General features: G+C 41.9%; 9 protein-coding genes and 2 non-coding genes across 14 annotated transcripts; 4 read left to right on the top strand and 7 right to left on the bottom strand.

Moving 5' to 3' along the window:
- Positions 1–6,809: 6,809 nt before the first annotated feature.
- LOC121979193 lies at positions 6,810–13,663 on the bottom strand. The gene is made up of 10 exons (XM_042531125.1): positions 13,447–13,663; positions 12,734–12,810; positions 12,572–12,649; positions 11,581–11,693; positions 11,431–11,496; positions 10,117–10,218; positions 9,499–10,042; positions 7,667–7,872; positions 7,428–7,591; positions 6,810–7,162 (listed from the first exon to the last, which is right to left on the bottom strand). Exons 1-10 carry the CDS (start codon positions 13,584–13,586, stop codon positions 7,009–7,011), a joined length of 1,644 nt encoding a protein of 547 aa, XP_042387059.1. The 5' UTR covers positions 13,587–13,663; the 3' UTR covers positions 6,810–7,008.
- A 1,037-nt stretch (positions 13,664–14,700) lies between these two features.
- LOC121979190 (nuclear pore complex protein NUP85-like) lies at positions 14,701–24,051 on the bottom strand. Of its 2 annotated transcripts, XR_006111329.1 has the most exons (20): positions 23,554–24,051; positions 22,827–22,929; positions 22,575–22,685; positions 22,412–22,495; positions 21,264–21,335; positions 21,102–21,158; positions 20,538–20,657; positions 20,270–20,470; positions 19,468–19,578; positions 19,347–19,384; positions 19,078–19,234; positions 18,021–18,122; positions 17,359–17,415; positions 17,121–17,267; positions 16,965–17,035; positions 16,752–16,839; positions 15,846–15,902; positions 15,228–15,449; positions 14,952–15,049; positions 14,701–14,789 (listed from the first exon to the last, which is right to left on the bottom strand). XR_006111329.1 is itself a non-coding variant. In XM_042531121.1 (19 exons), the coding sequence occupies exons 1-18, from the start codon at positions 23,931–23,933 to the stop codon at positions 15,252–15,254; spliced, it is 2,154 nt and encodes a 717-aa protein (XP_042387055.1). In that variant the 5' UTR covers positions 23,934–24,051; the 3' UTR covers positions 14,830–15,049; positions 15,228–15,251. The 2 variants fall into 2 exon arrangements, 1 of the variants encoding a protein (XP_042387055.1); XM_042531121.1 differs by lacking the exon at positions 14,701–14,789 and having other exon boundaries at positions 14,830–15,049.
- A 1,044-nt stretch (positions 24,052–25,095) lies between these two features.
- On the bottom strand, positions 25,096–25,624 carry LOC121979192. The gene has a single exon (XM_042531124.1). The coding sequence runs from the start codon at positions 25,533–25,535 to the stop codon at positions 25,233–25,235; it is 303 nt and encodes a 100-aa protein (XP_042387058.1). The 5' UTR covers positions 25,536–25,624; the 3' UTR covers positions 25,096–25,232.
- Positions 25,625–25,720: 96 nt separating this feature from the next.
- LOC121979191 (protein CONTINUOUS VASCULAR RING 1-like) lies at positions 25,721–30,433 on the top strand. The gene is made up of 7 exons (XM_042531122.1): positions 25,721–25,977; positions 26,773–26,825; positions 28,161–28,270; positions 28,714–28,881; positions 28,953–29,050; positions 29,926–30,052; positions 30,151–30,433. The coding sequence occupies exons 1-7, from the start codon at positions 25,798–25,800 to the stop codon at positions 30,219–30,221; spliced, it is 807 nt and encodes a 268-aa protein (XP_042387056.1). The 5' UTR covers positions 25,721–25,797; the 3' UTR covers positions 30,222–30,433.
- A 15,667-nt stretch (positions 30,434–46,100) lies between these two features.
- On the bottom strand, positions 46,101–49,518 carry LOC121979189 (glycine cleavage system H protein 2, mitochondrial-like). Its single transcript, XM_042531120.1, has 4 exons — positions 49,360–49,518; positions 48,382–48,470; positions 47,578–47,748; positions 46,101–46,371 (listed from the first exon to the last, which is right to left on the bottom strand). The coding sequence occupies exons 1-4, from the start codon at positions 49,436–49,438 to the stop codon at positions 46,243–46,245; spliced, it is 468 nt and encodes a 155-aa protein (XP_042387054.1). The 5' UTR covers positions 49,439–49,518; the 3' UTR covers positions 46,101–46,242.
- Positions 49,519–49,621: 103 nt separating this feature from the next.
- Positions 49,622–49,693, top strand: TRNAQ-UUG. Its single transcript has one exon. It is a non-coding gene; the product is annotated as a tRNA-Gln (tRNA).
- Positions 49,694–50,946: 1,253 nt separating this feature from the next.
- LOC121979188 (serine carboxypeptidase-like 50) lies at positions 50,947–52,667 on the bottom strand. The gene has a single exon (XM_042531119.1). The coding sequence runs from the start codon at positions 52,590–52,592 to the stop codon at positions 51,120–51,122; it is 1,473 nt and encodes a 490-aa protein (XP_042387053.1). The 5' UTR covers positions 52,593–52,667; the 3' UTR covers positions 50,947–51,119.
- A 23,015-nt stretch (positions 52,668–75,682) lies between these two features.
- TRNAQ-UUG lies at positions 75,683–75,754 on the top strand. The gene has a single exon. It is a non-coding gene; the product is annotated as a tRNA-Gln (tRNA).
- A 317-nt stretch (positions 75,755–76,071) lies between these two features.
- LOC121979187 (serine carboxypeptidase-like 50) lies at positions 76,072–77,548 on the bottom strand. Its single transcript, XM_042531118.1, has one exon. It carries the CDS (start codon positions 77,496–77,498, stop codon positions 76,155–76,157), a length of 1,344 nt encoding a protein of 447 aa, XP_042387052.1. The 5' UTR covers positions 77,499–77,548; the 3' UTR covers positions 76,072–76,154.
- A 2,424-nt stretch (positions 77,549–79,972) lies between these two features.
- Positions 79,973–81,588, bottom strand: LOC121979186 (epoxide hydrolase 4-like). The gene is made up of 5 exons (XM_042531117.1): positions 81,188–81,588; positions 80,663–81,118; positions 80,491–80,580; positions 80,354–80,421; positions 79,973–80,283 (listed from the first exon to the last, which is right to left on the bottom strand). Exons 1-5 carry the CDS (start codon positions 81,449–81,451, stop codon positions 80,136–80,138), a joined length of 1,026 nt encoding a protein of 341 aa, XP_042387051.1. The 5' UTR covers positions 81,452–81,588; the 3' UTR covers positions 79,973–80,135.
- Positions 81,589–84,533: 2,945 nt separating this feature from the next.
- Positions 84,534–100,017, top strand: LOC121979185. 3 transcript variants are annotated; one of them, XM_042531115.1, is made up of 8 exons: positions 84,534–84,763; positions 84,997–86,163; positions 86,246–86,350; positions 86,429–86,509; positions 87,127–87,190; positions 98,535–98,605; positions 99,406–99,569; positions 99,732–100,017. In XM_042531115.1, exons 2-7 carry the CDS (start codon positions 86,155–86,157, stop codon positions 99,418–99,420), a joined length of 345 nt encoding a protein of 114 aa, XP_042387049.1. In that variant the 5' UTR covers positions 84,534–84,763; positions 84,997–86,154; the 3' UTR covers positions 99,421–99,569; positions 99,732–100,017. The 3 variants fall into 3 exon arrangements, 2 of the variants coding, with proteins under 2 accessions (XP_042387049.1, XP_042387048.1); XM_042531114.1 differs by having other exon boundaries at positions 98,535–98,610; XR_006111328.1 differs by lacking the exons at positions 98,535–98,605; positions 99,406–99,569; positions 99,732–100,017 and having other exon boundaries at positions 86,424–86,509; positions 87,127–87,189.
- Positions 100,018–143,772: the final 43,755 nt, after the last annotated feature.

Below are 143,772 nucleotides of genomic sequence, written 5' to 3'. Positions count from 1 at the left end.
CTGGGGGAAGAGGGATCGAAGAAAGGCGCCGGATAGCGTCAAAGGGCAGAAGCGAGATCGCCGGAGCTCCAGAGCGCAGAAAGCAACAGTAGAGGTGACGGAGGCGTGTGAAGGTGAGGAGGAAATGAAGAATTTATAGGGTGAGGGCCGGGCGGCCTCCACCGTCGGATCCAGGTCACGGGAATCAATGCATACATCTAGCCGTTTATTTCGAATTGCTTCGGTCACATCAAAATATCATGCAACCGCCTCCGTACTCTGATGGCATTGCTCCACGTGGCAGTCAATCATTCGGAGCATTTAATGAAGGTATGATCGACATTGATGTCAAAGATTGGCGCAGAACGCGAGGAGATCCGGCGAAAGCCATCATTGATTCATTCAAGGATATCTCTGCCGCTGACCGGGCGGAGAGTATTAGCATAGAGGAGCCGTTCGGCTAGACTCACAGTCCAGTCAGTCGGACTATGCGCCTCCTTCGACTAGACTTGAAGGGAAGGCAAGTGATCCGGTAGTAAGAGCGGCCCCCCCCCCCTTTTCTTGCAAAGTCAACGCCAAGTGGAAGTCACCGGAACAGCCGCCCACCCCAGAGGAGAGTGTGGTCCGACCGGACGGACGGCCGTAGACGGCCGGTCCGACTGGACTGCTGGCCGGCCGATGGAATCGAGTACCCGGAGGGGTCCGGCCGGCTCGCACTTATAGTTGGGAGGCACCCTGTCAAATCGGGGTTCCGACGCTCAGTTAAAAAGGTCATGGACCGAGCTGACCTTTTGACCGACCACAGTCATAAAGCACCCCTGTTTGTTAGTCTCCACAAAGCACAAGTAAACCATTGCGGATGTCCGGTCGGATGTTTAGGTATCCGTCCGCTCGGACTACAAGTTTGGAGCAAAGGAAAAGGCCAGAGGATTTCTTTCTTTGACAACCTGTAGGTTTCACGTGTGTGCCATGCTCCAAATCTTGTGACAGGGGATTCTGCTGTCCCATCGAGGGCATGCTTTGACTGTAGCGATATGGGTCAGGTAAACTTTCTGACAGCCGCGTACCTAGGAAAGGACAGAGGACACTTATGCACTTCGGGATTCCGCTGTCCCATCGAGGGCATGCTCTGACTGTAGCGATAGGGGTCAGGTAAGCTTTCTGACAGCCGCATACCTAGGAAAGGACAGAGGACACTTATGCACTTCGGTACGCGTGCCCAAACTTGACACCGCTCTATATAAAGAACCTCAGGTTTCACCGGCAAGAGGATTCTGGTACGTACTCTGAGACTTCTGGAGCCACCTTGTTCATCGTGATTTACCTGACTTGAGCGTCGGAGGGTCGTCGCTGGGAATCCCCTTCCCGGCTCGACTTCTGTGCAGGATAGCCGGAGCATCTCGACACTAGTTGGAGATCTACATCAGCGAGCCTTGGAGCGCCACGTGCCCAGCGTCTGTTAACTTCTGGTTCGGACAGGATCATCTATAATAACAGAGGTGTTGTTCTTTTACGTAGTTAGTACAAATAGAATAACCTCAAACGGGCATGCTCAATACACACATAGTGTATTAGTATAATTTTATAGTCAAGATAGATTAATACCAAATTATACTACAACCATTCCAATGGTTTGTCCCAATCCATCTTGGTTGTGAGCTACTATTTATAATTTATAAGGAACCGATAACATGATCTTCTGTGTGGCACCACACACCATGTTATCTACAATATAAATTAAATTGACAACTGCATTGACATATATATAAATATAAAATGCAGACATTTGACCAAGGTGATTCTCATTTCAAAATATTTCAAAACAGATGTTCATACAAAAGCTAGGCTTATAGTATACATCCTAACAATCTCCCACTTATACTAAAAGACTATGCTGCCATAAATGCTGTCATACATTTGATTCTCATCCCCTCAACATGCCTATCAAAAGCTCTCGTCGGAATGACCTTAGTGAAAGGATCTATCAGGTTATCTGCTAATGTAATCTTGGTGACAACAATCTCTCCTCGTTTTACGATGTCTCGTATCAGGTGGTACTTGCGCTCAATGTGTTTACTTGCTTTCAATGTGTTTACTTGCTTTATGAGCTCGTGGTTTCTTCGAGTTTGCTACTGCACCACTGTTATCACAATAAATTGTGATAAATTTGGGCAAACCAAGAATCACATCTAAGCCCATCAAGAAATTTCTGAGCCATACAACTTCTTTGGCTGCCTCAGAGGCTGCCACATACTCAGCTTCCATGGTGGAGTCTGAAACGCATTTCTGCTTAACACTCCTCCATGCTATGGCTCCACCTCCTAAAGTAAACACATACCCCAAGGTTGATTTACTGCTATCCCTATCTGATTGAGAATCCGTATTCGTGTAGCGCACAGGGAGCAAATCATCTGCCCGGTAAAGCAGCATATAATCTCTAGTCCTTTTCAGATATTTTAATATATACTTTACGACAGTCCAATATCCCAGTCCTGGGTTACTTTGATATATGTTAGCCATGCCCACGACAAAACAGATATCCGGTCTCGTACATAGCATCGTATACATTAGTCTTCCTACAGCTGAAGCATAAGGAACTACCTTCATCTCCTCTATTTCCTTTGATGTTTTAGGACATATCTCTTTAGATAAAGGTACTCCATGCCAAAAAGGTAGAAAACTTTTCTTGGAATTTTGCATGCTGAAACGAGTTAGGATAGTATCAATGTATGAAGCTTGGGATAAGCACAACATCTTTTTCTTGCGATCCCTTATTGCTTTGATCCCAAGAATATGCCCACATTCTTCCAAGTCCTTCATATCAAACTACTTGGACAACTATACCCTTACGTCTGGCAACACTTTGCCATTGTTGCTAATGAGCAAAATGTCATGTACAAGAAATACCACCATATTTCCGTCACTTTTCTTGTATACACAAGACTCATCCAAACACTGAATGAATCTATAAGACTGGATCACTTCATCAAACCGGATGTTCCAAGATCTCGAAGTTTGCTTCAGTCCATAAATCGAGGACTTCTTTCTCATGTCTGGAGTCCATTGTTCTGGGTCTAGTGGGTTTCCGGAGTTGTAGATCGACACCTTGTAGCCTCTTGTGACACTGAACCATGGATCAAAATCGGTCTTCAGGTAGACCTCCATCCGCTTCTTCCAGTATGGAAAATCGTCCCCGTTGAATAGGGGGGACGTACTGTGCTGAAGCTTTCAATTTGAGACATATTTATCATGCACACACAAACAAAAGCAAGAAATCCCAAGACTTTGTCTTGGATTAGTAGTGCGGTATTAAGAAAAATATGTAAAACTGAATTGGTGTTGCACCAATTCAGATTGATTGCGACGAGAAGATTTCTAAAAAGGTAACGATACCAGTTTGAAATATAACGAAAAATTGAAAATCGAAAAAGAAAATGAAAAAGAATTTCACCCCCTGTCTGATTGGTGGTTGCACCAAATCAGAGCGGTACTTGCTCTGATACCACTTGTTGGATCGTATAATTCGATAGAGGGGGGGGGGGGGGGGGAATATCAATTTAAAATTTAAGCGAGTAAGCAGCGGAAAACATGAAAACAGAACAATGCTAACACAAGTAATTTTTTACTTGGTTCGGAGCCTATGTCGACTCATACTCCAAAGCCCGCACTCGTTGAGTGCTTTCGTTGGGCAATCCACTAGCAATTCAAAATATTACAAAAATAAAGTATAGAATTGTTTTTAAGGAAAAAGAAATACCGACAATAAAGAGTAAAAAGAAAAACAGCACTTTGTCGGTCGCAACGCCGTAGGAGCACAGTACAGCAAGCAATGGAAGATTTTGTGTTGTCAGTTGTCTTTGCTCCAACCTTCACCCTCCTTATATAGGAGGCTCCGGGCGCTCGGATCCCTTCCGGGCGCCTGGAATGTGACGTAGCCTAGCCAATCACGAAGCTCCACGTGTCGACGTGCATTGGAGGATAAAACTTGCCTCCGGGCACCCGGACCCTTGTTTTCCAGCAATCTCCTTCTTGCAAGAAAATGTTAGTCCGAAGGCAAATATAAATTATATATACTGCAAAACAGAGTGTTAGCACAGTTTATAATTAAACAGAATAGTAATTAGATTCTGTCTCACCGAGACCGGAATCTAGTCAAGATCTCAACTTAGAGTTTCAAAATGGTTCTAAGTTTGATCGACGCCTAAGTTCCCTTCTCAGGAACACGTCCTCACAGTCACTCACCTCTAGTGACTTACCTCCACTTACCTGCTAGACGTCCGGTCAGCCCTTCGACCCGTCTGGACTTCGTGCCAGCTATCAGGTCAGCCCATCGACCTAGCTGGATTTTGTGCCAGACGTCAGGTCAGCCCGTCGACCCATCTGGACTTCGTGCCAGCTATCAGGCCAGCCCATCGACCTAGTTGGACTTTTTGCCAAACATCAGGTCAGCCCGTCGACCCGTCTGGACTTCTCCTGCACATTTCGTAGAAGTGTTAGATCAATATGAAACTAATTTAACCTACTTTGTCATTCATCAAAACTTGAGTTAGACCGTTAGCGTGACCGCACCAACACTGGAAATCCTATCCGTAGCTTGAGAGCGCCTCCCAGGGACTTGGAGGGCGCCTCCAGCGAGACGCCAAAGGATAAAACTTTATCCTTTGGCAACGGCTAGAAATCTGGTCAAGGGTGCCCCCCATAAGCATGGAGGGCGCCTTCCATGCTTATGGAGGGCGCCCTCCATGCTTATTGCAGGGCGCCTTCCGTCTAAAGGTGGGGGAGGCGCGGGCGCGCCTCGGAGGCATCTTCAACCCTTGTTGAGGGCACCTCCAGCAGTCTTTACAGCCTCTCTGCTCTACTGCTGCTCTGATCTCCTGGGTGATTGTGGCCAACCGAAATAAAGCTCACCCGAACCCAATTTTTGGCCTTCTCCTCGGGCAGGCTTCTGCTCCGGCTTCTCATCCCTCGAACGCTGAGTACGTTCTTCTCGTCCACCAGTGTAATCTTCCGCAGCACTTCGTCCCTCGGATGCATCGAGCCCGTCGGCTCCCTTCCTGTGTCATCCTTCTCGCTAGTTGTGTCTTCCGCTCGACTTCCTGTGCTCCTAAGCTTCTCCACACTTAAACACAGGGATCAAAACAAAACATGACCTAACTTTAACTTGATTGATCACACACGGGTAGGGCTGTAAATGAACCAAACGTTCGTAAACAAGCTTGGTGTTCGACTTGGTAAGAACTTGTTTATGTTCATTCAATATACATAAGATTAATTAAACAAACAAGTTTGAACATCTCGTTAAGCTAAACAAACAAGCTTGAATACATATGTGTTCAACTCGTTAATGTTCGTGAACAACGTTCATGAACAATGTTCGTAAACAATATTCATGAACCATATTCATTAATAAAATTCTTTTCAATGTGCTAAATAAATAATAAAATAAAATAAAATAAATAAATTTAAATTATCAAGCTCAATAATCAATCAAACAACTATAAGTTTCAAACAATCAAACAAGTTTAAATTGAGAGCTTGATAACATCTAACGAACCAAGCTTGAACCAAGGTCAAGACAAGCTTGAATTGAGACCTTGATAATACCTAAATGAACCAAGCTTCAAACAAGCTCAAGCTCATAAAAAATAAACCATGTCAAGTTTGAACACTCATTTCAAAAGCTTGGTTCATTTTAAGCTCGGCTTGGTTATCTTATCAAACAAGCTTCAACACCTCAAAGCTCGGCTCGGCTCGGTTTATTTACAGCCCTACACACGGAGGGTCCAACACAACACACATAATAATTGATGTTCAACTAAAATTTCATATACTAAGTAATTTTATATATATATATATATACTCTAATTAAGCATGTTTATTATCTTTGAATATACTAAGATATCTAATAAAACATATAAATAAACGATAATTATAAGTAATCAATCTTTGGAATGATTCTTAATTAGCTTATAACCAGTAAACTTTAAATTATTCACGATAAAAATTAAATATTTCCATTATATTATTTCATAACAGCACATAATCTGAATAATTTAATATTATTTAATTAATGATTAAAACTTTTTAATTTGACCATTTTAATAACTAACAAATTATATGTGTTTAAATTTTAATTTTATATCATACTCATAAAAATCTAAATATAATCAACCTCAAAGGAGAGGAAAACATTTATAACTCGCATATTAAGTAAATATGTGATGATCACTTAGCATATGATGATCATAATTATTTATTTTAATAAATGAATATATTAGAAAGTATATAAAGATCTAATCAAACATAAATAAATGTAACATATTTAATATAATAGATCTATTAGTAAGTTGAGATGTCAATAAAAGCATAAACAAAAGTTGGCACAATTAATACTAAGTTAACTTTTAATGGGTGTAAAAATATCTCATTGTATTTGTTGTAATATATCTTGAAGTTAACTATAAATAGGTGCAAAAATATCTCGTTGGATGTCTTGTAATATATCTTGAAGTTAACTATAAATAGGTGCAAAAATATCTCGTTGGATGTCTGATTTCCTCTATACAAAGGATCACTGCACTAGAGTAAATAACTTAACCATCAAATTCATTAAAACACAGGTAAAATACACAAAAAAAGATCATGATCATGCCTTGGGAGTTCAACAATTAGTTTACTCTTAGGCAGTTCTCATTAAACCAACTAGTCCAGCTTTGCAACCCCTATTCCAAATCTTAAACGATTCAACATGATCGCTAACAGAAAACTAGGATCAACAATAAGGGAAAAAAATCATTATGGACAAATTGCATGGTCAATCAGCTAGGAAATGAACAGAATAGAAGAAATATAATAATAAAAACAACAAAATACAACTCAAACATGCGCAAACTGCAAACTCAAATACTTGATGAGCTTGGCATACATAGGTTTGTCCTTGTGTACAAGTGTCGTGAGCGGAGAAAGAACCCAAGCAACATGTTTACCAAACTTCACTACTTTTTTATTCTATACCAAAGTTAGGATGGTTCACTTTCTTTTATCACCTCTAGGTGTGTCGTCTACAACTGATGCGCTACGAATTCCCCAAAATGACTTCGGAAGTAGATTCTTTTTTGTAGCAGTAAATTGCCAGCCAATATTTGAAGAGCAAGAACCACAGTTTGCGATGGACCAAGCATACCTGCATCAAATAGGCATGTAATGATTGTTCATATGTGTATATGAAAACATGTATGGTAGTGTAGATATTTCCACTGCTTTGGAATGACTAATCATGCTAAATGGGTGCGCAGCATTCAAGATAACCAGAATAACTTATTACAGAAGAAACTTGTCCAAGAAGGAATCAAGATGATCAGTTTTTAGGACAATATAATTCAATAATAAGAATATAAAAACCATCTCATGATCAAAAGAGTAGGCTTAGCAGAGTAATATTTTCATACCCTGGAAACCAGCTGTGCTCTTTTACAGGTGGACCACGGATTGCAAGTCCACTGGCATTGTAAACAGTTATGGTTTCATGAATATATCCATGTGGATTCACATAAGCATTGAGAGGACCATCACTGGACATTACCAACATGTCACTCCGCTTGGCAATTAATGTCTGCCACAGAATGAAAATCATCAAATATAGTATTGAAGGTCTGAAGAAGATACTGAAAATCTACACTTAGCTTACCTGACATATCTTGCAACGTATAAGGTTAAACCCATTAAGTAATTCGATTTCTCTTTGTAACCTATAGGAAATTCCATCAATCTCTAGCAGCTCCTGCCTTGTAGCTTCTGACATGGGAAGTTTGCTGGCAATATAAAATGACAGAACATCTGGTTTTCTTGCATACTCATCCAAGCTTGGTTTCCCAATTACCTTTCCCCAAAGATCTGCACCACATGCAAAATCACCTTAGAGAAGCACAAAGATGCTTGCATCGAGGGTGGAACACTACAGTAGAGAGCCCATCACCAACACAATACATTGAGATAACTGTATTGAACAACAATACAGCTCTATTAATCAGACTAATCTTTCTTCTAAATTGTATTTTAATTTGGAAAGGAGGATCAATGCACAGAGTACAAAAAAATCTCATCCATAAATACAAGCACAAATAAAAAAGTATCGTGAATATATTAGCAGTGATATTCAAGTATTCCGATGAGAACCTAGTTCAAATATGAAGGATTATATCAACAAACAAATAAAGAACATAGTAGTTCAGGAAAAAGTCAAAAATCAACTTGACAACCTTAATTCATTTCTATTCAATCCTGAACTTTTGAATCTTGGCACAAAATTATAACTTACCTACATCAATCAAACACTTCAGATTGATGAAATAGCCCAATCATTCAAAAAAGAAGTAACAAAGTTGTCATGGAATATTCTCTTGCTCTCTATAAACACACTATTCGTATTATTAAAAAAAAATCAGGTTTTTAATTTCGTTTCTAGCCAGTATGCATGAATGAAGCTTTTCAGTCAGCCTGCCAACCGGAACATAACAAGCCTTGAAACTCACAAAATTCTCAGTATGTAGCCAAGACCTAGCAAATAACTTCCAACAAACACCGTTGCAGGTGCCACCTCCTCAACCTCTCACTGCTAATCTCTATCAATCTCCACCTCAAATCTCACTGCCAATCTCTGTCATCCTCTGCCTTAATTGTCTCTGTCAATCATTGTCAATCTTTACCTTAGCAGCACCTCCCTCCCATCTCCTCTGCCTCAACACTGCCCACCTACACTGTTCTGCCCATCCACAAAGGCACAAGGCTCAATCTCCATCTCATAGCTCAGCAACCTCACTTGAGTCCACTTGTTCATGAGGATAAAAGGTTTGAATTCCAGATACACTTCTTTCCTTTTATTCCTCTTTCATTGTTCCCTCTTCCTCTTTGCTGGCCGACACCATGTGTAGACTCTGAAGACAAGGTACCAATACAATTTCATTTCATCCGGAGGCCCGGACCAGCTCGGAACAAAATTTCAAACCTTGAAACAAACCTTATATATAGAGATCCAATGACCCCAATTCTTTGAAGTATAAGAGAAGAAAAAGAAAGCATAAGGCATTAACCTTCACCAAACCCAACTTCACGTATTGTGCTAACAAGCCTTATATTTATACAAAGAATCAACATGAAAGAGAGAAACTTGACAAGATATTTTTGAGATATTTTATTAAAAAAAACTGTCTAAATTATCATGGCAGGACTGCAAAATGCTAGCAAGGTTCCTTGAATATATAGGATTGTAGTTCATCATGTATAAACACTAAACTAGAACAGATGCGCCAACTCAGGTACCATACTAACGTGTAAGACAATACTCACTTCTCAGCAAAATTCATGCCATATGGCATCTGAAGAGAATCATAAAATAGTATGAAAGAAACACAATCAAATAAATGGGAAAAAGTACCACAATATCCAGGCTAAAATCAGTAACGAATTTAATCTTTTCATGCTGTATAGTGCATATTATTCTAATTGTGACCATATATTTACCTGCCGCTCTATGAGCAAGAGAATATGAGTCGTACATTTGGTAAATCCAGAAAGGTAGAAAGGATAATGGGGCAGGAGATTGCCATTTTGATTTGTTGACTACCAAGTTTGTTTCCCATTTTTCACAATCATCAGATATCTTTTCTGGAGAATGCTCAGATCCAAATTTCCGAGATTTGGCTAGTCCACCCAATATTTTTGAAAGGGATTTCTTCATCTTTCTATCTTGCCCATGCATGAACTCCTCATCACTCGATGGTTCATCAAATCTGTCATAAAGACCTAAAGAATCACCAGAATCACTTGTAGAAACCAATAATTTCATGTCAGTTGAATGATCACTAGTGATGCTTCCATAAGATCCACAGTCCCAGCTGTTTTCTACCCCATCAAATCCTTGGCGTTTGGCAGGAGAGATACGTGAAGGTGTAACACATGTAAAACTGCTTCTATGAAAGTTACTAATTGAAGCTACTTGGGCAAATGCTACATTTGGTGTTCTAAGAGGAGCATCTTCCTCAACAATTTGGACCTCTCCACATGCCTGCCAAAGGAATAATCTAACATCAGTCATCTATAAACCACAGCTAAATTGCAATGAATGTAACTGAAACTCACTGCTCCATCATCATCTATCCATTGTCGCCTCAACCGAAAACGTTGTTGACCACGAGCAACTACATTCAATGAACCATTGTCTAATCTGCGGTATTGTCTTATCTAGAAAATCATATAAACAGTGTATGTGATATTATTAAATTGTGGGCAACTTCAATGCAGAGGTATTCCGGGAACAAATCAAATTTAACCAAAGGGACTAATCAATTAAGTAAAATATGAACGACACTTGATATTTAATTTAGAATGAAATGGAAAGGGACAATTATAAAATTTAAAACTGCCAATTAAGATCTAAGAGGAGCAGCAAGGCAAACTAAAAGTTTGCAGGCAAACTGCGACATTACCTTTGAAGTTCTAACTTCAAGCGCCAACATGAATATGTTATTCAACAAACTAGGGGAAAAGGATTCATATGACCTAGATTGCAAGCAAAAACATTTGGCACTAACTGTTAGACAACCTGACATAGTTCAACATTAATGAGTTTAAACAAATTTTATTATGGAGAGATATAAGAAATTTGACCTCTTCAGTGATTAGATTTTAAATAACCATAAAGTTGGGTACCCATGATGCACATGCATGTAAAGCATCCTCAAAGGTTCAATACATAATTACTCAAACCAATCCATCATGTTCAAGGAAATATATCGATGTGGGCCACATATCACTAGTATGCTAAAAATTATCATCGTGCTAGGAAATACCCAAGAAGTAACCATAAATTATTCAAACAATAGAGAAGAAAGGAAATTTTCCTGAAGATCAATCTCTCTCGTCTTCCCTTCTGCAGTCAAACTCCTTCATGTACTATATTCCCGCCTCTTCCAAACTTCTTAACACAATCATAATTTTCAACCAAACAGGGATGAAGCAGTGACTCGAAACAAATCTAATTCAGATGAATAGCCTTAACAGACATCTTTCTCAAGATAAGCAACCTTCAACCAGTTTAAATAACTAAAAATAACAAAACTAGTTTAAAATATGGGTATATCCCTAGATCCATCAAATACAGAATGTTCCCATGAGTTGGTGATTTGGCCTCATAGGGGTAATTCCAAAAACTAATCAAGAATCAAACCAATATTTACAGCTCGTTTAAGTTGTTATACATTGAGATCAAATAATTGGGCTTAAGTTGCATTCTGTTTTTTTTCCCAATGAGTGTTTGACCCAATCATCAGATATGTTCTCAAGGCATAAATGAATCTGGATATTAAAATTAGCTGGAAAAATGTAGTGTTGCATAAATAGTCCAGAAGGAAATGTGAGAATACATTGTATTTGCAGCCATAATTAAATATGCACCTCGGCTGTAGTGCCAGTTGAAGCAAAGACAAGTTTCCCATCTTCTGGATGCACATGAACTCTAACCTGAAAACAAGTGCTACATACCCATTACTCAATGCCTGAGAGAACAGTATAAGTAAAAAAGGGGGAAAAGAGGAATTAACATACCACACCTATTGTGCATGGTGCATTAGATTGTGTAAGAGCCCTTTCCACAGAAGCTATAAATCGCCGTTCAAGGACTCTAAGAGGAATTGTTGCTTCAGGAAACAAAACAACTCCTGATGGATCAAAATTTTGTTAAAATATAATTCAATATAGCATAACTTACTCTATGCTCAGTAAAAGTCCAACCTAGAGCAAAAAGGACATTTTAGAAAGGAAAAAAGTGAACTCTAAGAAAGACTTCAGCCTAATCATTCTTGAGCTGCCATCATCAAAGGGCATCAAATACATTGACAGGGAGCAAAATACAACTGTAAAATTTTTAATTTCTGAAAACCTGTTAGCACACAGTGTTCTATTGCCAGTCATGTAGTGTCAAGCATGGAAAATTCTATATTTTGAAAGAATTAACTTGCCAACAAGATAATACTTAGACCAAATTTTCACAATTTTTCTCTCACAAATGATGAAGCAAGAATTACAGAATAAAAGATTAACTTGGCACTTTCTACGAAATTCTGCCAAGTTGTTACATAGTGCTTCCAATTCTGATCTGTGAACTAAATTCAAAGAGAAGATTTGGGAATAAAATGATTATTCTCCATGGCTTTAAATTTTCCAGTACACTATTACCAGATCCACACCGGCATTTTTTCACAGGTAATCTGAACTCAATCAGTTAATCAACTATACTCTAGAGATTGGCCGGAATCAGTTGATCAACAGATGCATTGACTGCTTGGTCAATTTTTAGACTTCAATTAAGAAGTGAAATGGAGAAAGAATAACAAATAACAAAGAAGAGTGAGGCATTTTTTTAAGAAAAGTGGAGTTGACAAAGCAAGTACTTAAATGTAAGACAGAAACAATGGCAATAACTTTCAACTTCAACTTGGAAACAAAACAAACAAACAAGAAACAAATCTTAAGCAGGCAATTTTAGGATGGTGAAGGATTCCAGCAAAACTATAATTCTATTAGTAACTGTACCCACCTTCAGTATAGAACATTGGAAGGTTCAAGACTGTGCCACCGTCCAAAAATGATAGTCGAGCATGAGTACTGTCAACCTCTGTCACAGATAAGGACAAAAGAAGCTTTAAACTAGTAAAGCCCAGAGACAATTTGTAAGGAAAATCAGTAAAGAATATATTACCGCCAAGATATGAATGCAATGAAGCCAAACATGTATTGTAGGTGAATCCACCAAGCGAACTAGCGCCTCCGCCACCACTGACACCAAACCAAAAGCAAAGACCACATCGTTAGATGACTGTTTGATATATCAGCTGACAGCCTCATGTCGGACTGGACAGATGATTTATTCAATTGATTTTTGACCACTTGTCCATCGTATGAACAAAAAAGAATAAACTTCCATGCTTATTCAACGCAGACAAGTATCAGAAACTAGAGAATATAACTGGAAAGGCAAATGAAGGCCAAAGTCGTATATTTTGACTATCTGAAGCACGAAAGAGCTTAAATAAGCAGGAAAAGCGAGTCAAATGTTATAGTTTAGTCACTACAGATGTTAGTTGAATAAGTTCGCCTTTGCCAATCGAGGTTTAACTTCGCTGAAATTCGTAAAATCTGGTATCCAGAACATCCTACGACCCACAAAACTTTGTCGTAGTCGCGGGTAAAGCTTCTCTTACTCATAACAATTTAAATTCAAAAATAACTCGAAAAAGTTGTCCATAGCAATCAAATTAGGGTTGCTTTTCTCCGGTTCACGTGAGCCGCGATTCGAACAGCAATAACTCAAGAAGCGAGGAAATCCCTAATCCCGACAACATTTTGCATCATGCACCCGTAACCATCATCGAAACCCCAGATCGAGGTTGCAAGCCGAAAATCAAACCCAACCTGATTAAGCGGGGGTCATCGTCGTCATCGGAGGAGTTGCCATCGACCTCCTCGACCCGGAGCTCCTCCATATCGAGCTGCCTTATCTGTTCCATTTGGAGCCTCTCGTGCTCGAGGATCCGCTCGTCCATTCCACTCATTCGTTTGTCTCCTCTCTCTTTCGTTCTCACAGTTCGACCTTTCCCTCTTCTCGAGAAGGCTCCTTTCGCTGCGCATATATAGACATTGTTTTCTCGATTGGCGCCTGCGCATCACGTGACGCAAAAGCGGCTGCGGCAGCGATCGGCAATGCTTTTCTACGGGCCAACCCCAAGAATCGACCCACGTTAGAGATACGATAAACTCGTGGAACCCACAACACGGAAGCGATGGATTGGATCCCTCGTTTGCAGTCCGTTGTGGTGCGTCAGGTACAACCGGAGTATTTTGGACGAGGGGAGAGCGACCGCACTAACTAAAACGCCTGTCTCGACCAAAACAGGGAACTGTACAACCAGCGAAAAATCCACGGACATGCAGCAGCAGATGTGGGTCCCACATATATTTCTTGCTACCGGGTGACTCGGTCGACACGTCATAATAATTACTTATAAATGTTATGAGAAAAATATGAAGAAAATTTCACTGATCCTTGTCATTAGTTGGAAAGACAGGCAAGTTGACATAAACCATCAAAAAGATTAGTCAATTTGAATGCCAACTCGAACTAGATATTTGTTCAAAATGATCCAGGCTTTTATGAATCCATTTAATAAGAGATTGTGAAAGACCGGAAATAATGAAATAAAATAAAAGAATGTCCCGTTTACTTGTAAAAAATAATTTGCTCAGTCTCAGAATTTAAATCTTCTGTTATGTAATTCCTGATGATCCTTTTCATAATTTGCATGTTAGATCATAATCAAAATCTGATCAAAATTAACTATAATCTTTTCTGAATTCATCTTTCTATCTAAATTATAGTTTCTATCTAAATTATAGTTTGAATCGAGATAGACGATCGAAAACTGTTGATAAATCTCCCCTAAATTCATCTTCCGATCTAGGCTGCAGTTTGAATCGAGATAGACGATCAAAGATTGCTGGTAAATCTCCCCTGAATTCATCTTACTATCTAAATTATAATTTGAATTATGATCGAAGATGGCTGGGAGACGGCTGGTAAATTACGTAATGATAACATGATAACTTACATCCGGAGAGGACGATATCACGTTTACTCGTGTTCCACATCCGGAGAGGACGATATCACGTTTACTCCTGTTCCACTGATGGGGACGGATGGGCAAACAGCCTAATGGCAAACCGACCGGAAGATGCTCCAGCTTCGCATGCCAAAGTACCTAGACATGTTTTTTGTTTAATTAAGAATCATAATAAATATAATCGAATGCGGCGCCTTTTCAGATTATCCAGAACTGGTTGGTCTACCTTCTGACTTTTAAATTAATTTTCCAAATCAAATTTGGTCAAGCTAATTAATGATTGCATTGAACAAACCATACTTGACATTGCTTAAGAACAAAGCCGTCGTAGATAGACGCACGAGCTTCAAATGATCACTAATTTGGCACCGTTGAAACTTTTGCAATGAGTTGTCCTCCTGCCAATGAAAGGAATTTAGTTAGAAAACAATTTCAGCAACTAGATTGGATTTACTAATTATTCGAACAAAAACTTCAAAAAAAAAATAGAAATAATCCAAAATGGCATGCGGTGAGGATGCAAATCTCTGAAAAGAGGGGTGCAACTCGCACTCGGCAGGAATGCAAACATCTCACCTTGTTGTGGTGCGTCGAAAAGCATCAGCATTCTTCAAGAATAGCACGCCCGAGATTCTTGGCCAGGGCTAATCTGACAGAACTAAGAGCATGAGACGGCAAGTTGGAATCGACAAAACCAGGGCACATCTTTGCCATGGAGAGATCTTGCAACTTATTCAGCAACAGATTCGTTTCTGAGACCCTCAACAGTGGTTGGGCCTTCCAGTTTAACAGGCAAACCTGCATTTCAATCAGAAATCAATTGATTGATTCATTCAAATCTGCATTTGGAACATGGGCGAACTGCCATCAAAGATGGTCCTCTCACAATCTCGAATCAGTTTAAATAAGTATTCTGAGTTTGTAACCTACATTAAATGGTTTGCATAAAAGGTTGTCATTTTAACATTTATATTTCTATAAATACATTTCCCTGATAGAGTTCACGTGGAAACACTGTTTTCGATAATCCTACATCGCAATGTTTAATACCATACCGACCAATATGTCAAACATGATTCCAAATTCAAAAGGAATATAAAACATTCTGATTGACAAGTCATAATACTTGCAATAGTCTAGTCTAATACGATAACTATTAGTGATTGCGTAGCAGGTTTATGGACATGGACATACCGAATCGTACAAAAGGGGAAGCCAGAATTGTTGCGGAGTGGATGGACTTTTCATCAGCTGCACAAGAGTAAAGTGAACATGGTGAATAAGAAGTTAAAGCAGTAAATTTCCAGTCCACTGTCGTGACAATGATGAGCAACCATATAATATGTTTAATCAGATGTCGATTACACAACTAGAATACTTAGAATGGACAGTTAACCATTGCAACCATGTGAAACTAAAGCTGTATGATTTCACATTTGCTCAAAATCTACTTAGAATAGACAAAAAGATAGCGTCTGTACACAATATTGCTTGGAATAACAGTGCTGCTGTGTCCATGTTTATACCAAGGGTGGAATATGATAGATACTGAAATCCATATTCCAGATTTGACATCTGAGCTAGTATGTAGGAAGTTAAAAGATATCCATTTTTAAATCCTATTTTTGGAGGTTTAATGATTTTACAATTTGTAATGTAGTGCTACGAGTCTCATTTAGCATTTGGTGGGGAGAATTGGTGCTAAACAGCAAAAAAGTAGCATATTAAGTTGAGACATGAATTTTCGGGAAGACATGATTAATCAACATCCAACATTGCAATATATTCCACTTGACAAAAAAGAAATATTCAAATCTCACTGTTACTTTTTCATTCATATATAATTAGGCACTAAAATTTAGTTAAGCTAGGGAATAAATTGCAGGGAAAAATAATCCAATATCCGCTATAGCATTTAGCTGTCACAAACTGCAGTTATAGTCATTCCAAAAAATACATTTTGCCGATTCATTTTTATTTTAAGTTTCTCTATATCACATGTCAAAAATGTGATGATTATCAAGCCAATAACCTTTCCGTAGTTCCTCAACAGAGTTATGTAAAATCATATTTGTAAAAATTATAATAATGTAAAAGCACCTGTACAAGTGATTCAGCAGCAAGCCGAGCAGCCTTCACTGCTCTTCCATCTTCCACCTGCTTAAGTAATCTCTTCAAGTCCCGATATCTATTGTGCAAAAAGATTTTTAAAAGAGAAAATAGAAATTGTTCAATAGGTAATCTATAATACTGGTCATCATCAAGCATAGACTACAATACGATTACTATAGTTGTATAAATTAGAAGTGATACTTATGAAGAAACTCCAGCCCTCCTGAACTTCCTACTCGTGTGCCTAGCAGTTCGATTAATCCCTCCCATTGCTGTTAGCAAGAAAGTCAAATCATTTACCCAATTAGGTCATTTGATAGGTAAACATGCTATTTTGTGTATATAGTCAAGGAAAACCTGGAAGCTATCATCAGACAGTGACCTCCCAATGAATTCAAAAAGCTGTTGAGCAATTCTGTTGAGACGAACTTCATCACGGGCTAGTTGAAGCCAGTAAATTCCAAATCCTTTCCTCCCATGCTTCCAATGGTGCATACCAGCAATCTTTCAAGCAAAAGAGGAATTAATAAAATGGAATACCATATCAGTTAACCCAATGACATAAAGCGTCAATACAGTCAAAGGCTACAAGTACCTTCATAATACTCGCACTGATGTTATCAAGATCATAGGAACGACTCAGATCAAGATTCTGGTCAGAAGTACAAACAGTTCATTAGAGTCACGAGAAAAATTGAGAGGAAATATTAGAGTGATATAGGAATTAAAACTATATATTGGAACAATCTTAACTAAAACTGAAATATAGATTTCAATCATGCTCAATTTGGCCTACAAAGTAAAAAAACTGAGTTCAACTAAGAGGTTTAGCGAAGACTTCTAATCTGTTCATCCAAAGAAGCATGATGTGCTGATCTTCAAGACATAGCATCCCTAATGAACCCAATTTCTTTAATACATTCAAGGAACAATGGATTACATTGCAACATAAATAGAAATTAAATTTTAACAATGCATGTCTACTGGTTAACTTGTAAATGTTAGATCATCTGTAGAAGTCTCCATTCACATCTCATAAGCAGTGCTTGTCAAGGCTCTATATTTTGCTTCATAACTCCAGCGACTATAAGGCTACGACTTACTCTTTCTTGTCACTGAATTACCAGCAATATAATTTACTCTTTTATGTCACAATCAACAAAAGACCCAAGCATAACAATGAATAAATAAATATAAAACTAAAACTATTAATTCTAAGCATTAGAAAAGAAATAAAACATAGGAGAGAATAATTACTTTAAAAATCCCTTGATGGTGCTGAAGAGGCTGCTTATACAATAAAAACTCTAACAGCCCTAATCCTTGCTTTGGGCATTGTGCTAGATATGTGGATGCAATCTGCCATAGAAAGACTCAAGGTAACGGAGACTAACATGTTAAACAAAAGAAGTTAAAGCTACTGGCAAGAACAATAACAATCTGCATAAAAAGATTGTTGATCATGGAATATAAACAGACAAATAAGACAAATCACATAGCCAAGCTGGTTATCAGACCAAGGACAATATTGCATTTAGAAAGGTACCATTGCAACGTATGATATTATTCTAATTATACAGGATCAAAACAAGTGGGTCCGTATCAATAATTTGGTAGCAATGATTTATAGTTTGCCTCTGTTTTCCAAGCCATGGTAGCATGAAACTAGTCATTTTGGTGCTAACTGATTGGTCAATGCCCGGAAACAAAATGGTAGGATGACATCATGTGAGTACCTCTTCTTTCAGTGCATCATTCAGAAGTGAAATTCAAAATGAGGAAAACTTAAATATGTGACACAGCTTTAGATTCAAAGCAAGCTAATAAAACCACAGAGATTTGATACCTTCATCTCTTTCAGATGTCATAAAAGGACTTAAATCTGGCTTCACAAATTTCCAGCTCAGATAATGACCATAGATAAATTTGTAACTGATGCACTTAATATAAAATGTTCATGATCTTTATAAGCTGCTAAAAAGAAGAGTATTCTTAACTCTATGAACTACAAACAAACTTTAGGATTGCACTACCTATTTCCATCTTATTTCTGAAGAAGCATTTTACTTTAGGGGAAATCATATGTACATTCCTATTGCATGCAACCTCATTTTTTTCAACAACAATATAATAAAAATAATAATCACCATTTCAGTTCATCATATGGCTTACTTAACCTCATTTAATATAAATTAAAAGTGTAAATATAATTACCCTTATAGTTATCATCGTTACACCCTTAATCATTGTTATACTAAATCAAGTGGGTGAACAGCTGGGATCGTCTCAAAATGGAAAGAAATTCTGAACTCACTTGCCAAGTCAAGGGATGAGACGAAAGGACTTGGGCATATACAAGCCAATGGAGTTCCTCAATGCTGATACTTCCCAGGTTGTATCTCTCTTCATGCAATTGTATGTCAGCATAATCACTGCCAGCTGCCAACAACTCTGTTCCATGGGCAACCATCCTGTCAAGAGATTCATGTTTCATTTATAAAAATAAGCATCTTCAATTTAGCTGTCAAGAAGAATATGTGAAAGAAAAACACTCCAGCATCTTTCAAATCTAATGCAGCTTACCAAGGACCATATGTTCTGGAGCATTCTGCTAACACAGCCTTCAAGGACAAGAAAAAGGAGAAATAATTGTAATTTGTTCATGTTGCAAATTAAAAAAGAAGGTTCCAAGAATTAACTTCACCTCGGGGCTCTCTTGAAGGATACCCATCAGAAGACTCATAAGACCATTATACTCAGCAGTAGGCTTCAACTGCTGACATTTTTGAGCCAAGTTGTTCAGCCCTTCTAAACCCTGAGCAATGTAAATAAATTCCCAGGATGTCCAGATAAAACAGTAGGGGCTTGAAAGAAAAATCACAACATATGAATAGACAAGCAACAAAGAGATTTCCATGAGGTTCATCAACTGACTAGTCGCCTGCTAGACATTTTCCACTAGCCAAACAATAAACAACAATTGAGTTTATACTTAGAGCTTGCAAATGTGATTAAAGATTTTGATTACATGGTCATTAACATCTTGCAAACTAGTGACTATCTTTACTATCATTAAACCTAAACAAAAATGGCAAGTTCAAAAAATGTGTCCAACTGAATATATGACGACAAAGAACTTTACAACTCCACTGACATGAGAAGTTAAAATGCAGCCTAGCTAAACTAGCATCAAAAAGTTGTCCATGCTGATTTGTAACATTCATTTTTGGAATGAAAACTAAATCAAAGCAGGTGAAAAAAGGACAAAGCATCAGAAATATATATATATAAGGGGAGCCTTAGCGTAACGATAAAATTGTTGTCATGTGACTAAAAGGTCACGGGTTCGAATCCTGGAAACAACCCCTTGCAAAAAGCAAGGTAAGACTGCGTACAATGGATCCTTCCCCGGGACCCCGCATGGCGGGAGCTTCATGCACCGGGCTGTCCTTTTTTTTTATATAGGTAGATAGATAGATAGATAGATAGATAGAATATGAGCTGACCATTATGAATGGTCTTGTATAAAGTAAATGAGAGATAAGAAGCTCCATCCAGTGACAAGTTGCAGATGTAAGATTGCTTATGTTGCCCAGCAAAATCTTTAACAACTTCTGGAGGCCTTCCCGAGTTTGATGATGGCTACACTGTACCCAATATGCACTCCGTTCTAGTTTACTGACCTGGCCGCGCCATTTTTCCCAAGCCTGCACTGAAATTGAATTAAAAGTTCTTAAAATAAGGCAAACTAATAGACAAAACTAACTCCCATACCTTGATAAAATCTGGTTTAGTATCATAGCATTGACCTATCTTTTCAGAAGATAAGTCAGGGCACAAGCGTGGCATTGTTAAGATGAGAACAGCAACAGCCTCTACTAACCCATTTTCAGTCTGGTCATCAGAAAAGTCACAAATGATACCTTGATATCTCAAAATGATATCAAATGAGCATAATTATGTAAAAGTTCCTATATTAAATTGGTGAAAGACAACATAAAAAATTACAACATCATCATCTTATTGCATGGCAATAATAAGATAGAATAACATTCTTAGAACAATGTGGCAGTGTTTCTTTTTCAAAAAATGAGAATGCCTAATCCCCTTGATCTTTTGGTGCTCCTGTACAGTTTACAACAATGGTCCATGAAAGCAGACTAATGGAGCTATCTAACAGATTATCCACAGCCTTGGCAAACAGATTTTGCTCACCAAATACTGTGCATAAAAAGTCAATTCCAAGTAGAACAAAATACAAGGACTAACATAATATTTTAGGAGAAAAGGTTCACATTAAAAGGAATATTAAATTTTTTTGATGGGATGTTCACCAACCTCACGGTCATCAAGCTGATCCAATTGGTAAGAGCCATGCAGTCTCAGTAATTTTGCCTGCAAAACAAGAAAGTTACCTCTCTACACGATTAAGCAATTCAATGGCATGCAATGATATCCCTAAACGACAAAAACAATTGCAGTGAGACTTTAGAAATTTACCACAGTATCAAGCCAACCAACTGCAAGGGCTGATGACACTGCTTCCCAATAATCAGGGTTATCTTCAATAACCTGAGTAGCATTGAAACAATATATGGGTGAAACATAACTTTAAAATAGCATCCTAAAGTTAACATAAGAATCATATGGGTGAGGAATTACAGTACATTATGTTCAAAATAATACACCACAAATGAAGACTGAATGGCGCAGGTGCATGTTAATCGTGGAAATAAAAACCGTGTGCAAAAAACTGCTGTGAGCTATACAGATAATGGGAACACACAGAAAGACAATTCAGCAATAAATTATAAAGTTTATTTCAGAAGAACAATGAGAGCACAAAATTTTCTAGAATAATGAACTAATTAATGCCATGATGATGAGGTGATGAAACTATCAAAGCAAAAGAAGGGTGATGCAGATAAATTAGATCCCTCAATATAAAAATTAGTTAAGGTCTGAAATAGGCCATATCTCTTTATTCTACAGATGCATGCAGTAATACAGTTTTAAGTTTATATTAGGGGCACAGTACCAGATACCAAGGGTGAGAATAGCTCCTCTTAGACACAGAGGATTCAGGATCTTGGGCATTGCTTCAATAAGCACCTTGATCTTATTGAAATAAGGTAAGAGATAAACAAAGGTTTGATTAAGCTAGCTTAAACGCTCAATATTATTGCTGTAAGAAGATCATTATGTACACAGACAGAGTTCAAAATCTTGTCAACTCCTGATAAATCTGATCTAAATCATAGAAACTAGGCAAACAAGGCTTCCACCTAGTCCATTCTCTTCCCTGTAAAATAAACTCAGTTTAGGACCTTGGTACATCGCAAACCAACTTCTCATATTAAAATCAATTACAATATGACATGCTGACTTCTTCAAGCAAAATCCTGAATACAACTATAAAAATTATAAATCATAAATTTTTAAAAATAATGATATTCAGATGCAAATTTTGTTCAACATGAACCATACAAATTTTATTTATATCTTAATATGGTTACATGTTTAATCATCAATGGAAACAAATTCCAACCATACGTCTAAAAAAATGCATATCAAATCATTCAAATATGTTTATAATATAAGTGCAGAATCATTGAAATTAAGGGTGAAACTATTTTCACAAATCAAACCTTGAAATCAACAAGTTTCTTTTGCATAGCCACTAGCTTTGAATAAACTGTGAGGTCAGTCCTGGTCACAAGGCTATCATACTCCTAGGTAAAGAAAAGCGAGAAGTGTTACAAATAATGTTAGATTCACAAGACAGAAGAGTGGTGAAAGAAGTCTATCTACCTCTAACCAATCCACAAGGCGCTCTGGAAGCCATGATAATGATTGTTTATCAATAAAAAATATCTCCATCAGTTCCCAAGCAGCTCTCAAACTGGAGGTCTCCTTAAGAAGCTGAAAGGAAACAACTTCCATCTAGTGAACTCACTAGAATGTAGAGTAGTTAATGGGGAGACAGACTATCCGGAATATTCTGTCAGGTTATCAGTCAAAAACAGATGAGGATGAGGCTAAGAAATAGCAATAGCAAATCACCTTCACAATTATCCTTGGATCCTCGATCACATTGTCGGGAGGAATCTGATGAGTTTTGAGAAGCTCATTTACTTTTCTACTGTACTCTAAAATATACTGCCACCTGAGTTAAACATTAAGAACATGACAAAAAACTTATCTTCCATAGCATTCCAACTCATGTAGGTACCAAAAGAAAACAAGACAAGAAAACTATATCTTCCTTGCTCAAATAACAAAGTCCTTGTGAAACTTATTCCACACTGTGTGATGGCCTTAACACTTCAAAAAAGCAATACCCCTTGCTAATTTCCATCAGGTAAGTGTTACTTTACTAATTTCCATCAATAGTGAAATAAATCCAGATCATTCACTTCTCTTATTCTATCTTAATCACTTACTTCTCCATTCCTTTCTTCTCTTATGGCGTATCCGTAGTCTAGAAGCAAATAAATTCTCCAGGCAACATCATATACTTTTTTATGATTGAAAGTTTAAGTCAAAAAGATGCACCTCCAATTTAACAAAGTAATCGACTTTAGATAAAAAGTAGTGTTGCATTAGACATTATAAGCTTTTGAATAATGCAGAATCAAATAGCTAAATTTTGCGTGAAACTTGAGCAATTACCTTAATATGAACAACACAAAGAACACTAATTTAGTTCAGGCTTCTATACTTGCACCAGACAATCTGACCGCTATAAGTCTACTCGATTAAGAAGAATTACTTTCAGGAAAACGCTTACTTTTCCGTGCGGAACGAAGAGGATGACATCATGGACAGAGCAGCGAGCGAATTCTTCCAGCTCTGGAGCTCCACAAAGGGAGGGACGGAACCGTACGCGATCCTTCGCATCTGAGCCTCACTGATTCCGCCATCGCCCGTTCCAAGCCTCACCTCCACCACTTTCCCACCTTCCTCCTCATCGTCTCCAGCGCCGTCAGGTTCCAGAGAAGGCGGGCGGAGACAGGCTACATGGAGAAGACTGCCACGGGACCAAGAAATGTAGACGCGGAATACCGGGGCGGAAACACCGTGACGTAGGGACAGCACAACCGGCTGTCGGGACTCCAGCGATATCGGCACTATTGCGTCTGCTCCCGGATCCGACAGCCGCCCGGGCATCTCCGGTAGGGGTCCGGCTGTAGCAGCTCTATTACGACAAGGGGTTTTAGGGTTTGAGGAGCAGTGCCGAAGGCGAGGAACGTGTTTATGTTCCGGTGAGGAACGCTGGTGTCTGAAGTAAATAAATGGGCGCATACGTGCCAGAGTTTAACATTTTACCATTAAAATTTAAAATCCTTATGAATAAATAAATTTTAAAAATGATCTATTAATTTACAAATTAAAGATTTGAAACATATTCGGATTTTTTTCTCTTAAATTTTTTTTTGATAAAATAATTTTGTAAATTGCTTTATAAATCAATTCACCATCAACAAACTATTTTTTCATACAAACTTAATTTTCTCTTAAATCCTGGTGTCAGAAAAAATTTATTCTCATTTTCTCATATTTTTTTTTTAACTATTTACATAATTACTTTTATATTTTTTTAATATAAAAGTCTAAACTAAAAGTATTATTTCTCTATCGGAGTGGAAATAAACGGGATTATTTATTAGGATATCGTGCAAAATGACTGAAATAACAAGTCACATGTCGGACCAACCCAACACTTAGATTAAGGTGACTGAGATACTGGGTCACATGTCAGGCACAACCCAAGTGTGTGAATTAAGGCCGGAGCATAAAAAAATGTTTCTATCTTAAGTTGTACCTTCAAATACCTATACTAATGACACTAATAACTAGTAATAATTTATCTAAAAATAGATTAGACAAACAAATCATCCATTGCCACGTATTTCCACCATTGTTATATCTATTTATTTAAAAATGCATATCTATTTTTTAAAAAAAAATTACAATATTTTTCTCATAGAAAAATCAAGTTTATTCCACGCGAAAAATATTTGTGTGTGTGATGGATAATAAATATTTCGTGCCTTCGTTTGATATATGTAAACCAGAAACAAAAATGTGGAAACAATTTCCCCAAATCAAAGATAAAAAACAATTAAAAACAGTTAAACTTCTTGGAACCCCTTTCTAGAACAATGGATTTATTTGTTTATTTTTCGATTTCTATGTGCGAACATCGTGATGTCCGAATGTATGCGCTCCAATCGAGAAAACTAGGTTGCTTCACACTCTAATCAACTCAAATCTTGCATTTGCAATACCAGATCCAGCATTGATCATGCCCACACTGACATCCGCAAGATCAACAAACACTCAAGCGGCGATCTTTTGATGAACGAAGAAATTTTACACAACAAAGATTCGATTTATACTCAACGATAAGGCAGATCGATCGGAGTACCGTAGGTGGAGATTGAAATGGAAGGATGAAGCGGATCATCAGGAACTGGGGGCCTCGCAGGAGAAGATCTGGCCGGGGAGGCGCCAGGCCTCGGCGGATACGAAGCACATGTCGTCGAGGGCGTCGCTGCGGCACCACCGGCACCACTCCGACTTCCCGAGGCACTCGGCCCTCGACGCCATCGCGCGGCAGTCCACCCCAGTCGCGCCGCGGACCGCGCGCTTCCTGGACGGAACGTAGGCGTGGAGGCCGCGGCGGCCACCATCGGCAGAGGCAGAGGCCGCGAGGAGGAGGAGGAGGAGGAGAGCGAGCAGCAGCGAAGTGAAGGCCCGAGCAGCCATCCGCGCGGCGACGGGATCGGAGTCGACGCCGCGAAACCCTACCGCTACGAAGCAGATCGATCGATGGAGTGAGCGAGATGGAAACGGGAAAGGGTGAAGAACGGCGGTGGGATTTATTATTTATGAAGTTTTTTTTTTCTCTATAAAAAAATTAGAAATAAAAAGATTTTTTTTTCTCCCCTCGTAACGGCCGAAACGTTACGTTCATCGCGATAACACTGCCAAATCTTCAAACCGTCTGAGGAAGGGAGATTCGCAGGTGATGGTCGACGACAAGTCGGCGAGCTTGATGGCGAGCAGAGACAGAGATCGCGAGCTTCTCATCCCCGTTGCCGAGCGACCAGTGGAATCCGAAGACGATCACGATGGCAAGGCTTCCTCGTCCGCCGCTGCCGCCTCTTCCTCCTCGGCCTCCGCCGACGTCCCTAGCTCAAGTAGAAAGGTCAGTCCCTCCTCCGTTTCCTGATTTAGGTATGTTATTTCCGTTGGTCATTCCCCTCCTTCACAGTTCGTATGCCTCCTCCTCCTCCCCTTCCCAATTTAGGTTTTTTATTTTGGTCGATCTAATACTGTTATTTTATCGATCATTTTCTAGCACGGCTGCTTATATCCCTGGCGGTTTGTTATACGGACTCTTCGGATCCATCTTGTTTTTTGGACTGGTTTGTCTTCCTGGAGTTACTTTTTCATTAAGTGTTTAATCGAATTAGAATAAGCTATGAAAAAAACGCTCCTTCAGATTTAATGGAGCTAATTATGTTCAGATAGGAAACGTCGAGTCAATTAAATGCGACCTAGAATCCTTGTCCGTTCCAGTTTTGCAAAAATCCGTTAATTTGGTGTTGAATCTTATCGAGAACATGTAACTTGATTACTCAGATTGCGTTTCTCGTCATATCAAAATCAATTTCCTTAGACTTGTGTAAACTCGTATATATGTTTTTATTCTCGGTATCATTGATTTTCACATCGAAATCAGACTATTAGATCCTGTACCTGCAGTAAAATCCGTGCCTGCGGTTGTAATCTCTGTGATATCAGCAACTGCTTATTATCTTGAATTATCGGAAGATGGTTTTAAGAATCAGAAACAAAACATTGGTAGACCTTTTATTATTACTATTATTTATGCATGTTTTTTTTTTCCATGAGAGATCACCAAAACCTCCACAATCCTTTTACTTCTTGACACTGGTATTAAGGAAACAAACTTGAGTAATTTGACTTGTGTTTGTAGGCATTTTATAAAGTAATCCGAAGTTGGGCCTCAAAGAAGTTCATTACTGGATGGTAAGCTTGTGTATGTTATCTTAATTTTTTGTGGCTCTTTGCAAGTAACTGATTACTTATCCTCTACTTTCTGCATGATCGTCTGGATTTATATTTTGGTTTTTTTCTTACATTGTCTTAGTTTGATCAATTGAAACAATCTGACATATCATGAACTCATCGTGTCACTAAAAAAAGTCTGACCTCACAACTCAGGAAACATCTTAGAAAGACGGAAATATTATTAAGCTAAAGATACCCCAATATACATAGGATCCTAACCCCTTCTATAGATTTTAAATAAGACTCCTCCCTCATAATTAGAGAGCCTTTTATTTAAAATAACAGAAATAAAATAAAATCCTAAACAACATCAAACTACTACTAGTGTAAATTGAGGAATTATTTATTGCATGACAAGCATCAACAAGCTATCAGATCAATCTCTCATGATGGCTGTCTAGATTCTTCATATTTTGTGTTTCTTGCTTTCTTATACTTTGTGATTTATATGCTGGCAATGCACTAAATTTGAAAGGTTAGTATTGTTAGGATGAATATATTGAAATTGGTATTTATTTTCTACTTTCTAGAAATTTGAGAGAGTGGAATCTTCTCTCCCTCCCAGGAGTCATGTTTCTATAGTTCCAAAAGATGCTCCCTCCCTTGATGACATAATAGTGACACTTGTTCACAACTGTTTATGGATCTTAGTTTAATAATTGGATTTAGTTTCTGGCTAAGTCCACAAGTCCTTAGTCATTTGGGTACAATCTTTCTTATCTATTTAAGCTTTGTACCCGTTCAGATATTCTTAAAATCTGAACGAAATTACTTTGTGGCTGCTCCTAGGGGCGCTATGTTTTTTGTGAAAAAGGTCAAGTTTCAAATTGACTTACCGAAAAGCTGGAACATAACCTGTTCAAGAATTTATGCTTACTTATAATTTCAATTTCATAAATGTATAAGGATGTAGGATGTTTGTTCTTGAGTGAGATAACACAATTTGGTTCAATTTCAACTCACACGTTGAAGAACTGTGTCCTCTGCCACTGCATGTCCTGTGCCACAGTCTCTGATGATGCTTAATTTTTTTACAATAGGTTTTAAATAATCATGTATAACCATTTATGCTTGAAAAATGCACTAAGTGGAGCCAAAGTTTTTTTTGTATCAACAATTTATTGTTCATAACTTTGATATATGAATGAAATTGATCTCATTTTAAACCTCTGATCTGGATATAAGTCATGCATACGGTTAGTTTGCTATGTGTTTTATTGAAACTGGATCTTTCAAGTTCATTTAGATGAAGTCTTAATTCCTGAACTATAATTATAATTGTTCATTTTGCAGTGTCATCCTGTTTCCTATTGCAATCACCTTCTACATCACCTGGTGGTTTATTCATTTTGTTGATGGTTTTTTTTCACCAATCTATGCTCAACTCGGGATTAACATATTCGGTATGAAAATTGTTTTTATTAGAGAATTTTTTGCTTATCTTCTAGAATATTCCTTTCCTGTATCCATTATCAAAAAAACATGCAAGATGCATCTATCAGCACATTTTATCGTTGCTTTTTATTTACCAATAAATGTTCTACTCAGGATTACATCTTTGGCATGAGAATTGATTTTCTCAGAGGATCTTTTGCTTTATCTTCCAAGAATGTTGGCCTACTTGTATGTCAAATATAGTGTATCAAGGTACCATTGAACATGTGATTAGCCATTATCAAGATTCAAGAATGATTTTTCTTTGTACATCATATAACCGAACAACATTTCAGAGCACCTTGGATGAAGATTGTGCTGCAATGATTATCTGTTAACTTTAAAGATCTTACTTGTGTTGTCTTAATTCATCATTTGGTCGGACCTTGAATCATTTTTTTTCCCAATATAGGGCTTGGTTTTGTGACTTCAATAACATTCATCTTCCTTGTTGGACTATTCATGTCATCATGGTTGGGGGCATCTGTCCTCAGCTTGGGAGAGTGGTTTATCAAGCGCATGCCATTCATTCGACATATTTATAATGCCTCAAAGCAAATTAGTTCTGCTGTATCACCTGGTAAATTTTTTTTTATGGGTTCTCTATCAATGGTTGTCTGTGCATGCATAGCTCATGTTCTCTCATTGCAGACCAGAATAAGCAAGCCTTTAAGGAAGTGGTCATTATTAGGCATCCTCGAGTTGGTGAACATGCCTTTGGATTTATCACTTCAACGGTTCTTCTTCAGGTTCATTGCAATTATTAAATTCTTTTTTATATAAATTTGTTTTAGATAGTCCATGCAAATGCTCACCTGGGCCTTTTTTTGTGCTTTGTTTTTTGCTGCATGCATTGATCTAGCATGGTTTTCAACTTCTTAGGAGCTTTACCATATAACTCTTCATCCTCCGGTCATTTTGATTTGACACTATATCTCGAGACATTTGACTTCTAGAAATAATTTATGAAAAACGAATTGATGTCTCAATAATTTGAAAATGGCAGAATTCTAGTCACCCCGTTTATTATAGCCAACCCCTGATAACTGGGATAAATAACTTGTTTCAGGTGATGCTAACACCTATTGTTCTTCAACATGTGCATATGGAGGTCATCATCACATATTTGTTTCTTTGCTGATTGACTTTTGGTCAAATCAGATATTGCTAAATTAGATTTCTGCTATTTCGTCTAAAGGTCAGATCATTTTTGGTCTATTTATCAGTGATAGCACTATAAATCAGATGGCATTGATGAAAATCTATCATAGTTGAGACTCATCATTCTCACTGATTTATTGTCTTATAAAAAAAGAGTAAGAAAAGTAGATTGGAAAAAATGAGGTTGAATGCGTGAACATAGATGGTAGGAGTAGAGGCACGGGATGAAAGTGGAATAAGACTGCACATCCACTAAGCGGAATGTCGCCGTTCTATTCGTGGAAAGATAGGAGTGCTTTGTTTATGAACAGACTCTCAACTTGTAGTTTTGTCAGTTTGAAATACCTTAGATGTTGCTTCAGAATCATGTGAAAACTTTTTCATGTTTCAAGAATCTTATGAATCTCCCATTACCATTCATAAATTTCTCTTCGACATCACCTCAGTTGCTTAATTGTACCAGACTTACAATGGCGAAGAGGAACTCTATTGTGTCTATGTTCCGACAAACCATTTGTACATCGGCGATGTTTTTCTAGTCAATTCGAAAGATGTCATACGACTGAATCTCTCAGTGAGCGAAGGAATTGGTATGCTACATCTCTCCGTTTTCGCCTGGTCTTCCATTATTATTCTCTATGTAAGAACTCGGAACTCATCCCTATTAATCTTCGATGCATAATTGCAGAGATTGTGGTATCCGGTGGCATGTCGATGCCGCAAATACTCACGACACTTGATGAAAGCTCGATACCCTGATGGAAGTAGAGCTAGCAGCTGCCACACTGAAGTAAACCTTTTCTTAGTCTCACAGTGCCTGGCTTAGATTGGTAGATCTATCTCAAGACAGATGTGCACTATTTGTTTCTCACAGAACAATGTTGTATATTATAATTTGTTTAAACTTATTTTTTTATTAGTAAGGAAAAATCTCCAATCAAATTATAATCAATCTCAATTAAAATCTTAAATAGAATCCCATTCCAATTAGGAATTGATATCTCAGACAGAATCGAACTTCTATTAGGAATTGAATTGATTTTGTCTATTTACACAGGCCTGTCTTCGAGGTACATCACTGATCATCCTATTAAGACTGCTGATTCTTTTGGTAGAGGAGGAGGGGACCCAGGGATGCCGGCGAGAGACCGCCGCCCCTTAAACCTGCCCCCATGCGCCGCCTCCGGCCATAGTAAGATAAATTTGTTATTGATTAAGATTTTTTTATTATTTCTTTTTGTGAAATAAATAAATAACTTTTATAAAATCAAACTAATTATCAGCAAATCAACTGCTGGAAAAAAAAATCGATCTAATTCTCTATTAATTTATATTTCAATTAATAGATTCATTGACCAGTTTGTTTCTAAAAAAACCTCAACTAATTATCTAGTAATTTATATTTCAATTAATAGATTCATTAACCAGTTTGTTTCTAAAAAATCTCAACGAATTATAACGATAAAAACTCCAGCCAAATTTTGAATATAAATAGAAGGTCACTGTGCGATGTCTTTGCACATCACGCGCCTCTCTTCGTCTTCGCTTCGATGGAGCGTACACTGGTCTCGCCTTCGGGTGTTGCAGTTCGACTGGAAACCGGCATGGAGCACGACGTGGCTACGGCGACGCACTTGTCGGTGCACTTCACGATGGCTCCTGCACCGGCTGCCGCTCCCGGTGACGACTACAACTTTTACTTCAGCACGCCCTTCTCCGGCATTCTGCACGAATCTAGATGGGAGCGAGAGCGCGAGGTTGAACGCATGATGATTCGTGTCGCCGGCAACCTCGTCCATCCTCACGACCTCCACTTCCTCATCAGTACCTTCTGCGATTACAGTCAGGACGCGCTTCAAAGCTTCTACCAGCAAGGCGGTAGCAGCGGTGATCTCTTGTCCATATATGTATCGGTCCACATCCCTCACGCAGTCGTGGAGTCGCAGCTGCAATTTCATCCTTCTGACATTGCCATCGATCCATACAATCTCCCCAACGCCACCATTGCCGGAGGCCCCTACAACCCTCCGCTGCCGCCTCATCTTCCTCACGCAGGCGTCGGTCTGTCCGATGAACCGTCACTACAGCAACCTCATCTCTCCGACATTGCCATCGATCCATACGGTCTTTGGGTGCAAGTATTTCTCGCCGTTGCCACCGCCATCAATGCTGGCGGTCCCCACAATCCTCCGCCACAACCTCATGACGAGCCATCGCAACCACAACCTCATCTTCCCGACATTGCCATCGATCTGCACGATCCTCTGATGCAAGTGCCCTTCCCCGATGTTATTTTGTTGCCACTTAATTGGGTCGACCAAGGTGTAGCAGAGCATTTTGGGAACAATCCACCGTCGGCCTCAGTAGTGCAGCAGCTCGAAAGAGTCGTCTTCGGGGAGGCGGCCAACGGCCGTTGCCGAGAAACTTCCTGTGCCATCTGCATCGACGATTTCGAGGCCACCTCATTGCTATCGGTGACGCCGTGCGGCCACAGCTTCCACTCTGCTTGCCTCGACGAATGGCTCGTGCGAAGCAATTCGTGCCCTCTCTGCCGGTTTTCCCTTCCCGCCGTCAACTAAACTTGCGCCGTTCGCCATTGTTAACTTGATTTAGTGAGCTTCCAGTAATGTTCATCATGCAATGCAATTTGGAACATGTATAGATGTAAACAGTGATTGAGAAACTAGTTGACAAGTTTTTGCTCAAAATGTTATATAGGAATTTTCTCTCAGGCCTTACCTATGCAAAAGGAGAATTGAAACTGTAAATATTATTCTAAACACAATCTCTTAAAATTAAAACAACAATTTGTAAGATATGATAACTTCAAAAAAACATATGAAACTCTAAAATTAATCAAGACTCTAAAATTGATTTTTTTAATCTAGAGTATTATCTTATGAATAAAATCCATTTAGCTTTTCTATATGTTCTGCATATTTATTTTGGAAGTGACTAAACGGGGTCAAGAAAGTTTAGTCATGCACCTGTCGTTTTTTATTTGTTTTCTTTTCCGGGATAATTTGGTACTAAGCTTTGATTTTGATAGGTTGTGTTCTTACCTCCTTGACACCTATTTTGAGTGCGTACCATAGTGAATTTCGGTTACTTATCTTTTCTCTGAGATTTGAAAGTCCGGTGATGATTTCTTTAATTCTCGAGTGCAGATGCGCAACTGTTTCGTCTTCTTCAAGTCGCGGGTTGGTGAGCTGGTTGCGAAGTAAATCCCGTCTTGCGAGCTTGGCTTCGAACGTCCCTTCATACAGCTCAAGGAACTTTTCCCACAGTTCCTTTGCTGAGTCGTAGTTGCCGATCCGGTTGACTTCTTGTGGCGGAAGGACGCTCAGCAGATGAAATTCTACTTTGTCGTTTGCCACGTAGTCGGCCTTCTCCTTTTTTGTCCACTAGTATTTTTCATTATCTTCTGGTGCTGTAAAATCGAACTTCATTATTAGTAATAAATCAAAATCGGTTTTAAAAAATATTTGCATTCGCTTTTTCCAACTAGAGAATTTCCCTTCGAATTTCGACGGGTAGATGCTTGGTCCGGTCATTAATTCGGTGCTTCGTTCGGCGGTTAGTCTTCCTGAAGCGTCCTGACTCTGATACCACTTGATAGACCGCGTTGGAGGCCGGCTATAGGGGGGGTTGAATAGCCTGCACAAAAAGAAAACTACCATTCTCGAACTTTCAAAATGAGACTTGCATAAATAAAGTAAACAAATAAAACTGAAAGAAGAGACAAAGGGATTTTTACTTGGTTACAACCGATGAGGTTATTAATCCAAGGAATGAGTCGCACTAAAATCTCCTTCAGGCGGAGAAGCCTCTTACAGCAATGGCATATAAACAAATAGAAGCTAAACTACTAAAAGTAAGTGCACAAGTGTAGAGTACACAATTCTTGAATCAATGAAAAGCTTCTGGACCAAGGTTGTATTTAGCCTTGGTCGGGGTGCTTCGAAGGGGATAAATTTTATCTCCTTTGCAACGGATCGCGTTTGACCGCGATCCGGTCAAAATTGAATTTCGAGCGCTCAGAATGGCTCCGGGCGCCCGGACCACTATAGTCAACAAAGTTGACTTTTGGTTCGGGCCCTCTGCTCCGGTGCTGCTTGCCTCGGTCCGGGTCTTCCGCTCCAGCTCCGCTCGCTTAGATGATTTCAGCCAACCGAAATAAGGCTCACTCGAACCCAATTTTGGCCTTCTCGAGCAATCTTCTGCTCCGACTTCTCGTCCCTCGGAAACGCCGCGCGCCTCCTTCTCGTCCGCCCGGGTACTCTTCCACAGCACCTCGTCCCTTGGATACACTGAGCCCATCGGCTCTCTCCCATGCCGTCCTTCTTGCTAGCTGCGTATTTTACTCGACTCCCTGTGCTCCTAAGCTCCTGCACACTTAGACACAAGGTTAAAATATCACAGGACCTAACTTAACTTGTTAATCACATCAAAACAACTCTAGGGTTCTAACAGTTTCAAATTTGGATAGAGATGACTTATATCAAGAACTGAAGTTCATACAACATATTCTACCAAAGGAAACAACAACAGCAAGTGAAATACTAATTTTTTTTGCAAAGAATGAACTGTTTCCCGAATTCATTCATTACATACAGGATATTATTAAGTATTCTGGTGACTGTCGCATTTGCAGAAAGAAGTTTTTTCTAAATTGAAGTTGTTGAAATCTTGTTTGAGATCAACCATGACCCAAATAAGATTGAATCCATTAGCTATGATTTCGATTGAGAGTGAGTTTTTAGAGAAACTCAATTATGAAAGATTGATTGATGACTTTGCAGATAAAAATGCAAGGAGATTAATTTTTCATAGTTAATTGTAATAGTTCTTTTTCATTTTCTAATACTGATTATTAGCCATGTCAAATATAATGTTTTTATTATTATGGATTTTAGTTTATATGTTCTGTTAATGAATTATTTATATAGTACCGATTTTATTATTTTTTATCTGAATTTAAAGGGTCTTTTTTTTTTTACACCGGATCCTTCCAAGTCTAGGACCGGTCCTGGTTATGACTGGCAGAGTTCTGGTTCTTTTGGCAGAGGAGGAGGGGACCGATCAATGCCGGCGGTCTCGCCGCCCCCTTAAACCTGCCTCATGCGCCGCCTCCGACAATAGTAAGATAAATTTGTTATTGATTATGAATTTTTTTATTATTTCTTTTTGTGAAATAAATAAATAACTTTTATAAAATCAAACTAATTATCAGCAAATCAGCTGCTCAAAAAAAAATCGAACTAATTCTCTATTAATAATTCTCTATTATCGACCTTACTGAGAAAGGTCGCCGGCAAAGATGAAGAAAGAACGTCGAGGAACGTGCGCGAAGAAGAAAACTCAAGGAAGTGTGAAGGGGACGACGAGCAAATGAGGGCATATAAGCCTCGTGGGTGATCATTGCAAGCCGTCCGATCATGGGTTGCGCAAAACTAGGATAAGATCTGGCCGTGAAATTTAAAAAGGTGCTTGTCACATCATCAGCGGATATCCGTCTATCACGTCGAGCATGTGGTAGCAGAAAGTAGGACATGTGGCAGTCGATTACAGTGAAACATTAATGAGGCTTAATTAATAAGCATGGGCGACCTCTGGGCAGTGTGCACGACCATAATGATCAAAGATTTACACAGTCTTCCAGAAGTTTATATGACATCATCCACTATCAAAAGACACTCATTCGAGAAAGTGTAAAGAAATAAAAAAAAAATTCACTAAGTGTTATCGTTAGCCATCCCGATCGGCACAAAACTCAGACTAAGGAATGACCGAGCGGCAAATCTGAACACAGGTCAACAAGAAAGCTTTGATGCTCATTGCAGCCAAACGGCTCGTCAAGCACAAGTTAATAAGAAGAGGTAAACCTGCGATTTTGAAGATATAAGCCATCGACAGCCTGAGCATAGAGAATGTCCGATTGCGGAAGGTCACCTGAGACACTGCTCGCCCAATTAGTCGGACTCACAACCTCCTTCGACTAGATTTGAGAGGAAGACTTGTGATGGGGCGATAAAGGGGGGCCCACCAAATGCGGGTCAAGAGCGGAGATAGCAGCCTGTGTGAAGATCAAAGTCAAGGCGGTTAACGCCATGGAACTGATAGGCTCAGCAAAGATGGGTCGAACGGAGGTCTACTGCAGTTGTCGATCGGACATGAAGTGTTCGATCGGCAAGTAGCTTGTCTGAGCAGAGTGCTCATACAACCAAAAGCACTATGGCAAGAACATCAGATGCTCATCATGAAGTGGAGGAATGTTAAGGTGACCATGGCACTGGCATGGTCGAGCGGAACAATCAACTAAGCTAAGGGATTATGGAGTGGATCGACTGAGGTCGACAGGACGGGGATATCCGATCGAGCGGCTCCCCAGTTCAACCAAATGGTGCGACCCCTTTTATATCTCTTAATATCCCTTTGGAGATAATGCTATTGACAACGAGGCATGGTCAGCAGGCGGATTATATGACGGAAGCTTCTACTATTGTATCAGAGATTTGTATGTCCTGTTAAGATATATTGTCAGAGATACTTTCTTGACAGGTAATTTCATAGGATAGTTAGGGAAGCATGGCCACCTTGAGGAGCGCGCACGTCGCCCATGAGGGCGCTCTAAAAAAGGAAGTCTATGCACTGACACAAGTATGTATTATTCACTATTCATGGCTGTGCTTACTGTTGCTCCATTTTATTCCATCTTTCTTGCGACTGACATGAGTGTCGAAAGACCAACGCCGGGGACCCCTTCCCTGACTCGGTACTGACGTTTCCTATATTGTAAAACGAAGTAAATTATACACACGATCAATTAAGAAGTCACATCCCTAACTAATCTTTTTCATAATTTTTTTGGCAGGATCACACTCACATATAACTTGTTTATAAAATCAAACTAATTATCAACAAATCAACTGCTGAAAAAAACTCGAACTAATTCTCTAGTAATTTATATTTCAATTAATAGATTCATTCACGTTTGTTTCTAAAAAACTTCAGCTAATTATCTAGTAATTTATATTTCAATTAATAGATTCATTAACCAGTTTGTTTCTAAAACACCTCAACTAATTATCTAGTAATTTATATTTCAATTAATAGATTGATTAACCAGTTTGTTTCTAAAAAACCTCAACCAATTATAACGATAAAAACTCCAGCCAAATTTCGATTATAAATAGAAGGTCACTGTGCGATGTCTTTGCACATCACGCTTCTCTCTTCGTCATCGCTTCGATGGAGCGTACACTGGTCTCACCTTGGGGTGTTGCAGTTCGACTGGAAGCCGGCATGCAGCACAACGTGGAGACGGCGACGCGCTTGTCGGTGCACTTCCGCTGCGTCACGATGGATCCTGCACCGGCTGCCGCTCCCGGTAACGACTACAACTTTTACTTCGGCACGCCCTTCTCCAGCATTCTGCACGAATCTAGATGGGAGCGGGAGCGCGAGGTTCGACGCATGATGACTCATGTCGCCGGCAGCCTCGTCCATCCTCACGACCTCCACTTCCTCATCAGTGCCTTCTGCGATTACAGTCAGGACGCGCTTCAAAGCTTCTACCAGCGAGGCGGTAGCAGCGATGATCTCTTGTCCATATATGTATCGGTCCACATCCCTCACGCAGTCGTGGAGTCGCAGCTGCAATTTCATCCTCCTGACATTGCCATCGATCCGTTCAATCTCCCCAACGCCACCATTGCCGAAGGCCCCTACAACCCTCCGCTGCTACCTCATCCTCCTCACGCAGGCGTCGGTCTGTCCGAGGAACCGTCACTACAGCAACCTCATCTCACCGACATTGCCATCGATCCATACCATCTTTGGGTGCAAGTATTTCTCGCCGCTGCCGCTGCCACCGCCATCACTGCTGACGGCCCCTACAATCCTCCGCCACAACCTCATGACGAGCCATCGCAACCACAACCTCATCTTCCCGACATTGCCATCGATCTGCGCGATCCTCTGATGCAAGTGCCTTTCCCCGATTTTATCTGGTTGCCACTTAATTGGGTCGGCCAAGGTGTAGCAGAGCATTTTGGGAACAATCCACCGTCGGCCTCAGTAGTGCAGCAGCTCGAAAGAGTCGTCTTCGGGGAGGCGGCCAACGGCCGTTGCCGAGAAACTTCCTGTGCCATCTGCATCGACGATTTCGAGGCGACCTCAGTGCTATCGGTGATGCCGTGCGGCCACAGCTTCCACTCTGCTTGCCTCGACGAATGGCTCGTGCGAAGCAATTTGTGCCCTCTCTGCCGGTTTTCCCTTCCCGCCGTCAACTAGACTTGCGCCGTTCGCCATTGTTAACTTCTGATTTAGTGACTTCCAGTAATGTTTATCATGCAATGCAATTTGGAACATGTATAGATGCAAACAGTGAAGGAGAAACTAGTTGACAAGTTTTTGCTCAAAATGTTATAGGAATTTTCTCGTAGGCATTACCAATGCAAAAGGAGAATTGAAACTGTAAAGATTATTCGAAACACAATCTCTTAAAATTAAAACAACAATTTGTAGGATATGATAACTTCAAAAAACATATGAAACTCTAAAATTAATGCAGACTTTAAAATTGATCTTTTTAATCTAGAGTATTATCTTATGAATAAAATCCATTTAACTTTTCTATATGTTCTGCATATTTATTTTAGAAATGATTGAACGGGGTTAAGAAAGTTTAATTATGCACCTATAGTTTTTTATATGTTTTTTTTTCCTTGGATAATTTGGTACCAAGCTTTGATTTTGATATGTTGTGTTCTTACCTTCTTGACGTTTTCTTCCTAGCTAATGCTTGTTCATTGCCCTTGAGTTATCTGAATTATTCATCTTCATTGTGCTTGTTTTATTTTATTTCTTACCTCCACTAGTATAACCAAGATATGCAAGTATTCTTGATCCCACGGTCATCCGAGTTGATAAGTGCATGATAGCATGCATGTTTATCACATGAGGTCGTGGGGTCGAATCGTAGGATTGTCGGGCCGTAAATTTCTAGACCCTGTGCACCTTGCTCCACCACCATTTGCCCGCTTGGCTGTCGTGATTTACCTCCCTCATGATGACCTGGGGTCGGATGCGGCGGGGGCACTGTGACCGAGTGATTTCGCCTTTTTACCACAAAAAATATAAGTATTCTTGGAGCAATTCTTATTAGAGCATCTATAGTGAGAGCTAGGAGCTCCCACGGGTGATATGGTTTGAGGAAGGAACCTCTCTCCCACAAGCAATAGCACGGAGTCGCTCTGCCCGCTCTGTCATCAGTCTTTTTTATTTTTTAATTATTTCTTTATATTTGTTATTTAAAAAAGCACGCATACAATAACTAATACAATAACCAAGCTTTGATTTTGATATGTTGTGTTCTTGTCTTCTTGACGTTTTCTTCCTAATGCTTGTTCATTGCCCTTGAGTTATCTGAATTTTTCATCGTCATTGTGCTTGTTTTATTTTATTTGTTACCTCCACTAGTATAACCAAGAAATGCAAGTATTCTTGACTCCACGGACGACTAAGTAATACCGATCGGATAACTATGAGAGTGCTGAACGAGCAACCCAGAGAATGTCGTCCGGGCGATCATAAACTGACGACCACGAGGATGTCGAGCAAAACAAGTGCGTGACTAAGTAGACGATCAGGCGTAGGATTAGGCGGTCGCCAAAGAGTTGACCAAGCGGCGAAAAATAGTGTCGAATGGCTGCCAGGCAAGCTCTCGACCGAACGCCAAGTGAGTGCATAGGCGAATACCGAGCGAGCGACGAAGCAATGCCGGGCGGAAGTGGAGCTTGAAAACGGAGCGGAAGCATAGCCCGCAAAATCACATGCTCACAGAAACGAAAGTCGTGAGCCGAGCCGGCGCATTGCCTGCGAACTGAGCGAGAGTATAGCCCATGAATCGGAAATGCAAGGAAGCGAAAGTCGTAAGCCGAACGGGCAGATCGCACATGAACTGAACTGCAGTGTAGCCCGTGAGTCGAAGGCGCATGGAAGCGAAAGTTGTCAGCCGAGAGGGCACATCACCCGTGAGATATTCTGGTGTGAAACCAGTGGAGATACTCTTGTTTGTGACCATCGGCGATAGTTCGACCCCGAACGAGGGAGATAAGATGCTCTTATAAGCCGGTCTATCACCAGTGAGAAGCACCCGACTCTGAATAGGAGAAATGAGAGATCTGATAAGCAGGTCCACGACCAATGAAGGACGCTCGACCCTGAGTGGGGGAATGAAGTATGCTTGACCCCGAAGGGGGGAGATAGCAGGTCTGATAAGCTGGTACGAGGCTAGCAATGACGCCTTGATCCCAACCAGGGAAAATAAGAAATCTGATGTGCTGATTTGCGAACATCGACGACCGCTCGACCCCGAACGGGGAGATAGGAGATCCAATAAGCTCGACCCCGAACGGGGGAGATAGATGCTCTGATAAGCTCGACCCCGAACGGGGGAGAAAGAATATCCGACGGACTGGTCCGTGAAGGCGGGGATTTAACGTCGCTGCTCGACGGTCTTCAAGCCAGGAATTTATAGTCGCCGGTTGGACTCTGGCGTTTAACGTCGCCGCTCGACGGTCTTCGAGCCGAGTATTTATAGTCGCCAGTTCGACTCTGGCGTTTAACGTCGCCGCTCAACGGTCTTCGAGCCGGGTATTTATAGTCGTCGGTTTGACTCTAGGGTTTAACGTCGCTGCTCGACGGTCTTCAAGCCGGGTAATTATAGTCGCCGGTTCGACTTTGGCGTTTAACATCGCCGCTCGACAGTCTTCAAGCCGGGTATTTATAGTCGCCGGTTCGACTCTGGCGTTTAACGTCGCCGCTCGATGGTCTTTGAGCCGGGTATTTATAGCCGCCGGTTCGGCTCTGGCGTTTAACGTCGCCGCTCGACGGTCTTCAAGTCGGGTAATTATAGTCGCTGGTTCGACTCTAGAGTTTAACATTGTCGCTCGACGATTTTCAAGCCGGGTATTTATAGTCGTCGGTTCGACTCTTGCGTTTAACGTCGCCGCTCGACGGTCTTCGAGCCGGGTATTTATATCTACAGGTTCTTTTCTGGCGTTTAACGTCGCCGCTCGATGGTCTTCAAGTATAACTCAAACCCAGCCGATTGACACGGGGTCTTCGACAATGAGCTCACAGCTCAGATAATATACACCCGGTCGATCGACATGGGGTCTTCGACATCGAGCCCGTGGCTCGGATAATATACGCCCGGTCGATCGGCACGGGGTCTTCGACATCGAGCCTGTGACTCGGATAATATACGCCCGGCCGATCGGCACGAGGTCTTCGACATCGAGCCTGTGTCTCGGATAATATACGTCTGGCCGATCGGCATGGGGTCTTTGACATCGAGTCCGTGGCTCGACAAATATACACCCGGCTGATCGGCACGGGGTCTTCGACATCGAGCCCGTGGCTCGGCTAATATACGTCCGGCTGATCGGCACGAGTCTTCGACATCGAGCCCGTGGTTCGGATAATATACGCCCGGCCAATCGGCACGGGGTCTTCGACATCGAGCCCGTGGCTCGGATAATATACGTCGGCCGATCGGCACGGGGTCTTCGACATCGAGCCCGTGGCTCAGGTAATATACGCCCCACCGATCGACATGGGGTCTTCGACATCGAGCCTGTGGCTCTGCTAATATACGTCCGGTCGATCGGTGCGGGGTCTTCGACATCGAGCCTGTGACTCGGATAATATACTCCCGGCCGATCGACACGGGGTCTTCGACATCGAGCCCGTGGCTCAGCTAATATACGCCCGGCAGATCGGCACGGGGTCTTCGATCGAGGAACTAGGGCAGATCATATAACTGAAAGAGAAAAGATAACGCAAAAACTGACCTGCCGACCGACGAGCAGAGGATCTGACTTAGTTCCTCGACTCTCGAATACCCGTGGAGTGAGGAGAATGACTCATTCGTCGAAACCTACCAAGGTGATGAGGATGGTAGAATTTTCCGGCGTCGTCCATCTTCACGTTCCAGATCAGGTGCGTTCCCACAGACGACGCCAATTTGATCCTGTCAGAAATCTGGGAAGACGGGGATGCCAAAATGACGTATCTGGAATGTTGACGGCATCTCCTTGGCCCGGGTGGTGAGCTGTCTTCTGCATTGACCAAGTCATCCGAAGTCCTCCAGTCAACGCTACCTACAGCCAACGACCGGGTCGCCCCAGTCTCTAGTACCCCGATGCTCGAGGCGGATTCCACGGATATATGAGTGGCCGAATAATAGTAGAACAACTAAATAAATGCAAGATAAGTACAGTGACGTACCCTGGCCCCGGGGGAGGGGGGGTGACCTCGGATGGATCGGTGAACTGGTAGTGAAGCTGATCGAGTCGCTGTGACCCGGAATAGTGTATGCATTTGAGCCGACCGAAGAGGAGGTCCGGAGGTGACGACATGGAGCCGAATACGGCCTGGATCTAAAGGTGGCACACAATCGAAATACGACGGCGACACGACCGGCATATGACCTCGGCTTGCAGGCCGGAATGCGACAACGACACGCAGACCGGATAATACTAATAACTCACAAGCATGATAACAATATGAAACGAAATAGAACGGCTCGATGGGCGACATCCAACAATGGTCAGATTTGCGCAGCAAACAGTGGGCATCGGCTATAGAGTCATTGGAGTCGCCTGTGGGTACGCTAGAGTCGCCTGTAAGGCCACAAGAAGTGGTGACAACTGCTGGGAGAGACGGCGGTGACCGCTGTACGGCGCTAGACGTGGGAAGAGGCGACGGTGGGCAGTTGCCATGGTCGTCGGAAGCGGCACTAACCGCTAGAGAGAGAGAGGTAGTGGCCGCCGGAGGCGGCGCTAGCCGCTGGGGGTAGAGGCAGTGGCCGCCGGAGGTGGCACAGGCCACTGGAGGTAGAGGCGGTGGCCGCCGGAGGTGGCGCGGGCCACTGAAGGCAGCAGCGGTGGCTGCCGGAGGTGACGCCGGCCGCTGGAGGCAGCGGCGATGGCCGCAGGAGGTGACGCAGGCCACTGGAGGCAGCAACGGTGGCTGCAGGAGGTGGCGCGGACCACTGGAGGCAACAACAGTGGCTGCTGGAGGCGACACCGGCCGCTGGAGGCATCACCAACGATGGCCGCAGGAGGCGACGCAAGCCACTGGAGGCAGCAGCGGTGGCTGCCGGAGGCGACACCAGCCGCTGGAGGCATCAGCGGTGGCTGCCGGAGGCAACGACTAAGCTCCTGGGCAACGCTGCCATAGAGAAGGGACTCCTTCCCCACGTGTGAGCTAGGTGGCGGAGAAAAAACGAGCCCCCCTTCTTCCCCATGAACAGTGCATCTTATAAACTCAAAGCCCTAATCTTGCAAATGACCGAACTGCCCCTCCTTTTCTCCCTAATCACTCCTACGCCCCAAGCTGCATCCGCATCAGACATTAAACAACGGCTAATTTAATAGCCGTTGTTCAATGATTAATTTTTTATTTAAAAAAATTTCTATAAATATACTCTCAATATTTCATTCTTCTTATCATTTTTTCAACTCTCTATTTCTTTTAACCACGAAAATATCTTAAAAGACTTGATGGCTAAAAATCCAGATCGATCTATGCTCCGTGAATTCTAGATAAATCAATTGAAAGGAGATGCGGAGGATATAGATGGACAAAGAATGCTCCTGCTATATGAGAAACAGCAAATGGTATGTTAAAGAGCCCAAAGTTCTTTCGGCAGAACACAGAGGAGAAGGCATCTAAATCAGGATCGTGAAGTCGGATATGATCATCCTTTTAATGATTATTTCTCTTATAAGCCAAGTCGGATATGCTCATCCTTTTAACGATTATTTCTCTTATAAGCCAATATATATCCTGATGATATATTTCGACGTTGATTTCGAATGCAAAGAGGGTTATTCCTTCGTATAGTCGATGCTTTAAAAAATCATTCACAATATTTTCAATGGAAGGTCGATGCAATCGGAAAAAAGGTTTATCGCCACTTCAGAAATGTATGATAACCGTCTGTCAATTGGCATATGGAGTCTCTGTTGATCATTATGATGAGTACCTACGGATTGTTGAAACAACTGTCATCCAATACTTATTCAACTTCTATCGACGTGTAATTGAAGACTTGAAGTGTTCGGGGATCTAATATTTGAGAAAACCTAATGCTGTTGATATCCAACACTTGCTTGAAATGCATGAGCAAAGACACGACTTCCTTGGCATGTTGGTTAGTCTTGATTGTATGTATTGGTAATGAAAAAATTGTCCCGTCGCTTAGAAAAGCCAGTTTACTCGGGGAGATCATGGCGTTCCAATAATTGTGCTTGAAGTAGTCGCATCTACAGACTTGTGGATATGATATGCTTTTTTGGGATTGCAGGGTCATGTAATGATATCAACATACTTAACAAATCACCTTTATTCAACAATGTCTTACAAGGAAATGTACCCCGAGGTTAATTATTTGATCGATGGGATCTATCTAGAATAAGCTACTTTCGTCAAGAGTTTTTCGTAATCCTAGGGTTACAAGAGAAAATTATTTAAGAAACGACAGGAGGCCGCGAGAAAGGATGTCGAGTAGGCATTTGGAGTACTCCAATCTCGATGGACAATGATAAGAGGTCCAGTATGATTTTGGTACAAGGATAATTTGAAAGATATCATATATACATGCATTATTTAGCACAACATGATTATTGAAAATGAGGGAGATGTAGTTGTGAATTGGTTGGATGATGGAGAACTCCGTCACAAATATTTCAAGACTCCACTCAAGAATTTAAAGAATACCTCCGGAGAAATTACGAGTTACGTGATAATCAACTGCATCATCAACTTTGAGTCGACTTAGTTGATAGTGGAGAGAAATTGAGGGGTTTTTACTTTTGACATGACGTTTATATGACATTAAAAGAACTCCTTGAGGATATACACGATTGTGGATGCTCTTAAACTTCGAAAGATCCATTTCAACAAGTAATTGAGATTTAAAATGGTTTAAAATGTATCGAAAAGGAATATCTCAAGTAAAATTATCTCTTACTTTTGCAGGTTGTTTCAAGATTATCATACATAGCAGTGTTAGGCCACATGCTCCGAATATCTCCACAGTTTGATTTTTTTTTTATTTCTTGTTTATAAAATCAAACTAATTATCAACAAATCAACCACTGACAAAAACTAAACTAATTATCTATTAATTTATATTTCAATTAATAGATTCATTAACTTGTTTGTTTCTAAAAAACCTCAACTAATTATAACGACAAAATCTCCAATCAAATTTTGATTATAAATAGAAGTTACTGCATGATATCTCCGCAAATCACTCTCCCCTTTTCGTCGTCGCTTCGATGGAGCGTATGCTGGTCTTGCCTTCGGGTGTTGAAATTGGACTGGAAGACGGCATTCAGCATGACGTGGCGACGACGATGCACCTGTCGGTGCACTTCGATTGCGTCACGATGGCCACCGCAACGGCTACCGACTACAACTTTTACTTCAGCACGCCCTTCTCCAGCATTCTGCACGAATCAAGATGGGAGCGGGAGCGCGAGGTTCGACGCATGATGATTCATGTCGCTGGCGACCTCGTCCATCCTCACGACCTCCACTTTCTCACCCGCACCTTCTGCGACTACAGTCAGGACGCGCTCCAAAGCTTCTACGAGCAAGGCGGCAGCGGCGGTGATCTCTTGTACATCCATGTAGTGCTCCAGATCCCCGAAGCTGCCGCCGCCGCCGGCCCCTACCACCCTCCGCCGATACCTCATCTTCCTCACGCAGTCGTGGAGCCGCAACTGCAATTTCATCCTCCCGACATTGCCATCCATCCGTACGATCTTCTGGCGCGAGCATATCTCCCTAACCCCACTGCTACCGCCGACCCCTACGATCCTCTGTCACAACCTCATATTCTTCATGCAGACGTTGGTCTGACCAATGATCTGTCGCAACCACAGCTTCATTTTCACGACATTGATATGTACAATCTTCATCAACTGCAAGCATATCTCCCCAACACCACCATCGCCGGAGACCCCTACAACCCTCCGCTACCGCCTCATCTTCCTCACGCAGTCTTCCCGTCACTACAGCAACCTCATCTTTCCGACATTTCCATCGATTCATACGATCTTTGGGTGCAAGTAGTTCTCGCTGCCCCTCCACCACAGCCTCATGATGAACCATCGCAACCACAACCTCATCTTCCTGACATTGCCGTCGATCCAGATGATCATCTGATGCAAGTGCCTTTCCCCGAGTTTATTCTGTCACCGCTTAATGCAGCAGAGCATTTGGGGAACAATCCAACGTCGGCCTCAGTAGTGTGGCAGCTCGAAAGAGTCACCTTCGGGGAGGCGGCCAACGGCCGTTGCCGAGAAACTTCCTGTGCCATCTGCATCGACGATTTCGAGGCGACCTCAGTGCTATCAGTGATGCCGTGCGGCCACAGCTTCCACTCTGCTTGCCTCGACGAATGGCTCGTGCGAAGCAATTCGTGCCCTCTCTGCCGGGTTTCCCTTCCTGCCGTCAACTAGACTTGCGCCGTTCGCCATTGTTAACTTCTGATTTAGTGACTTCCAGTAATGTTTATCATGCAATGCAATTCGGAACATGTATAGATGCAAACACTGAATGAGAAACTAGTTGGCAAGTTTTTGCTCAAAATGTTATAGGAATTTTCTCATTGGCCTTACCAATGCAAAAGGAGAATTGAAACTGTAAAGATTATTCGAAACACTCTTATCCGACTCGAGAAACTTGACCCACTTTCTTAATGCTTAGCATCCTCTTCCTCGCAAAACTTTGAATACTGTTCAGAGTCCATCAACGAGTTTAGTTCTCCCGCATCGCTCATTTTGACCTTTATAATCCAACCCTTTTCAAATGGGCTTCCGTTAATCTGGATCAATTCAAAATAAAGTAACCAAATGTGGAAGCAGAAATTGTCCAAGGCATATTATCAATGGAAGTAAATATTCATATTGCTGATGACTATCAGAGAGAAATTTCAGGTTTGTATATGAAGTAAAATCAACAATTTGTAGGATATGATAACTTGAAAAAACATATGAAACTCTAAAATTAATCAAGACTACATTTATTTGCTTTGACATGAGCCATGAACCAGGAGTGTATTCTTTCCATCTCAAGAGATCCCATTCTAAATCTTTCATGTATAATTTTTGTATCTAAATGTCTCAACTAGTGTAGCACATTTCATCATCATCTTCATTGTCAATTCTATAGGATGAATTTCGAGAAAAGCGAGATTTGGTCTCTTAATTTTAGAAAGCAACAAATACATCACCTAGCATTAGCTAGCACAGCTTGAGCTATTGAATTCATGTAGTTGTATCCTCATTCCTCAATTGACAATCTTATAAGATAAAGTAGAATTGTATAATTGTTTGAATGAGTCAGGACAATAAGTGTTGTCTAATTGCCTCAATCTCCTTTATTCAATTCATAGTAAGTTGTTGTCATCTTCTCCTCCAATGAATAAGAAAACACTGTATTGTAAGTTGCCACTATGCGAAAACTCAACTTCAAGACAAAAAATTGGGTCTCTTTAGATTTTTACACCAGCTATATCTCATTATGATCCAACCAAAAGTATGCATTCTGATCCAACAAAAAATAAACTGTGTACTAGAAATAAAATGAAATAATAATTTAGAGCCTATTGATATAACACAAAACATGAAATTTAGAATGAGGACTGATTTACTTTAGCAGGCCAATTTTGTTTTTAATCTCTCTATTTCAGTTGCATCAAAAACTCAACAAGATGATGTAATTTTACAAGCTGAATATTTTCATTAAAAGACCTAAATAAAGACAACTAGCCCTCTCTGGTATGACTATTTAATCTAAATATATCTAGTATTTGCTATTATTTGGAAGAATATAAGGGTAACAACTACAATCAATAGAAGCTAAAACATGAAATAGTCTTCAAAATCTAACAAAGGTTCAGTTGATTACGGCTTATGTTGCATGATCGACAAGAACGACACCACAACAGGAAAAAAATAGTTGTTTGCATGATATACATACAGTTGACAGTAATAATGATGGCTTGATAATTTCAGCCCAAATCACTCACCAATCCAGGAGAACCATTTAGCTCAGAGTTGACTTCAACTATTTCTCCAGAAACAGGAGAATTTACATCACTGGTTGCCTTAACACTCTCAACTGAACCAAAGTTCTTTCCCTGCTTTGCATTGGCACCGACTTCCGGCAATTCAACATACACAACATCACCCAAATGATCCTGGAAGGTAATACAAAAAAATTGGTTAAAGGATATATATAATTTAATGTAGGAACAGGAAATAGTAGATTAAGAATAGGAAGAAATTTTTTTTGAGATGAAGAGACATAGCACCACTACCGCTCATTAGCCCACCCGCATTCCTTCCTTTTATTACTTTCATGAGTTCAATAGGCACATATGAACAAAATTGAATACCCTTCCTGTCGTGGAAGAAAGAGTAGGTTTCATTATAGAACTAGGTTTCCTTGAAGGAAAATATGGATTCAAAAATCCATCCAAATCTTTGTTTAGAAGGTGACATGGGCAAGGAACTTTATAGGACCAAGAAACTAAATCTCAAGTAGGGTATCCATCACTATATGGACCACCTCTAGACCCAGAAGGAATAAGAAAGGCATTTGCTATCAACATCAACAGCAAGTTCCACACTCGAATGAAATTATGTTATAACAATTCATGTCACAGCTATTTAGAGACAACCTTCATGGAATTTATCCCGACCATTGAACTTGGATATGATTACATCAAATATCGATTGTAATAACATCTTGGAAGAAGGTTTTGCTACATCAGTGACACAATTAATCATCTGGTGCCAATAATACAATATATCTAAAAATTTTAAATCACCTGCGCATGGTCAGTTATTCCTATTGTCACTGAAGAGCCATCAACTTTTGCCCACTCATGTGTGTCAGAATACTTCAAATCTTTAATAACTGTAAAGAAAATTGATTCAGTTAACAACACCAAACATATTCTTTGGCGATACCAGAAGATACTAGTAAAACACTTATGATAGATCTCCATTCCAAACCCTCCTAAAGTGAACTTAAGATTTCTCCAGCCATTGCAGAAAAAGCATGTCAATTACAAGTTAGTGAGGAAGTATGAAACTGGATAACAAGAAAATCAGAGTATATAAACATCAAGAATCAAGTGTTGAAGATGGTTTGCTGATCTTTGCATTGGTCCATTTATTTAAAGAGATGAACACAATCCAGCATAAAACTGTCTTTCCCCGCACACAAAATCTCACAAAAGACCAAAAGCATTTCCTTGTCTCAACTTTACTAGCAATAACACGGTAAAAAAAATATTTATGTATCCTTCGAACCATGTATAACATTTACTAACTTCTGATCTAAGATTCATGCTTTCTCGATATTTCCTGATCTCAGAACTCAGCATATTTCATAGACTTCTTACTTTATTTTGCTCATCGTCTTTACTTTTCACTGGATTAAATCACAGAAATCCAAATCACGATCACTCCACAGGAAAGAGGCAAAAATAATCGGATCAAACCAGATAAATACAAATAGAAACGGCAAACAAAACCTACAATATCAATATCATCGCAAACATAATCATACTTTTGCAATAACGAGAATGATCCGAGTTCCAATCATCAATTGAAAGAGGAAAAAAAAAAAGCAGAAAAAAACATCGATCTTCCATTCAGAAAACAACAGATCTCAGTATCAAACACAACAAGACTTCCCAGATTCATCATCAACCACGCATCGCTAAAACTTTGCTCCAATAGAACAAACATCAACCCACCGAAAATCAATAAAGAGAATGCCTGGCCGATCATGATCTTACCGGTGGAGAAAGCTCTAGAAAAGAGAGAGATCCTCAGGAAGGAAGCGGCTTGCGAAGCCCACATCAACCTGGACGCCATGACCAAACGCAGAACGCCAAACACCGCTCTCTCTCTCGGGCTCACGGTCGCGGGCTTCTTGTGCCCTGCTTGAGCGGCAATAGCGGGTCGAACCGAGCCTGAACCAACCCCATGCGGATTACAGGTGCCCCCACACAACTTTCAATTAAATATTATATTAAATAAATAACAAGTAAATAAATTGGTTCTATGGTGTAGTGGTTAGCACTCTGGACTTTGAATCCAGCGACCTGGGTTCGAATCCCGGTAGGACCTTGTTTTTCCCCAAATTTTTTATTTTTTTAAAAAATACTATTTCATAAGAATATCTTTTCAAGGAGAATATAAAAAAATTACAAATTTAGAAATCAACTACTGAAAAAAAAAAGAACCTTTTTTTTTTTTTTGAAAAGAGAACTAAATAAAATGGAAGATTTTAATAAGGACTTGATAACTATTTATATTATGATGCTGTGAGAATGTGTATTTTTTTTAAAATTTCTTGACCTTTAAGGGTGTGTTTGGTTCAAGTTATCATATATAATCTTGGTTATGTGATTACCTGGTAATCACATAACTAAGGTTATGGGGAATAAAACATAACCAAATGTTGTTTGATTCAATATAGATAATGTAACAAAAACATATTTGTTTGAAGGTTTTAATGAATAACCTAATTTAGTATTTTACTAGATTGTCCTTAGTTACAAAACCAACTATATATAATAAGAATAATATTAATATTAATATTATTATTATTATTTAAACTCTATTATATTTTACTATATTTTCATGTGTTTTTTTATTTTTTTATTTTTTTTTTATTTTTTAGGTTTTTTACATTTTTCAATTTTTTAAAATTTTTAATGTTTTTTAACATTTTTTTATTATTTTTTACGGTTTTTCTATTTTTTTGTATATTTTTAAATTTTTTAATGTTTTTCTATTTTTTTTAATGTTTTTCGTATTTTTTTAAAATTTTTTTTATGTTTTTTGTATTTTTTTTATTTTTTAATGTTTTTTCTTTTTTTTTTTTAGTTTTTTAAAATTTTTTTACCATTTTTTATTATTTTTTAATGATTTTTTATTTTTTTAAAAAAAATTATGTTTTTTTACTTTATTATTTTATTATTTATATTTTTTCTTTACATTTTACTCTTTTTTTTCACATTTTTCTTTTGTCCGAAAATATTTTGGGTAAAAAAATTTCGATAACCCCGGAATCAAGAAAAACCTCAGTTTTCCGAGGTTTTTCGATTCCTGGTTGCATGCCCTTTTTACTGACGTGTCAGGAATGGAGCATTACTCGGGAATCATTGATTACCTAAATCAAACAGGGTTTTTGTTGATAATCTTAGATGGATAATCAAGATTATCAAGGATAACTCCCAACCAAACGCATTATAACTCAAACTTTAAAATTAAATTTTAAATTTTAAATTTTAAATTTTAAATCTTAAATTCTAAAAATAACAAATATAAATTTCTATAAATACCTTTGACTAGCCACAAATGAGAGAGATGCTGGATTTTGGAGCATCATTTCCATGGTATTATATTACACGTGTAATACTTAGAGGTTTAATCCTATCATAGGATAAAAGTAGGTTACATTCTTATTTAATAAGAATCCCAATTGGGCATGTCCTTTATCATCAAGATCATTAAGGAAAAAAAAAAGGGGGGAAAAACAAAAACTGCATTATTGTTGGTGTGCGCCTTTCTTGGTTTGGGCCCCATCCGCTGCGCTACCAAACAAACCCTTCTCCATCACCCAGTCCTCGATCATCGCCTGCGCGCTCTTCCCCTGGTCCGCCGGCACAAGGTGGCCGGCGCCATGGACGACGGCGTGCGTCAAGCTCCCCCACCGCTTCACCTGCCCCGCGAGCTCTCCGTCCACCCTCCACACCTTCCGCTCCGCCTTCAGGAAGCTCTCCAGCCCCTCCCACTCCATCTCCCTCACCCACGCCTCCGTCGACACCACGCCGTCCCTGAGGTCGTACAGCCCCTGGTACAGAAGCACGCGGCTCTCTCTCACCAGCTCCTCCACCATCCACTTGACGCTCTTCATCACGTCCGCGTGCAGGGCCTCTCCGGGCTCCTCGCCGCACTCCTCCCACGTCACCTCCGGCGGCACCCCCAGCGCCGCCTTCACCTCGTCCCTGTTCAGGAACAGATCCACCTGCCCCGTCTCGTATGGCTGCTTCTTGGTCAGGTCGTAAAGCGTCGCGAGCCCCGTCGCGTTCTGGAGCCGATCCAGAACGATTCCACGCGCGTCCGTGGCCTCCGGCCACTGCTCCTCCGAGACGAGCCGCACGGCCACGGCCTGCAGCGCCTCGATCTCGGCCTTGGCCCGCTCGTCGATGAGGCCGGAGAAGAAGGCGGAATCGGCGTGGGTGGCGACCTGGGCGGCCGGGTGCGTGAGGCCGTTGCCGATGGCGACGCCGCGGAGATTGATGCGGCGGCTGGGCGGGAGGGCCGCGTTGTGGCGAAGAATGGCGTGGCCTAGGGCGGGGACGTACTTGCCGGCGTAGCTCTCGCCGGTCACGAAGAAGGGGCGGGAGAGGAAAGAGGGGTCGGAGGCGAGGAAGCAGAGGAGGGCGGATAGAAGCTGGGCGGCAACGGCGGACTGGTTCCGGGGAATGTCGGCCGGGGAAGGAGCGACGCTGAAGCCAGCGCCGAGTGGGTTGTCGATGAAGAGGAGACCGAAGCGGCGGTTCCAAGAGAAGGGGTTGACGCGGAGAGACAGCGACGAGGAAGAGGAAACGAGGAAGGGGCCGAGCTCGAAGAGGTTCCCGAGCATGGAGGAGCAGCCAGGGCCGCCCTGGAGCCAGAGGACGATCGGAGCGTCACCCAGCGGGGACAGAGGACTCTGCGCTTCGTAGTATGCGAAGAAGAGCGCCGGCGCCGGCGAGGAGGACTTGATGGGGACGACGGGGAGGTAGCCGGACTTGCTGGGGCGGGCTTCTGGCGGAAAGAGAGCCGTCAGGGCGGCAGAGAAGGAGAAGAAGGAGAGGAAGCAGAAGGCGGAGAAGAGGAGAGTTGACTCCATACCCAACAGTAGATCTGCCCGGCTAACACAGATCTGTGACAATCTATCATCAACAGGATTGGAAGAGGGAAGATCGGGTTGACTTACTTTACGAACGTGCGGTATTAAGATAACCTCAGCCATCCCTCTAATCTCTTCTAAGTTATACGAAGAGACATAAATTCTGAATTCAATTTATAATCGATCATTATGTAATTAAGGGATAGAAGAAATTTTTTTTCGAGGATATTTATCCATCAAATCTTTAATTAGATGGTCATGAGTATCCTTCGGCTATCTTAAAAATTCTTGCGAGTATATTTTTTCAAGAGTTTCTAGACAATGATTTTTTTTCGATCCCTAATCAGGATACCCCAGACACTTCAATCATCTATTCGGCCAAGCGATTGAGTATATCAAAATTGAAGAGGCGCAGTCTACTCGAAAGAAGGAAGTTGTCATGCTCGCTCTTGCCTCAACTCCCGAGTGTCGAGCACCACCACCCCTTTCACATAAAGGACCCTGGACGGGTCCTCACCCTCATCATTAAGAGTTACGGCCTCATGCCATATACCACATGGAGGCTAAGCGGGCAAGATATCCCAAGCCCCACTGGTCGGAGACCCATGACACTCGAGATTGTTACATTCTAAGAAATCGTCAGGCAGCCAATCAAGGGTTCCCTCAGCGCTCACCGTCGCCCAATTGTCATCGTTACCAGCAGTCAAATGGACCGCCATGAAGAGACTATCAGGGCGTTGAGCGACGACAAAGGACGCCCTAATAGTAGGAAGACTGGCCCAGGCCCTCACTCAAGTCCAGCAGGAGTCCCCCCATGTAGCAAGAGGAAAATCATAACAATGTCGCTCGAGGGATATTGCAATGATCGCAGGAGGTTCAGCCGATGGAGACTCCAATCGTGCTAGGAAGTTGCACGCTCGTCGACTGAAAATCCACGCGGTCGGCAGCCAGGAATAGGCCCAGGGGCCTAAGATAAGCTTCGGTCCCAAAGTTTGCCCCACAATGATACTTTAATAATTAAGACTGTTATAATCAATTATAACATCTATTACACCTTTGTTGATATAGGTAGCTCAGTTAACATTATTTTCAAACAAGCCTTTGAGCAGTTGTAGATTGACAAAGGCAAGCTCCAGCCTATAATGACTCTGTTATATAGATTCACAAACAATGAGATCCGACTGCTTGGCCAAATTAAGTTAGCTATATCCTTAGGGGAAGAGCTCTTAATAAGGACGCGTTGATCACTTTTATAGTGGTGGATGCGCCCTCAACCTACAATTCCATTTTGGGTCAATCGATCCTAAATAAATTCTAGGCAGTCGTGTCAACCTTCTGCCAAAAAATAAAATTTCTCGTACATGATCAGATCAGGAAAGTTAAAGGAGTTCAACTTGTAGGACATGTTGGTGCAACGGGGGCCAACAAGAAGGAGGTGAATTACTTATATAAAACAAATCTACACCCTTCTCGATTTTTCAACACATATTAGTAATACACTTATAAAAGAAAATTAAACAACTAATCAAATAAAAGAGACTAAAGAATTACTTGATTATAACATAGGTGGTTGTTAATTCAAGGCAAAAGAAAAAAAAAGATCTCGTTCGTGTAGGCGAAGAAACCTGTTACACTTATTGAACGTACAGAAATGTGCTAAGAAATGAATACAAGAGTTGTTATTAATTTACTAGGTACAGGGGGTCTTTTTATAGCCCTTGGGAAATGTTATCCACAGCTTGAAGGCGCCCTCAAAGAAGTCCAAGGCGCCTTCTATAAGACAGAAGGCATATCAGCTCCCATAAGTTGATCTCTTCTTGTGTGGGTGATACTCCGGCTACCTAGAGTTGATCTCACCAAAACCCAACTCTGACCTTTTCGACGAGTAGGCTTCCTCCCCGGCTTCTCTTCTCTCAGATGCCACGTATGTCCTTTTTGCCCATCGATATACTCTTCCACAGTATCTCGTCCCTCGGATGCACCACGCTCCCCGTCTCCTTTTTCCGTGTCATCATTCTCGCTAGCTATGTCTTCCACTCAACTTCTTGAATTCCTAAACTCCTACACAATTAGATACAAGGATCACATACACAAAACCTAACTTAACTTGGTTGACCACATTAAAACTACTATGGGGTATTTACAATCTTCTCCTTTTGATGTGCATCAACCCTGATCCTGTCCAAACGGCTGACTCAATGGACGCTGGGCACGTGGCGCTCTCCGGTTGCTGATGTGGGTCTTCGACTGGTCGTACGAAGCTCCGGCGACCCTGCACAGAAGTCGGGTCGGGAAGGGGTTCCCGGCGGCGACCCTCCGACGCTCAAGTCAGGCAAGCAAGTGGTAAAGAAAGTGGCTCCAAAGCTTGTAGAATGCGTACCTCTGGCGAAGTAAGAGGCTCTTTATATAGAGCGGTGAAAGAACTAATGCACACCCACCGAGGCGCATACGTGTCCGCAGCCCATACCTCGGTATGCACCTGTCAGAAAGCTTACCTGACACCATACTGCTACAGTCCAAACATGTCTTCGATGGGACAAGAGGACACCTGGTCGTCAGACTAGGAGTATGGCCTAGCTCTAGGACTTGACGGCTGTCAGCAGATGTTCCTGTCCCTATTTACTCACCGCCGGCCAAGACGTCCGTCCGGCCGGCTAAACGAAGAGCGCCGTCCGGACGGCCCTAATTCCCTGCGCCGGCCGGGCGGCGCGCCCTTCCGTTCGGTCATTATTTACTGTTCCATTGAGCGTCGGAACCCCGATCCCTGTCAGGGTGCCTTTTACTATCAGATGTTTACTGGCAGACCGATCGGTCTGCCCTTTTCTCATGAGTCCGGTTGGCTCACCCTTCTTCGACGGACCACCTGGCCCTTTGACCTCCACGTGACGTTGACCCCTCGTTATGGGTCCCAGGTTCTTACCACCGGATCACTTGCCTTCCCCTCGAGTCTAGTCGAAGGAGGCGAAGTCCGACTGACTGGACTGCCGATCTGACAGAGCAATGATCATTGCATTAGGCCGCTCGGCCAGGCGTAAGGATGCTCATCCGTTCGGCGGTATCTTGTCCATGCCTTGTGTTCTCTTGGAATCCATGTCCGATGCTCTCCCCTACTACCCATCACGTGCGCTGCGCACGGTAAGGGGAGTTCATTAAATGCGGCCAGTATCCTGCTGACACGTGGCGATCGTGCGTTTGTCAGCGTATGGCGGTGGCGTCACTTCCGATGGGACAGCCGCCGTTTGAAATGAACGGCTAGATGACGACCTTGATATCGACGACCTGGATCGGACGGCGGAGGTTGCTCCCGGGCGGCGTTAAAAGGCCCGCGACTTCGTTTCCGCCGCCTTGTTACTTCATCCTCCTCCGGCATCCCTTTGCTCGTTTTCTTCTCCGGCGACCTTGCCCCCCAACTCTCCGGCAACCCCCAGGCCCCCGTCGATCATCTCCTTTGCTTGTAAGACCCTCTTTCTCGCTCCCAACGTTTTCTTCCTTCTGTTAATCGTTTCCTCCAGTCGGTTTTCCTCCATTCCTTGCTTGAACCTTCCCTTTTGGTCCCGCATTCTTGTCTTTCGACCATGACTAGCACCTCGCAGTCGACCGGCGGCGCTCCGGGTCTATGGTATACGACCATGGAGAGCCGTTTTGATGAGGAAGACGCATTGCGTCTCGCTCGGACTTACGACCTTCCTTCCGACCACCAACTAGTATTAGCCACACCGACCGATCAGCCTCATGAACCGCCGCCCGACACAGTTCTTTTTTTCCGAGACCAATTTTTGGCCGGGCTACGCTTCCCACCCCACAAGTTTATCTTGCAAGTCTGTAATTACTTCCGCATCCCACTCGGCCAGATAGTTCCCAACTCCATTAGGCTGCTGAGGGGGGTGATAGTTCTCTTTAAACTGAACGACATCCCCCTCGACCCTAAGATTTTTCACTACTTTTTTTATCCCAATCAAGCCGAGTGGGGCACCTTTATTTTCCAGTCTAGGATAGGTTTCGTCCTCTTCGATAACATGCCGAGCTCCAACAAACATTGGAAGGAGCACTTTTTCTATATACGTTTTTCCGAGCGGCCAACTTTTCGTACCAAGTGGCAGACGGCGATGCCGGCACAACCGGAGCTCGGCAAATTTAGAGGTGACGCGGCCTACCTTCATGCAGCCGAACGGCTAGTTGGTCAGCGCTATCATATTGACAAGCTACTCCTCCCGGGAGTCATGCACATATTCGGCTTGTCTTCTACCCCCGCCGATCTGCCCTGCAGCATGAGTGAGTTCCCTTATCTTCCCGTTTATTTTGTTCTAACTGATTTATTTCTTGCTTCCGCAGCTGAAGTCATGTGGCATGCTAAGGCGACCGAGAAGCTCAAACTGAAAGCCGCTCAGATTGAGGCGGTGACGAACAAGGAGGTCGCCGAGCGGGGCCTTGATCCAGCCGATCCGACCGGCGAATCAGGCGAGGGGACTCAAGATGTCCCTGAAGCCTTGGCAGCTACTACCTCTCACAACGAGGCAGCGGGTGGCACAGAACCTTCTTCCCAAGCCGAGGTGGAGGGCCGTTCGGCCAATGATGTTCCGCTACTCACTCGGAAACGCCGACGACCGGAATCTGCATCTGCCTCAACTCCACTTGATGAGCCACAGCCCGAGCGGGGCGCGGATGCTCCGGTGTTGTCCGGGACGGTCTCCCTAGAGAGCACCCCGACCCCACATGGCTCTGCGAGGGCAAGCTCAGAGGTGCCGCCGTCCAGCCCTTCAAGAACTCTGCGCCGTATCAGGCGTTTCGGCGAGCTTCCTTCCTCGTCCACCGGTGGGCCATCCGGTAAGGCCGATGCTTCTCGGGGTGAGCCGAGCGGCTCAAATTTAATTAAAACCGTCCTGCGCCTCCCCTCAGAGGAATATATGGTTGCTGCTGATCGACCAGTGGTCCCCGAGCAGCAGATCACCTTGACAGGCCCTCTTGCAAAAGCTTGGGAGGACGCTCGGCGCCGGATAAAAGCGATGACTCCCGGGCAGCTCGGCGACAGCAACCTTCAACAGGCCACCGGGGTATGCTGTTTTTTTTTTTTGTATTTGAATTAAGTTTTTAACCTGTTCACTTTTGCTCGTAGAACTGGGTGGAGCAGATTGCCGTTAGCAATCGGTTGGCCGAGCTGGAGGATGAATTGAAAAAGCTCAAGGTCGCGGGGGACAGCCAACAGTCGACGGCCGCTCTGGAGAAGGCCAAAAAATTACTGGAAGCCGAACGGAAACGGGCTTCCGATCTAGCGAGCAAGGTCGTTCGGCTCGAAGCGATGGTCAAACAACGAGATAAGGATATCAAGACAGCGATCACTCGGAAGCGACAGGCCATCGATGACATGGATAGAATGAAGGTGGAGATCAGAGGGCTGGAACAACGCATCAAGGATCTGGATGCTCTTCTGGCCACCGAGAAGGAGAGTCGCTCGGCCGATCTTCAAAAATTTGATGGAGAATTGAAGGATCTCCAAGCTGCCAGCGACGCTGCCCATGCCGCGCTTAAAGAATATCAAGAGGGGGAGTCGGCTCGTTCTGACGAAGTGAGGAAGGCGTATCTCCGCTCGGAAGATTTCGGAGAGAAGTTTATCGACAAGATATCCCTCACTTTCGAAGAAGCGATCAAGGCGGCGATGGGTTACCTGAAGACCAAGGGCCACCTGCCCACCGAGCTGGCCATCCCCCCCGAGGACCTCGCGACCGTGATGGGCGTCATCCCTGACACTCTTTTTGACTTTGACGCGTGATAGGCATTTTTTCTTTTTTGTATTCAGGCCGTTCGGCCCAACTTATTTTTGTAGTAACTTTTTTGGTTAGCCTTGTGCTTAATAGATAATCTTTTCCTTTCCTTCAACTTTTGTTTTGGCAAGAAATTTTCCTCTCGTCATAACTAAAGTGTTCTTTAAAACTCCTCCGCTCGGCACTACGCTCTGTCAGACAAGTAGATTGTCTTTAATGTCTTTCATTATGCGACTGAGCGGCCGCTCGGCGCGCGAACGTCACTCGTTCACTTGCTCGCATTTTTAATTCCGATTAACCATCTTTTGCTTTGCGCCTTACCTCAAAGGGGTTTTCGCTAGATTTTCGCATGCGAGCCACTCGGACGTTTATAGACGCCGACTCGTCTCTCGGAGCTCGACGGTCTTCCGCTCGGACGTTTATAGACGCCGGCTCGTCTCTCGATATTTAACGTCGGAACTCGACGGTTTTTCGCTCGGACGTTTATAGACGCCAGCTCGTCTCTCGATATTTAACGTCGGTTTAACGTCGGAGCTCGGCGGTCTTCCGCTCGGACGTTTATAGACGTCGGCTCGTCTCTCGATATTTAACGTCGGAGCTCGACGGTCTTCTGCTCGGACGTTTATAGACGCCGGCTCGTCTCTCGATATTTAACGTCGGAGCTCGACGGTCTTCCGCTCGGACGTTTATAGACGTCGGCTCGTCTCTCGATATTTAACGTCGGAGCTCGACGGTCTTCCTTCGGACGTTTATAGACGTCGGCTCGTCTCGATATTTAACGTTGAGCTCGGCGGTCTTCCGCTCGGGCGTTTATAGACGCCGGCTCGTCTCTCGATAGTTCACGTCGGGTTTATAGACGCCGCTCGTCTCACGATATTTAACGCGTCGGAGCTCGGCGGTCTTCCGCTTCGGGACGTTTATAGGCGTCGGCTCGTCTCGATATTTAATGTCGGAGATCGACGGTCTTCCTTCCGACCGTTTATAGCCGGCTCGTCTCTCGATATTTCGTCGAGCTCGGCGACCTTCCGCCGGACGTTTATAGGCCGGCTCGTCTCGATATTGCGTCGGAGCTCGGCGGTCTTCCGCTTGGCGTTATAGACGCCGGCTCGTCTCGATATTTAACGTCGGAGCTCGGCGGTCTTCCGCTTGGACGGTTTAGACGCGGCTCGTCTCTCGATATTTCCGAGCTCGGCGGTCTTCCGCTCGGACGTTTATAGACGCCGGCTCGATATTTAACGTCGGAGCTCGGCGGCCTTCCGCTCGGTTTATGGACGCCGGCTCGTCCCTCGATATTTAACGTCGGAGCTCGACGGTCTTCCGCTCGGGCGTTTATAGACGTCGGCTCGTCTCTCGATATTTAACGTCGGAGCTCGACGGTCTTCCGCTCGGACGTTTATAGACGCCGGCTCGTCTCTCGATATTTAACGTCGGAGCTCGACGGTCTTCCGCTCGGACGTTTATAGACGCCGGCTCGTCTCTCGATATTTAACGTCGGAGCTCGACGACCTTCAAGGCTAATTTTGATGCTGCCGATCGGTGGATCCATTGGCCATTCTTTGAATTAATTTTGCTTCCTGCATTACAAGGACATGGGCGACTAACATATACAAAAAATGATTTACATTCGTGCACCTTTCACCCCGCTCGATAAGGCTGGAGATGATTTGCACTCCACGGTCGATCCAGCTGCCGCCCGTCTTCATCCTCCAAGTAGTAAGCGCCCGAGCGGAGTTTTTCAATAACCTTGAAGGGACCCGCCCAAGGAGCTTCAAGCTTGCCGACGTCGCCGACCGGCTTGACTTTCTTCCAGACGAGATCGCCGACCTAGAATGATCTGGGGATTACGCGGCGGTTGTAGTTCTGCTTCATCCGCTGCTGGTATGCCATCAACCGAATGGACGCCTTGGCTCACTCCTCATCGACCAAATCCAGCTCCATGTTCCTCCGTTCGGCGTTGCCATCATCATAACTCTGGATCCGGACGAACTCGACGCCGACTTCAACCGGAATAACCGTCTCGCCGCCATACACCAAATGGAACGGTGTGACGCCCGTCCCTTCCTTCGGAGTCGTCCGGATGGCCCACAAGACGCCCGACACTTCATCCGGCCAACTTCCTCCTAAATGGTCGAGCCGAGCGCGCAGAATACGAAGAATTTCCCGATTGGCTACTTCGGCTTGACCGTTGCTTTGGGGATAAGGCACGAACGTGAAGTGTTGCTCGATGCCGTAGCTTTTGCACCAATCCTCTAGCACCTTCCCTGTGAATTGCCGCCCATTGTCGGAAATCAATCGGCGAGGGATGCCGAACCGACAGATGATGTGTTGCCAGATGAATTTTTTGACCATCTGTTCGGTGATTTTTGCCAGCGGCTCGGCCTCCACCCACTTGGAAAAATAATCGACCGCCACTAGCAAAAATTTCCTCTGCCCGGTCGCCATCGGAAATGGACCGACAATATCCATTCCCCATTGATCGAATGGACATGAAACGGTTGATGCCTTCATTTCCTCGGTCGGTCGGTGGGAGAAGTTATGGTACTTCTGGCACGGAAGGCACGTAGATACTGTCCGAGCGGAGTCTGCTTGTAAGGTCGGCCAAAAGTATCCGGCTAGCAGGACCTTCCTAGCTAGTGATCGTCCGCCCGGATGTCCTCCGCACGATCCTTGATGTACCTCTTGGAGGATGTAAGCCGAGTCTTCCAAGCTCACGTATTTCAACAGCGGGCGAGAGAAAGCCTTCTTGTAAAGCTGATCGCCGATGAGTGTGAACCGACCGACCCTCCTCCTTAACAGCTGGGCTTCGTTCCGGTCGGACGGTGTGGCTCCCGAGCGCAAAAACTCCGTGAGGGGTGTTCTCCAGTCGCTCGAAAACGTGAGGCCTGCCATCCGGTCGGCGTGCGCCACCAGCAGTACTTTTTCAATTGGCTGCTGAATGGCGACCGGCGTTATTGAGCTCGCGAGTTTGGTTAGCTCATCAGCTGCTTGATTTTCTGCTCTGGATATCTTCTGGACAACAACTTCTCTAAAATTGGCTTTGAGCTTCTCGAAGGCTTCAGCGTAGAGCTTGAGTCTAGCATTATTAATTTCGAAGGTACCAGAGAGCTGCTGAGCGGCCAACTGTGAATCCGAGTGAAGCGTTACCCGACCGGCTCCCACATGCCGGGCAGCCTGCAAGCCAGCTATGAGGGCCTCATACTCTGCTTCATTGTTGGTAGCCTTATAATCAAGCCGGGCGGATAAGTGCATCTTTTCTTCTTGAGGGGAGAACAATAATATTCCAATCCCGCTTCCGAGCCGAGTGGACGACCCATCCACATATATTCTCCACATAGCTTCCGGCTCCGGCCTTTGCACCTCAGTCACAAAATCGGCTAAGGATTGCGCTCTGATCGTCGAGCGGGGATGATATTGGATGTCGAATTCACTTAACTCTGTCGTCCACTTGATGAGCCGCCCAGACGCTTCTGGATTCAGCAATACACGCCCGAGCGGGCTATTGGTTTTGACAATGATGGTATGCGCCAGGAAATATGGACGAAGGCGCCGAGAGGCGAGGACCAGAGCGAAGGCTAATTTTTCGAGCCCAGTGTAGCGAGATTCAGCATCTTTTAAAATGTGACTAAGGAAATACACAGGCTCCTCTCCGCTCGCCCTCACCAGTGCTGAGCCGATTGCCTGCTCGGTCGAGGATAGATAAATACAAAGTGGTTCACCAATAGTCGGCTTGGCTAATACCGGGAGCGAATTCAGATATGCCTTTAAATCTTCGAATGTCCGATCGCATTCTTCATCCCAGTCAAATTTTGTAGCCTTGCGTAAGATCTTGAAAAAAGGAAGGCTCCGGTCGACGGTTTTGGAGATGAATCTGGACAGAGCGGTTATCCGACCGGTCAAACGCTGCACTTCCCTTGTATTTCTTGGAGGCGGCATATCTTGCAGAGCTTTCACCTTGATAGGATTTGCTTCGATGCCCCACTCGGTCACTATGTACCCCAAGAAACACCCTCATTTTGCTCCGAACAGGCACTTCTGGGGATTTAGCTTGACTCCATATTTGCGTAGCGTCCGGAAAGTTTCTTCCATGTCTTTGTAGAGATCGGCCGCTCGGACGGATTTAATGAGAATGTCGTCCACATAAACTTCTAGATTCCGCCCGATCTGCTCTCGGAATACTTTATTCATCAAGCGTTGATATGTGGCCCCCGCATTCTTCAATCCGAACGGCATCACATTATAGCAATAAGTGTCGTCGGCTGTCACGAAGCTGACTTTTTCTTGATCTTCACGGGCGAGCGGCACTTGGTGATAGCCCTGATAGGCGTCAAGCATACAGATTAATTCGCAGCCGTCCATAGAGTCCACCAGCTGATCTATCCAGGGCAGAGGATAAAAATCTTTCGGGCAAGCTTTGTTGAGATCCCGAAAATCTATGCACACTCTCGACTTGTTGCCTGGCTTGGAGACTAATACTACGTTAGCCAACCAGCTCGGGAACTGCACCTCGCGTATATGGACGGCCTCCAGAAGTTTTTCCACCTCTGCTCGGATGATGGAATTCTGCTCGGCGCTGAAGTCCCTTTTCCTTTGCTTTACTGGCCGAGCGTCCGGTCGGACATGCAACTCGTGCTGCGCTATGCTCGGCGAAACTCCGGGCAGCTCATGTGTCGACCAGACGAAGACATCATGATTTCTTCGGAGGCATTGGATCAGCTCCTCTTTCTGCTTCTCCTCCAGATCGGACGCAATAAAAGTCGTGGCCTCCGATCGGGTTGGGTGAATCTGCACTTCCTCTTTTTCTTCATAAATTAAAGAGGGTGGCTTTTCGATGATAGCATTTACCTCGATCCGGGGCGCCTTCCGAGCGGAATTGGCTTCTGCTCGGACCATCTCGATGTAGCATCGCCGAGCTGCTAGCTGATCTCCCCATACCTCTCCCACTTTGTCCTCCACGGGGAACTTGATCTTCTGATGGAAGGTTGAGACGACCGCTCGGAATTCGCTGAGCGCAAAATGACATTGTAGGAAGAGGGAGAGTCGACCACCACGAAGTTTGTTGTTCTTGTCCTCCTGAGCGGCTCTTCTCCCAGCGAGGTAGCCAGCCGGATCTGTCCGACCGGCTGAACTTCGTTACCAGTGAACCCATAAAGCGGAGTTGTCATGGGTAACAGCTCGGCTCGATCAATTTGCAACTGATCGAACGCCTTCTTGAATATGATGTTGACTGAACTCCCTGTGTCAACAAATACGCGGTGAATAGTATAATTGGCTATTACCGCTTTGATGAGCAGAGCATCATCGTGGGGTACTTCCACTCCTTCCAAGTCCCCGGGCCCGAAACTAATTTCGGGTCCTTCCGCTCGTTCTCGGCTACAGCCGACCGCATGAATCTGGAGCTGTCGGACGCTCGCCTTTCTAGCTCGGTTAGAGTCTCCTCCGGTCGGCCCGCCAGCAATAACATTGATCTCGCCTCGGGAAGTATTGCTTCTATTTTCCTCTTCCCGAACGGACGGTCGAGACCGTTCTCTGGACGCTCGGCGATTCTCCTGCCTTGGAGAACGATGCCGATCGGGAGTCTGTTGCTATGGCCTATCAGCTCGCGTCCGATCGGCTTCATGAGTTCTCTGTCGCCTGTCGACTGAGGGAAATCGTCGTCCGGCATTCCGGGGCACAGGATGAGCCACGAAGGGAAGACTTCGACAATCCCTTGTGTTGTGCGTATCCGTCCGGTGGAAGGAGCAGAACATCGGGGTCCATCTCTTCTTTGGCTTGGGCCGGGCGGCAGTTACCTCTTGCACATTGGACCTGACGTGGGGGGATCGGATTGCTTCGGCCCTTGGTCCTCTAGGCGGCTGATGAGCGACGTGTTGTTTCCGCTCGGCAGGAGGAGCCTGGTCGGCTGGGGTTTCCTTTTTCCTGGCCGCTTGCGCTTCTTCCACGTTGATGTATTCGTTAGCCCGGTGTAGCATGTGATCGTAATCTCGGGGCAGCTTTCGGATGAGTGATCGGAAAAAATCCCCATCCACTAGGCCTTGTGTGAAGGCATTCATCATGGTTTCCGAAGTGGCCGTTGGAATATCCATCGCCACTTTGTTGAACCGCTGGATGTAAGCTCGGAGCGATTCACGGGCTTCTTGCTTGATGGCGAACAGGCTCACGCTCATTTTCTGGTAGCGTCGGCTGCTTGCAAAATGGTGGAGGAAGGCCGTTCGAAAGTCCTTGAAGCTTGTGATGGATCCGTCTGGCAACCTCCGAAACCACCGTTGAGCCGATCCCGAGAGAGTGGTAAGGAAAACTCGACACTTTACTCCATCCGTGTATTGATGGAGAGTAGCTGTGTTATCGAACTTACCCAGATGATCATCTGGGTCGGTTGTCCCATTATACTCGCCGATCGTCGGAGGCGCATAGTGCTTCGGCAGAGGATCTTGCAGAATAGCCTCTGAAAATTGGCGATTAATCCTCTCGGGTGATGCGTCCGCTCGGGGTGTTGGTTGGTACTCGGAAAACTTAGAGGTTCCACTGCACAAAAATTTTGTACAAAGGTCTGAACCTTTTCCTAGCTACCATGTGTTCTTTTAAATTAAATTTTGGATCGCCTACGGAACTTAACACGTTTGATCCAAAACTTAATCTATTTGTTCTTTTAGGTTTTGACTTGGATCTCCTGCGGAACTTAACACGTTCGACCCAAGTCTTCTTAAGTTATTAATTCCATTAAATATTAATTTCCATAAAAGGTTCCCAGTACTGACGTGGCGAGGCACATGGCCTTCTTGGATATGGGAGCAACCACCACCGACTAGACAAAACCTTTAATAGAAAGCTAATATTTAATTTCCTAAAATAACTTTAGGTTAACCAAAGAGAACAATCAAATCACAAGGAAAAGAAAGAAAACAAAAGAACACAACATCGAAAAATATATTCGAAATACTAGAACGTAAGCCTCTTGTATTTGGTATTATTTCCATAAATAACTAGCATGATGCGGAAATAAAAATTACTAGTTATACCTTGTAGAAAAACCTCTTGATCTTCTACCGTATTCCTCTTCTAACCTCGGACGTTGTGTGGGCAACGATCTACCGAGATGAGAAACCACCAACCACCTTCTTCTCCTCCAAGCAAGGTTCGGCCACAAAGGAAGAACTTCACCAAAGAAGAAAACCAAAATACTAACCAAGCTCCAAGAGATGCTAGCTTTCTCTCCTTCTTCTTCTTCTTCTCCAAGTAGTATCCGGCCACCACAAGAGCTCCAAGGGGGAGAGAGAGGTTCGGCCACCACAAGAGGAAGAGAGGGAGAGGATGGCCGACCACACCAAGGAACAAAAGAGGGAGAGAAATAATAGATGTTGTGTCTCATGAAGGCACCCTCACCCCTTCTTTTATATTCCTTGGCCTAGGCAAATTAGGAAATTTAATTGCAATAAAATTTCCTCAATTTCCTTGACATGATTTAATTTAGAAAAATAAAATAAATTTTCCCAAATCAATCTCAATGGCGGCCACATCATTGGAGAACAAATTGGACAAGTTTTAATCAACAATTAAAACTTCCTAATTTGTTTCCGGAAATTTAAAAAAAAAATTTCTCTTTAAAATCTCTTCATGGTTGATAAAAGGAAATTTTTATAATTTTAATTTTATCAACATGTGAATAATTTTTAAAGAAAAATAAAACATCTCTCCAATCTACAAATAAGGAAAGAGATCTAATCTCTTTCTTTAATCTTTGTAGATCTTTTACAAGAGAGATATTTTAAATTTAATTCTCCTTAAATTATATCTACCACATATACATAAAAATTAAAATTAAATTTCTTTTTTACTTTAATTCCGCCGGCCCCCACTAGCTTGGGTTCAAGCTAGGGCCGGCCACCCAAACTCATACCTAGGCCGGCCCTAGCTTGGTTCCCAAGCTAGCTTGGCCGGCCCCTTATTGGTGGGTATAGAAGGTGGGTATAGGTGGGTATATAACTCTACAAATAAGAGGCTACGATAGGGACCGAGAGGAGGAATTGGTTTTGGTCTCCCGATAAAATTAAGCATCCCGTGTTCGCCCCGAACACACAACTTAATTTTATCAATGATAATTCATTCCACTAGAGAACTATCATTGAACTACCGCACCAATCCCAAATTACATTTTTGGGCTCCTTCTTATTATGAGTGTGTTAGTCTCCCTGTGTTTAAGATATCGAATGTCCACTAATTAAGTGAGTTACTGACAACTCATTTAATTAATATCTAAGTCCAAGAGTAGTACCACTCAACCTTATTGTCATGTCGGACTAAGTCCACCTGCAGGGTTTAGCATGACAATCCTTATGAGCTCCTCTTGGGGACATTATCAACCTAGTATCTCTAGGACACAGTTTCCTTCTATAATCAACAACACACACTATAAGTGATACCATTTCCCAACTTATCGGGCTTATTGATTCATCGAACTAAACCTCACCCATTGATAAATTAAAGAAATAAATATCAAATATATGTGCTTGTTATTATATCAGGATTAAGAGCACACACTTCCATAATAACCGAGGTCTTTGTTTCTTCATAAAGTCAGTATAAAAGAAACGACCTCAAATGGTCCTACTCAATACACACTAAGTGTACTAGTGTAATTATACAGTAAAGATAAACTGATACCTAATTACACTACGACCTTCTAATGGTTTGTTCCTTTCCATTTTGGTCGTGAGCTACTGTTTATAATTTATAAGGTACTGATAATATCATCTTCTGTATGTGACACCACATACTATATTATCTTCAATATAAATTAATTGAACAACTACAACTAAATGTAGAAAATTTGACCAAATGTGATTCTTTATTCATTATGAATGTTTACAAAGCTTAGGTTTTCAGTATACACTCCAACACGGGGGGCTTTCCCCTTTCTGTCATCCCGTCTAGGCATTTCATCCGAAGAAGATCTCCTATCTCTATGAGCTGGTACGGCTTCAGGGGTGCGGAATAGGGCTCGATGAAATGCAACGGGGGCCGGTGGTGCTTCCACTCGACCACCAAATGCTGAGGTTGCTTGCTGCTCCGGCCGTTCGGCTGTGGCTTTCTGTTTTTGCTCCACGAGCTTGGCGGCCCTTATCTCGATCAGAGCGTCGAGTTCCTCGTTCGAGAGCGTCACCATGTGTTGTCGTCCAGCCTCGTCCATTGCTGCCGATCGGATGCAGGAGCGTTCCCACAGACGGCGCCAAATTGATCCTGTCCGAACGGCTGACTCAACGGACGCTGGGCACGTGGCGCTCTCCGGTTGCTGATGTGGGTCTTCGACTGGTCGTACGAAGCTCCGGCGACCCTGCACAGAAGTCGGGTCGGGAAGGGGTTCCCGGCGGCGACCCTCCGACGCTCAAGTCAAGCAAGCAAGTGGTAAAGAAAGTGGCTCCAAAGCTTGTAGAATACGTACCTCCGGCGAAGTAAGAGGCTCTTTATATAGAGCGGTGAAAGAACTAATGCACGTCCACCGAGGCGCATACATGTCCGCAGTCCATACCTCGGTATGCACCTGTCAGAAAGCTTACCTGACACCATACTGCTACAGTCCAAACATGTCTTCGATGGGACAAGAGGACACCTGGTCGTCAGACTAGGGGTATGGCCTAGCTCTAGGACTTGACGGCTGTCAGCAGATGTTCCTGTCCCTATTTACTCACCGCCGGCCAGGACGTCCGTCTGGTCGGCTAAACGAAGAGCGCCGTCCGGACGGCCCTAATTCCCTGCGCCGGCCGGGCGGCGTGCCCTTCCGTTCGGTCATTATTTACTGTTCCATTGAGCGTCGGAACCCCGATCCCTGTCAGGGTGCCTTTTACTATCAGATGTTTACTGGCAGACCGATCGGTCTGTCTTTTTCTCATGAGTCCGGTCGGCTCACCCTTCTTCGACGGACCACCTGGCCCTTTGACCTCCACGTGGCTTTGACCCCTCGTTATGGGGTCCCAGGTTCTTACCACCGGATCAAACCCTATTGGTGCAATATCCCCTGGGTCAAGGTTTACTAGATTGACTAAGCTTGAGCTAGCTCAAGTTTAAGTCTTGATGTTTGAGTTTCAATGTTTGACGATATATGGAGATTGCGGTTGCAATTGTAAGATATCGGAAAATTTAAATAAATAGGGTTATTTGAGAAATAACCTTATAAAATTTTTTCGGAATTTTAAGAATTTTCTGGAAATTTTTCGGAGCTTGTACGATGAGTTTTGAGGGAATCAATTGCGGGTTCAGATTTAAGCCTATTTGGGATACCCGTTTAAGTGAGGAAATGTTTTAATATATCTATTCCTTTTTCTTTTTATTCTTCCCCAACCCAAATCGCCGATACCCAAACCCTTCTTCCTCTCTTCCCCGATGCCGAATTCCCCAATCTTCTCTTCTCCCCTTCCTTTGTTCTCTCTCGCGGACGAAGCAAAGCCGACGGTTCCAACGACCGTTGACCTCGACGGAAACCAGTGGAGTCACCGGAGCTCGACGGTGCCGAGGAAGTCTAAGCAGAATCTGGTTGAGGAGTTCTGCTTCGGCGGATTTTGTGACCAATTGTTGACGATCGGTGGCTAGGGCACGGTGAGGAGCCGGATATCGCATCGTCTCCAACCGGCAGACTTTCCCTTTCCTCTCCTTGCACTGCTCACAGTGAGATCCCTCTCTTCACTGGTCGGATTGGATCAAGCGACGCCACCGAACAACTATCTTGGAGGTAAGGCATCGTCGAATCTTTGGTAGATTCAAGGGTTTCGCTAGGTTAGGGTTCTTTCGGCCTTGACTCTTCTTGTGTTGGTTTTTCCTCCTGAGCAGATCTTGCACCTCCAATTCTTGCAGCAGATTGGGGGATTCGGTTGATGATGATGAGGTGTTCTTGAGCTACCAGGCAGAGGCTAGAAGGATGGTTGATTGATCGTTGATCTTCCCGTTTAGTTCCTGTTGCCGATCACTGCTAGATTCCTTCTTGATCCGATTGATTCCAGTAGGTTGTTCTGTTCTGTTATGTTCTGTTCTGTGGGGTGTTCCTGTTTCGGCAGCAACCCCATTCCAGCAGCTTAATTGAGGTATGTGTAGGGATTTTGATACATGATGTAATTAGGTTTATGTGTTGAATTAGGTATAATTTGGATTACATCATTAGTATGATTGGAACATGTGGTAGATCATGTTTTAGATTTAAGGTTGTAATTAGTTGTTGATTGTGTGTAGATTTATTTAGTTTAGAATTAATCTAATGGGATGACTAGGGTTAGGGTAACTAACCCTAATTAACTATTAGGTTTCATTTAGGTAGGAAAATAGTTATGCGATTAGGGTTTTGCCCTAATTTAGTTTTAGAGATTTTATTTAGCTATTCAATTGGATTTAGCTAAATAAAATATATATGTTGTTGACGTAGAACTCTGATTCGAGACGGGCGTCTCGACTTTGGATTGCTTGATTTTACCTTCTATTTGATGCGGGTACCCTTTGACTTATATTTTCGATATTGTCTTATGATATGTGTAGTTTACATATAACTAGTAGTAATTGGTAGATTAAGCATTTCCCTAGTTTTAGCTAGATGATACCTGATACATGCTTCTACTGTTATTTGTTATACATTAGTCTGGTATTCTTTTATTTCTTGTCATGCGTATTTGTGTTCATTAAGATAGATGTATTTATTGTGCTTCACTATACTGGATTAGTTGCTTTACATGTTTGATACGTGTCCTTGGATTCATGATACTTATATCATTGTTATATGTGATGTTCTTGGATTTATGCTGCTTATATCATAGTTATATATATGTTTTTACCTTTTTGGCACACACATATATGGAGGAGGCTATGTTCAGATATGACATATCGTAACATCATGCACCATCCCGCATGATTGCATGCTGGGCAATTGACAACTCCATTATTGTTGAGCTCGTCGGCCGACTACATGGGCCTGCACACAACGTGACCACTACATGGGTAGTGGCACAACACCTAGGGTGTGTATGGCAGCTGCTCTGTTAGGCTCCGTTGGTCCGCTCATGGATAGTGTGACGTAGCGTGATAGCCGGCAAGGATCCCTCCCCGTCATCGCGTACCGGGAGATGAGAGCATTGCGCTCCCTCACTATGTTTGAGGTAAGAGGATAGATGTACTCCAACAGCATCCCGTCCACTCAGTCACTCTTCAGGGGTAGTGATGGCAGAGTGCACGGTGTCACAGCCCTACCCACTCGGTCTAACCATCGCGTGTGAGATGGTTGGCTGGCGGCATGGGTGACCATGTCATATTGCATCATATGCACATATTGCATTTATTGTGATTGTTGCATATTGGATGATGCATTTTGGTGACTGCATATGATTGACATGCATACAGGAAACATACTTATTTGCTCTGACTATTTTTACCTGTTGTGTGTTCACAGTCATTTACTAAATTCTCGCTGGTGAGTACAGTTTATTTCAGTTATGCATTTCTTATTATTCTTGTTGTAAACTGTATTACATGCTTATTGTTAGTTACTAGAATTTATTCAGCTATGCATACCTGTTATACTGTCAGGAGACTGTACTATATGTTATATTGCTGGTAGTTATATGTTATTGTACATATCTATTGGTTACTTGCTGAGTTCTTTAAACTCACACCGTTACATTACTACTTTTTAGGTTGAGGTCGTCGAGAGATTTCAGTCGCTAGCCCCCATTGTCGCGAGGATTTTTTGTTGTTGACTTTCGTATTCGATTTTATGTCTTTAGGCACTTATGATGTAGGTTCTTGTATTGTGGACTTGATATCGACTATTTGGGTTTGCTACTTTTGTTTTTCCGTTGCAGGTGTTTTCATTACTTTGTGAATTTCATTTCTTCATTGTAGTGGAGTAGGATTTACATATATCTGCGATAATTCTTTTATCGTCTTTTCTTTTAGTAATTTTTGTTGATAGCCGGAGGCTGTATATTAAACTGCGTGGATTGTCTATATAAACTGCGTGGATTAGTTATATAATTGCGTGGATTGTTTGTTATTTGTATTGTATTGTTCTGATCGTGTGGGGCGAGGAGTGATATATGTATTCTTGGATTCATATTTGTCACTCGTACATGTAAGATGCTGTCGAAATTTCTTCTGGCAGGGACTACCTGGGGCGTGACAACAATTGTCCGTTTGGAAAGATTGGTCAAGTATGTCAAAGTTGACTGGATACTTGACTGGAAAGTCCTAACTAAAGGTTAGGCAAGGGCAAGTCCAATGGGAAGGTTGGCAGAAGAAGAAAATTCGAGTGGGTCAGTGTTGACCGGACACTTGGTATGGAAAGTCTTGATAAGTGAAGCCAAACAGATGGAATGTCCTAGTAAGTGAATCTAGGCAGAAGGAAAATTCTAGTAAGTAAAGCTATGTGAAAGTCCTAGTGAGTGAAGCTAGGCAGAAGGAAAATCCTGATGAGTGAAGTCAGGTGAAAGCCCTAGTGAGTGAAGCTAGACAGTAGGAAAATCCTAGTGAGTGAAGTCAGGTGAAAGTCCGGGTGAGTGAAGCCAGACAAATGGAAAGTTCTAGTGAGTGAAGTTAGGCAGAAGAAAATTCCTAGTGAGTGAAGCTAGGCAAAAGGAAAATTCTGGTGAGTGAAGCTAGGCATGTGGAGGTCCAAGTGGGTCAAGGTTGACCGGACACTTGGCATAAGATGAGAAGTCCAAGTGGGTCATGGAGGATCGAACACTTGGCACGAGAAAGAAAGTCCAAGTGGGTCAAAGGATTGACCGGGCACTTGGTAAAGAAGTCCTAGCAGGTCAAGGTCAACCAGATGTCAGGCAAGGAGGAGTCCCAACAGGTCACGATTGATCGGATGTTGGGTAAAGGAACTCTAGACTTCAGTTGGGAAGTTAGGGTTTGGTGATCGACTACGGTAGTCGATTACCATAGCTTAAGCGACTAAGGTAATCGCTTAAGCTTAGAATCACGAGAAAGGTTGTCTAATCGATTAAGACATGGTAAGTGATTAGGGTAATTGCTTACAGTGCTTTTTTGCTTCGAACAAAATGATTCTGTTTGAAGCTTAAATGATCAGGTTGATCGCTCAAGCCTATCTTCACAAAAGGCAAAGAAGATTCGGTAAGCGATTAAGCAGGAAGGATTAATTATATACAGCTTGTTCTCGCGCGAACAGAAAACTTCCTAATTGATTAGGCTAATCGATTAGGAAGGCTTAATCGATTAAGCTAGTCGATTAAGCTTGAAATTATAGCCGTTGTGAGCCCGATAAAAAGGGTTCGCATGCATTGTTCCAGACATCGCTCGACTCATCTTCTCCGCCAATTCTTGCAAGCTCAGGGCTGAGGTGTTGCTGCATTTCCTAAGCTTACAAGAGGCAATCACAAGCAACAAGGTCAAACAAGAAGAGGTTTTTGTTATACTTGTGTACATTTACTTCTTGTTTTGAGTTGTATGTTTGTGCGAGAGTTGTAAGAGGGTTCTCCACCTCCGGTTGTTTTGAAAAGGAGTTGTTTACATAGTGGAGTGTGTACTTGACTGTGGATCTTTGGATTAGTCACCTCTTCTTGAGGTGGATACCAAGTAAATCCTTTGTGTTAGCATTGGGAGCTTACTTCGAGTTCTATCCATTGCATATCATCATCATGAGCAAGCAAATGAAGCGCGACAAGCTATTCATCCCCTCTAGATACAAATCGACCCTAACAAGTGGTATCAGAGCAAGATTGCTCTTTATCGGACTCATCGCCAGAAAGGGAAACGAGCTAGAGGAAGAAGAAGAAGTTGAAGCAAGTTTAACAAAGTCAAAGATCTCAAAAGAGCTCAACTTCAAATGGAATTCCAAGATGAATTTGGATACGACACAAGGGTACCTCTACCATTCACAATGACAAGCTTCGATTCTTGGAAATCAAGAATCGAAAATTTTCTTATGATGAAGATTGAGCAATGGTTTGCCCTAATGGAAGGCTATAAAGCTCCAAGAGATTCAAAAGACAAAATTCTCAAGAAAAGTAAATGGAGTCAAGAGCAAATTCAAAGGAGTGAGGACAATGACAAGGTGACCAAGCTATTGGTCAATTTATTGCTAAGCAATATCTTGACTCAAATTGGAGAATACAAAAATGTCAAGGAGCTTTGGAGCAAATTAGCCAAGCTTCATGAAGAACCCTCCACTATATCAAACCAAGAGAAATCCAAAAAGGACGACTCATTAGTGCAAGACCAAGATGAAGAGGACTCCGAAGTTGAGAGATGATCAACTCAAGAAGAGGAAGTCCAAGAAGCTTCATCCTCAATGAAGTACAACGAAAAGGGCAAAAAAGGAGCATACTCCTTGTTCAATGGGCATGAGGATGAAGATGATGAAGCATTCACCTCTAGGATTGAGGGGGAGCGTCCTTCGTTAACACCGGATCAAGAAGAAGAAGAAGTTTCAACAACCGGGTCAAGTGGAGAGGAAGATGTGGCAATCTCCAAAAGTCAAAAAAAAAATCAAATGGATGATCAAATGTCACCCCTACAAGTAAAGGTATAAAAATGTCAATTGTTAATAATAAAAATCATATCATTTGCTTTGAGTGTAGAGAACATAGGCACTATAAGAGTAAGTGCCTCAAATTGGCTAAGAAGAAGAGTTAAGTGACACCTAAGGGTAAGGAGAAGCCCAAGGAGACCACCCCTGTGATAAAGAAGAGCAAGGAGCATATTGTGTGCTTCTAAGAATTAAGGATACTTAGATAGATTATCTAGGTATATTTTATTTAGGCTAAGTTTCCATTTTTTATTGCTTATCATATGTCGTGACATCATAGTTTGCATTCATATTATTATAAAAAAATAAAATAAAAATATTGATCCTGTCCAAATGCTGAATCAACGGACGCTGGGCACGTGGCGCTCTCCGGGTCGATGACATAGATCTACGACTGGTCGTACGAACCTCCGGCGAACCTGCACAGAAGTCGGGCCGGGAAGGGGTTCCCGGCGGCGACCCTCCGACGCTCAAGTCAGGCAAGCGAACAGTGAAGAAGCGGCTCCCAAAATATCAAAACGCGTACCTCCGGCGAAGTATAAGGCTCCTTATATAGAGCGGTGAAAGAGCCCACGCACACCTACCGAGGCAAATACGTGTCCTTAGCCCATACCTCGGTATGTGTTTGTCAGAAAGCTTACCTGACACCATACTGCTACAGTCCAGTCACGTCTTCGATGGGACAGCAGAACACCTTGCCGCCAGATTTAGAGTATGACCCAGTCATAGGACTTGACAGCTGTCATAAGATGTTCCTTGTCCTTCTCTCCCTACTCCATGCCGAGGCGTCCGGCCGGCCAGCACTCATCTCCCGTCCAACCGGCCGACACTCGTTTCCCTTCCGGCCGACACTCATCTCACGTCTGGCCGGCCGGCACTCACATCACGTCAGGCTCTCCATATGCATCGGTATGCTGGGGAGATCCTCGGTAAAGTGCTATGTGGGGACTGCTAGCAGTATGTTACCTTATGTCTACGGCCGAGCATGACTTCCGCTCGGCCCTTCGTTACTGGTCAATTGAGCGTCGGAACCCCGACTCCTGTCGGGGCGCCTTTTGCCATTGGTTATTTACCGGTCGGCCAGCCGGGAGGTCGGCCTATCCTTCTCCGGTCGGCCACCTGGCCCTTTGACTTCCACGTGGCGTTAACCCCTCAAAATGGGGATCCCCTGTTCTAACCACCGGATCAAATATCATATCATATCATGCATGCATCATGTAGCTATAGCAATTTTTCTTTTGAAAAATATTTATTTTAATGTATGTCATAAGTCATCATGCATTATTTTAAATTTCTTGTAATTAAGGATAATGACATTTACCAACAAGCGTGGTAAAAGAATTTATCAACAAGTGACATCTAGGTGGATGATCATGTTTTTAAAGTGTTTAAATAGATATGTATGATCTCTAGCTTAGGGAAAAATCAATATTTACATCTCACAATGACTATAGGTTAACTTATATATGGTTTAATGCACATTAGATACAAGTGAGATATTAGGATGATGAAAAACTCAAGATGTTAATTTAGTACATCTTTTTAAATTAGGATTTCATCAAAATACACAGTGATATGTTATTCAATCATTGGAAAGAGTAAAGTCATGTCAATAATCACACGTTGACTATCAACTTTTCTTAACTTTGACTTTGACTTTAACTACTATTTCGTATCCGGATTTATCCGTAATATCCCGTTTCAATGATCGTACTGGTGGAGAAAGCTCAAGAAAAGATAGAGATCCTCATGAAGAAATCGGCTTGCGAAGCCCATCAACTTGGACCCCATGACCAAACACAGAACGCAGAACGCCGAACACCGCTCTCTCTCACGGTCGCAGGGTTCTTGTGCCCTCCTTAAGCGGCAATGGCGGGTTGAACCGAGGTTGCTCTATTTTTATTCTCATATCTTATTAGTTAAAAAAGAAACAAACTGGTTCTATGGTGTAGTGGTTAGCACTCTGGACTTTGAATCCAGCGACCTGGGTTCGAATCCCGGTAGGACCTTTTTTCCCAATTTTTTTATTTAAAAAGTTTTCATAAGAATATCTTTCCAAGGAGAATATAAAAAATTGCAAATTTAGAAACTGCTGGAAAAAAGCACAAAAATTTCTTTTACAAAAATGAGAGACGACTAAATAAAATGAAAAATTTTAATAAGGACTTGATAATGATACCCTATTTATATTATGATGCTGTGAGAACTAACTTTTTTGAAAAAAAAAATCTTTACCTTTAATACTGTAACTAAACTGAACTTTAAATTTGAAACCTTAAACTCTAAAAAAAAATAAAAAAAATCATATACTTAGTGCTGAGTGTCATAAAAAAAGTACCAATTGGGCATGTCCTTTATTAGCAAGATCATTAAGACCAAGAAAACAATAAAAATAAAGCCATCACTGCATTATTGTTGGTATGCGCCTTTCTTGGTTTGGGCCCCATCCGCCGCACTACCAAACAAACCCTTCTCCATCACCCAGTCCTCGATCATTGCCTGCGCGCTCTTCCCCTGGTCCGCCGGCACAAGGTGGCCGGCGCCATAGACGACGGCGTGCGTCAAGCTTCCCCACCGCTTCACCTGCCCCGCGAGCTCTCCGTCCACCCTCCACACCTTCCGCTCCGCCTTCAGGAAGCTCTCCAGCCCCTCCCACTCCATCTCCCTCACCCACGCCTCCGTCGACACCACGCCGACCCTGAGGTCGTACAGCCCCTGGTACAGAAGCACGCGGCTCTCTCTCACCAGCTCCTCCACCATCCACTTGACGCTCTTCATCAGGTCCGCGTGCAGAGCCGCCCGGGCCTCCTCGCCGCACTCCTCCCACGTCACCTCCGGCGGCACCCCCAGCGCCGCCTTCACCTCGTTCCTGTTCAGGAACAGAGCCACCTGCGCCGTCTCGTATGGCTGCTTCTTAGTCAGGTCGTAAAGCGTCGCAAGCCCCGTCGCGTTCTGGAGCCGATCCAGGGCGATTCCGCGCGCGTCCGTGGCCTCCGGCCACTGCTCCTCATAGACGAGCCGCACGGCCACGGCCTGCAGCGCCTCGATCTCGGCCTTGGTCCGCTCGTCGATGAGGCCGGAGAAGAAGGCGGAGTCGGCGTGGGTGGCGACCTGGGCGACCGGGTGCGTGAGGCCGTTGCCGATGGCGACGCCGCAGAGGTTGATGCGGCGGCGGGGCGGGAGGGCCGCATTGTGACGAAGAATAGCGTGGCCCAGAGCGGGGACGTACTTGCCGGCGTAGCTCTCGCCGGTCACGAAGAAGGGTCGGGAGAGGAAAGAGGGGTCGGAGACGAGGAAGTGGAGGAGGGCGGATAGAAGCTGGGCGGCAACGGCGGACTGGTTCCGGGGAATGTCGGCCGGGGAAGGAGCGACGCTGAAGCCAGCGCCGAGTGGGTTGTCGATGAAGAGGAGACCGAAGCGGCGGTTCCAGGAGAAGGGGTTGGCGCGGAGAGACGGCGACGAGGAAGAGGAAACGAGGAAGGGGCCGAGCTCGAAGAGGTTCCCGAGCATGGAGGAGCAGCCAGGACCGCCCTGGAGCCAGAGGACGATCGGGGCGTCATCCAGCGGGGACACAGGGCTCTGCGCTTCGTAGTATGCGAAGAAGAGCGCCGGCGCCGGCGAGGAGGACTTGGTGGGGGCGACGGGGAGGTAGCCGGACTTGCTGGGGCGGGCTTCTGGCGGAAAGAGAGACGTCAGGGCGGTAGAGAAGGAGAGGAAGCAGAAGGCGGAGAAGAGGAGGAGAGTTGTCTCCATACCCCCAACAGTAGTTCTGCCTGCCTGACGCAGATCTGTGACAACCTATCATCAATAGGACTGAAAGAGGGAGGATCTGGTTGACTTTGACTTTACAATCATGCAGTATTACGATCTTGAGTCCCTATTTTGTTTTTTGGTTTTTTTCGATAAGGATCGATTCAACTCGTCCTTATGTCAACCCGAAAAAGATAGATTACGAATGATTACTAATCCTTAATACAAATATCTAAAATATAGGGTTGATAAATCCCTCTTGAGTTCAATTTACAGTAGAGAGGAGTTTTTTTTTTCAAAATATTCGTCTCTTAAAAGTTAATGATTCCGTCTGGAAGTTGAGTCGGATAAAGATAGATTTTATTATATTAGAAGTTGACGGAAAGTCGCTGAAGCCTAGATCTATCGGGTACCCCTCTGGAAAGGTTCACACGAGCGGTTGACGAGGAAAGATGAACAAGACGATGACGTTGTTGCTCTGCACACACTCAGACGAATCCCCGAGTCGTTAGAGATCAGAAACCAAGGAAAAAGTCACTGGGTCAAACCCTCCGACGCTCAAGTCAGGTACTTTTTCTTCAGAAATCACAGAGAAAGGACGAAAGTAAAGACTAGTGAGAAATGACGAATGAGCGTACCTGCATAAGGGACAAAGCCTCCCTTTTTATACTGTAACGGATGTCTCTGGGACCTGGCAAGTGTCAGGGAATGTCGGCTGTTAGGCTTTGTCTGGCGGTGATTGACACGTGGCTCTTCCTGATAGGCTGGCGGCAAAACCGAAGGCATAGCGCGACCCAACTGTTAGCATATTCCCTGACACCTTGATTGTTCTATGACATTCTTTGGCAAACGGTTACGATTCCTGGGCTTTTGTCCTGTAGCGACGAGTCTGCATTCCGAGATCTGTACTCGCCCTGCTTTTATATACTATTATCCGACTTGTATGTCCCGATCTGTGTGTTAAGCTTGTATCCCGACCCGCCTTTGTCATCTGCTATCCACGGTCTGTACATCCCGATCTGCAAACTAGGTCTGTGTCTAGACCTGCTTCTAGCTACTGTTATCCATGATTGGCACTTCCCTACCTGCAAGTCAGGTCTGTGTCCAGACCTGTTTACTGTTTACTGTTATCTATGACTTGTACGTCCCGACCTGCACGCCAGGTTTATGTTCAGACCTGTTTACTGTTTGCTGCTATCCATGGCTTGTACGTCCTGACCTGTAAACCAAGTCTGTGTCTAAACCTGCATGTACACCTGTTATCCTTGGCTTGGATGTCCCGACCTGCACGCCAGGTCTGTGTCTAGACCTGCATGTATGTCTGTTATCCTTGGCTTGGATGTCCCGACCTGTACGTCAGGTCTATATCCAGACCTGCTTATATCCGCTGCTATCCAGGGCTAGTACGTCCTGATCTGTAAGTCAGGTCTGTGTCCAGACTTGCACGTATACATGTTATCCTTGGCTTGGATGTCCCGACCTGTACGCCAGGTCTGTATCCAGACCTGCTTATATCCGCTGCTATCCATGACTAGTACGTCCCGACCTGTAAGTCAGGTCTGTGTCCAGACCTGCACGTATACCTGTTATCCTTGGCTTGGGTGTCCCGACCTGCCCACCAAGTCTGTGTCCAGATCTGCTTATATCCGCTGTTATCCATGGCTAGTACTTCCCGACCTGGCCCATGGGTCGGATCCTTGACCGCTATCGGGGCTAGTCCTTGTCCGCCATATAATCTCATCTTTTGACCGTTCCATCTGCTAAGACTTCGACTCTGTCCACGTAAGCTTGACTTTTGACCTCCACATCATCTTGATTTCTGACCGGCCACGGAGGCTTGACTTCTGACCTTCTTGACCTCCGCGTCCGTCTGATTTCTGACCGGCCACGGAGGCTTGACTTCTGCCTTCTTGACCTCCACGTCCGCCTGATTTATGATCGGCCACGGAGGCTTGACTTCTGACCTTCTTGACCTCCAGGTCAGCTTGACTTCTGACCCTCTTGTGGCCTTGACTCATAACCACATCATCTTGTCGATCCCACAAACATGCGCCATATCAATTAATTTCTTAATCCATTGTACTGAAATTGTGCCCTATAACTAACTGGTCCGTGGAGACTAAAGTCAAACACATTATTGGATCATATCTGAAAGGATTTTTACCAGTTCATGTCATCTGAAACAGCAAAGAATAGGATCCTGATTCAGTACTTCCCCTGTGTGAAGCATTAGATTCTCTACATACAAACAACTCTGGCATTGCATTGAAGGAGGACCACATAGTTGAGAATGATGCCCAATGATGAGAATACAACTACAAGGCTGGAGATGTGGTAAATGATATATATGGATTCCTACTGTCACTTGGAATCTGTATCATAGGAATCAATGGAAGCTTGAAGCAGATTAAAGATCAACCAGGAAGCAGATCTTAAATCTCTGTACTAAAATATTCAATACATGCAAGCTTGCTTCATGGTTTGCACTCGATATTTAATAGTTAATTTGTAATGTAAACTACAAACAAACAAGAGAAGAAGTTGCTTAATTATTCCATGCGGAGTGAGAAACAAACAAATGATCATGCTAGTTCACAACCTTAATAACTGAATAATAATTAAAAGTCTGGAGAGTTTGGCTCATTCCTTTGCCTCTGCCTCTGCTTCTGCAGCTTGAACAGCTGAAAGGAATTTCTTGAGGTGGCGATTGTAAACGCAAGGTCTCTCTAGGTGAAGAAGATGCCCTGCTTTCTTTATGACTTCCAGTGTGGTGTTTTCTCCCAGTTGCCTGCAATTCATGAGCAATGAGTTGGGTAGTAGCCATGAATGATCATGAGAAATGATGGCTGTGAACTTACTCCTTCATGTCCTTGGCAAACTCTAAATTGAATAAGTTATCGTTCTCCCCCCATAGCAGGAGAATTCTCTGCATGAGTTTCATAGATAATTAGGGTTCATGTTTTTATCTTGATTAGCTGGAATTGTGTGTGTGTACCTGATCTAAAGAAGGAACTTTGGCGTCTTTATTGCTGATGAGCAAACCTTCAAGAAGCTCTGCTCTCTCCTTTCTGTTGGTAAACATCACCTGCTCGAATTCACAGAAAATGTGTCGTTGGATTTATTTTTATTAGGCATAGAGAGAAGTGTTTGATGAAATGCCTGAGGACCTCAAGAAAATCCTTGTAGAGGAAGTTGGGGAACCAGAGTTTCTTGTGCATGGAAATGGAGAGCAAGGCCTTGAGGCCCTTGACGGACTCCGGCATGAGGAGCTCCGACGAGGAGGCGAAGCCGAGCTGGTCGAGGGTCTCTTGGCTGATGGAGTCTGTCACGGCGAAGACGGAGCCGGAGATGACGAGGGAGCGCACGAGGTCCGGCCGCTGCTCCGCCATCTCGAACGCCACCATCCCGCCGTAGCTGAACCCCACGGCCGTGCAGCGGCGGACGCCGAGCTCGTCTAGCGCAGCCGAAAGGCACCGCGCCTGGAACCCCGGGGACCGGTCGGCGGACGCGGTGGAGGAGCCGCCGAAGAAGAAGAGGTCGGGGATGTACACGTCGTACTGGTTCACCAGCACCCCGAACTGGAACTGCCACGTTACGAGGCCTTCCGCCGCGAAGCCGTGCACCTGCAAAATCGAAACCATGGATGATCACTTCTTCCGATTGCGATCGTCAAAATTCGATTTTGACAATACCAGCACCACCGCCGGCTTCTCCTTCTTCTTCTCCTTCCTCCTCCTCTTCTTCTCGTCTTCGTCGCCGCGGCGGCCATTAACGCCGGCGGACTTCTCTTCGGGCACTACGACCTCAGCCCTGTTGCTCCCCCGGCTGGCCTTGTGCTTGGGCACCCACATGGCCATCGTGGTGCCGGGCTCGATCTCAATGCTCTGCCGCCGGAGGCCCGCGCCGCGCACCAGCCAGTGGAGGAGCGGCATCTGCGCCGCCACCCAGTTCACCATCTCAAATCCGATCAACTTGTCGCTCAATTCCCACTCCTTTCAGTTCTTCATCTTCTACAAATATACTCGACGATGGAGAAGAAGATGGGAGACGGTGGAAAGATTTGATGGTCGACGAGTAGCTATTAGTTGGTGGTCGGTCCGTTCGGCGGCTATCGAATTTAAAGTCAATTTTTCTGTCAATTTCGGTTAAATTTTATAAAAGTCAAATGCTGAGAGTTGAATTTTATCGATAATCCAACAGAAAATAACCATTAATTATTTTGGAAAAAGATTTTAAAATAATGTAAACTGAGATTTGTAGTTTCATTAATGAACTAATTGGCATGTGTGGAGGTTGATCAACTACCTCAACTACTTAAACCAACCACACGACTTGGTTTGTTGGAAAGTTGTTGGATTTTGTCCTCCAAATCCTACCAATTACTCAATCTTAAAAGTAGAGGTTTTGATAGGTTGGACTTGAATCCGACATAGCTAAACTTATCTCTTTAAGTTCAGCTTCTGAGTAACTTGAATTGTGATACACCCGACCCAATTATCAAACGGTCGAATCTCTCAATTCAGGTATTCGAGCTCTCTACCCCTTCCACTCGGGAACTCGAGTAACTCATCATCTTGGATTAGATATCGCTTCTTCTTGATCGAAGATCTTTCGGTTAATATGGGACTAGCAAGGTAGCCTTTGTGACTGTTTGTGTCGCTTGGTACAAGTAGAATAAGGAGGAGCCGCTATGACACTGCAGATATTATAGTTGTGACCCAACGATTACGATAAGGCGCGATAGGCTAGTATATAATAGATACCACAACTCAAAACAGGGGCATTTAAATTTCTCTATTATACTCTCTTTCTTTCAAAATTATAATTACTTTAAGTGTCTTAAACATTCATGGACTTTGCCGTATCATTCTAGTGCCCTCTGACTTATGTTGATTGAGAAAAGATTTACATCATAAAAATATGAAATTCTACAAACAATTCGAGACACTTTGGGAGAAAGACAGTTGGATTTGAATCCAGTATAGCCAGGCCTATTTTAGCTTGTGAACCATTATATCTATTTAAGTTCGGTTTACATTAATTTGAATTGTATTCTGTCTAAGTTAAATTATTAGAAGTCTAATTTACTTACAAGAACTTGAGTGTCATGTGCGTTTGACTAGACTAGTCACAATTTAGTTTAGCAGGTTTATTTATGTTTTTATTGGTGCTGTCCGAGAGTCGAGGCGGTGGACGCTAAGGGTGTGGTACTCATGTTGACTGGATGTGGACTTCGAACGACTCAGACCTGCAATCACAAAATGTTAGTGTCGAGCCAGGGAGAGGTTCCCCGGAGTTGGCCCTCTGACGCTCAAGTCAGATCTCCGGCGAAAGCAATAAGGAAGCGAAGAGAAACGAAAGTGGCAGAGTAATAGTAGCTATAGTAGAATCCAACATACCTCCGTCGAAGCTTGGGATCCCATATATAGGGCTCCCGGGAACGTGCATGCACGCTTCTCGAGGCATGCACGTATCTCAAAGGTTCCCCTGATAAGATGTGTAAGAAAAATATCCCTGACACCATACCTCAACAGCCCGAGCGTATCCCGACAAGACAGTAGAAGCATCTATCGTACGATTCTCTGCCTGACTATGTCATCCACCATACTATCTGTCGGTGGCACGAGTCCCTAAGAAGATAGCGGTCGATCCTTGTTTTGTCGATTACTGGGCCGAGCGGGATGGCCGCTCGGCCAGCCTTCCTCAGGCTACCTGCCACTCTACCCTTCGGTCGAGCGGTGTATCAGCTCGGCCCACATCCACTGTTCGCGCCGAGTGGGATGTCCGCTTGGCCTATGCTCTGCTAGTACATGGGTTTTCTGAGCGTCGAAAGCTCGGTTCGGTGGTCGAACTGTGATACTATCAGGTCAGGTCTTCTGATCAGGCAAGTGGATTGCCCCGAGTGGACGATAGTATGAGGGCATTGACTGCCTCGACTTTGACCTTCCACGTGGCCATGACCCCTTACAGGGCAGGGCCCCACCTTACCACCGGATCACATGTCTTCCCCTCAAGTCTAGTCGAAGGAGGCTGCAAGTCTGACTGATTGGACAGTTGGGTCTGGAGATCGGTAGGTCGATCGGTCGTAATATTAATTAGCTCCGAGTGTCGGTCGGCCCGAGGGCTGACCCTTAAGGCTGAACGATGCTTCATGTGTTCGCATTTGTGAGAATTCTTCATCTGCACCCCTAGGCCGAGAGTAGTCAAAGCTGGCGACATCCGAATCTCCTCGAAATTCGTGCAAATCACCTCATTAAAGTCGAGCACGCACCCACGCCTGATAATGACACCCCTTAAATGTCGTCCTATGGAAGCGTGCCACGTGTCACCGCACGCCCGAGGTGACAGCTGCTGATATTACGCTTGGCGGTTTGAAATCAACAGGCGAATTTGTGCTTCGATCGTCGAGACCTAGATCCGATGGCTCCGGTCGGCCGAGTCCTATCTTTATAAAGTTGTGGCATCGCCTCCTTTTTTTCACCTTGCGTCTTCTTCCCCGAGAGCTGTCGGCGACCCTGTGATCAGCGCTCCGACGACTCCCCGTCTTCTCTCGCAACGACTCCTCCTTTCTGTAAGCCTCCTCGAACTCCCGTCATTGGTCTTTCGTAGTCTCGCCCTTCTTTCCCCACGCCTCAGTCTGGTGTCTGCTGTGTTTTTCCATCCCACACTACAACAAAAGTGACTTTTCGCAGCGCATCATCAATGACGTGCAGTTAAAGCGCGCTGTTAATAATAGCTTTTACGGCATGCCCAATTATGTGCGCTGCAAATAGTATAATGTTTATACAAACAACAGCATGCAAACAAAATACGCTGTCAATAAACTTTTCTACGGCATATAAAGTACACTATTGAAAGTTAATATTAACAGCGTGTGATATGTGCTGTTAATACTTATTAAATATATGTAAATGACGACGTGTAAAAAATGCATGCCGTTAATAAATATTATAAAATATTAACAATAATCTTGCCACTCGAATTATTTTTCGTCAAAATATTTAGTGAACCAAACTTCTCCCCAAACTCTTCACGCAAACAAATATGCCAAGCTCCTCATGCCGAACCAAACTCCCGAAGTTGCAACCCTAATCTCGCACCCTCCTCACGTGAAGTCTCTTCAGGCCGATTCTCTACCGCGCGTGCCAACCCTAAGCCTCCTCTCTTTGGTTCTCCGGCGAAGCCTTGTTCGACCAAGCCCTCTCCACCGAATTGAACATCTTCCTCGGGATTTTTTTTGGCGCTCTTGCAATTCTTGTCTTTCTCAGGTTGGATATCTTTTTTGGTGATCTTGTAATCCTTGTTTTTTTTGTTCCACCGAGAGTTCTGATGTCTGAAAGAATCTGTTCAAGAAGAACCCACAACTGGTTCTCCTGGGACCTCCACAACTAGTTCTTCCACCCCAATAACAACCCTCTGTTCCCAAAACCTGCGAGTGTATTATCTTTTGATAGTCTTGATTCAGTGAGTTTATTTAGTTTTTTTACTATGTGCTCATCAGGTCGTTCTCTATGATCGAGTGCATTTTGGGACACTATCTATTGCGGAAGATTCAAATGTTTAAATTTTTGGATTGGAAGGGCATGATGTCGAGTGGAGAAGTCAAGAAGGTATCTCGTCAGGATATACAACTAGTAAGGATGCTTTTGAATTTATTGTTAGTAGTGAATTTATTGTGATGCTCATAAACTAAGAATTACATTCAAGTTAAATTGGAATGAAAGCTAACCGAGCGTGGGAAGAAAGAATTAAAAAAAATGTTGAAGATGTTATCATCCAATTTCAGTTGCCTTCAATTGGATCTGTACGTCAGTTTTGGTCCTATGTTGTATAAAAAGATCATGTGTGCTTTGATACTTCAATTGGTTTATTGATTTACAAATTTGGTGCATAACCATCCATGTTTATATATGTTTGCTCCATCCTTATCTCTAGTTGCAGAATAGTTTATGTAAGATATCGGAAAAATTAAAATAGATAGGGTTATTTGGGAAATAGCCTTATAGAATTTTTCCGGAATTTTTAGAAATTTTTTGGGAATTTTTCGGAGTTCGTACGACGGGTTTTGCGGGAACAAATTTATGGGTTCGGATAAAGCCTGTTTGGGATACCCCGTTTAAGTGAGGAAATGTTGGATTTAATTATATTTCTTTTCTTTTTCTTTTCCCAAACGTCGATCCCTAACCCATTTACCTTCCTTCCCCGATAACTCCTCTGCCCGAGCTTTCCCCTCTCCGACGATTTCTCCTCTCCTCCTCTCGGTGTCGCCGGCGCAAGCAACCACCGGAGCTTTGAAGGGAAAACAAGTGGCAGCTTCTTCTTTCCCAGCTCTCGGTTTCCTCTCTCCCGATTGCCCTCTCTCGCGAACGACCCGACGTCGACGGAGGACGACTCTTCCTCGATGGTCTCGGACTCCTTGCGTCGATTGAGGACCTTCACCGGAATCCCGAAGGAGCTGACGCTGTCCAAGCCTTCTCCAGTGAACCGATCCCTTCCTCGACAGTTTCTTGCGGGTGATCGACGATGATTCGGCGGAGCTAGGTCACGGTGGGGTTCCTGCCGATTAAGCCCCTTTCGGTTCTCCTCCTCGATCGGTTCAATGGAGTATGTTCCGGATCGTCATCAGCAGAGATGGATAGCGCGATGTCGTTTGTAGGCGATGATTGAGGTAAGCGTCGGAAAAATCTTATGGATTCAAAGATCTCGATTTATAGGGTTCCAATGGTGATACTTCTCTTGTCTTGGATTAGGGGAAGGCATGGGAACAACACCTTGATGGGTTTCCTATGGCAGATCACTGTCTTCTGCAGCTTGCAACTGATAGGGTCTCGGTGAAGGATTGGAGGTCTATCAAGGTGAGTAATGTCTCTGTTTGTTAGGGTTTTAGCACACTGGTTACTCTACAGCTAAGTTTTGGATTTGATTTAGGATAGAAATGGTGTAGGGAATCTTTGGTAGCTGTTCGGCAGGTGTTTTATGGGGCTGTGAGTTTGGATATGCTGCTACCTCTTAAGGTAAGTGTTTTTCCAATGATGTACCTTGGGTATTTTCTCATTTGTATGTCGCTAAATTTAGGTTTAGGTTTTCTAGTTGATTGTTGAGTTTTGTTCTTGCTTAGGTTTATTGGTAGGTATTGTTGTATCCCATATTGATATTAGATTAGGGATTTTGGATTGGAAACTATGGATTGATTAGGGTTTGTATTGGGTTGGAATTTGTGGATATGGTGATTGGTTGTTGTGGATTGTTATGTGATCATTCTTAGGATCATTGGATTGATTGATGGATTGATTTATTGGATGTGATGATTTGGTTAGTAGTCGATGATGAGGTTAGATTGTTGTAGACTTATGATGGAGATTTGATTTCATGATAGGTTATTATGGTTTAATATCATTGTGGCGGATTGGTAATTAAGAGAATAGATTTATTATTGGATTAATGTGTTGTTTTGGGGGAGTTTTGGAGATGTATCATGTATAACCTAATTTAATTAGGTTGTATTATGATTAAGGTTAGTTGGAGGATTAATCCTTAATCATGTTTGATTAGGGTTATTCTAATTAGGTGGGGGAAGTTGCTTAGTTATTTACTTCGTATGTAATTAGCTAAATATATTATGTGATCGCAGGACTTTGATTCGAGGCGTGCGTCTCGACGTGGATTGGTTTATCTGATACGGTCGACAGATAAAGGCGGGTATTTCTTCCTTTGCCTCTATGTATTTTCTTTGAGCTTAGTGCATGGTTGTTATTTGCCGGATTAGGTTACTTTACCTTATATCGGGTCCATTTGTTGTTTTTCCTGCTTGATACTTTTGCTTGAGCTTAGAGATGACCTAGTTATATCATATACAGTCTCAACTCTTGATTTCTACTCTGCTGTGATTATGCGTGTAGAGTATGTATTGTAGGGATTGTCGAGTGATTGGTTTTACCATGCTGATTTTGCATATAATGTGGATTGTACGTAGCTTGGTATGTGTTTTAGGAGTCATCTTGTTGACCGTACATTTGCATGTTGTATGTACACACGTGTTGGGTTATGTACTTTTGGAGGAGTTGTGTTGATTGTATGTTTGTGGTTTATACACGTGTCTGGTGTGTTTATTATTGGAGGATACATGTTGATTGTATTTATGTACATGTGTCTTGTGGGATTATTGGAGATTTTTAGTTGATTATACATGTGTAGTTGTGTACATGTGTTTGGGGGGGGGGGCACTACAAAAAAACAAGGGCTTTAGAACCGGTTTTTGGGACCTTTCGAAGCGTATTCTAACCGCTTCAAATAAATTTGAAGCGGTTCCTTTACTGACTCAATTTCATCCGCTCCTAGGATCTATTGTACCACAACAGTGACCGGTGGTGAAACAAGAATAACCGCTCCTAAAAGAATTATTCGAAGCGGTTATAAACTGCTCCAACAGGTAGTCACAGAAGCGATTGTTTAAGCGCTGGTGTTTCAAGTCTTTGGAAGCGGTTGATAACCGGACCTAAAGACGTGCATCACATTCGGTTTTCTAGCGCTGTGATTGCTTTCTTCTTGAGGCGGTTAACTAACGCTTCAAATTAATATATAGGAGCGGTTATTCAGAACGCTTGTACAAACATCTGAAGCTGTTGTAAACCATTTGTACAGCCATGAGCATTGCAGTACATTTTCCCTTCTAAGAGTGGTTGTTAACCGCTTCGGAAGTCATTTAAAAAAAACATTTTTAGAATTTTCTATTCCATTTTTATTGCACAAGCAACTCCACAATGGAAAAAAAAAACATGGTACATTCAAGAGAAATAACTAAAAAAACAAAACTGAATTGTCATTTACTAGGATATAAACCAAACAAAATTCAACAATCCACAAATGAGTATCTAAGTTTCAAGAAACATGAAATTCTAAAAACAAAAATATACTAATGATTACAAATGAAGGCACAAACTAAAATATATTTTTCCTTCAATATCTAATTATCAGATGAATCTTCTCAGGAGATAGCATTTTCTTTTGGATTTGATGTGGCATCCATGTGTTTCTGAATGATGTTTGCCATTACAATTGCCATCTGTAAAAATAAATCAAAATTAAAATCATAGATTTGAACAAGAAATCAACTTGTTAATTTGATATTATATAATATGTAAATACCTGTGTTGGTAACAATTCAGGTCCATTAGACCCTCCAGCAGTTCCATGTATCATACTCTGCATAACACGTGTAAAACTTTCAAACTGATCTTGCATTTGTCTCATTTGCTCCATTTTTGTTTGAAATTGTGCTTTTTGCGCCTCCATTTCTGCTCGCAACTGTGATTCACGCATCTCCATATCTTTGTTCATTTGTTCTTGCATTGCTTTGAATTTATCTGTGATATCCGTAGTGGAGTGATAGTTTTGCCTATTGTAGAATGAGCTACGTTTACATTGTTCAGGGAAGACTTGGCTAGGTAGTGCTCCTGCTCCTAGACATCGAACTCGACCAGAATGCTCAGTTCCGAATACATCACTGCATAAAATTTATAATTAATACATATACATTTTGTAATAGCCTTAACAAAAATGATATCAAATTTTTAAAAAAATATAACCGAAATGCATCCTCATGCACTTCTATTGCTTGTGTTCTCTCAGGCATGTCTTGTAGGCGAATTTGCACAGCCTCATCCAACAAATGCTAACAAACAAAACATCAATTGAATGAAAAATTTATTCAAAATCTATTTTAAAAAATTGCAACAAATTAGTACCTCATAGCGTATGGCTTCAGCATCAACTGGAGCACCGCCTTTCTTTTTACTTCTTCGACTCAAATGCATTATTTCGATGCGAGTCGGCTTCCTACCATTGTCTTTCAACTAATAGAAGAACAATAACACATATACAATAAATGTGACAGTTGAAATTTTGCAAACAATAAGCATATATAAATCGTTAACAACATATCTATAAAGGTTAACTACATTCTATATCATTATAAATCTATATTTACAACACCATAGAAGCATATAACACTAGTTATTTATAACATCAAAGTTTAAACAACAAATAGGTAATATGAAACTTGTTGCAAATAAAAAAAAAAAGATTTGATACTTACAAATTTATCTTCCAAAGAAGCAATACTTATTCGTCCCTGTGCATGAGTTCCTTTTTTATTTTTTCCATTTTCTCGATTTATTTTTGAACTCTTCTGAAAAAAAAGTTTAAGTTTTTCTAGGAATATCCATAACTATATATAAAAAATTATCAATACTAGTGATTACCTCAGTAACCTTCCAGTGCTCACATAATCTTTCCCAGACTTCTATAGCCAGGCCATGAGGAATAGGACGAATGGACACAAGGTCCCTTAATGGAATATTCGAATCATAAGACGTAGCTTTAACTTGGGTCCTCCATCGCCTCCATGCAACTCCCATCATTTGCATCACAAAATCTCGGTGTTGATCGGAGATTATGAATCGTGCCTATAAACATAAAATTAAATATGTTAATGTTTGAAACTCATGTGTGATATTAAGTACTTCTCAACTTACAATAACAAGTTTCCATGCCTCCTCCAACCGATGCTTTGGAATTTTTCGCCAGTCTAAATAATCAAGGGGCAACAAAACTCCATTTCGAGCTATTGTTCCCACATAATTTGCTAGTACCGGTTGTAAATCACCATAAGGCTGACCTCTTTCATTAAATGTGACATGTAGCAAATCATCGTGATGCAATGCATGAACATCCTTCATTACAGTCCTCCCACGTCTATTCGGCTGCCTCTGCGAAGGCAACACTGCATCTTCGCCAGATAAATATATATGCAAAATATGATTGTTTTGTCATGCGTTAAACTTAATTAAATATATAAAAAATATATTTCCAACCTTCCTCATGGAACTCCTCATCATGTTGTTGTGATGCTAGTGCATTATTTTGGGTTTCCGATGGTGAATGTGATGTTGTGTCTTGTGATTCAACTTCATCGTCACGCCTATTATTTGATTCTTGTCCCCTAGATCGCCTTCTGATATTCTTCGTCAACTTTTGAAGTCTTTTGTTTGTCATTTTTCATATGTACCTGAGAATAATAATAATAATAATAATAGTAATAGTAATGAAGATGGTAAAGATACATAACAAATAATGATAGAAAAAATAAACAAATAGACGATTGTAGAGAAAAAGAAGACCCCAATTTGCACCAGTATGATAGATATATCTGATATGGTGGAGTTCTTTAATTTAATTATATATTATATAGAAAAAGAACATAATCAACAGGTTGTTTGTTTCTATGAACATTGGTCATGAACTTGGATGGATAATAACACGTATGAAAATTTCTCTCCTAGGGAACAACTTCTATATTCCAATCTCAAAAGAAAAATATTTACAACCAAATAAAGAACAAACACAATATTAAAAAAATCACCGCTCATAATCCTTCACAACATAAAAGAAATTTTATGGAAGATTTACAAAAATCCATTAGCTATCTGAACACCAAACTCGTTTAAAACATAATGTTAAGAGTATTTACCTCCAGAATCTGACTTAGGGTAGAGCAGAGATTTTCTTTACACAAGACGGAAAAAATCGATTGTGAGGTAAGGCAGATTTTCTCAAAAAAAAAAAAGTTTACAAGCGGGAATATCAAATCTGAATAAGATGACGCCGTTTCGTTTTTCCACGTTCTTTTAGGCAACAAATAAAAGCCTTTTCGTTTTCCAAAATCTCTTTTTAATTAAGGCATACCATTTTTAACTTTATAAAATATTAGATTATTAAATTAGATGTGAGAAAATATGGCAATAGTATATTGAGAATTTTAGCTATGATTCCAAAAACGGTAAATTACTCTACATGATTAAAAAAAATAATATTTTATGATTTTGAAGAAATAGTATGAAATTTACGAGATAGATATAACAAATTAATATTAAAAGTAATTATATTTTCTCCATAGCACAAATCCTAATAAACTTTTCAAGTTTACAAGGATTTCATTTAGTTAAATAAAATCTCATCAATCCCATGATCAAATACCAATTTAATTAATTAGTGGTCATCTGAACTTAGTAGATGGTACAAAAAATCGGTAAAGTAAATAAACTTGATAATGACGTTGTTTGCCCATGAATTGGTAGACTTAAAAAAATGATCGACTTGAAGAGTAAACCTTGCCGAGTTTTACACTTAGCCAATTTTTTCATTCTGAATATCTGGTAGAATTTATTAATAATAATCAAAATGAGCTCATAAATTTATTAGGATTGGTAAAATTTATAGTAAACATTTGACAAAGTTTAAATCAACAATGAAAAGTAATTGAAAACTCTGCCCACGTGACAATAGGCTTATATTCATATAAAAAATTGCACAAAAATAATAAATTGAAATTCACCCATGCACCTCAATAGGCTTCTCTTTCTCATACAAGTACATGTGCTTAATGCAGAGTATCTAAAGCTCTGCAACCATACTCAGGATGTCCAAGGCACCAAAGCAACATCATTTGCCTTAATATCTCTTCACATTCACTATCCTGAAAATAGCTGCCTATTTCAGGAACAAGTGTGCCATATCTTAATCAACCATTCTCTCCAATTCATCACTTTTTAAAAGTGACCCCACATGCTATCTACAGAATCAATAACATAGCTTAAAGAGATACGCACCTTAATGAATGAAATGAAACTAAAATATCTAATGCAACACCAAATCATATTTAACACGTCAAGAGAGTTTAAATAACCATGAAACGAAACATAAAATTCAATCCAAGTTTTCATCATCAGTTTCATTGTTCACAATAGGCATGCCATCAACAATTGAGCCTTCTACATCAGTTCTTATTAACTCAATATCTACAGTGTTTACATCATCTAACAGAAATTCTGCATTAGAAAAATTGTTAGGAATGAACTGCATTATATCAACATCATCTTCATTGCTCATGTTGTATGTGTCTCTTGGTGTGTGACGAATAACACAATGCCATTCTTCTTCTTTTGGATCACGAACATAATAAACCATTTGAGCTTGTGAAGCCAAAATAAAAGGTTCGTGCTCTTCTCGTTCTCCTGTATGTATCAAACGCGAAAAATTCAACATTGTAAATCCTAAAGGATCAATTTTCATACCAACAGTAGTGTTAACCCAATCACATCGGAATAGAACTATTCGCCCATGGCCATTATAATCAAGTGAGATAATATCGGTTAACCGACCATAATAGGTTGACTCATTATCATCATTATCATGCATCGACGACACCATGACCCCGCTATTCTGCACTTTTTTGTTTCCTTCAGATTCTACTGTGCGAAATGCAAAACCATTCACATTGAACCCATGATAACTAAATGCTACAGGATTTGGACCACGTGCAAGTGCCCTTAGAGTTAAGTCATCAATTCGTTCATTTGCCCGATCAACCTATAATACATACATAAATAGTTTTGATATTAATATTTTTAAAATAATAACCAGTTCATTTACCAATAAATCAATCGATATGTTACTTACTCGTTTAGCAAACCATTCTGAAAATTGCATTCGAACCATATAATCCAATTGAAAGTTAGTTGGACGATGGCCATATCTATGCTTTCTCTTCAATTCGTCCCTTAATTCTCTATTTCATCACAACATGAGGGCTAGAAACTTGTAGTATTGATAAAACAATAAAATTGAAATTACATTCATAAAATAATACTTACTCACGATATGGTTGTAGAGCTGTGCAATTAGAAAGGATATATCTGTGAGCTTGGCTTAGAGTTTTGTTGTCCACAGTAACTATTTGACGCCTTTTTGTAGCTCGTCCAATTTGTGGAAACAATGGAAGTAAAGGATACTCATTATCAGGTGTCTCCTGGTGTCTCGCACCTGTATTGCCAAACGAGTCTATATGCTTTAAATAACGGGAACAAAACACAACACATTCATCAGCCAAGTATGCCTCTGCAATGTTGGCCTCCGGTCGTGCTTTGTTTCTAACAAAATTTTTTAGTTTTCCAAGATATCTTTCTATTGGATACATCCATCGATAATGTACAGGCCCGGCTACTCTTGCTTCATACGCCAAATGCACCACCAAATGCACCATTATTGTGAAAAATGATGGGGGGAAAATTCTTTCTAATTGACATAAGACCAATACAACTCCTTCTTCAGCCTTTTTTAATTCATCTTCTCGTAGTGACTTTGCACACACAGCTCTGAAATACTCACACAAAACAATTAATGGTGCAGTTACCTTTTTTGATAACACACGACGAAGAGCTATTGGAAGAAATTGCTCCATTATGACATGACAATCATGACTTTTCAGACCCAAAATCTTACAACGTCCAACATCTACACATTTTGAAATATCGGATGACATACCATCAGGGACACGAATATCTTTCAACACTGAACAAAATAACTTTTTTTCAGCTTTGTTCAAACAATAACATGCTGGTGGCAAATATTCTGTACCATTTGGTTGTGGCTGTGGCCATAATTGTTTCATAATTCCCAATATTTTCAGATCTCTACGTGCGGCAGTGTTATCTTTGCTCTTGCTAGAATCATCTAAAAGTGTTCCAAGGATATTATCACAAACATTTTTCTCAATATGCATAGGTTCCAAATTATGTCTTATCAAATTAAACTCCCAATAAGGCAAAGTGAAAAAAATACTTTGTTTCCTCCAGATTTGTTTAGTGGAACCTGTTTTTGCTCGCACCAATGGTTTCGATATGTTACTCTTACCAAATACCACATTTGGGTTTTGGGTCATTTGTAGAACATCAGATCCAGACAATGGTATCAAATCTAATTCATGTTTCTTTGGCTTGCCATAACTTGTCATAGTTCGGATTTTTGAATCTGTCGATAAGAAGCGGCGATGCCCTCTAAATGACCATTTTCTTCCATTATTCAAGTACACTGCATCTATCTTATCAGCACAAGTTGGACAAGCATTCTTGGCATATGTGTTCCACCCAGACAAACATCCAAAACCTAGAAAATCACTAATTGTCCAAAGCAATACCGCCCGCATTTGAAACATTTCTTTGTTGCAAGCATCATAAGTGGTAATCCCATTTTCCCAAAAGTCCTTCAATTCATCCAACAAGGGGCGTAAATATACATCAATATCATTTCCAGGTGCTTTGGGTCCTGGAATTAAGGTGGTTAAAATAATTGAATGAGGCTTCATAGATTCCCAAGGTGGCAAATTGTAAGGCACTAGAACAACAGGCCATGTACTGTGTGACGTACTTTGATTTTTAAATGGATTAAATCCATCAGTGGCGAGTCCTAAACGTACATTTCTAGGATCTACTCCAAATTCAGCGTGTCGCTCGTCAAATGCCTTCCATGCTGGCGAATCAGCCGGATGCCTTAAAATTCCATCTGAAACTCGTTTCTTAGAATGCCATTGCATATTTTCAGAAGTCTGAGATGACATGAATAATCGTTGTAATCTCGATTTCAATGGAAAATACCAAAAAACCTTAGCTGGAGTTTTCATCTGAAGGATTTTTTTTCCACTTTTGCGTGACTTCTTTGGTTGTTTCTGCATGTTTTTCCATCTTGAAAGATTACATACTCTACAAGCTTGTTCATTCGCATCCTCGCCCCAATAAATCATACAATCATTCGGACAAGCATGTATTTTTTCATAGTGAAGTCCCAAATTAGAAATTTGTTTCTTCGCTTCATAAAAAGAATTTGGTACTTGTGCTTCAGGTGGAAGTACTCGTCGAAGAAAATCCAATAATGCTGTGAAGGACTTATCACTCCATTTTCCACTCACTTTCAACTGAAATAACTCAACAAGAAATGTCAATTTAGAAAATTCAGTGCATCCAACATATAATGGTTGTTTTCCTTCTTCTACCAATCTATAGAAATCTTCCACATTAGACTCCATCGATGCATGACTAGTTGATGCACCAGTGTAATTTGTATTCCTCATAGGTGATCCTTCAGATACTTCATGTAACGTTTCTTGGACTATTGATTCATGGTTAATTGTCTCATAAACTTCTGGTAAGGCATGAAGCTCATCTCTCATGGTATCATGAGATTGTACAATCAACTTTTCTCCATGGAAATTCCAAATGGGATAATCTTGTAAAATACCATTTATCATCAAATGTTCGTATACTGTCTCACGGTCATGATTCAATGAGTTGATGCATTTACGACAAGGACACGGTTTCATGACTTCAGTAGTCGTGTTAAGAAATGCATAACGTAAAAAATTTCGAACTCCAACCTGATACTCCAGACTGCCATGGGGAGAATCCATCCACGCCTTCATTGTTTGAACCTGTTCAATTATTTACAAAATTTAAGAATTTATTTGAGTAGAAAGAATTCATGAGGAATTTAATATAATAAATAACTTTGTTACTTTTTAAATGAAATGCATATGTATGGATGTCCTATGCATATTTCAATCACCATATATCCTGTACATCTACTTAACTATTCTATCATATCCTTGTAGTTTGTTGTACATTATTATCATTTACAATATCCAAACACCATGATTTATACACAATTATTTTAATTACCAATTGTATAGAACAGAGGACGCTACCTTAATATAAGGCATGTACATCTTTATTTAAGCATTCGAACTCACTCTAGTATACAATAACTTTGGAAGATATTTACACGACTAAGCGTGAGTCTATCAACTCATTCAAGTATCATACACATTCACTATTTAAAGTGTAATATAAATCATTCACAATCAATTTCACTATTGTATAGTTCTGAAACAATAAAACGATACAACATAGATATGTGAAGAAATAAAAATTTCAAACACTTCTTTTAGTCATTTAAACAAACATATTAGATACAAATGTTTATATTTGTTTTGAACATGTACGGAAATCATTTATATAAAAGTTTAATAATCTAAAGCATCAACAATTACAATATGAGCCAAAACTCTAAAGATATCTATCAACCTCACTCCCGATTAATCTAGCAATGGAACATAATAAAATCCAAAAAATCGATAGATGAAGGGAAATCAATTTGAATATCATCTCAGGTTTTTCGAAATAAAATAATTGATCTAAAAAATAAGTAGAGAAATTATCTTAAAAATTAGAAAAACAATTTCTTCTTACAGTGGATTTGGTGGTCGGCCGACGCAAGGGCAGATCTAGGCGAGGGCTGGAGTGGGCTGAAGCCCTCACCAAGATCTATCAGAGTTAGACGAAGGCGGATCCACCGCCTTGAGAGGAGAGGGATGTCAGGGTGGCAGCCGGTGTGAAGGGGTCGCCCCAAAGGATGAGGCCGACATCGATTAGTAGGTGGCGACGTAGTAGGCTGTGAGGGTGTTGAGGAGAGGAAGACGGGCTTCAGAGTAGTTGTTGATGAGGACGGTGAGTCGATCTGGGCAGATCTAGAAGGGATCAGGGGTCGTAGGCCTCGAAGTAGGATTCGAAAGAGAAGAGTAGCGGCGAGACACTAGAAAACAGCAAAGGAAGGAAGAGGAAAAGCAACATCTATTTAGTTTAGGGTTTATTAAATTAATATAATTAATTTACATTACCTTTTATGATGTAAGTTACACGTTTATTTGTAATTTATTAATTTAATATTTTTATCCTTTTATGATATCGAATTAAATTTTTTATTATTAAATATATTTATTGTTGTAAAATAAAATTTGTTAGCCCTCGTTAAAAATTATCTCTGGATCCGCCCCTGTCGGCCGATTGAAGCAATGAAATAGGTGAGTTGTTAAAGTCTAAATAAACGTGAACTCTTCTATTTATATTTGCTTAAATAAAACCTATTATTTTTAGGAGTGGTTCCAACTGCTTCAAAAGGATTCTTTTAGAAGAAAAATATAAAATCACATCTAAATGTGCTAAATAGAAGCGGTATATCATAACTGCTTCTACGGAAAATCTATTGCAGTGGAAAGTACATAACCGCTTCTAAACCTTTACTCATTCGATGCGGTTATTCAAACGCTTCAAAAAGACCGATTCAAAAACACCTATTTTTTTGTAGTGGGGGAGGGGGGGGGGATATGTGGAGGTATCATGACGATTATATTCTTGTTGTGCTGTGCTTATGTGGTTTAGAGGTTGCATGGATGATGACGGTGTTTGTATCATGATTATATATATATATATCATGTTCATCATTCATGGCATACTGACGACTATCGTCTCCCTTATAGTTGAGAGGGTTGTCAGTCTTTTATAGCCGTCCATTCGGCCACTGATGGAGAGTGGTAGCTGGGAGTGGAGCTATGTCCTGTCGCGCTCATTCAGCCGCTCAGTGTTATGTCAGCCTCGACCACTCTGGAGTAGTGGGTCTTGAGGGTACAGTAGGCAGAGGGTTTGAGTTATGAGTGGTCAGGGACCCTTAGCTATGTAGTTATATGACTACTTAGCTGACCGTCCGCTTCGGCCGCCTATAGCGGTGCATGTACTGGAGGCTAGTACGGTTTGTCATGGATCCAAGCCTCTCGGCCATACAGGGGTTGTGGTGTCTAGAGAAGTGGCGGGGTGACCATGGAGCATGCATGCACATTTGCATTTGATGCACGGTGCATCTTTGGAGATATATTTGCATACATGCCTAGTAGATACTAGTTGCATGTGTTTGTGGTATGTTGCATTTGTTTGTGATATGATTGTTGCATATGGTTGTCATGCTGCATACATGTCATCTATTTTACATGTATTTGCAGTCGTATTTATATTGCACAGGTGTCACGAGTAGGTCTGTTGTAGATATGGTGAGTTTACTGACCATTGTACTAGGTGTTGATTCCAGATTGGGTATGTATCTATCATTATGTCGGTTGTGGTCTGTACAGTGTGTATGTCAGGTTAGTAGGTCTGATATGTTCAGATGCATTGATTATGATAGTAGGATCATGTTCTTTGATTCCCTACTGAGACTGTATACCTTTGATCTCTATGTTTATTTATAGTCCATGCACTATCTTTTCTATTACCCGCTGAGTTACCTATACTCACCACCGCATGTATATCTTTATGTTTTCAGATAGATGGTTGGAGTGTCGCTCGGAGTATCCTGTCTGTCGGGTCCTATGTCACATCCGACGATCGTTTCGGGTTTTGTATATCTTCTATTTGTGTTCGATATATGTTGTATTTGGTGTGTTGTTGTATTTGTTGTTGTGGTTGTTGTATAAAGCCTAGCCGGCTAGCAGTGTCTTGATGTGTTTTGTATGGGCTTGTCTTATCGTTTTTCCGCTGTGTTAGTTTTTAGTACAGCCGTTTGGGCTGTTTTATATATAACTGCGTGGTTGTGATTGTTTCATTCCAGCCGAGTGGGCTGTTATTGTAACTGCGTGGTTGTGTAAATATTCCAGCCGCATGTGGCTGATGTATATTTTGTTTGTAGTGATGCTTCATATTGTCACCGGTACAGGGGAGATGTTGCCGGATTTTTGTCTGGCAGGGACTCCTTTGGGGGTGTGACAGTTTAGGTCAACCTTGTTTATGTAATTCATGTGTAGGATATAGGTGTCCAATGCTTTATTTTTGAAAAGTTTTTTTAAATGGTTAATGGAGGTATCAAATTTTTTAAAAAAAGATATAATACTGATCGGCTCATTAATAGAGTCATTTTGATAATGATTATAAACTCTAGAGGGAATAACAATTTTTCTGTGCTATTTCTTTATTTGTAATCCATTACTTGTCTTATAGATCAATTTCATGCTTCTTCATTGTGAAAGGGCTGCAGTATTATTCTTAGTCCATCTTCCTGATAACTACTTGCTTGAGAAATACTCAATTTTTTTCATCAGTGCTCATATTCATTTGTATCTATAAGTTGCATTTACTCTTGGTAGCTACCATCTCTAGCACTTCCACAATGATTATGAGTGAGCTTTTACGTGTTGCAGGTTTCTGAAAGCTAGAAAATTTGATCGTGAGCAAGCAACTCTTATGTGGGCCCTCATATGCTTCAGTGGAGAAAGGAATTTGGAGTAGAAACAATTTTAAAAAATACATATTTTATTGTCTCTGTGAACTTTAGGAATTTGGCTGCTTTGTAAAAGCATAAAAGGTTAGTGAGTGCCCCTCCCTATCAAAATATTTTTCTATTATGTTATCAATGTGTTTCTAACTCCCCTTGTTTCATAATAAGAAAACTATCGTTTGATTCTTTTCAGACACATGAATCAATGGTTGGTTATCTAATGCTAACTTATGTCGTTTAATTTTGTAGGACTTGTCTCATGAATATTAGCTTGTGAAAATCGAGTGGCCTATTAATGTTGTGACTATTTTATGTATTCCAATGCAAGAGAGTTAGAAGAACCAACGCAGCAATCAGAAATCAGTGTGGACTTTGAACTACTTGCACTACTTCAAAGAGACATAGGAGAGGAAAGGCTTGCTACTCATAATCTTTTTTTTACCTTTTCAACCAGTAACACAATTATTTCTATCGGAATGAAAAATTATATGATATTTATTTATTTTTATATACCTGTAACACAGTTATTCCTTTAGTGATAATTGTACGATATTTATAATTATATGTGTGATATTTTTTTTTTATTTTATGTACAATTAACTGTAGCGCGCGGTTGTGCGCTGCTAATGATATTAACTACAGCGCGCGCGGTCGTGCGCTGCGAATGTAATTTACGATAGCGCGTGCAATTGCAATTTACCGCAACGCGTGCCCGCACGCTGTGAATGCAATTTACCGCAGCGCGCGGCAGCGCGCTGCGAATGTATTATGACTTTTAACAGCATGGAGTTATGCAGCATGCGATGCGCGCTGCGAATAGCATAAATGCACGCTGCGGAAAGTTGTGGCATCACCTCCTTTTTTCACCTTGCGTCTTCTTCCCCGAGAGCTGCCGACGACCCTGTGATCAGCGCTCCGGCGACTCCCCGTCTTCTCCCGCAGCGACTCCTTTCTGTAAGCCTCCTTGAACTCCCGTCATTGGTCTTTCGTAGTCTCGCCCTTCTTTCCCCACACCTTAGTCTGGTGTCTACTGTGTTTTTCCGTCCCAGTTCCTTTTTCCTCGACCTCTCTGTCCTCTATTTTTCGGCAATAACCAATTCGCCGCTCGCGGACCCTTTCCCGGACTCTGGTATACCACAATGGAGACTAGGTTCGATGCGGGTGACGGTGTGGGCCTTATAAATTCCTTTGACATTCCCTTCGACCACGAGATAATTCTGGCCTCTCTATCCGATCGGCAGAACGACCCGCCGGACGGCACAATCTGGCTATTCAGAGACTAGTTTGTGATTGCCCTTCGGTTTCCCATCCACTTGTTTATACTCGAAGTTTGCAACTGCTTCCATGCCCCCCTCCCACAACTCGTCCCTAACTCCTTCCGCCTTCTATGTGGTGTTGTCGTGTTGTTCCGGCTGCACGACATCCCACTAACTCCTCGAGTCTTCCATTATTTTTATTATCCCAAGTAGTCCGAGCTGGGGACCTATCTCTTTTAGTCTCGGATCGGTTTGGTATTCTTTGATAAGATGTCCACTTCAAATAAACACTGGAAGGAGTACTTCTTCTTCCTGAGACTCCCCGAGCGGCCCAGCTTTCAGACCCAATGGCAGGTCGGACTACCACCTCAACCGAACTTGAAGAAGTACAAGAGTCGGTCGGAATATCTCCATGTGGCGAACATGCTGGCCAGCCAGAAGTACGACATTCATAAGCTACTGCTGGAGGGTGTTCTGTACATCTTTGGGCTCAACCCGATCCGCACGAGGCTCCCGAGCAGCTTAGGTATAGAATTTCTCAGCTCTTTTCCATTTTGTCTAACTGATTTCCTTTTTTCTTTTGCGGCTGACATCATGATACGGGCGCGAGCTACCGGTGTGATGAAGCTTAAGGACACCGATTTTGAGGCAGTCACTGTGAAGGAAATGGCGAGCCTTGACCTGATGCTGGTCGGCTCGCACGAAGGTACACTTAAGAGTGAGGGCACGCCAACTGTAGACGAAGGCGCTGCTGATCGGACAACCTACCCAGAAGGGGCGAGTGACCTACCTCCTGATGGACTGCCCGCCTGTAACACCCCACCCTCCTCACTACTGGTCTGTGAGGGCGGAGCGCTACTGGACTACTAACTTTACTTAACTAACATTGCACACATGTTGATAGTAATTCCTAAAACTCTCGGAGAACTCAAAACATACAATTAATTAGCAGCGGGAGACTAAATGACTCATCTAATACATTCTACTCAACTCTTTGTTAATAAATTCTTATGCTAGATCCCAAGGCTTCTATAGTCCAGGCATCACACATCCATCCGCACCGCCTTGTCGCCTTCCTTTACTATAGCTTTTCCTTTCCTTTATCTGCAGTAAGAGGAAATGCATCTATAAGCAAAATTACTTAGTAAGCGCTATCTAACTCACAAAACTCGAATATGCATGTGAATATACTGAAATCTAAAAGCTGAATGCTCAAAAGGAAAACTACTCATGCTCATCTACAAGCAAAAGAAACATACTGAAATGCTAAACGTGTAAAACAAATCTATACAATCATGCTAGCATAATCTTGCTGAATTTTAAACACTCTCTGAATCTTATTTCACTTGTTTAAAAGCTTATATTTTAATACTTCAAAATAATAATCAACTTTCTTCTTGGGCCCAGGCGTAGTACCATATTATGCGCGTTCCCTAATAAGTTGGGATAACGAGCCACCAATCCTAAAAGAGCAGACCTCGGTCTACTAGGGCCAAGACCTCGGAATTGGACACCTGGATTTGTTTAACGACAACCTCGGAAGTCGGGTACTAGCCTCTTAAATAAAGTAAAATACTTGTTATCTTTTATTACTTCTAATATATAATGCCTCAGCATTTTCTTTAAGCACCTTGTGTACCAAAATCCCTAAAGTCTTGACTTTGGGATCTACTTAAGGCCTTAGCCTTTCTCTTTCTTTTCTTTATCTTTCTTACACTTGTTAATACTTCTAATAAAAGAATGCTTCTTTAAAAACTGAAATGTTTAAACAAATTCTAACTTTGAAATGCATAAACAAAAATCTGCATACTATGCTAATCAAAATTCTGCATACTATTCTAATCAAGGTTCTGCATTCTATGCTACACTATTTCTGCATACTATGCAAACATAAATTCTGCACTATAATACTTAACCAAACTGCACTATAATCTTTTTCTTTAAAAATTGTATTTAAGTTCCACCAAAAATCAGTACTATAAATGATCCGGCGGTAAGAATGGGGAATCCACTTCCTGAAGGGTCTCAGCTTGAGGACAGATGGAGGGCTGACTAAGCGGTTAATGGCCGCACCGAGCAGCTGAGTAGGTCCGAGCGGAACCAAAGATAACCCAGCCGGGCTTGGGTTTCCGACGCCAAGGCAGGAGGATTGAATGGTCGAGCGGGGCGTCTGCCCGGCTGGAACCGAGGGGCCGAGCGAGTTGTCCGTTCGGCCAGGATAAGGGCGAGGATACAAAGGTTAGCCGAGCGGCCTATTCGTTCGGCTCGAGATATGGGATGTCAGCAGAGGCATGTCTAATGATTATGCCGTACACAGGATTTCACGATAGAAGATCTTGCCGTCACATCATGGAGAGGTTGATACAGTAGCGGTATGGCCTCATGGATGCCCTTCTGACAGACCCATACCTGGGCATGGTCGAAAACAGTAGATTGCCTCGATTGGCGCGCTCAGGCTCCTTGGAGAGGTCTATATAAGGTCTCCGTTTCTTCACCGGAGGTACACGAGTCTTCTGTTTCTAAGCCACCTCTTCATCTATTTCCTCGCCTGATTTGAGCGTCGGAGGGCCGTCGCCGGGACACCCCTCCCGGCTCGGTTTTGTTTTAAAGCCTATTCTACTCTGGAAAATGAAAGTGCCCAACTCGGATTGTTTGGGGTAGAAGAAGAAGTGGAATATTTTGGGGTCAAGTGGGATACTATGCAGCTTAAAGAGGACAACCACCCCGCTCAGCAACCTAAAGGAGTTCGGCACAAGTTGGCCGAGCGAGATGCGGAAATAATTACAAACCTCCAAAATGAATGGATGGGTAGGAAATCTAAGGCCGCCCTGGAATTGGTCTAGAAAAAAGCAAATGGTGCCGATCGGCGGGTTATGGGGCCGATCGGACGGGCTGGCTATAATTATTTCGTGGTCATCAGGGATCCCATACGTCCGAACAAGACGCCGAGCGCCCTCTTCATCAAACCGACTCTCCATGGTCATATACCAAGGGCCATGAACACCAACAGCGGGCTCAGAGGAGCTTGCCATCTCGGAGAAGCAATAAGAGGGCAAGAAACCAGAGGAACGGGAACGAAAGAGGCAAAACAACTTGGGAGGACCTTGTAAACGAAGGGAGAAGACTCACTGAGAAGGAAACGGGCGCAAAAGATCACCGGTGGGTTGGTAGCCGCCGAAAAACAGGAACTGGATCGTCGGAGGTCGCAGCAGAAGAAGAGGCGGAAGGACAACGCGCAAGCAAGCATGCGGCGAAGGAAGTAGACGGAGGCTTTATACGGCCGAGGCTGGTCGGCCTCCGCCGTCGGATGCAGGTCACGAGAGACGAGGTCATCATCTAACCGTCCATTTCAAAGTAACCGGCGTCCCATCGTACGAATCATCACCGCCACACAAGAAGAGCCACGTGGCGCTCTGTCACCAGGCGCAATTAAGGCGCCCATACCGCGCATGCTTCGGTTTAATGAAGAGGATTTGCGTGATTTTCGAGAAGATTTAGACAAGCAAACATCCACGTTGAACGACAAGACAACCAAAACAAAGAACCGAGCGAGCCGAGCGGCTGAATTTGGCAGAAGGGCCGAACGGCCCCAGGGATATTATAAGCGACGGAAAGGCGACGACCGCCCGCTCGGACACATAGTCGATCGATTCACCGCCTCCTTGACTAGACTTGAAGGGAGGCAAGTGATCCGCGGTAAGAATGGGGATCCACTTCACGAAGGGTCTCGGAGGGCGGATGGAGGGCGACTAAGCGGTTAATGGCAGCGGTAGAGTAGGTCCGAGCGAACCAAAGATAACCAGTAGCTTGGGTTTCCGCCAAGGCGGGAGGATTGAATGGCCGAGCGGGGGCTGGAACCGAGGGGCCGAGCGAGTTGTCCGTTCGGCCAGGATAAGGGCGAGGATACAAAGGTTAGCCGAGCGGCCTATTCGTTCGGCTCGAGATATGGGATGTCAGCAGAGGCATGTCTAATGATTATGTCGTACACAGGATTTCACGATAGAAGATCTTGCCGTCACATCATGGAGAGGTTGATACAGTAGCGGTATGGTCTCATAGATGCCCTTCTGACAGACCCATACCTGGGCATGGTCGAAAACAGTATATTGCCTCGATTGGCGCGCTCAGGCTCCTTGGAGAGGTCTATATAAGGTCTCCGTTTCTTCACCGGAGGTACACGAGTCTTCTGTTTCTAAGCCACCTCTTCATCTATTTCCTCGCCTGATTTGAGCGTCGGAGGGTCGTCGCCGGGACACCCCTCCCGGCTCGGTTTTGTTGCAGGTTCGCCGGAGCACTCGAGGATCCAGCAGGGAGCGCCACGCCCCCAGTGTTCGTTGACCCTTGGTTCGGACAGGATCAATAAACTTTAAAGAAATCTGCACCATAAGCTCTTAAGAAATCTGCACTACAAGCTCTAAAGAAATCTGTTCTAAAGAAATCTACATTTTAAGCTCTAAGAAATCTGCACTACAAGCTTAATTAAAATCTGCACTATAAGCTTGATTGAAATCTGCACTATAGGCTTAATTAAAATCTGCACCTATAAACTTAATTAAAATCTGCACTATAAGCTTAATTAAAAATCTGCACTATAAGCTTAATTAAAATCTGCACTATAGGCTTAATTAAAATATGCACTATAAGCTTACATAAAAATATGCATTATAAGTTTAATTAAAATCTTCACTATAGGCTTAATTAAAAATCTGCACTATAAGCTTAATTAAAATATGCAATATAAGCTCTACATAAAAATCTGCATTATAAGCTTAATTAAAATCTACACTATAGATTTAATTAAAAATCTGCACTATAAGCGCTTAATTAAAATCTACAATATAAGCTCTACATAAAAAATTTGGATTATAAGCTTAATTAAAATATACACTATAGGCTTAATTAAAAATCTGCACTATAAACGCTTCTTATGCTTCGAATTCAAGAAGAACAAAGGTCCGAAACTACTCTTACTGCAGGTGAGAAGCACTTACCTTGCTTCTTGGACTCACAACCGAACAAAAAGGGCTTCTAGGACCTTGGCCGGCGGCAGGAGATGATGCCCTAACTCCCTTTCGTTTTCTGCCCGAGCTCCGCCATCGTACGCAGCAGAGAAGGAGAGAATGGTTTAAGTCACGGGAAAACAGAGCATCAACTTATCCCTTTTATAACTTAATATTTCTGTTAACTCCTTAAATAAATTCGCTACCTTTTCTAAACAGACAAATCCAACATCAACTTATCCCTTTTATAATATTCTGTTAACTATCTTAAATAAATTCGCTACCTTTTCTAAACAAACAAATCCAACATCAACTTATCCCTTTTATAATATTCTGTTAACTATCTTAAATAAATTCGCTACCTTTTCTAAACAGAAAAATCTGTTTGCCCACCTGGTTAGCCGGGTTTTGACCGAGTCAAAGGTCGTGGGTTCAATTCTCGGCTTGGGCATTTTTTTGTCGAAACTTCCTTCGTTTAGTAAAAATACCAAACGACCTCCAAAAATTACATAAAAATACTCTAAAATTTTCTAAAAATCTCTAGAATATTTATAAAATATTTCTAAATATTTTTAAGAACTTTTAGAACTCCTAATGAGGAAAATTGGGTCGTTACACTGCAACTCGGACCAAAGGCTCGGATTCTGAGGGTGATAGCCTTCCGTCAATAGGCGTAAGCGACGCCGAACATCCACACCATCATGTTCTACCACTTCAGCGGTGCGGGTCCCAGAGCAGGGGGCACCTCATCTACCGCGGTCGTCCGTGAAACGGTAGAGGCCATTTCCTCCGATCGGACCCCATCACTTTCCGATCTATCGCCCGAGCCCATTGTGGCAGAGCCGATCACATCCTTGCCTTCTCGTCGGAAGATTTTGTGATCCGGCATCCTCCCAGCTTCAATCGGTCAGTCTTCTGGTCTTGTGACGTCTGCTCAATCGGCCCCGAGCGGCCGTCAATCCGTGACGACCATTCTTCACCTCCCAATGGAGGAGTTCTTGGCAGTCGACGATCAACCGCTAACTCCAGAACATCAGATACTCATCCACAGACCACTCGCCAAGGTTTGGGAGGAGTTCCAAGCACGTGTCGCAACCATGCCTCTAGGGTTGTTCCCTAACAGCCACCTGCAAATGTCCACCAGGGTATGTATACAATGATCAATTCATGGTTTTACCTCCGTTCGGCATTAACATTCTTCAGTTCGGCAGCAGTATTGGGTGGAGAGCGTGGCGATGTACTGGCGCCTGACACTTGTAGAGGATGAGCACAAGAAGCTCAAGATTTCTGGTGGAGCATCCTCATCCCAGAGGCCCTCAATTGCCGAACTGCAAGCCGACCTAGCCAAGACCAATACACTTCTGGAAGTTGAGCAGAAGACATCAGTCGATTGGGCAACTATGCTGAGCCGACTCGAGACACAGGTGAAGTCCTACGACCAAAAGATTGAGCTGACCGCGACAAGGAAGAATCGAGTCATAGCTGACTTGGAGCTGAAGAATCAAGAGGCTCGAAATCTGGCCCAAAAGCTCAAGAATCTCGAGGACTGTATGGTCACTGAATGGGATAACCGCTCAACTGAGGTGGCTTCTCTTAGGGGGCAGCTGAAATCCCCTGAAGAAGCTTTAGACGCTCGGATGAGGTGGCTCCCAATCGTAAAAATTCTATCAGCGTCATTCTCCAATCATTCAGGAAGATTAGTCCTTCCATCCGATCGATGTGAACCACTAGAGATACCTACTCGATCGGTCGTGCGATGACGATCGGCGAGAGCGAGCTGGCCAATTTGGCCAATTCATCTTCAGCTTGGTTTTTCGCTCGAGGGATCTTTTGTATGATGACCTCTCAAAAATCAATCCTCAGCTTTACAAAGGCTTCTGCATAGAGCTTGAGCCGTGCGTTACTTATCTTGAACGACTCGGTCAGCTGCTGAGCGGCTAGTTGTGAATTCGAATGAATTAGGACTTTGAGGGCTCCGATGTGCCTAGTGGCCTGTAGCCCAGCTATAAGCGTTTCGTACTCAGCTTCATTGTTGGTAGCCCGATAATTCAATCGAATGGACAGCTGCATCCGCTCTTCCTGGGGGGAGATCAGCAGTATGTCGATCCTGCTTCCCTGCCGAGTAGGCGGCCCATCCACATATATCTTCCAGATAGCCTTTGGTTCAGGATTTTGTACTTCTGTGACAAAATTCACCAAGGACTACGCTTTGATGGTCATTCGGGGTTGATACTGTATGTCGAACTCGCTGAGCTCTGTTGTCCATTTGATCAGTCGTCCGGAAGCCTCAAAATTGAAGAGGACCCTCCCCAGGGGGTTGTTGATCATAACAATGATTGAGTGTGTGAGGAAGTAAAGCCGGAGCCTCCGAGCAGCGAGTACCAACGCATAAGTCAACTTCTCAAGACTGGTGTAGCGAGACTCAGCATCCTTCAATATATGGCTAAGAAAATACACCGGCTGTTCATCGCCGTTCTACTTGACTAGTGCCGAGCCGATCGCATGCTCAGTGAAGACAGATAAATTCGAAGCGGCTCGCCGGCAATGGATTTAGCAAGTACAGGCAACAAGTTGAGGTATGCTTTAAGTTCCTCGAACGTCTGGTCACACTCCTCGTCTCACTGAAACTTGGTAGCTCGGCGTAGGATCTTAAAGAAGGGCAGGCTTCGATCGGACGACTTAAAAATGAACCATGACAGGGCGGTTACCCGACTGGTGAGCCTCTATGCTTCCTTCAAATTTCTTGGTGGTGGTATATTTTACAGGGCCTTTACTTTGTCGGGGTTCGCCTCAATGCCGCGCTCGGTGATGATGTAGCCTAGGAAACACCCACTTCTTACGTTGAACAAACACTTATTGGGATTCAGCTTGATTCCGTATGTCCTAAGTGTCTGGCATGTCTCATTGATATTTTGTCACGCCGCGAGAAAGTCCCTGTCCGAAGAAATTTCGGCAGCACCTCCCCTGTACGGGTGACAATATGAAGCAATTCTACATACAAAATATACATCAGCCACAAGCGGCTGGAATATACACACAACCACGCAGTTATATATATATCATCAGTCCACACGGCTGGAACAAAACCAACACAACGGATAAACATAAAATACAAGCTCATACAAAACCAAATAAAACACTGCTAGTCGGCTAGGCTTACACCAGACAACCAAAACAACACTTCGAACACAAAACCGGAACACACAAAGCCAAATACACACATCTCATATACCAAGATAAAATAACAAAAAAACGGAGATATGTCTTCTGATGTGACGTGGGGACCAGCAGACAGGATGCTCCAAGCGACACCATAAATAACCTGGTACCTGAAAAAGATAGTGTCAACGGGGGTGAGTTCAACAACTCAGCGAATACCAATGGACATGAGTAGTAAGATATATCTAACAGCAACAAACATGAATACAGCTTCCTAATCATATATAGGGAATATGTAAAACTGAAAGGTAACTGAGGAAGCTGTACTCACCAGGAACTCCTATCCAGACAAAAGGGTCGTCAAACCGAAAGTGTCAATAATCCTGTATGCAGGTCAAAGGTATGCATCCAACCAAAATGCAACAATCAAATGCAGCAAACACAATCACAAGAATATAAATACATCAATGCATATGATGCTAATGATGCGTCCTGGTCACCCCGCTAGTCGATCCTCTCACACACAATAGCGAGGCGAGTGGTAGGGCTGTGACAACCGTGCACTCGTCGTCACCGCTCCTGATGAGTGACCGAGTGGACGGGATCCTTACTCCTGTCCTCCGACCCCAAATCATAAATGGGGAGCTCAATGCTCTCATCTCCGTTACGAGGACGGGAGGTATCTCTGCCACCTGAGTCTCGACCAACGGAGCCAAACAAAGTCCACCGTCTGCCCACCACCGCTACACTAAATGCCGTGAGCCAAGCAGAGCGGGCCTGCGAGTCACACGACCAGCGGAGCCAAGCAATGAGAACCGCCACACACCGCTCGATAAACCACTAATCCATGAGTGGTGGTGTGTGCAGTACATGTAACTGGCGATGGGCTCAACTATAGTGGAGCCGACAATCGCACAGCATGCAATCATGATGCATGACACTAAGCATAGCAAAACTGATCAACATAACCATATCCATATATATAAAATGAGTACTGTAAAATCGATGATCACATACCAAGATCTAGAGTACACAGGTCAGATAGAATATCAAAAATCTATGTCCTGAACATAATAAGTATGGAATATCCTGATCAGCATAGAAAAATCCATATATACATAATATGGGTACCACAGTATCAGTAGGTCAAATCCACGGATCTAGGGTATACAAGTCCTCTTTGGTATAACGACCTAGGTCCTAAACATATTCCCCTTCCATAGCATATGTACCAACAATATGCACAGATCAAAACCACAAGGTCTAAGTACACAAATCATATATGATGTACCAATAGAAATACACAATCCAGGCATGGCATAAAAACCTAAATATCAGATAATTTGGATACACATGCCAGAAACAAAAATCCAGAGCCTAACCCTAACCTCAGTAAAGCATAGTATGTCACTCTAGAAACTAAGATACTCATGGCAACAAATCACGAGATATAAGCACGGATACATCACGGGCGACAAACCTAATATGCTATGGATATCAAACAGTGACACACCAAAGGCAAACATGTTCATTGCTTGTAGTTATAAAATACTATGCATATCCAAATGACAATATCATAAAAGATAAGTCAAGAGGTACCCGCCTCAAATGTAGATCGTGTGTCCTCTAACCAGAGCTCTAGTCTCAAATCAGAACCTGAAATAAATATACAATCAATCACTTAGGTTTATCGTAGATCAGATAATGCAAGCCAAAACCTCAATAAATCCAATCTAACAATCTCATCATTTTCTTCCAAAAATCCACCCAACACTTGATAATCATTTTCTGTTAATATAATCCACCTTAACAATTCCTCAAGTAAATGATTACCAATGAATCTAAATCTGTAACTAAACTCCAATCATACAGCAACAGATTTGCTGAAACCCTAATCCTCAGTACAAAACTCACCTCAACAGATGAATTGTGGTTGATCCACAATTGAAGAGCTGCAACTGTATGCTGGACAAGAACACCTCAGTGCGAAAACCACCTTGCTGGATTCTCCCCTTCTGGTCAAAAATCAACCATAAGATCACGAATGGAGATCACGGATCATATCAAGGAATGAAAATCACTAGTCCAACCATAACCTAATTCCAACCAAATCTATTCATCTTACCTTTTCAATCGTCAGTGCTGATCACAGACCCAGCGAAGGAGAACCAATCTCACCTACTGCCTCCCAACCAAAACGCCCAGATCAACACTACACCGAAAAGATTGAGGAGGAGATCAAAGAATCAGTAACAGGTCTACGCCGGTGAGGAAATGAAACATGAATCCAGTGGAGAGGGGAAATTGATGTACCTCCCTGATGGCAACCACCTCTACCCTCTTCAAATCCGTGAGTGAGAGGGAGAGTTTGCCCTAATTCCATCCAGCGACTCCTCCCTACAGCGACGACAACACCCAACAGCAGTTGCTTTCGCAACAATAGAGTGGAGGAAGGAGTGGTGTCTCACTCGCTAGCCGGCAATGTCAGCGACAGGGCTCGGACAGCCGGCGTCGGCTGCGATGACTGTGGCGTCGGGAGTGGGCCGTCGACGCTAGGGTAGAGGGAAGTCTCGGCTGCCTCTTGCTCAGGTGTCTGTGGCGTCGAGAAGGAGAGAAGGAGACGGGGCCGAGTAGAGAGGCTAGGGCACGGAAGCAGGGGAAGTGGATCGGCTCGGCGCCGGCACCTAGGGCAGAATCGGTGAGAAGAGGGGAGACTTCCCTTGGCCACGGCATGTACTCGAGGGAGAAGGAAACCGCCTTTGCGGTTAGGGCAGATTGGCCGCGAGGGGGGGAGAAGGCGCGGGGGAAGAAGACTCGGGCACAAATAAACGGCTTTCGGCTGAGGAAAAAGGAAAAATAGAAATAAAAGAAAAAGAGAATAAGAAAGGAAAAGAAAAATAACTTTTCCTCGCTTAAATGAGGTAGCTTAAACAGGCTTTCCCGGGGCCCCGTTCTCATCCCGTAAACTCGACCATACGAGCTCCGAAAAATTCTCGAAAAATTTCTAAAAATTTCGAAAAAATCCCTTATTATTTTCTACCATTTTTTGATATTTTACATATTTGCACAGAGGTCAGCAGCTCGGAGGGGCTTGATCAATATGTCGTCGACATATACCTCCATGTTGCGCCCGATCTGCCCCCCAGAACACTTTATTCATCAGCCTTTAGTAGGTGGCTCCCGCGTTCTTCAGTCCGAACGGCAAAACGTTATAGCAGTAGGTTCCGTCGGCCATGATAAAGCTGACCTTCTCTTGATCTTCTCGAGCGAGCGGCACTTGATAGTACCCTTGATATGCATCTAGCATTCATATCAGCTCACATTCGCCAGTGGAGTCTATCATCTGATCGATCTTGAGCAGGGGATAGAAGTCTTTTGGGCACACCTTGTTGAGGTCCCGAAAGTCGATGCAGACTCGCCACTTATTGTCGGGCTTAGAGACCAGCACAACGTTTGCGAGCCAACTCGGGAACTGAACCTCCCGTATGTGACCGACCTCCAGGAGCTTCTCGATTTCCGCCCGGATGATGAGGTTTTGTTCGACGCTGAAATCTCTCTTTCTCTGCTTCACCGGTCGAGCGTCCGGTCAGACATGGAGTGCGTGTTGCGCAACACTTGGAGAGATCCCCGAAAGCTCGTGTGTCGACCATGCAAAGACATCGTTGTTCTACTGGAGACACGCAATCAGCTCGACTTTCTGCTCAGCCTCCAGATCGACAACTATGAAGGTAGTGGCTTTCACTCGGCTCGAGTGGATCTGCACCTCTTCCTTCTCTTCGTACACCAAAGTAGGGGGCCTACTCTCAGAGCAACGGGCAGGTGGAGGTCGCCAACCGCGAAATTCTTCGAATCCTACGCGCTCGGCTTGACCACGTTGGGGGGAGTTGGGTAGATAAACTACCCAACGTGCTATGGGCGATCCACACGACTCCCAAAGAAGGGACCGGGGCAACTCCTTTCCACCTGGTGTATGGCGACGAAGCGGTCGTCCCCGTCGAGGTCGGTGTTGAATTCGATCAGATACAACATTATAGTGAGGACAACGGCGATCAGAGGCTTCTAAAGCTAGACTTAGTGGACGAAGCTCGCGCAAAAGCCGTCGACCGGCTGATGGCATACTGATAGAGGATGAAGCAAAGCTACAATCAGAGGGTGATCCCAAGGTCGTTCCAGATCGATGACCTGGTATGAAAGCAAAAGTCGGTCAGCAACGTCACCAAGCTGGAGGCCCTGTGGGTCGGACCCTTCAAGATCATGGAGAAGCTTCGGTCAGGCGCCTACCACTTGTTGGATCGTGAAACGTCGATAGAGGGGGGGTGAATATCGATTCGACAAAATCGCGTTAATAAGAGTTAAGCGCAGCGGAATAATAAAGACTGAGACAAACTGAACACGGTGTTTTTTACTTCGTTCGGAGCCTGTGACGACTCCTACTCGAAGGCCCGTACTCCGTGAGTACTTTCGTTGGGCAATCACTATCAATTAGAATATTACAGAGTTAAGTACAAGAATTGACAGATAAAGAAAATACCGACAATAGAATTAAAACAAAACCAGCACTGAGTCGAAGAGCTTTTCGTGGCGTCGCAAGAGCACAGAGCAGCAGATCTTGGATTCTCAGTTCATATCGAAGTCTACCCTTGCCCCTTCTTTTATATGAAGCTCAGGGCGCCCCGGATCCCTTCCAGGCGCCTTGGTGAGACGTGGCAGGTCCAACCAGTGAGCTCCACATGGCGACGCGCAATTGGGATAAAACTTGCCTCCCGGGCGCCCGGATCCCTCCCGGGCGCCCCGATCCCTTCCGGGCGCACGGACCTCGGGGCGCCCGGACCACCTTTCTTCAGAACAGGTCCTTCTCCTGCAAGACAAGGTTAGTCCAAGGCAAGTATAATAAATTTCCTGCAAAACAAAGTGTTAGCACAGTTCATGAGTTTGACATGAAAAAGTATGACTTAGATTCCGTCTTTCCAAGACCGGAATCTAGTCACGATCTCGACTTAGATATCCGAAATGGATCTAAGCCGGATCGACGCCTAATGTTCCCTTCCCGGGAACGCGTCCTGCACAGTGACTTACCTTACTTACCTATCAGACGTCCGGTCGGCCCTTCGACCGCTTGGACTTCTCGCCAGCTATCCGGTCGACCCACCTGTCTGGACTTCTCGCCAAGCGTCCGGTCAGCCCGTCGACCCGCTTGGACTTCTCGCCAGCTATCCGGTCAGCCCATCGACCTAGCTGGACTTCTCGCCAAGCGTCCGGTCAGCCCGTCGACCCGCTTGGACTTCTCGCCAGCTATCCGGTCAGCCCGTCGACCTAGCTGGGCTTCGTGCCAAACATCCGGTCAGCCCGTCGACCTGTCTGGACTTATCCTGCACACTCGATCAGAGTGTTAGATCAACAATAAACTTAACTTAACCTATTTGTCATTCATCAAAACCTGGGTTAAATCGTTAGTACTAACCGCACCAACACTACTTAGAGGATGAGGACGGACGGCGACTAGACCGACCGTGGAGCGCAAACCATCTGTTGCCTTACCGAGCCCGGTGAGAGGTGTGTCTTGTAATAGTTAATATCTTTGCATCCCTGTACTTTTTGCATACAAGATCGTCGAGTAAAAAATAAAGGGTTTCAAAGCTTTGTGCCGAGCGACATGGAAGATCGTCGAGCGGCGACGTTAAACGCGTGTCTCCATTAACGGTCGAGTAGCGACCTTAAACCCATGACTTCATCGAATCATCGAGCGGCGACATTAAACATGTGTCTCCATCGACGATCGAGTGACGACCTTAAACCCATGACTTCGTCAAATCGTCGAGCGACGACGTTCAACGCGTGTCTCCATCAATAGTCGAGCGGAGACCTTAAACCCATGACTTCGTTGAATCGTTGAGCGGCGACATTAAACGCGTGTCTCCATCAACGGTCGAGTGGCAACCTTAACCCCATGACTTCGTTGAATCGTCGAGCGGCGACGTTAAATGCTTGTCTCCATCGGCGGTCGAGTGACGACCTTAAACCCAAACCTTAGTCAAATCGTCGAGTGGCAGGAGAAGGTATAAACCTTCCTCAAATTTCTTCAATGGCACTTGTATTGCTAAGTGGTTAGCCGCGAAAGCCGATCAAGCGAGCGTCCTCGAAGGTGATGTCCGTTCGGGGTGATGCACACAAACACCATAGAAGGTTAAGGGCAGTCATACAAGGAGAATTGTAAAAAAGCAAGTTCCATCGAATGGGCGAACATTCATTGCAAAAAAGTTGGTGCACCGCCGAACGGGCAGGCTTACATTCGAAAAGAAAATCTTTTACAGGACGGGCGCACAACCTCACTCTAGTTAATCAAAAATGTCATTAGGCAACGAGTCAGCGAGTCGTTCAGCTTGCTGCGATTGATGACGTTGTCCGTCAGCACAGTGGGAAGATGGTCGTCCGTCTTGAGCTGCTAGAGCGTCCCGTCAATAGCCAACTCAAAGATCTGGACGATCCGCTAGATGACCTTATCAGTGAATTTGTCCGAGCGAAGGTAAGCCTACTTCAGCGTTTCAAGCCTGCCCGGTTCACCTTCTTGATACGTCGCCAGCGCCAAGCGAGGCTTCCAAAGCATCCTCAACAGCTTTTAGCTCCCCTCGTAAAGAAGCCTCTTCAGCCGAGCGGCAGTTCCACTCGGCGACCAAAAAGTCTTCAGTTTCCTTGAGCTTCTGGGCGAGATTCTGAGCCTCTTGATTTTTCAGCTCTAGATCGGCGATGGCTCGGTTCTTCCTCGTCGTGGCCAACGATTTTCTTATCAAAAGTGCTAACCTGTGTGTTGAGCCGGCCCAGCATAACTTCCTGGCCAGCAGTCTTCTGCTGCTCGGCCTCGAGGAGCTTGTTGGCCTTCTCAAGGTCGACCTGTAGTTTGGAGGCCTCAGTAATAGGCGACCATTGAGAGGGGGACGTGCCGCTCGAGATCTTAAACTTCTTAAGCTCATCCTCCACAAAAACAAGTCGTTGGCACATGGCTACACTCAATACTGTTGGCGAACGGAAAAACATTAACGCCGATCGGAGGTAAATCCTGAATGGATAGTAAAATACATACCCCGGTGGATATTTGCAGGTGACTGTTGGCGAGGGCCCCAGGGGGCATCATCGTGGCTCGCGCCCTTGTTGGTTGCTACTCGGAAAGCCTAGAGGTTCCACTGTACAAAAATTTTGTACAAAGGTCTGAACCTTTTCCTAGCTACCATGTGTTCTTTTAAATTAAATTTTGGATCGCCTGCGGAACTTAACACGTTTGATCCAAAACTTAATCTATTTGTTCTTTTAGGTTTTGACTTGGATCTCCTGCGGAACTTAACACGTTCGACCCAAGTCACCTTAAGTTATTAATTCCATTAAATATTAATTTTCATAATCGGTTCCCAGTACTGACGTGGCGAGGCACATGGCCTTCTTGGATATGGGAGCAACCACCACCGACTAGACAAAACCTTTTATAGAAAGCTAATATTTAATTTCCTAAAATAACTTTAGGTTAACCGAAAAGAACAATCAAATCACAAGGAAAAGAAAAACAAAAGAACACTATATCGAAAACAAATTCAAAACTCTAGAATCGTATGCCTCTTGTATTTAGTATTATTTCCAAAAATAACTAGTATGATGCGGAAAGAAAAATTACTAGTTATACTTTTAGAAAAACCTCTTGATCTTCTACCGTATTCCTCTTCTAACCTCGGACGTTGTGTGGGCAACGATCTTCCGAGATGAGAACCACCAAGCACCTTCTTCTTCCTTACAAGTTTCGGCCATCAAAACTTCTTCTAGGATGAAGAGGTTCGGCCACCACCACCATGCTCCAAGGGATGCTAGAAACAAAGCTTTCTTTCTCTCCTTCTTCTTCTTCTTCTCTAAACTTGATCCGGCCACCATATGAGTCTCCACAAGAAGGATGAGGTTCGGCCATCAAAGAGAAGAAAGGAGGAGAGGATGGCCGGCCACACCAAGGAAGAAAAAGAGAGAGGAAAAATAATAGAGTTCTCATCCATGAAGGCACCTTTACCCTTTCTTTTATAATCCTTGGCCTTAGCAAATAAGGAAATTTAAATAAAAATTTCCTTAATTCTTTTGCCATTGATAAGGAAAATTTATTTAATTAAAAATAATTTTTTCTCATCAACAATGTGGCCGGCCACTTTAAACCAAGCAAAGGAAATTTAATTCAATCAAGAATTAAAACTTTCCTAATTTGTTTCCGGAAATTTTATAAAAAATTTCTCTAATAATTTTCCCTTCATGATGGTCAATAAAAAGGAAATTTTATAAATTAAAATATTTCTTTTAAACATGTGGATAAAAAGAAAGTTATCTTTAAAAAATTAAAATCTCTTCCAATCTACAAATAAGGAAAGATATCTAATCTTTTCTTAATCCTTGTAGAAGCTTTATAAAAGAGATATTTAATTTTTAAACTCTCTTTTAAATCATGAACATGATTAAAAGGAAAGTTTTTACCAAAATTAAAATCAACCTTTTAATCTACAAATAAGGAAAGAGATTTAACTCTTCTCTTAATCTTTTGTAGAATCTTATAAAATGAAAGATTTAAATTTTTAAACTCTCTTTTAAATCATGTTATCCACATGAGAAAATTTTAAAAAATAAAATTCCTTTTTATTTTAATAGGGACGACCACCTAAGCTTGAGTTCAAGCTAGGGCCGGCCACATGAATTCACCCATGAACCAAAACATGGCCGGCCCTAGCTTGGTCTCCAAGCTAGCTTGGCCGGCCCCTATAGGATGGGTAAGAAGGTGGGTATAGGTGGGTATAGTACTCTATAATTAAGAGGCTACGATAGGGACCGAGAGGAGGAATTGGTTTTGGTCTCCCGATAAAATTAAGCATCCCGTGTTCGCCCCGAACACACAACTTAATTTTATCAATAATAATTCATTCCACTAGAGAATTATTATTGAACTACCGCACCAATCCCAAATTACATTTTTGGGCTCCTTCTTATTATGAGTGTATTAGTCTCCCTGTGTTTAAGATAACAAATGTCCACTAATTAAGTAAGTTACTGACAACTCACTTAATTAATATCTAGTTCCAAGAGTAGTACCACTCAACTTCATCGTCATGTCGGACTAAGTCCACCTAAAAATAAACTTAACTTAACCTATTTGTCATTCATCAAAACCTGGGTTAAATCGTTAGTACTAACCGCACCAACACTACTTAGAGGATGAGGACGGACGGCGACTAGACCGACCGTGGAGCGCAAACCATCTGTTGCCTTACCGAGCCCGGTGAGAGGTGTGTCTTGTAATAGTTAATATCTTTGCATCCCTGTACTTTTTGCATACAAGATCGTCGAGTAAAAAATAAAGGGTTTCAAAGCTTTGTGCCGAGCGACATGGAAGATCGTCGAGCGGCGACGTTAAACGCGTGTCTCCATTAACGGTCGAGTAGCGACCTTAAACCCATGACTTCATCGAATCATCGAGCGGCGACATTAAACATGTGTCTCCATCGACGATCGAGTGACGACCTTAAACCCATGACTTCGTCAAATCGTCGAGCGACGACGTTCAACGCGTGTCTCCATCAATAGTCGAGCGGAGACCTTAAACCCATGACTTCGTTGAATCGTTGAGCGGCGACATTAAACGCGTGTCTCCATCAACGGTCGAGTGGCAACCTTAACCCCATGACTTCGTTGAATCGTCGAGCGGCGACGTTAAATGCTTGTCTCCATCGGCGGTCGAGTGACGACCTTAAACCCAAACCTTAGTCAAATCGTCGAGTGGCAGGAGAAGGTATAAACCTTCCTCAAATTTCTTCAATGGCACTTGTATTGCTAAGTGGTTAGCCGCGAAAGCCGATCAAGCGAGCGTCCTCGAAGGTGATGTCCGTTCGGGGTGATGCACACAAACACCATAGAAGGTTAAGGGCAGTCATACAAGGAGAATTGTAAAAAAGCAAGTTCCATCGAATGGGCGAACATTCATTGCAAAAAAGTTGGTGCACCGCCGAACGGGCAGGCTTACATTCGAAAAGAAAATCTTTTACAGGACGGGCGCACAACCTCACTCTAGTTAATCAAAAATGTCATTAGGCAACGAGTCAGCGAGTCGTTCAGCTTGCTGCGATTGATGACGTTGTCCGTCAGCACAGTGGGAAGATGGTCGTCCGTCTTGAGCTGCTAGAGCGTCCCGTCAATAGCCAACTCAAAGATCTGGACGATCCGCTAGATGACCTTATCAGTGAATTTGTCCGAGCGAAGGTAAGCCTACTTCAGCGTTTCAAGCCTGCCCGGTTCACCTTCTTGATACGTCGCCAGCGCCAAGCGAGGCTTCCAAAGCATCCTCAACAGCTTTTAGCTCCCCTCGTAAAGAAGCCTCTTCAGCCGAGCGGCAGTTCCACTCGGCGACCAAAAAGTCTTCAGTTTCCTTGAGCTTCTGGGCGAGATTCTGAGCCTCTTGATTTTTCAGCTCTAGATCGGCGATGGCTCGGTTCTTCCTCGTCGTGGCCAACGATTTTCTTATCAAAAGTGCTAACCTGTGTGTTGAGCCGGCCCAGCATAACTTCCTGGCCAGCAGTCTTCTGCTGCTCGGCCTCGAGGAGCTTGTTGGCCTTCTCAAGGTCGACCTGTAGTTTGGAGGCCTCAGTAATAGGCGACCATTGAGAGGGGGACGTGCCGCTCGAGATCTTAAACTTCTTAAGCTCATCCTCCACAAAAACAAGTCGTTGGCACATGGCTACACTCAATACTGTTGGCGAACGGAAAAACATTAACGCCGATCGGAGGTAAATCCTGAATGGATAGTAAAATACATACCCCGGTGGATATTTGCAGGTGACTGTTGGCGAGGGCCCCAGGGGGCATCATCGTGGCTCGCGCCCTTGTTGGTTGCTACTCGGAAAGCCTAGAGGTTCCACTGTACAAAAATTTTGTACAAAGGTCTGAACCTTTTCCTAGCTACCATGTGTTCTTTTAAATTAAATTTTGGATCGCCTGCGGAACTTAACACGTTTGATCCAAAACTTAATCTATTTGTTCTTTTAGGTTTTGACTTGGATCTCCTGCGGAACTTAACACGTTCGACCCAAGTCACCTTAAGTTATTAATTCCATTAAATATTAATTTTCATAATCGGTTCCCAGTACTGACGTGGCGAGGCACATGGCCTTCTTGGATATGGGAGCAACCACCACCGACTAGACAAAACCTTTTATAGAAAGCTAATATTTAATTTCCTAAAATAACTTTAGGTTAACCGAAAAGAACAATCAAATCACAAGGAAAAAAAAACAAAAGAACACTATATCGAAAACAAATTCAAAACTCTAGAATCGTATGCCTCTTGTATTTAGTATTATTTCCAAAAATAACTAGTATGATGCGGAAAGAAAAATTACTAGTTATACCTTTTAGAAAAACCTCTTGATCTTCTACCGTATTCCTCTTCTAACCTCGGACGTTGTGTGGGCAACGATCTTCCGAGATGAGAACCACCAAGCACCTTCTTCTTCCTTGCAATTTTCGGCCATCAAAACTTCTTCTAGGATGAAGAGGTTCGGCCACCACCACCATGCTCCAAGGGATGCTAGAAACAAAGCTTTCTTTCTCTCCTTCTTCTTCTTCTTCTCTAAACTTGATCCGGCCACCATATGAGTCTCCACAAGAAGGATGAGGTTCGGCCATCAAAGAGAAGAAAGGAGGAGAGGATGGCCGGCCACACCAAGGAAGAAAAAGAGAGAGGAAAAATAATAGAGTTCTCATCCATGAAGGCACCTTTACCCTTTCTTTTATAATCCTTGGCCTTAGCAAATAAGGAAATTTAAATAAAAATTTCCTTAATTCTTTTGCCATTGATAAGGAAAATTTATTTAATTAAAAATAATTTTTTTCTCATCAACAATGTGGCCGGCCACTTTAAACCAAGCAAAGGAAATTTAATTCAATCAAGAATTAAAACTTTCCTAATTTGTTTCCGGAAATTTTATAAAAAATTTCTCTAATAATTTTCCCTTCATGATGGTCAATAAAAAGGAAATTTTATAAATTAAAATATTTCTTTTAAACATGTGGATAAAAAGAAAGTTATCTTTAAAAAAAATTAAAATCTCTTCCAATCTACAAATAAGGAAAGATATCTAATCTTTTCTTAATCCTTGTAGAAGCTTTATAAAAGAGATATTTAATTTTTAAACTCTCTTTTAAATCATGAACATGATTAAAAGGAAAGTTTTACCAAAATTAAAATCAACCTTTTAATCTACAAATAAGGAAAGAGATTTAACTCTTCTCTTAATCTTTTGTAGAATCTTATAAAAGGAAAGATTTAAATTTTTAAACTCTCTTTTAAATCATGTTATCCACATGAGAAAATTTTAAAAAATAAAATTCCTTTTTATTTTAATAGGGCCGACCACCTAAGCTTGAGTTCAAGCTAGGGCCGGCCACATGAATTCACCCATGAACCAAAACATGGCCGGCCCTAGCTTGGTCTCCAAGCTAGCTTGGCCGGCCCCCTATAGGATGGGTAAGAAGGTGGGTATAGGTGGGTATAGTACTCTATAATTAAGAGGCTACGATAGGGACCGAGAGGAGGAATTGGTTTTGGTCTCCCGATAAAATTAAGCATCCGTGTTCGCCGAACACACAACTTAATTTTATCAATAATAATTCATTCTACTAGAGAATTATTATTGAACTACTGCACCAATCCCAAATTACATTTTGGGCTCCTTCTTATTATGAGTGTATTAGTCTCCCTGTGTTTAAGATAACAAATGTCCACTAATTAAGTAAGTTACTGACAACTCACTTAATTAATATCTAGTTCCAAGAGTAGTACCACTCAACTTCATCGTCATGTCGGACTAAGTCCACCTGCAGGGTTTAACATGACAATCCTTATGAGCTCCTCTTGGGGACATTCTCAACCTAGTATCTCTAGGACATAGTTTCCTTCTATAATCAACAACACACACTATAAGTGATACCATTTCCCAACTTATCGGGCTTATTGATTCATAGAACTAAATCTCACCCATTGATAAATTAAAGAAATAAATATCAAATATATGTGCTTGTTATTATATCAGGATTAAGAGCACACACTTCCATAATAACCGAGGTCTTTGTTTCTTTATAAAATCAGTATAAAAGAAACGACCTCAAATGGTCCTACTCAATACACTCTAAGTGTACTAGTGTAATTATACAGTCAAGATAAACTGATACCTAATTACACTACGACCTTCTAATGGTTTGTTCCTTTCCATTTTGGTCGTGAGCTACTGTTTATAATTTATAAGGTACTGATAACATGATCCTCTGTGTGTGACACCACACACCATGTTATCTACAATATAAATTAATTGAACAACTACATTTATCACAAATGTAGACATTTGACCAATGTGATTCTTATTTCTAGATAAATGTTTATACCAAAAGCTAGGCTTTTAGTATACACTCTAACAATCTCCCACTTATACTAAAAGACTAAGCTGTCATATCTGCTGCCATACATCTAATTCTCATCCCTTCAACATGCCCATCAAAAGCTCTTGCCTTAAGGACCTTAGTGAAAGGATCTATAGGTCATCACCTGATGCAATCTAGACGGCAACAACTTCTCCTCGTTTATACGATTCCTCGTATTGGGTGGTACTTGCGCTCTATTGTGTTTACTTGCCTTATAGACTTATGGTTTCTTCGAGTTTGCTACTGCACCAACATTATTATAATAAATTGTAATAATTTTTGGACAAACCAGAAATCATATCTATGTCTATCTTGAGGTTATTGAGTCATTCAGCTTTTATGGCTACCTCAGAGGCTTGCCATATACTAAGCTTCTATGGTGGAGTCCAGAAAAATACCTATGCTTATCACTTTTCCATAGTTATGACTTTACCTCCTAAAGTAAACACAAAACCCCGAGGTTGACTTATTATTGTCCCTATCCGATTGGAAGTCAAAATCCATGCAACCCACAAGGACTAAATTAACTGCCTTGTAAGCTAGCATATAATCTCTAGTGCCTCTAAGGTACTACAATATATGCTTTACTGTAGTCCACTGTCCTTGTCCAGGGTTACTTTGATATCTGCTAACTATGCCCTTGGCAAAACAGATTTCTGATCTCGTGCATAGCATACATTAGGCTTCCAACACCCGTAGCATAAAGAACTGCCTTTATTTCCTTTATCTCCTTTGATGTCTACAGAGACATATCTTTAGATAAAGTTACTCCATCCTGAAAAGGTAAGAAACCTTTCTTGGAGTTTTGTATGCTTAAAACAAGCAAGGATTTTTCCGATGTATGAAGCTTGGGATAAGTAAAATATTCTTTTCTTGCGATCCCTTATTACTTTGATCTCAAGAATATATACATTCTCCCAAGTCCTTTATATCGAATTGTTTGGACAACCATACCCTTACTTCTGACAACATTTTGATATTGTTTCCAACTACCAAAAATGTTATCTAAGTATAGTACAAGAAATACCACCACGTTTCCATCACATCTTTTACAAGACTTATCTGGTTACTAAATCCATAGATCTGGATTACTTTGATAAACTGGATGTTCCAAGACCTTGAAGCTTTGCCTCAGTCCATAGACTGATTGAGCTTACATACAATATGCTCTTAGCCTTTTGCAATGAACCCTTCTGGTTGCTTTATATGGATGTTTTCTTCAAGACTTCCATTAAGGAATGTTGTCTTGACATCCACTTGCCAAATAGATAAAAGAATCCGGATAGACTTAAGCATGACTACCAGTGAAAAAGTTTCCTTTTTCATCTAGCCTTGCTTTGAGAGTTTCTACCTTCTGTCTATCCCTCTTTTCCTAATATAGACCTTTTACACCCAAAGGCTTTTATACCATTTGGTGGTTCTATAAGCTCAGTATTCATTACTCTTTGCCAAGATATTGCATCTTTATCTTGGAGTGCTTCATCATATGTCCGGGAATCAGATTCATGTCCTCCAGGGATCGAGTCCAAAAACTCTCCCAAAACATAAATCTTTTAGGTTGCCTAACAACCCTCCCACTACGATGAGGCACTTTCTATCATTTGTGATACGTGTTGCAGTTTCCTTGTGGTATCTCATCTTGTACAGTTGGTACTAGATTAGACATGTCTTTTATTATTTCCTTAAGAACAAATTTTCTTATGGGCATGAGGTTTATTACATAGTTCTTTTCTAAAAATCGATCATTGATGCTAATAATGACCTTCGATTTTAAGACTATAAACCTACTTTCATTTCTCTAGGATAACCCACAAACAAGTGAATTCTGTCCAACTTATCATTGTCTCTTTTCAGCATATGTGCTGGACTACGAATCCGAATATGCTTCAAAATAGGCTTACCTATTCAGAATTCTATATGAGTAGAGAGTTCTGACTTTGGAAGGTACTATGTTCACTTCCGTTTCCAGAGTATATCCTTAAAATGAATTTGGTAATTTTCTAAATAACTCATCATCAATCTACTTATTTCCATAAGAGTCCTATACCTTCCTTTTTCTACACCATTCTGTTGGGATATACCTAGGTGTAGTTAGTTGGGATTGAATCCCTACTTCTGATAAGTGACTCCTAAATTCTCCCAAGAGGTACTTGCCACTACGATCTCACCGTAGTGTCTTGATACTTTTACCATGACATTTTCCACATCAGCCTCATACTCTTTGAACTAATCAAAACACTTAGACTTGTGGCACATCAAGTAAATGTATCCGTATATCAAATAGTTGTCTATAAAATAGATGAAATATTTGAAACAACCTCTTGCTTGGATAGTCATAGGATCACACAAATCAGAATGAACCAATTTCAATATATCTTTGACTCCATACCCCTCAGACTTGAAAGCTTCTTGGTTATTTTTCCTTCCAAGTAAGACTCGCAGGTTGGAAAGATTTCCACTACTAATGAACCCAAAAGTTCATCAGCTACCAACGAATCATACTCAAGTTAATATAACCTAGCCTTAGATGCCAAAGATATAATTGGTTCATTTCCGAAGGTTACTTTCTCTTAAAGTTAGAAGATGTGTTACTAATTTCCATTTGTTGCATCGTGAGAGTTATTGGATTTATAAATTGCCAACCAACGTACCAGAACAGATAACTTCCCTCTTTTTCTTAATAACAACTTTGTTATTAAAGAATATCATGTTCTTTGAACAGTTTAGAAACGAAAACTAGTTCTTTCTAAACTTGGTGCGTAAAGACAATTACTCAAAAAAAATCCATGTTTTATTTTTATCAAAAGATAAACATCTCCCACTGCAACAGTGCCACTTTTACAGCAGTGCCCAGTGTTTTTATTTAGTTGTCGGGTTTCTTGGAACCCTGCAATGAATTGCGGACATGATTAATGGCATCTGTATCTACACTCCAGGTTCTGGTAGATAACACCACTAAACATGTTTCAACTAATGAATAAAATACACCTATATTGTTCTTAGTTCTAAGAGAACAGTCTACCTTAATGTCCAAATCCTATTTCCAATCAATTATAATTGGGACCACTAAGTCTATCCTAAAGTATATCAGCTAGGGATTGACCATCATCCTAAGAATCACAAAAATATTTGGCTAAGACCAACTCCTTAAAAATCCCCATGAATTTTGTATGCCACGTTAGTGTGGACGTATACGAATTCAAAAAGGAAATTTTATCATTTAATTTTATTATCTCGTCAACCTTACTTTATGACGAATAAAATTAATAGTTGGTCTATCTTTAATCAAATATTTGGTCAAGACTTCTAAATTTAAAATAATATTGATTCCTCTAACAATACTTTTTAAATTTACCAACACCTCAAAACACCGTAAATTTTGCATGCCACGTTAGTGTGGACGTATACAAAATCAACATTTGTAAGAGGAGGGTCTTACCCATTAACTATCTTGTCAACGTAACTTTATGACAAATAAAATTATCTCAAACACCGTTAATTTTGTATGCCACGTTAGTGTGGACGTATACAAAATCAATCATTTGTAAGAGGGGTTTTAACCCTTTAATTTTATTATCTTGTCAACCTAGTTTTATGACAAATTAATAGTTGGTTTCATTTGGTCACACAAATAATAATGACTCCGATGGGAGGATACTATTAGATGTGTCTAAGTGTATACCATTACTTGACACTAAGTCCATTAATAAGATTATGCCCTTCGTTGGGAAGATCACACGCTCTTAATTAACTTCCTATAGTCATCCAAAATGGAAGTCTATTCTAGTGATCCGCAAACTAGCTCATCCGTTATGGAGGAAGGCACTCGAGCCAACGCCATGCTTGTTTGCATCACTTACAAACCAGAATGGAGACCATGTGATTCCCTCAAAACTCCCTCTCCCACTTAGTTATTTATTAATGAGGAATTTTAACTATGCTAGCCTACTAAACTTGTAAACTAACATGCACACACAACACAATATAAAAGCAATAAATAGAAAATCTAATTTTCAACTATTATGGCTTTTATCTCTAGTTGTCCTCCGTGTGTTGTCATCCCAAGCTGCTGCCATATTTGGCCACCACCACCGGGTCTAGCTGTCGCATCCATCTTGCTCCTTGTTCCGCTGCGCCTCTGGTCCTTAGAAGGTTCCACGCTTTGCAAGATTCGATCCGCGACATAAATAGAATTTTACAATTTTGATCCTATATTCCATAAAAGGAATGTACATGTATCTAGATCAAAAATAAAATCCTAATAAAACTAAATACAGCTCCTGCTGTATTTTATAATACAATCATGCACACACATATAAATACCCTTGACATGTCCAAGGGTCCAATCACACACATAAAACTATAAGCCATAATAGTTGGATCCTGCATCCACAAAGACTAAGCTGCCATATCTGCCATTGATAAGGAAAATTTATTTAAATAAAAATAATTTTTTTCTCATCAACTAAAATTTCCTTAATTCTTTTGCCATTGATAAGGAAAATTTATTTAATTAAAAATAATTTTTTTCTCATCAACAATGTGGCCGGCCACTTTAAACCAAGCAAAGGAAATTTAATTCAATCAAGAATTAAAACTTTCCTAATTTGTTTCCGGAAATTTTATAAAAAATTTCTCTAATAATTTTCCCTTCATGATGGTCAATAAAAAGGAAATTTTATAAATTAAAATATTTCTTTTAAACATGTGGATAAAAAGAAAGTTATCTTTAAAAAAAATTAAAATCTCTTCCAATCTACAAATAAGGAAAGATATCTAATCTTTTCTTAATCCTTGTAGAAGCTTTATAAAAGAGATATTTAATTTTTAAACTCTCTTTTAAATCATGAACATGATTGAAAGGAAAGTTTTTACCAAAATTAAAATCAACCTTTTAATCTACAAATAAGGAAAGAGATTTAACTCTTCTCTTAATCTTTTGTAGAATCTTATAAAAGGAAAGATTTAAATTTTTAAACTCTCTTTTAAATCATGTTATCCACATGAGAAAATTTTAAAAAATAAAATTCCTTTTTATTTTAATAGGGACGACCACCTAAGCTTGAGTTCAAGCTAGGGCCGGCCACATGAATTCACCCATGAACCAAAACATGGCCGGCCCTAGCTTGGTCTCCAAGCTAGCTTGGCCGGCCCCCTATAGGATGGGTAAGAATGTGGGTATAGGTGGGTATAGTACTCTATAATTAAGAGGCTACGATAGGGACCGAGAGGAGGAATTGGTTTTGGTCTCCCGATAAAATTAAGCATCCCGTGTTCGCCCCGAACACACAACTTAATTTTATCAATAATAATTCATTCCACTAGAGAATTATTATTGAACTACCGCACCAATCCCAAATTACATTTTTGGGCTCCTTCTTATTATGAGTGTATTAGTCTCCCTGTGTTTAAGATAACAAATGTCCACTAATTAAGTAAGTTACTGACAACTCACTTAATTAATATCTAGTTCCAAGAGTAGTACCACTCAACTTCATCGTCATGTCGGACTAAGTCCACCTAAAAATAAACTTAACTTAACCTATTTGTCATTCATCAAAACCTGGGTTAAATCGTTAGTACTAACCGCACCAACACTACTTAGAGGATGAGGACGGACGGCGACTAGACCGACCGTGGAGCGCAAACCATCTGTTGCCTTACCGAGCCCGGTGAGAGGTGTGTCTTGTAATAGTTAATATCTTTGCATCCCTGTACTTTTTGCATACAAGATCGTCGAGTAAAAAATAAAGGGTTTCAAAGCTTTGTGCCGAGCGACATGGAAGATCGTCGAGCGGCGACGTTAAACGCGTGTCTCCATTAACGGTCGAGTAGCGACCTTAAACCCATGACTTCATCGAATCATCGAGCGGCGACATTAAACATGTGTCTCCATCGACGATCGAGTGACGACCTTAAACCCATGACTTCGTCAAATCGTCGAGCGACGACGTTCAACGCGTGTCTCCATCAATAGTCGAGCGGAGACCTTAAACCCATGACTTCGTTGAATCGTTGAGCGGCGACATTAAACGCGTGTCTCCATCAACGGTCGAGTGGCAACCTTAACCCCATGACTTCGTTGAATCGTCGAGCGGCGACGTTAAATGCTTGTCTCCATCGGCGGTCGAGTGACGACCTTAAACCCAAACCTTAGTCAAATCGTCGAGTGGCAGGAGAAGGTATAAACCTTCCTCAAATTTCTTCAATGGCACTTGTATTGCTAAGTGGTTAGCCGCGAAAGCCGATCAAGCGAGCGTCCTCGAAGGTGATGTCCGTTCGGGGTGATGCACACAAACACCATAGAAGGTTAAGGGCAGTCATACAAGGAGAATTGTAAAAAAGCAAGTTCCATCGAATGGGCGAACATTCATTGCAAAAAAGTTGGTGCACCGCCGAACGGGCAGGCTTACATTCGAAAAGAAAATCTTTTACAGGACGGGCGCACAACCTCACTCTAGTTAATCAAAAATGTCATTAGGCAACGAGTCAGCGAGTCGTTCAGCTTGCTGCGATTGATGACGTTGTCCGTCAGCACAGTGGGAAGATGGTCGTCCGTCTTGAGCTGCTAGAGCGTCCCGTCAATAGCCAACTCAAAGATCTGGACGATCCGCTAGATGACCTTATCAGTGAATTTGTCCGAGCGAAGGTAAGCCTACTTCAGCGTTTCAAGCCTGCCCGGTTCACCTTCTTGATACGTCGCCAGCGCCAAGCGAGGCTTCCAAAGCATCCTCAACAGCTTTTAGCTCCCCTCGTAAAGAAGCCTCTTCAGCCGAGCGGCAGTTCCACTCGGCGACCAAAAAGTCTTCAGTTTCCTTGAGCTTCTGGGCGAGATTCTGAGCCTCTTGATTTTTCAGCTCTAGATCGGCGATGGCTCGGTTCTTCCTCGTCGTGGCCAACGATTTTCTTATCAAAAGTGCTAACCTGTGTGTTGAGCCGGCCCAGCATAACTTCCTGGCCAGCAGTCTTCTGCTGCTCGGCCTCGAGGAGCTTGTTGGCCTTCTCAAGGTCGACCTGTAGTTTGGAGGCCTCAGTAATAGGCGACCATTGAGAGGGGGACGTGCCGCTCGAGATCTTAAACTTCTTAAGCTCATCCTCCACAAAAACAAGTCGTTGGCACATGGCTACACTCAATACTGTTGGCGAACGGAAAAACATTAACGCCGATCGGAGGTAAATCCTGAATGGATAGTAAAATACATACCCCGGTGGATATTTGCAGGTGACTGTTGGCGAGGGCCCCAGGGGGCATCATCGTGGCTCGCGCCCTTGTTGGTTGCTACTCGGAAAGCCTAGAGGTTCCACTGTACAAAAATTTTGTACAAAGGTCTGAACCTTTTCCTAGCTACCATGTGTTCTTTTAAATTAAATTTTGGATCGCCTGCGGAACTTAACACGTTTGATCCAAAACTTAATCTATTTGTTCTTTTAGGTTTTGACTTGGATCTCCTGCGGAACTTAACACGTTCGACCCAAGTCACCTTAAGTTATTAATTCCATTAAATATTAATTTTCATAATCGGTTCCCAGTACTGACGTGGTGAGGCACATGGCCTTCTTGGATATGGGAGCAACCACCACCGACTAGACAAAACCTTTTATAGAAAGCTAATATTTAATTTCCTAAAATAACTTTAGGTTAACCGAAAAGAACAATCAAATCACAAGGAAAAGAAAAACAAAAGAACACTATATCGAAAACAAATTCAAAACTCTAGAATCGTATGCCTCTTGTATTTAGTATTATTTCCAAAAATAACTAGTATGATGCGGAAAGAAAAATTACTAGTTATACCTTTTAGAAAAACCTCTTGATCTTCTACCGTATTCCTCTTCTAACCTCGGACGTTGTGTGGGCAACGATCTTCCGAGATGAGAACCACCAAGCACCTTCTTCTTCCTTGCAATTTTCGGCCATCAAAACTTCTTCTAGGATGAAGAGGTTCGGCCACCACCACCATGCTCCAAGGGATGCTAGAAACAAAGCTTTCTTTCTCTCCTTCTTCTTCTTCTTCTCTAAACTTGATCCGGCCACCATATGAGTCTCCACAAGAAGGATGAGGTTCGGCCATCAAAGAGAAGAAAGGAGGAGAGGATGGCCGGCCACACCAAGGAAGAAAAAGAGAGAGGAAAAATAATAGAGTTCTCATCCATGAAGGCACCTTTACCCTTTCTTTTATAATCCTTGGCCTTAGCAAATAAGGAAATTTAAATAAAAATTTCCTTAATTCTTTTGCCATTGATAAGGAAAATTTATTTAATTAAAAATAATTTTTTTCTCATCAACAATGTGGCCGGCCACTTTAAACCAAGCAAAGGAAATTTAATTCAATCAAGAATTAAAACTTTCCTAATTTGTTTCCGGAAATTTTATAAAAAATTTCTCTAATAATTTTCCCTTCATGATGGTCAATAAAAAGGAAATTTTATAAATTAAAATATTTCTTTTAAACATGTGGATAAAAAGAAAATTATCTTTAAAAAAATTAAAATCTCTTCCAATCTACAAATAAGGAAAGATATCTAATCTTTTCTTAATCCTTGTAGAAGCTTTATAAAAGAGATATTTAATTTTTAAACTCTCTTTTAAATCATGAACATGATTAAAAGGAAAGTTTTTACCAAAATTAAAATCAACCTTTTAATCTACAAATAAGGAAAGAGATTTAACTCTTCTCTTAATCTTTTGTAGAATCTTATAAAATGAAAGATTTAAATTTTTAAACTCTCTTTTAAATCATGTTATCCACATGAGAAAATTTTAAAAAATAAAATTCCTTTTTATTTTAATAGGGCCGGCCACCTAAGCTTGAGTTCAAGCTAGGGCCGGCCACATGAATTCACCCATGAACCAAAACATGGCCGGCCCTAGCTTGGTCTCCAAGCTAGCTTGGCCGGCCCCCTATAGGATGGGTAAGAATGTGGGTATAGGTGGGTATAGTACTCTATAATTAAGAGGCTACGATAGGGACCGAGAGGAGGAATTGGTTTTGGTCTCCCGATAAAATTAAGCATCCCGTGTTCGCCCCGAACACACAACTTAATTTTATCAATAATAATTCATTCCACTAGAGAATTATTATTGAACTACCGCACCAATCCCAAATTACATTTTTGGGCTCCTTCTTATTATGAGTGTATTAGTCTCCCTGTGTTTAAGATAACAAATGTCCACTAATTAAGTAAGTTACTGACAACTCACTTAATTAATATCTAGTTCCAAGAGTAGTACCACTCAACTTCATCGTCATGTCGGACTAAGTCCACCTGCAGGGTTTAACATGACAATCCTTATGAGCTCCTCTTGGGGACATTCTCAACCTAGTATCTCTAGGACATAGTTTCCTTCTATAATCAACAACACACACTATAAGTGATACCATTTCCCAACTTATCGGGCTTATTGATTCATAGAACTAAATCTCACCCATTGATAAATTAAAGAAATAAATATCAAATATATGTGCTTGTTATTATATCAGGATTAAGAGCACACACTTCCATAATAACCGAGGTCTTTGTTTCTTTATAAAATCAGTATAAAAGAAATGACCTCAAATGATCCTACTCAATACACTCTAAGTGTACTAGTGTAATTATACAGTCAAGATAAACTGATACCTATTTACACTACGACCTTCTAATGGTTTGTTCCTTTCCATTTTGGTCGTGAGCTACTGTTTATAATTTATAAGGTACTGATAACATGATCCTCTGTGTGTGACACCACACACCATGTTATCTACAATATAAATTAATTGAACAACTACATTTATCACAAATGTAGACATTTGACCAATGTGATTCTTATTTCTAGATAAATGTTTATACCAAAAGCTAGGCTTTTAGTATACACTCTAACAATCTCCCACTTATACTAAAAGACTAAGCTGCCATATCTGCTGCCATACATCTGATTCTCATCCCTTCAACATGCCCATCAAAAGCTCTTGCCTTAAGGACCTTAGTGAAAGGATCTATAGGTCATCACCTGATGCAATCTAGGCGGCAACAACTTCTCCTCGTTTATACGATTCCTCGTATTGGGTGGTACTTGCGCTCTATTGTGTTTACTTGCCTTATAGACTTATGGTTTCTTCGAGTTTGCTACTGCACCAACATTATTATAATAAATTTTAATAATTTTTGGACAAACCAGAAATCATATCTATGTCTATCTTGAGGTTATTGAGTCATTCAGCTTTTATGGCTACCTCAGAGGCTTGCCATATACTAAGCTTCTATGGTGGAGTCCAGAAAAATACCTATGCTTATCACTTTTCCATAGTTATGACTTTACCTCCTAAAGTAAACACAAAACCCCGAGGTTGACTTATTATTGTCCCTATCCGATTGGAAGTCAAAATCCATGCAACCCACAAGGACTAAATTAACTGCCTTGTAAGCTAGCATATAATCTCTAGTGCCTCTAAGGTACTACAATATATGCTTTACTGTAGTCCACTGTCCTTGTCCAGGGTTACTTTGATATCTGCTAACTATGCCCTTGGCAAAACAGATTTCTGATCTCGTGCATAGCATACATTAGGCTTCCAACACCCGTAGCATAAAGAACTGCCTTTATTTCCTTTATCTCCTTTGAAGTCTACAGAGACATATCTTTAGATAAAGTTACTCCATCCTGAAAAGGTAAGAAACCTTTCTTGGAGTTTTGTATGCTTAAAACAAGCAAGGATTTTTCCGATGTATGAAGCTTGGGATAAGTAAAATATTCTTTTCTTGCGATCCCTTATTACTTTGATCTCAAGAATATATACATTCTCCCAAGTCCTTTATATCGAATTGTTTGGACAACCATACCCTTACTTCTGACAACATTTTGATATTGTTTCCAACTACCAAAAATGTTATCTAAGTATAGTACAAGAAATACCACCACGTTTCCATCACATCTTTTACAAGACTTATCTGGTTACTAAATCCATAGATCTGGATTACTTTGATAAACTGGATGTTCCAAGACCTTGAAGCTTTGCCTCAGTCCATAGACTGATTGAGCTTACATACAATATGCTCTTAGCCTTTTGCAATGAACCCTTCTGGTTGCTTTATATGGATGTTTTCTTCAAGACTTCCATTAAGGAATGCTGTCTTGACATCCACTTGCCAAATAGATAAAAGAATCCGGATAGACTTAAGCATGACTACCAGTGAAAAAGTTTCCTTTTTCATCTAGCCTTGCTTTGAGAGTTTCTACCTTCCTGTCTATCCCTCTTTTCCTAATATAGACCTTTTTACACCCAAAGGCTTTTATACCATTTGGTGGTTCTATAAGCTTCCAGATTTTATTAGAATGCATATATTCTAATTCTGTTATTCATTACTCTTTGCCAAGATATTGCATCTTTATCTTGGAGTGCTTCGTCATATGTCCGGAGATCAGATTCATGTCCTCCAGGGATCGAGTCCAAAAAACTCTCCCAAAACATAAATCTTTTTAGGTTGCCTAACAACCCTCCCACTACGATGAGGCACTTTCTATCATTTGTGATACGTGTTGCAGTTTCCTTGTGGTATCTCATCTTGTACAGTTGGTACTAGATTAGACATGTCTTTTATTATTTCCTTAAGAACAAATTTTCTTATGGGCATGAGGTTTATTACATAGTTCTTTTCTAAAAATCGATCATTGATGCTAATAATGACCTTCTGATTTTTAAGACTATAAACCTACTTTCATTTCTCTAGGATAACCCACAAACAAGTGAATTCCTGTCCAACTTATCATTGTCTCTTTTCAGCATATGTGCTGGACTACCCGAATCCGAATATGCTTCAAAATAGGCTTACACCTATTCAGCAATTCTATATGAGTAGAGAGTTCTGACTTTGGAAGGTACTATGTTCACTTCCGTTTCCAGAGTATATCCTTAAAATGAATTTGGTAATTTTCTAAATAACTCATCATCAATCTACTTATTTCCATAAGAGTCCTATACCTTCCTTTTTCTACACCATTCTGTTGGGATATACGTAGGTGCAGTTAGTTGGGATTGAATCCCTACTCCTGATAAGTGACTCCTAAATTCTCCCAAGAGGTACTTGCCACTACGATCTCACCGTAGTGTCTTGATACTTTTACCATGACATTTTCCACATCAGCCTCATACTCTTTGAACTAATCAAAACACTTAGACTTGTGGCACATCAAGTAAATGTATCCGTATATCAAATAGTTGTCTATAAAATAGATGAAATATTTGAAACAACCTCTTGCTTGGATAGTCATAGGATCACACAAATCAGAATGAACCAATTTCAATATATCTTTGACTCCATACCCCTCAGACTTGAAAGCTTCTTGGTTATTTTTCCTTCCAAGTAAGACTCGCAGGTTGGAAAGATTTCCACTACTAATGAACCCAAAAGTTCATCAGCTACCAACGAATCATACTCAAGTTAATATAACCTAGCCTTAGATGCCAAAGATATAATTGGTTCATTTCCGAAGGTTACTTTCTCTTAAAGTTAGAAGATGTGTTACTAATTTCCATTTGTTGCATCGTGAGAGTTATTGGATTTATAAATTGCCAACCAACGTACCAGAACAGATAACTTCCCTCTTTTTCTTAATAACAACTTTGTTATTAAAAGAGGCAGAATATCATGTTCTTTGAACAGTTTAGAAACTGAAAACTAGTTCTTTCTAAACTTGGTGCGTAAAGACAATTACTCAAAAAAAATCCATGTTTTATTTTTATCAAAAGATAAACATCTCCCACTGCAACAGCTGCCACTTTTACAACAGTGCCCATGTGGACGGTGTTTTTATTTAGTTGTCGGGTTTCCTGGAACCCTGCAATGAATTACGGACATGATTAATGGCATCTGTATCTACACTCCAGGTTCTGGTAGATAACACCACTAAACATGTTTCAACTAATGAATAAAATACACCTATATTGTTCTTAGTTCTAAGAGAACAGTCTACCTTAATGTCCAAATCCTATTTCCAATCAATTATAATTGGGACCACTAAGTCTATCCTAAAGTATATCAGCTAGGGATTGACCATCATCCTAAGAATCACAAAAATATTTGGCTAAGACCAACTCCTTAAAAATCCCCATGAATTTTGTATGCCACGTTAGTGTGGACGTATACGAATTCAAAAAGGAAATTTTATCATTTAATTTTATTATCTCGTCAACCTTACTTTATGACGAATAAAATTAATAGTTGGTCTATCTTTAATCAAATATTTGGTCAAGACTTCTAAATTTAAAATAATATTGATTCCTCTAACAATACTTTTTAAATTTACCAACACCTCAAAACACCGTAAATTTTGCATGCCACGTTAGTGTGGACGTATACAAAATCAACATTTGTAAGAGGAGGGTCTTACCCATTAACTATCTTGTCAACGTAACTTTATGACAAATAAAATTATCTCAAACACCGTTAATTTTGTATGCCACGTTAGTGTGGACGTATACAAAATCAATCATTTGTAAGAGGGGTTTTAACCCTTTAATTTTATTATCTTGTCAACCTAGTTTTATGACAAATTAATAGTTGGTTTCATTTGGTCACACAAATAATAACAGTGACTCCGATGGGGAGGATACTATTAGATGTGTCTAAGTGTATACCATTACTTGACACTAAGTCCATTAATAAGATTATGCCCCTTCCGTTGGGGAAGATCACACGCTCTTAATTAACTTCCTATAGTCATCCAAAAATGGAAGTATGTTCTAGTGATCCGCAAACTAGCTCATCCGTTATTCAGAGCCAACGCGCAAGCTTGTTTGCATCACTTACAAACCAGTAATGGAGACCATGTGATTTACTTAAAAATCCCTCTCCCACTTAGTTATTTATTAATGAGGAATTTTAACTATGCTAGCCTACTAAACTTGTAAACTAACATGCACACACAACACAATATAAAAGCAATAAATAGAAAATCTAATTTTCAACTATTATGGCTTTTATCTCTAGTTGTCCTCTGTGTGTTGTCATCCTTAGCTGCTGCCATATTTGGCCACCACCACCGGGTCTAGCTGTCGCATCCATCTTGCTCCTTGTTCCGCTGCGCCTCTGGTCCTTAGAAGGTTCCACGCTTTGCAAGATTCGATCCGCGACATAAATAGAATTTTACAATTTTGATCCTATATTCCATAAAAGGAATGTACATGTATCTAGATCAAAAATAAAATCCTAATAAAACTAAATACAGCTCCTGCTGTATTTTATAATACAATCATGCACACACATATAAATACCCTTGACATGTCCAAGGGTCCAATCACACACATAAAACTATAAGCCATAATAGTTGGATCCTGCATCCACAAAGACTAAGCTGCCATATCTGCCATTGATAAGGAAAATTTATTTAAATAAAAATAATTTTTTTCTCATCAACTAAAATTTCCTTAATTCTTTTGCCATTGATAAGGAAAATTTATTTAATTAAAAATAATTTTTTTCTCATCAACAATGTGGCCGGCCACTTTAAACCAAGCAAAGGAAATTTAATTCAATCAAGAATTAAAACTTTCCTAATTTGTTTCCGGAAATTTTATAAAAAATTTCTCTAATAATTTTCCCTTCATGATGGTCAATAAAAAGGAAATTTTATAAATTAAAATATTTCTTTTAAACATGTGGATAAAAAGAAAGTTATCTTTAAAAAAAATTAAAATCTCTTCCAATCTACAAATAAGGAAAGATATCTAATCTTTTCTTAATCCTTGTAGAAGCTTTATAAAAGAGATATTTAATTTTTAAACTCTCTTTTAAATCATGAACATGATTGAAAGGAAAGTTTTTACCAAAATTAAAATCAACCTTTTAATCTACAAATAAGGAAAGAGATTTAACTCTTCTCTTAATCTTTTGTAGAATCTTATAAAAGGAAAGATTTAAATTTTTAAACTCTCTTTTAAATCATGTTATCCACATGAGAAAATTTTAAAAAATAAAATTCCTTTTTATTTTAATAGGGACGACCACCTAAGCTTGAGTTCAAGCTAGGGCCGGCCACATGAATTCACCCATGAACCAAAACATGGCCGGCCCTAGCTTGGTCTCCAAGCTAGCTTGGCCGGCCCCCTATAGGATGGGTAAGAATGTGGGTATAGGTGGGTATAGTACTCTATAATTAAGAGGCTACGATAGGGACCGAGAGGAGGAATTGGTTTTGGTCTCCCGATAAAATTAAGCATCCCGTGTTCGCCCCGAACACACAACTTAATTTTATCAATAATAATTCATTCCACTAGAGAATTATTATTGAACTACCGCACCAATCCCAAATTACATTTTTGGGCTCCTTCTTATTATGAGTGTATTAGTCTCCCTGTGTTTAAGATAACAAATGTCCACTAATTAAGTAAGTTACTGACAACTCACTTAATTAATATCTAGTTCCAAGAGTAGTACCACTCAACTTCATCGTCATGTCGGACTAAGTCCACCTAAAAATAAACTTAACTTAACCTATTTGTCATTCATCAAAACCTGGGTTAAATCGTTAGTACTAACCGCACCAACACTACTTAGAGGATGAGGACGGACGGCGACTAGACCGACCGTGGAGCGCAAACCATCTGTTGCCTTACCGAGCCCGGTGAGAGGTGTGTCTTGTAATAGTTAATATCTTTGCATCCCTGTACTTTTTGCATACAAGATCGTCGAGTAAAAAATAAAGGGTTTCAAAGCTTTGTGCCGAGCGACATGGAAGATCGTCGAGCGGCGACGTTAAACGCGTGTCTCCATTAACGGTCGAGTAGCGACCTTAAACCCATGACTTCATCGAATCATCGAGCGGCGACATTAAACATGTGTCTCCATCGACGATCGAGTGACGACCTTAAACCCATGACTTCGTCAAATCGTCGAGCGACGACGTTCAACGCGTGTCTCCATCAATAGTCGAGCGGAGACCTTAAACCCATGACTTCGTTGAATCGTTGAGCGGCGACATTAAACGCGTGTCTCCATCAACGGTCGAGTGGCAACCTTAACCCCATGACTTCGTTGAATCGTCGAGCGGCGACGTTAAATGCTTGTCTCCATCGGCGGTCGAGTGACGACCTTAAACCCAAACCTTAGTCAAATCGTCGAGTGGCAGGAGAAGGTATAAACCTTCCTCAAATTTCTTCAATGGCACTTGTATTGCTAAGTGGTTAGCCGCGAAAGCCGATCAAGCGAGCGTCCTCGAAGGTGATGTCCGTTCGGGGTGATGCACACAAACACCATAGAAGGTTAAGGGCAGTCATACAAGGAGAATTGTAAAAAAGCAAGTTCCATCGAATGGGCGAACATTCATTGCAAAAAAGTTGGTGCACCGCCGAACGGGCAGGCTTACATTCGAAAAGAAAATCTTTTACAGGACGGGCGCACAACCTCACTCTAGTTAATCAAAAATGTCATTAGGCAACGAGTCAGCGAGTCGTTCAGCTTGCTGCGATTGATGACGTTGTCCGTCAGCACAGTGGGAAGATGGTCGTCCGTCTTGAGCTGCTAGAGCGTCCCGTCAATAGCCAACTCAAAGATCTGGACGATCCGCTAGATGACCTTATCAGTGAATTTGTCCGAGCGAAGGTAAGCCTACTTCAGCGTTTCAAGCCTGCCCGGTTCACCTTCTTGATACGTCGCCAGCGCCAAGCGAGGCTTCCAAAGCATCCTCAACAGCTTTTAGCTCCCCTCGTAAAGAAGCCTCTTCAGCCGAGCGGCAGTTCCACTCGGCGACCAAAAAGTCTTCAGTTTCCTTGAGCTTCTGGGCGAGATTCTGAGCCTCTTGATTTTTCAGCTCTAGATCGGCGATGGCTCGGTTCTTCCTCGTCGTGGCCAACGATTTTCTTATCAAAAGTGCTAACCTGTGTGTTGAGCCGGCCCAGCATAACTTCCTGGCCAGCAGTCTTCTGCTGCTCGGCCTCGAGGAGCTTGTTGGCCTTCTCAAGGTCGACCTGTAGTTTGGAGGCCTCAGTAATAGGCGACCATTGAGAGGGGGACGTGCCGCTCGAGATCTTAAACTTCTTAAGCTCATCCTCCACAAAAACAAGTCGTTGGCACATGGCTACACTCAATACTGTTGGCGAACGGAAAAACATTAACGCCGATCGGAGGTAAATCCTGAATGGATAGTAAAATACATACCCCGGTGGATATTTGCAGGTGACTGTTGGCGAGGGCCCCAGGGGGCATCATCGTGGCTCGCGCCCTTGTTGGTTGCTACTCGGAAAGCCTAGAGGTTCCACTGTACAAAAATTTTGTACAAAGGTCTGAACCTTTTCCTAGCTACCATGTGTTCTTTTAAATTAAATTTTGGATCGCCTGCGGAACTTAACACGTTTGATCCAAAACTTAATCTATTTGTTCTTTTAGGTTTTGACTTGGATCTCCTGCGGAACTTAACACGTTCGACCCAAGTCACCTTAAGTTATTAATTCCATTAAATATTAATTTTCATAATCGGTTCCCAGTACTGACGTGGCGAGGCACATGGCCTTCTTGGATATGGGAGCAACCACCACCGACTAGACAAAACCTTTTATAGAAAGCTAATATTTAATTTCCTAAAATAACTTTAGGTTAACCGAAAAGAACAATCAAATCACAAGGAAAAGAAAAACAAAAGAACACTATATCGAAAACAAATTCGAAACTCTAGAATCGTATGCCTCTTGTATTTAGTATTATTTCCAAAAATAACTAGTATGATGCGGAAAGAAAAATTACTAGTTATACCTTTTAGAAAACCTCTTGATCTTCTACCGTATTCCTCTTCTAACCTCGGACGTTGTGTGGGCAACGATCTTCCGAGATGAGAACCACCAAGCACCTTCTTCTTCCTTGCAAGTTTCGGCCATCAAAACTTCTTCTAGGATGAAGAGGTTCGGCCACCACCACCATGCTCCAAGGGATGCTAGAAACAAAGCTTTCTTTCTCTCCTTCTTCTTCTTCTTCTCTAAACTTGATCCGGCCACCATATGAGTCTCCACAAGAAGGATGAGGTTCGGCCATCAAAGAGAAGAAAGGAGGAGAGGATGGCCGGCCACACCAAGGAAGAAAAAGAGAGAGGAAAAATAATAGAGTTCTCATCCATGAAGGCACCTTTACCCTTTCTTTTATAATCCTTGGCCTTAGCAAATAAGGAAATTTAAATAAAATTTCCTTAATTCTTTTGCCATTGATAAGGAAAATTTATTTAATTAAAAATAATTTTTTTCTCATCAACAATGTGGCCGGCCACTTTAAACCAAGCAAAGGAAATTTAATTCAATCAAGAATTAAAACTTTCCTAATTTGTTTCCGGAAATTTTATAAAAAATTTCTCTAATAATTTTCCCTTCATGATGGTCAATAAAAAGGAAATTTTATAAATTAAAATATTTCTTTTAAACATGTGGATAAAAGAAAGTTATCTTTAAAAAATTAAAATCTCTTCCAATCTACAAATAAGGAAAGATATCTAATCTTTTCTTAATCCTTGTAGAAGCTTTATAAAAGAGATATTTAATTTTTAAACTCTCTTTTAAATCATGAACATGATTAAAAGGAAAGTTTTTACCAAAATTAAAATCAACCTTTTAATCTACAAATAAGGAAAGAGATTTAACTCTTCTCTTAATCTTTTGTAGAATCTTATAAAATGAAAGATTTAAATTTTTAAACTCTCTTTTAAATCATGTTATCCACATGAGAAAATTTTAAAAAATAAAATTCCTTTTTATTTTAATAGGGACGACCACCTCAGCTTGAGTTCAAGCTAGGTCGGCCACATGAATTCACCCATGAACCAAAACATGGCCGGCCCTAGCTTGGTCTCCAAGCTAGCTTGGCGCCCCTATAGGATGGGTAAGAATGTGGGTATAGGTGGGTATAGTACTCTATAATTAAGAGGCTACGATAGGGACCGAGAGGAGGAATTGGTTTTGGTCTCCCGATAAAATTAAGCATCCCGTGTTCGCCCCGAACACACAACTTAATTTTATCAATAATAATTCATTCCACTAGAGAATTATTATTGAACTACCGCACCAATCCCAAATTACATTTTTGGGCTCCTTCTTATTATGAGTGTATTAGTCTCCCTGTGTTTAAGATAACAAATGTCCACTAATTAAGTAAGTTACTGACAACTCACTTAATTAATATCTAGTTCCAAGAGTAGTACCACTCAACTTCATCGTCATGTCGGACTAAGTCCACCTGCAGGGTTTAACATGACAATCCTTATGAGCTCCTCTTGGGGACATTCTCAACCTAGTATCTCTAGGACATAGTTTCCTTCTATAATCAACAACACACACTATAAGTGATACCATTTCCCAACTTATCGGGCTTATTGATTCATAGAACTAAATCTCACCCATTGATAAATTAAAGAAATAAATATCAAATATATGTGCTTGTTATTATATCAGGATTAAGAGCACACACTTCCATAATAACCGAGGTCTTTGTTTCTTTATAAAATCAGTATAAAAGAAATGACCTCAAATGATCCTACTCAATACACTCTAAGTGTACTAGTGTAATTATACAGTCAAGATAAACTGATACCTATTTACACTACGACCTTCTAATGGTTTGTTCCTTTCCATTTTGGTCGTGAGCTACTGTTTATAATTTATAAGGTACTGATAACATGATCCTCTGTGTGTGACACCACACACCATGTTATCTACAATATAAATTAATTGAACAACTACATTTATCACAAATGTAGACATTTGACCAATGTGATTCTTATTTCTAGATAAATGTTTATACCAAAAGCTAGGCTTTTAGTATACACTCTAACAATCTCCCACTTATACTAAAAGACTAAGCTGCCATATCTGCTGCCATACATCTGATTCTCATCCCTTCAACATGCCCATCAAAAGCTCTTGCCTTAAGGACCTTAGTGAAAGGATCTATAGGTCATCACCTGATGCAATCTAGGCGGCAACAACTTCTCCTCGTTTATACGATTCCTCGTATTGGGTGGTACTTGCGCTCTATTGTGTTTACTTGCCTTATAGACTTATGGTTTCTTCGAGTTTGCTACTGCACCAACATTATTATAATAAATTGTAATAATTTTTGGACAAACCAGAAATCATATCTATGTCTATCTTGAGGTTATTGAGTCATTCAGCTTTTATGGCTACCTCAGAGGCTTGCCATATACTAAGCTTCTATGGTGGAGTCCAGAAAAATACCTATGCTTATCACTTTTCCATAGTTATGACTTTACCTCCTAAAGTAAACACAAAACCCCGAGGTTGACTTATTATTGTCCCTATCCGATTGGAAGTCAAAATCCATGCAACCCACAAGGACTAAATTAACTGCCTTGTAAGCTAGCATATAATCTCTAGTGCCTCTAAGGTACTACAATATATGCTTTACTGTAGTCCACTGTCCTTGTCCAGGGTTACTTTGATATCTGCTAACTATGCCCTTGGCAAAACAGATTTATGATCTCGTGCATAGCATACATTAGGCTTCCAACACCCGTAGCATAAAGAACTGCCTTTATTTCCTTTATCTCCTTTGAAGTCTACAGAGACATATCTTTAGATAAAGTTACTCCATCCTGAAAAGGTAAGAAACCTTTCTTGGAGTTTTGTATGCTTAAAACAAGCAAGGATTTTTCCGATGTATGAAGCTTGGGATAAGTAAAATATTCTTTTCTTGCGATCCCTTATTACTTTGATCTCAAGAATATATACATTCTCCCAAGTCCTTTATATCGAATTGTTTGGACAACCATACCCTTACTTCTGACAACATTTTGATATTGTTTCCAACTACCAAAAATGTTATCTAAGTATAGTACAAGAAATACCACCACGTTTCCATCACATCTTTTACAAGACTTATCTGGTTACTAAATCCATAGATCTGGATTACTTTGATAAACTGGATGTTCCAAGACCTTGAAGCTTTGCCTCAGTCCATAGACTGATTGAGCTTACATACAATATGCTCTTAGCCTTTTGCAATGAACCCTTCTGGTTGCTTTATATGGATGTTTTCTTCAAGACTTCCATTAAGGAATGCTGTCTTGACATCCACTTGCCAAATAGATAAAAGAATCCGGATAGACTTAAGCATGACTACCAGTGAAAAAGTTTCCTTTTTCATCTAGCCTTGCTTTGAGAGTTTCTACCTTCCTGTCTATCCCTCTTTTCCTAATATAGACCTTTTTACACCCAAAGGCTTTTATACCATTTGGTGGTTCTATAAGCTTCCAGATTTTATTAGAATGCATATATTCTAATTCTGTTATTCATTACTCTTTGCCAAGATATTGCATCTTTATCTTGGAGTGCTTCGTCATATGTCCGGAAATCAGATTCATGTCCTCCAGGGATCGAGTCCAAAAAACTCTCCCAAAACATAAATCTTTTTAGGTTGCCTAACAAC

Source organism: Zingiber officinale, chromosome 5A (assembly GCF_018446385.1).
Source record: "Zingiber officinale cultivar Zhangliang chromosome 5A, Zo_v1.1, whole genome shotgun sequence".
Taxonomy (NCBI): Eukaryota; Viridiplantae; Streptophyta; class Magnoliopsida; order Zingiberales; family Zingiberaceae; genus Zingiber; species Zingiber officinale.
This window is presented reverse-complemented; position numbering and strand designations above follow the sequence as displayed.

Excerpts from the sequence above, each read along its gene's own strand:
- LOC121979188 (XM_042531119.1), bottom strand. The coding sequence starts at position 52,592 with ATGGCTGAGGTTATCTTAATACCGCACGTTCGTAAAGTAAGTCAACCC.
- LOC121979193 (XM_042531125.1), bottom strand. The coding sequence starts at position 13,586 with ATGAGTGGAATGGACGAGCGGATCCTCGAGCACGAGAGGCTCCAAATG. Across the intron at positions 12,650-12,733 it reads ATTGCATTCATATCTTGGCG|AGGTTGACAGTACTCATGCT; the intron begins GTAATATATTCT and ends TATCTGTGACAG. Across the intron at positions 10,043-10,116 it reads GGATAGATGATGATGGAGCA|GCATGTGGAGAGGTCCAAAT; the intron begins GTGAGTTTCAGT and ends TTCCTTTGGCAG.
- LOC121979191 (XM_042531122.1), top strand. The coding sequence starts at position 25,798 with ATGGTCGACGACAAGTCGGCGAGCTTGATGGCGAGCAGAGACAGAGAT. Across the intron at positions 28,271-28,713 it reads ACTCGGGATTAACATATTCG|GGCTTGGTTTTGTGACTTCA; the intron begins GTATGAAAATTG and ends TTCCCAATATAG. Across the intron at positions 30,053-30,150 it reads CTCAGTGAGCGAAGGAATTG|AGATTGTGGTATCCGGTGGC; the intron begins GTATGCTACATC and ends GCATAATTGCAG.
- LOC121979187 (XM_042531118.1), bottom strand. The coding sequence starts at position 77,498 with ATGGAGACAACTCTCCTCCTCTTCTCCGCCTTCTGCTTCCTCTCCTTC.
- LOC121979189 (XM_042531120.1), bottom strand. The coding sequence starts at position 49,438 with ATGGCGTCCAGGTTGATGTGGGCTTCGCAAGCCGCTTCCTTCCTGAGG. Across the intron at positions 48,471-49,359 it reads TTCTAGAGCTTTCTCCACCG|TTATTAAAGATTTGAAGTAT; the intron begins GTAAGATCATGA and ends TTTTCTTTACAG. Across the intron at positions 47,749-48,381 it reads GAATAACTGACCATGCGCAG|GATCATTTGGGTGATGTTGT; the intron begins GTGATTTAAAAT and ends ATTACCTTCCAG.
- LOC121979192 (XM_042531124.1), bottom strand. The coding sequence starts at position 25,535 with ATGGCTGCTCGGGCCTTCACTTCGCTGCTGCTCGCTCTCCTCCTCCTC.
- LOC121979186 (XM_042531117.1), bottom strand. The coding sequence starts at position 81,451 with ATGGTGAACTGGGTGGCGGCGCAGATGCCGCTCCTCCACTGGCTGGTG. Across the intron at positions 80,581-80,662 it reads TCTACAAGGATTTTCTTGAG|GTGATGTTTACCAACAGAAA; the intron begins GTCCTCAGGCAT and ends GAATTCGAGCAG. Across the intron at positions 80,284-80,353 it reads TTTGCCAAGGACATGAAGGA|GCAACTGGGAGAAAACACCA; the intron begins GTAAGTTCACAG and ends CATGAATTGCAG.
- LOC121979190 (XM_042531121.1), bottom strand. The coding sequence starts at position 23,933 with ATGCCCGGGCGGCTGTCGGATCCGGGAGCAGACGCAATAGTGCCGATA. Across the intron at positions 17,416-18,020 it reads ACCATCAAGGGATTTTTAAA|AATCTTGATCTGAGTCGTTC; the intron begins GTAATTATTCTC and ends ACTTCTGACCAG. Across the intron at positions 17,268-17,358 it reads TCAGTGCGAGTATTATGAAG|ATTGCTGGTATGCACCATTG; the intron begins GTACTTGTAGCC and ends TTTGCTTGAAAG.
- LOC121979185 (XM_042531114.1), top strand. Across the intron at positions 87,191-98,534 it reads GATACGGTCGACAGATAAAG|ATAGATGGTTGGAGTGTCGC; the intron begins GCGGGTATTTCT and ends TTATGTTTTCAG. Across the intron at positions 98,611-99,405 it reads CGACGATCGTTTCGGGTTTT|GTTTCTGAAAGCTAGAAAAT; the intron begins GTATATCTTCTA and ends TACGTGTTGCAG.